This window comes from Camelus bactrianus, chromosome 27 (genome assembly GCF_048773025.1).
Source record: "Camelus bactrianus isolate YW-2024 breed Bactrian camel chromosome 27, ASM4877302v1, whole genome shotgun sequence".
Taxonomy (NCBI): Eukaryota; Metazoa; Chordata; class Mammalia; order Artiodactyla; family Camelidae; genus Camelus; species Camelus bactrianus.
Genome location: NC_133565.1, coordinates 13,714,349 through 13,856,374, shown reverse-complemented (window position 1 = coordinate 13,856,374; position 142,026 = coordinate 13,714,349). Strand labels below are relative to the sequence as shown.

The following is a 142,026-nucleotide window of genomic DNA, read 5'->3' as shown; positions in this document are numbered from 1 at the left end:
GGTGTTATTGTCTATTTCTGTCTTTAATTCTGTCAATGTTTGTGTATTTGAGTGCTCTGCTGTTAGGTACATATATATTTATAATTACATCTTCTTGACAAGTTGACTCTTTTACCATTATATAATGTTCCTTTTTGGTCTCTGATGACAGTTTTGACTTAAATTCTATTTAGTCTGATATAAGTATGGCCACTCCTGCTCTCTTTTGGTTACTATTTGCATGGACTATCTTTTTCCATCCTTTCACTTTTAGCCTCTATATGTCCTCATATCTAAAGTGAGTCTCTTGTAGATAATATAATTGGCTCTTGTTTTTTAATCCCTTCAGCCACTCCTTATCTTTTGAAAGGAGAGCTTAATCCATTTACATTTAAATTAATCAGTGATATGGAAGGATTTACTAATGCCATTTAGTTAATGGTTTTCTGTATGTCTTTTAACTATTTTGTCCCTCTCTTGATACATCTTTGTGTTTTGTTGATTTTCTACAGTGGCAGGCTTTGATTCCTTTCTCATCTTCTTTTGCGCATCTTCTATAGGTGTTTTCCTTGTGTTTATGGTGGGGATTATATAAAACATCTTATGGTTACAACAAGCTGTTTCAAACTGATAACAGCTTAACTTCAATCACACACAAAAACTCTTCTTTACATTTCTCCCTCTCCCTTTATGTTGATGTCACAGATCACATCTCTTTATATTTTGAATCAATTAACAAGTTTTATAGTTACAGTTTTTTATGCCTTTATCTTTTAAAATCTACATCTGAATTAAAAGTGATTTACACACCACCATTATAGTATGACACGATTCTGCATGCATCTATATATTTTCCTTTACCAGAGGGCTTTATAATTTTGTATGCTTTTGTGTTGCTCTGTAGTTATTCTTTTGTTTCATTTTGAAGGACTCCCTTTAACAATTCTTATAAGGCAGGTCTAGTGACGATGAACTCCCTCTACTTTTGTTTACTCAGGAAAGTCTTTATTTCCCCATTTGTGAAGGGCGGTTTTGCCTGATGCAGTATTCTTGGTTGGCAGTGTTTTCTTTCAGCACTTTGAATACGTCATCCCACTGCCATCTGGCTGGCTGTAATATTTCTGCTGAGAAAATCTGTTGATACATTTTTAGGAGGTCCCTTGTGTGTGATGAGTCCTTTTTCTCTTGCTGCTTTCAAGATTCTCTCTTTGTCTTTGACTTTTAACAGTTTGATTATAATGTGTCTTCATGTGTACATCTCTGGATTTTATCTTAGCTGGAGTCTTGAGAGATGCTTGAATTTGGATGTTCAAATTCAATTTACTTCCTCAGATGTGGGAAGTTTTCAGCCATTGTTTCTTTAAATAAGCTTTTTTTTGCCCCTTTCCCTTTTCCTTCTGGGACTTCCATAATGTGAATATTGGTCCACTTGATGGTGTCCCACATGTCCTTTAGGCTTGTTCACTTTTCTTCATTCTTTTTTTTTCTTTTTGTTCCCCTGACTCAATAATTCCAAATGACCTGTCTTAGAGTATGCTGATTCTTTCTTCGGCTTGATCAAGTCTGCTGTTGATCCACTCCAGTGAAGTTTTCAGTTCAGTTATTGCACTCTTCAGTTCCAGAACTCCTGTTTGGTTTTCCTTTGTTGATATTCTCATTTTGTTTGCATGTTGTTTTTCTGGTTTTGTTTAGCTGTCTACTTGTGTTCTCTTGTATTGCACTGAGCTTCTTTAAGATCATTATTTTGAATTTTTTGAGGTAATTCATAGATCTCTGTTTCTTTAGGGTAAGTTTTTGGAGATTAATTTTGTTCCTTTGGTTAGGTCATGTTTTCTGATTTCTTCACATACCTTGCTATTTTTGTTTTTGTTTTTGTTGTTATGATTTGTGTAGTTGAAAGAACAATCACCTCTTGTGGTCTTTGTGGACTGGCTTTGTACTGGGAAGACCTTCACCAGCCAGCCTGGCTAACGCTTCTGAGGGCCTCTCAAACGTTTTGTGGGGATGTGAACTCTCTGGGTTTGTGCAATTCCCTAATGGGTTTCCTGATCTCTTTCTCAGGAGCATGTAGTGTTTTGCTCCCTCTGGTGTCTGGTTGTAGTATTGCAAGTTCTCTGGAGCAGCATCAAACCCGTGACTTTTTTTTTTTTTTTTTCCTGCAGAGCTCGGATTTTCAGTTTATTGCATGAAGAAGATACACTAGCCCAAGTTCAAAACTGACCCCCTAATGGTTCCATTATACAAGCTGTGAAGTTTTTAAACTTATGACAGGGGACAGAATGGAAATTCTACTCACTGCAAGGAAATCCTCACTTAAGCTTCAATGAGCCAGAAGCACTTAAAACCCATGAGCCTTCCACTGGTCATCCTCAGTCAGTCCAGTCTCTGTGAGGAATTGGGACATGTTTTTTTGCTGGTCGCCCCGTGGCTGAATTAACTCTCCACATTCTGGATGCTCCATTACAGTACCATTGCAGGCAAATTTCTCCTTGAACATCTTCACTAGTTTCTTTTTATTGTAATCATCAGCGAACCCTTGGACAGTAGTAAGGGTCTTCCTGCTGTTACTCTGTCGAATTCTTATATAGTTATAATCTTCAGTGCCAGTAGGAAGCAGAGCATCACTCTTACTTGCATCAGTAAACGGGTGGAGAGACTGGAGGTTCTGGATAGTGGAACTACAATGTGATTCCTTTTGTTCTGTGGGAAGGGCCAGCAGAAGGTGGTGGCAGGAGAAGGCAGGCAGGGGGCTCGAGGGGCAGCTGCCGAGTCCTCAGTGGTGGCTCGGTGACTGGTCCCCCTGACCTTTCTTTTGTTCTCTGTGGCCCCAGACATCTATGCTGTACTAGTTCCATCAGGGCTCTGAGTCAGGCAAGACAGAAACCAGTTCCCTGGGCAATCCCCCAAAAGCTGGAATGTGGGACAACTTATTTCACTCTTTTCTTTCCCTCCCAAGGGAGACACCATGAGTGAGGCACTGTCTCCTGATCATAACAAGCTGTGTCCCTGTCTGTGTGTGGTAGGGGAGGCACTCTGGTGTCACCAGAAGCCAATAAGCTCTCTGTTGTCCTCAGTGTCCCCCAGGCACCCAAGATATACTGATTCTCTGTTAGCCTCTGGGACAGGGGAGACAGAAACCAGCCTCTTGGGCAGCCCCCTGAAAAGCTGGGATGTTGGATGTATGTCCTACTCTTGCCCTCCCAAAGGAGAAGTTGGGAGTTGGGCAAGTTCTCCTGTGGTAAGCTGTGCCCAGTTGGGGGAAGGGTTGGTGGAGTTTAAGTGAAATGACTTTTCTTACCTGTTTCAGTGCAGTGCTTCTTAGCTTTCAGCTTCCTGGGGTGTTGTGGCTTCATAACTGGTTCCTGGAGTTCTCATAAAGACTTTTTGGACTATAGAGTGTTGTTAATTCATTGTGTTTGCAGCTTCCTAATCTGTGTGTGTCCAAACCTTGCGAATGTCATTTCCCAGCTCGGCACCTGTTTTGTAAATAAAGTTTTATTGGAACGTAGCCATGCTCATTTGTTCGCATATGATCAAGGGCTGATTTCACAAGGCGGTGACAGACTTGAGCAGTTGTGACACAGATCCCATGGCCCTGAAGCCTGATACATTTACTGCTAGGTCCTTTACAGGAAATGCTGGCTCACTCCTGAGGCATGTAAAAGATTGTCACTCATACACTTTGTAAAAAATATGACCAAAAAACAGCTGTATAAGAAGGTAATCAGAGTCTAGCCAAAAATGTAGAGAAACAAGTATCATATAATCATGTCAGGCAGTTCTTTTTTAAAAATATTCTATTTCTGGATTTACAATGTTTGTGGCATTTTCAGCTCTTTTTTTGTAATGGAGGTACTGGGGATTGAACCCAGGACTTCACACACGCTAAGCACATGCTCTACCACTGAGCTGTATCCAACCCCCTTCAGCTCTTTAAAGTTTCTCATTGGTTATGATTTATTTTCTCACTCTAAAGATTCACTTTTATACCTAATTTTGTATTTGCAACATTTAAGTCTTTGAGGAGTCTCATAACCATATAATCTTCAAACCACACAGAACCAGGATCCACCTGGCTAAAAGACCTAAGGCAGTGCAGTTATACTTTAGAAAATAATTCCTATATTGCATACGGGAAAATTGTGTATTCCAGCTGAACTTGCTTGCAAGGACTTTAAAGTCTTATTACTGCACAAATGACAGCACCTGTGAAACCTTAAAGGCGCTGATCGTGTGGCAATGGATGACAATAAAACCACAACAGGGTGCAGCTGCTCAGACCAAAGTCAGAGGTCCTTGGAACTGTTACAACTGCCCTCGTTTCTAGAGAGCCCCTTCTCCTTTGCTAATTACAAAATGAGCAGCCGGCACTGCCCTCGTTCACCCCCACTGTGATGGGAACTTCAGTGGAAGGGGCATCCTTCCTCCCCACCTATGCCAGGCAGGCACCAAAGCCCACAAAGCCTTGGAGCTCCCGAGCTGCGAACAGCATGGGACCTATCAGAGGACCTCCTGCCTATGTCCCTTGACAGAGAGCAGGACCCACTCAGCCAGACGCCACTGGCTACCAGGATGGTGGTGTCAGTGAGGGGGCGCCCCTTCCCTAGAAGCTCGAGAGAGTGGCTGCAGGTGATTCCTGAGGCCCAGCCCTGCCAGTGCGTTTGCCTGGCCCACCTAGTACGTTCCAAATTCTCCTCCGTGGGCCCCAGGGGGCTGCACCCACAGCACATCACACTCCGCGGGGCCCCAGCAGGAAGGAAGTGGTGTGCTTTTCTCACTGTAAAGGGAAACTTTTCCCGGAAACCCTCCTCTTCCGGGTCTCGGGGTCACGTGCCCACTCTGAACCAATCACAGAAAAGCATGAAAGCTGAGCACCCCCCCCCCTTCCAATTCCTCTCCCGGGATCCTGGTCTCCCAATACATCTGGTACAAGAAGCAATGGTGTGAGGTCAGGAGGCCTTCATGCTTTAAGAGTTTTGCAGGCCTCACGTGCAAATATTCCCACAGAAGTGACTCAGCCTCCATAAACGATTTGGCCCTACTGGCGTAACCCTGCAGAATCTTGGAAAGACCTCCGATGAGTCAGTAGGACAGTACAGAGCTCCGGGAAGAGTGTCTGAGGGTGGGCACTGCTGGCCCCTCAGGGTTCTCTGGGGATGCTCTGATGGTGGCTTCAGCAGCATTGATGGGTCAGCAGAAGGTGAGGGAGATCCTGGAAGCAGATGGACCCAGGTGCCAAGATAAAACCACTGGCCAGAAAAGGTCACTGTAGCAGAAAGCAGCACGCTTCAGATCTTGTCACTTCCACTGTCCCCTGCCTTAGAGACGGTGAACACCAGGGATGGGGAGCTGCCTGAGAACCAGTGGGAGAGGTGGGCTTGTTTCCAAAGCCAAGGGCATGTTTCTGTAAACAGCACACAGAATGACACACAGAATCTTAGTGCCCAAAGAAACCTTTGGGATTAACCAGTTCAGGGTTTGCAAAACTTTTTTTTGATGATAAAGAAATATATTTTATGCTGTAGAAGAGTGCATACACTCATATAAAACTTAACAATGGGGGTGGGAAGAGTATAGTTCAGTGGTAGAGTGCATGTCGAGCATGCAGGAGGTCCTGGGTTCAATCCCCAGTACCTTCATTGTAAATTAATAAACCTAATTAACCCCTCCCAAATAAACAAATTAATTAAATTTTTAAAAGACTTCAAAAAAAAAAAAAAAGAATGTAAAAAAGTAACCAACAAAATTAAAAAAAAAAAACATCAAAAAAGGTAACAATGGTTACACACAAACCATACTGACCCTTTGGTTCTTTTTTCCACAGTGGCTTTTCCATATTCCCATCAACACTGCCCAAACGTTCCCATCTCTCCAGCTTTCCGTGACAATTGGGGAAATCTAGATACTGAGTGGACACTGTCCATATTAAAGATTTGTAGTCAATTTGGTAGGCTTTAGTAATGGAATTGTTGTTATGTTAAAACTAGGGGGGAGCCTTGTGTTTTAGGAATATATTCCTCTGGTAGATTTCTGCAGTAATAGCTCCCAATGGATTCCTGCCCCCATTTCTATGTCCTTGTACATTTCTCTCCCTGTCCCACATTGATTCTGGGCTCGGCACTTGACTCGTTTTGGCAAATGGGACGTTAGCAAACTCAATACAAGCAGAGGCTTGGGGAGTGGTTGCATATTGGGGCTTGCCCTCTCTTGCCACTGGAAACTCATGGAATGCTGCCACTGACCATGACAGCAAGCCTGAGCTAGCCTACTGGAGGATCCACGTAGCCAACTGGGGCACCCTGGCCCACTGCCAGACCCGTGAGGCCGTCAAAGACTGTCCAACCACAATCAAGTCACACGAAGAGTGCCAGACAGGACCAACCGAAGAACCATCAGCTGGTCTCAGCCCAATCTGTCAACCCTTAGGATCTTGATCTAATAGATTATTGCTGTTTCAAGCAATGAGACAAGAATAGATAAGGAGTAGAATTTTGAAATATTTACAGATGAACGATGGAAGCTTAGGGATTTGCTTCAAAATAAGCTGGGAGTGGGGTATTCTTTCTACATTTGGTTATGTTTGAGATGGAAAGTTTCCACAATAAAAAATTCACAGAAAAGAAGAAAGGGAAGGGATGGAGGGAAGGAGAAAAGCGGGGAGGAAGGAAAGAAAGGAGGAAGGAAATGACCCTTCTGTCCATTAATAGATAAGACCATTAAGACCCAGAGAAGGACATCGATTTCTGTGACGTAACACAGCCAAGTTATAGCCAGATTCATTTCTGAGCAGACTTCCAACTGTTGGGTCAGGGCCTTTCCATCCCCTCGACGTGTTCGGAGGCAGGAAAGTTCTGTAGGAAAAGTGGTACAGGTAGGAATGGTTTCTTCTCTTTCTTGAGAAAAGCCTTGTGGCAGGTCTAAGACATGAGTAATGCTGAGACCTTTAACGACAAATGATCTTGATTTTTGGAGTGTATTGTTTATCTAGTGTTTGGGGAAGAAATACACGTTTGGTCATGTATGTGTGTGATGTTACGTAACAGTCAGGCTGGGAATATCTCCCTCCACGCCCCACCAGGCTGTTTGGCCCCAAAAGCTTGGTCTGTTTTCAAAGATGCGTAATAACCCTTGCAGGGATAACCAACATGGCCTCACACTGTGTCCAGATGGCGACACCAAGGAGTTTTCAAGTCCACATATTAACGTCGCCTCCTTCCCACACACACAAAATGAGCAAAGCTTTCATTAATCATCACATGGGAAAATTAAGCACTGCAATTAGATGTCTCTTGCCCCGGGATACATTGGGCATCTTTTTATCAGATGTTACTACATGAAACCACAGACTGCTCCTGGCCGTAAACAGACATTAAAGGAGGGTTACTTCAAGAAAAAGACCCTTCCAAGTCCTGTTAACCAGTGTCGGTCTCCCTGAGAACTTCTGAACCTCAGAACTCCGCTGGAGTTTACGGGGAGGAAGGAAGATTCTAAAAGATGATAACTGGGCCTGTGACCAAAAAGTCAAATAAAAACAAAGGTCGACTCAATTGAAATCTTTCTCGTAACTCCGCCTTGCTTTTCCTGAGCGGTGTTTACTGAGAGATCCGCAGGCCTCTGCGTTTGTGTTCGATGATTTGTCTGAGGTCCTAGAGGATAGGAGCCAGCTGGCAGGGCTCGAGCTCTGGGAGGCCACGTTGTCACCAAGGAGAGGAAGTGGCAGGGACTGGCAGCCCTTGCTCTAGTGGCAAAAAAGGTGTTCAAATCCAGCCCTGCCGGGTGTAACCAGGGGAAGTGTCGTAGGGGGTTGGGGCGGGGGCTGGTTCTTCCTCCCCTGCGGGTCCTCTCGGATCCCTGTCCAACTCCCTAAGGGACACATTCAGAAGTTGCACAGATTTTTTCCTATGTAAGTGCCATTTATTGAACACATAAAGTTTTCGAAACAAAGGGTCAGTGGGTGGGATGGTGGTGTGTTTGGGAGCCCTGGCTGCAATTCATTTGCGGTTTTTTTCACTCCAAAACACCCATGCCTGGTTGACTTTGGTGCTGACTGGCTGAGGGCCTGCCTGGAGTGGTCTGGGGGACCCCTCCATCCCCACTTCCCCACAGGGAGAACTATGAGGAGAAAGGGTAGGCCTGAGGTCTGCAGCTCTGGCCGACTTGGCGCCTGGATGCCCAGGAGAGCAGCCCCTGACCGCTCTCCCGGGTGTCCTCTCCAGGTGCTGAAAATGTCACCTTTTACCAATTGCCTGTCTCAACTTTCCTTTCTTCCCATGCCCCCTCTCCCTCTCATCGTGGGAGTCTTTCATGTCCACCTATCCTTTTTTTAAAAGTTTAAAAATTTTTTTTGCGGGGAGGCAATTAGTTGTTTTTTGTTTTTTGGTGTTTTTTTGTTTGTTTGTTTCTAACGTTGGTACTGCAGATGGAACCCAGGACCTCATGCATGCTAAGTGTCCGCTCTTCCACTGAGTTCTACCCTCCCCCCTTTCAACTGTCCTCTTAAGTGGACTAGAGGAGGGCTTGTGAGCCAATGTCAGCCCTTCTGAGAGCCCAGAGGTGGTGGTGGGGGGTCCCAAATGCTGGCCAGTTAGGCGAGCTCCATGGGCCTGGGTTCAGATTAATGAGGAGTCCCCCAGACTTGACCGTGGTGGGGCACTGCTGCTGACTACACGCTGGACATGCATGAACGGTGATGTGGTCACTGCAGGGTTCCCACAGCAAAGTCCTCTCAAGCCTGGAGCCTTCGGGATGACCGTGGCAGTCCCTGAGACCCTCCAGGCCTCCTGCTTCCCAGGTGAGAAGCTCAGCTCAGGCCCAGCCTTCATAGAGGCCAGCCTCCCAAAGGCAGCGGACCGGCCAGCTCTTGCCAGGGTCACTGAAGGATGCAGACCGTGTCAGGGGTGCCGGGGAGGGAGAAGTATTCTCATGAGAGGCTTTGGAAAGTCTCTGGGCTAAGGTGAAATGTGGGTCAGGTGACCATGGGGTAGGGCTTTTCCAGGACCAGGCTTTCCAGGAGGTGCTCCAAAGCTGGAGAGCTCAGTGTGTTGGGAGATGGTAGAGCCTCAAGGCCCTGACCAATGGGGAAGTTTGCCAGATGTACAAGGATGAAGCGAGGGGCCCCTGACAGGGCAGGTCTGCTGAGTGGGAGACTGCTCAGAGGGACACCCAGGGACTGATGCCTGGAAGGCTCTGTCACCTCCATGGTCCCAGTGACCAGTCCTTGCCCCAGGACAGTACCTTCAGCTGGCCCTGGGGCACAGCCCACAGGGGCAGCCCTGCCAAGACTGCTGGGGTGGGGGACAATGTTTGGGCAGCTCTCGGCAGGGCCACTGGCAGGAGCAGGGCACAGTAGTAAACAGGCAAGCAGGCCGTTCAGGCATCAGACCCTCGGAGGCTTCCCTGGAGCAGACCCAGGGCCCCCCACAACTGTGCAGATCTGGGGATGTCGAAGAAGTGCTCGCAGAGGCGAGCTCAATGGCTGGGACTCCAGGCTGCGGAGGCCCGCGGCTGACACTAGAGGGCAGGGAGGGGTGGCGGGGACCACATCCCGGAGGGAAAGACCTCAGACTGGGTGGGATCTGAAGAAGTGCGGGCGTGCAGGGCGCCGTGGACCCATCAGGATGGTCCCACACGGAGAAAGGCGGTCGCGCCCCGGGAGTCCGGCTCCGCTGCGGGCAGGTCTCGGGCCCCGCCGGCTGGCTGTGGGCGGGGGTAGGGGGGGGAAGGGGCGCAGCTGTCCCGCATCCTCGGCGTCCTACGCGGAGGCCGCCTCCCGGTCCCGCGCCTGGCAGGGGCCTCGTGTCTCCGGGCTCCTTTTTGAGCCCCACGCTTGACCCACTTTCCCTCCCGCCCGCGGAGCCCTAGGCAGAGAACACACGCGGCCGCCGAGCAGGTGCCGGCGCCCCGGGCAGCTCCGCCCACCTCTGCCACCCCGGACGGAGGGAGGGAGAGGGCAAGGGGGAGAAGAAGGAGACAGGAGAGAGGAAAAGAGGGGTAGAGAGAAAGGGGATGGAGAGATGAAGATAAAGGGGGTGAGGTCCGGAGGCGGGTGGGGGAGGAAGGGGAGGCGGGAGAGGCAGGAGGAGGGAGAAGCAGGAGGAGGGGTAAGGGGGAGGAGGAGGGGCCGGGGATGGGAAGAGGGAAGAGGAGGGGCAGGATGGGGAGAAAGAGCAAGGGGGCCTGGAGGGAAGGAAAGAGGAGGAGAAAGAAAGGAAGAGGAAGGGAGAGAAGAAGGGGAGGAGGCGGGAGGAGGCGTGGGGGAAGGAGGAGGAGGATCGGAAAGGGCGGGAGGGGGAGGGGGTAGAGGAGGAGAAGGAGGCTGGAGGAGGGAGGGGGAGGGCAGGACGAGGAGAGAGGCAAGGGGGAGGGGGAGGAGGGGTGAGTGGGAGGAAGATGGACTCCGGAGACCACACCCCTGCATCTTTCCGGGGCCCCAGGCCAGCCCTGGAGGAAATGAAATGGGTGACGGGTGCACCTGCCTTCTAGCGCCTAAGGGGTCCAGGGTTCAGACTGGTGCCTGATCCCCATCCCCTGCGTTCTGTCTGCCAGCCCCCTTCCCTCAAACAGCACCTGGCCCGCTGTTCGCACTAAGCCAGGTTAATGGACCCTGGATCCTCCTGAAGGCTGTGTATTTTTAGATGAGATCACTGTTCACCGAGTGACTGTGTCTACTTGGGGGACTTGGGCCCCAGGAGGTGGAGCAAAGCGCAGGGAAGGAAGGAGACTAGCGATGCTAGACTTCACGGCCCGGCACTGGGAGGCGCCCCCCTCCATGCACCCACCCCCTCCCCTACTCTTGGATGGCCCGTGGGACGGGAGAAAGGCCTTGTGTCCCAGGGCTCTGCCTGCTCAGCTCTTGTCCATCCACCTACGTACTGCACCTATTAAGTACCTACCTACATGAGTTAGTACCTTTTAGAGAAAGCGGGAAGAATTTATCAGTAGACCCATTGTAAGAGGATGGACATCCACACTGACACTGACCCCCTTCCTCCATACTCACCCCCGCTTCCAGGCGACCACTGTGAACGGGCCAGTTTGTACAGTTTGGGGCACGTATCAACACGCAGGGATGCATATAAATGTGCTCTGTATAGGAATGAGGTCAGGGCATTATAGGACCCAGTGGGTAGTGAGTGTTCACCAAATGCCAAACACTGGGCTGAGTATTTTGCATTTATTAACTCTTTGGAGCCTCACAAAACGCTGAGTTTTGTTACTACTATTCCCATTTTTCATGTGAGGAGCTTCTCTGAGGCACAGAGAGGTTAAGCCACCTGCCCAGGCTCACACAGCAACCTAATGATAAAGTCCAGTTTGGAGCCTGGCTCGAGAGCCTGCAAGTTATCCAGTAGACTTTCCTACTTTTCTCTGCTTGTAGTTCCACGAATGGCTTTTCCACTAAGAACGGGCTCTTTTCTGCAACTAATGGAAGATTCCTAGAAGGGGAACTGTGCATTCGAGGTTTTGCTAGATGTTAGCTAAACCCTCTAAAACAGTGCAGGTCTTACATGCAGCTGGCGGGTCCAAGCTCCACCTTTGACCTCCTGTCCCCCTTCCCCGGACACATGCCCTTGCTTCTCCCCACCCCTGCCAGGGCTGGGGAAGAAGCCCACACAGGAAGTGGATCTGGAAGTGGGCATGGTGACATCTGAGCAGAGAATCCCAGTGATACAGGGAAATTGGGCGCGAAAGCATGGTCGTGTCCCAGGTCTTGAACGAGTCCCTGGGATGTGCCCAGTATTTTTATAACACTGAGGCTTGGCAGGAAGTGTAATACATCTTTCAATGTATGTTCTTTAATACAATTAAAAATCTTTAGGTAAATCTGCCAGAATTTGATTAAGTTTATGCCTTGATTATCTGTGATTTTTGTTGCCAGCTCCAAATGGTATCTAGTTCTTCATGATATATAGGAAAAGTACTGATTTTTCTGTGTTTTCTTTTTGTCTACTCACCATCTGACTGGTTCTAATATCCTGTTGAACCTCTTAAAGGATATTAATTATACTTACTTTAATGTCCTCTTCTGATTCCTATGTTATCCTGTTTTCTTCAGGATCTGTCTGGTTCTTCTTTAGCAAACTGTTGATTTCCTTCAAATGAATGGGGATTCTTGGTTGTCTGGTCCCATGTGTAAATGAGTGTCAGGACAGTGGTTCTCGATGTGAGGTCCGTGGACCCCTGGGGGGTTCCTGAGACTTTTTCTGGAGGCCACAAACTCAAAGTTATTTAATAGGAATACAAAGACATTTTTCTCTCCTGAGTGTTCAGCAGAGTTTCCCAGAGTCTACGTGATGTGTGACATCCTGACAGATTGAAATCAGAAGCAGATATGACAATCCAGCTGTCCATTAAGCCAGATGTTGTCAAGATTTGGAAAAATATAAAACAATGTCACTCTTCTTACTGAATAAACTGTTTTTAGAAGATAGCTATTTTCATAAATGTTCTGTTATTTGTGTCAATGTGTGATGGCTCTGTGATCATTTTTAAAGAAATGAGTAAATATTTAAAATGCTCCTGAGTTTTAACTTCTGTTATGATAGGTTTTCTCCGTAGAAATAAAAGTTCTCTGGGGCCCTGGAGCAATCTGAACATGTTCAGGGTGTCCTGAGCCAAGCCTGCTTGGGAACTGTCTGTAGTCTTGACTGATCACTCTTGCTCTGTGGCACAAGTAAACCTCCCTTCTGTCAGGGACTGTCCACTCCAGTCACAGCCACGCTGCACCCCTGCGCCCGGGCACGTGGAGACAGGCAGGGAGGAACAAAGGGAGAGTGCCTTCTTGGAGCTCTGATCTGGGGACACCTGGCCTTTCATTTTGGATGCAGTTGCGGGATGGGGCGTCTGCTTCTCTCCTGGGGATGAACCTTGCAGCTCTCTGTCTAGTTTTAAAGCAGCACTCTGGCTGTCCCCTGGGAGCAAATGGGGCACTGGCTCAACTGCTTGGATGGCCCTTCAAGCCACTCTCTGCATCCATGTCCGATGGCCTGCACCTTCCCCCACAGCCAATGTGCCTCCCCTCTGGACAGGGGCGGGGGGGTCCCGCCTCTTGGGCTCCTCTGTGATATTGGGTTTCACCACTAATCTGACCTCATCTGCTCTTTCTCTCTCTTCTGGAAATCCCCCATGTTCCGGTCTGCTGGTGGCACTTTTTCTAGTTTTGCAGGGCTCCTAAGTATTTGTTGTTATACATATTCTGCTATTTCAGAGGCTCCGAGGATGTGTTGAATGAGCCATCTTGAGCCCAGTGTCAACGTTGTTGAATGAATGAATGAATGAGCAGGAGCTTATGGAGGAGCAGGAAGAGAGGGGCCTCTGTTTGTGTCAATGCTCCACTGAGATGGGGTTGCAGTGAGGGTCCCAGGGCGGACTGCTTAGACACGAAGACCCACTTGTGTCAGAGCATCTGTATGTGGTTCAGGTGGGGCCAGGTATGGGCTGTCCCTGTCGTGATCCAGGAGCTGAGGATGAGTGGAAATGCGGGGACAACACACAGAAAATTGTAGCAGATGGTCCCCTCCCTTTGGGCTTCATTTAGATGATGGATTTAAGCCTGGAGGCATAATTGCAAGAAGAAAAGAAAAGAAGGTGATTCCCACACTGGTTTCAATCCAGACTCTTCAGGAAAAGGGGTTGTATCTCCTGGGCACTGGGCCGATGTGAAGAGGGGGCGAGCAAGAAAGCATCTGGGGAAGTAGAGGGGCGTGTCTGGTATCTGACCATGGGTGGGGGATGCTGTGTGGGGGAGCCTGGGGAACATCGCCCTTCCTCTCTGCCCTGAGCCTGATTGGTTGATAACATCGCGTAGGTCATGGTTGCCTTCTCAAGAAAAGCAAACCCTTTAAAGATGTGGCCCCGACAGCTGCAGGGGGCCGGGGTGGCCCCAGAGCAAATCAGGGAAGGAAACTTAGGTTGCCTCACGTTTTAATGAAAAGAAAATGCTTTCATCCCGAAGCAAGAGCAGCTCTGTGTCTTGGCAAACACACAAAACCAAAGCAAACCCTGGGGGGGGGGGTTGGGGGGGTGGGGGGAGTCTGGCCACACCCTCAGGATATGGGAAAGGCTTTCTTCTCTATTTCAAATGGCCCTGTTTTGCCTTTTTTAGATGCACATGTTTATTTGGCCTGACTTTGAAATACCTCGGTGCAGCTGAAATAATTTAAGGCCGCCCTGTAAGAAGGACCACTTCCTGACCTTCTAAATGCAAACCCTTTGCTGGGGCCGCAGAGGGAGTGGTGGACACCTGAGGGTAAGCACCAGCCCGCCTCCCAGTGCACAGGGTGGTCCCTCTGTAGGAGGACTATGCAGGTGGGCGCTCCCGCAGGGAAAGCTATGACTATCCCAAGGGAGCAGCATTTGTCCAGGACCTGATGTATATGCCTGTCACCACCTCTGGGAGAGGGGTGAGGGACACACTTTTCAGGGGACTAATAGGTGCATTCGACCTTTGACCCCAAATCCTAGAGCATCCCCCAGGATAGGGGCGCATGGGGACCCTGTGGTCCAGGGAAATCCCAGAGGTGCAGGGCATGCTGAAATCTGTGATGGAGACGAACAAGTCTGCAAAGCACTGCAGTGAGGATGAAATTAGTAAGATGCCTAGAAAATACGATTCCGGATGAGTGTGTGTGCTTGCGATGCATGGCTTGGCTAATGGGTGGACTCGGCTCACCGCCCTCCATCTACACTCACTGAGTAGGGCTCACTGACCCGAGGATTCGCGGTGGGTCACTCCTCACCAATGCCAGGGGGTGCCCTGACATGACCCCCATTCTACAGATGAGAAAACTGAGCATCTGAGTTAAGTCAAAACAGGAGCCTCAGCCCGCCAGCTGCCAGAGCCTGGCCATCCCTGGAGGTCCTGTGACTCTGGGCCTGAGCCAGCACTGCCCCTCGGTGTGCGGGGCGCCCCCTGCTGGCCTCGCCGGGTGTGCGCAGGGCCGGGTGCTTCTCCCCGCTGGGTTATGCATGGTTGGGGCTGTCCTGGGCGTAGGATCTCAGCAGTGCCTCCCGGGTGGGCAGTAGCCCTGGCTCTGGCCCTTGGTTCCCGCCTCACCTGCTCCCTCCTGCCTCCAGCTCCTTGCATGTGCGGCTCAGTCTCCCTGTCCGTGGGGTCTGGGCAGCTCCCACTGGGGTCAGTGCTCAGTGCAAGCGTTCCTTCTCTGGACTAAGCCGGGAGCCTGCCCTCCGTGGACCACCGACCTCCACATCGCAGAGGATGTCTGCTCACCATCATCCCAGCCCCCAGTGCAGGTCCTGGCACAAAGTAGCTGCTCACTAGTTTGTGGTATACCGTGGGGCCGGATGGAGAAAGCTGAGCAGAAATGGGGGGTGAGCAGGAGGCTGGGGGACAGGGAGCTGGAGTGGCCTCCAGCACGTCCAGCCTTGCAGGAGAGTATGAGACACCCACCTGTCTGGCCTCCCACCTTCCACTCCAGCTGCTGGAGTGCTTGAAGCTGGCTTAGGCCCCTGGTCTGAGACTGTCCGCTTGCGATGCCAGCGGTTGGGGCTGTGTATAGGGGCAGTTCCTTGCAGAGCTCCATGGCTGACCGTGGTGTGCAGAGATGCTGTCAGACACCTTTTTATGTGGCAACTTTCCCATCTGTGGGACATCGCTTCTTGGAGATGCACTGGACACCATGCCTTAAAGGGGGCTCTCAGGATTGGAGGCTTGATATTACAAAACTGGAGGCCATGAATAACATAATCGATTGATTCTACCAGATAAGAGCCAAATATTTCCGCCTGGAAGAAAACATCTGATTCAAGTAAAAAAGCGGGGGTAGGGGATGGGGGTGGGTGGGGGAGGTAATAGCTCAGTGGTAGAGTGCATGCTCAGCATGCATGAGGTCCTGGGTTCAATCCCCAGTACCCCCATTAAAACAAACAAACAAACCTAATTACCCCTCCCTTATAAATGAAAAAGGCAAACGATAAGCTGAGAATAAAATTAAGGTATATCCCTAAAATGGAATTGTCGTACAGTCATTAAAAGAATAAGGTGTGTTTGTGTCTAAAATATGAAGACAGTAGCCTATGGATAATCATCTGTTCATCTGATGTTGCAGGCACTGGCTGCTATAAATCGGTGAGAAAAAACCAAGATGGGCCAAGCCCCAACCTTTGATAACCACTGTCCTTGAGGGACAGTTAGGGCACGTGAATCAGAACTACACACACGTGTCCTCCGATCTAGGGATCCCACTGTCAGACTTTGTCCTGGAAGTGTTCTTGCACACATGTGCAAGGGCCTTTATCACAAGGCTCATGGAAGCATCGCCTGTGATTGCAAAAGGGTGGGAACAACTGAAATACTAACCATGATAATATTAACTCAATTAGGGCATGTTCTCTAGTATGAAATTATCAGCCAGTCATTAAAAAAAACATAACAAAACTGTTTCTACAGAGAGCGACAGGGTAAAGTCAAACCTTTCCCATTCCGATCAGCCTCAGAGGGGCTGTGTTTATTTCTTCCTTCCTGCAGCCATTCACAGGTGGGTCTGGTCAGGATGTTCCCTGTGAGCTAAACAAAGGTATTTTATCTTAACACTCATTACCTGGGAGGCAGGGTTCCCAGAGATGGGCCATTATGTATATTTTAAGCTTATAGGCAACATCCCTTTAGTGATTAGCTTGTAGCAAAAGCAAAAGAATACAAAGTTAAAGAAGTAGATCCAATATGGAGTCAGATTTGTTTTTCCCTATTACATAGAAGGGTGGATTATGAGAAAGGATATATTCTGTTCGGTTCTTCAATATTCCTGGTAATGTAAATGCTATATTTTTTACATTTGCATTCTTTTTTATGGAAGCATAGTCAGTTTACAATGTTGTGTCAGTTTCTGATGATAAACACTGACTATTAATTGAACCCAAAGTTGTGATGTAAAGATACATTAGGATGATGGATGAGGGAGGAAGGTGGGAGCACAGTGGACTACAAGTGTCAAATCCTCCACAATTATAATATAAAGTCAAAACTAATATCAAAAGATAATAAAAATTTAAGAAGCACATATCCTTATTTTTTCAGAAGAAAATATAAAAAATGAACTATGTAACCCCTACAGAGTGGGACAACAGAATAAGAGAGACAAGTGGTGGGGAAGGGGGGAAGGGAGGGAGGGTATAGTTCAGTGGCAGAGTGTGTGCTTAGCATGCAGAAGGTCCTGGGTTCAATCCCCAGTGCCTCCACTAAAAAATCAATCAATCAACCAACCAATCAATCAATCAATCTAATCACCTCCCTCCAAAATTAAAAAAAAAAAAGTCATTTGGAAAAAAGAGAGGGAGAGGCAGAGGATGGCCTCATTTCACCATGAGCCTCAAATATTTGAATTGCACCCTACACATGGGGATCACTTTTGCAAAAATTAAAACTTAATCAGAAAAGGAGAAGGAAGTGCCCATGTTTGTCCACTGTCTCAGCTGGTGTGTTACAGAGCAAGACGCAGGGACCGGAGTCGGGGTGGTAAGCAGCAGGAGGGTGCAGGAGACTCTGGGGGATAGAGGCATTTATCAAATGGAAGTGATCTGTGTCTGGTAGGGGCCCTGGGGGCAGAAGTCCTGGGCCTGAGCAATGGGTGGGAGCCCTTCTCTTTGCGGGAAGTCTTGTCCAAGGATAAAACCACTGGATTTGTTGATAAGATACAGCCTCCCAAACACTACCAGTCAGTGGCACTGGGACGGAGGGAAGAGCTCACGACTGGACTCAGAGAATGATGGTCCTCGGGCAGACTGGAGAAGGTGGCAGCATGGCTCCCCTGTGGTGGGATCGGAAGGGTGCATGGAAGAAGAGCTCAGGAATCGAGAAGAGTTAGAAAATGAGGCTGAGCTAGCATGGGGGAGGGGAGCAAGGTCAAGTCTCCTTCTCAGCCCAGTCCCTGATGGACTATGAGATTCCCTGGTTCTCCAGGTTACCTGGCACCCTGGTCAATGGGGCTTTGCCCTCCCCTCTATCATGGTCTATGCTGGCCCCTGTTGGTGTCTCTTCCTGAGCCAGGGCCAGAGGGCTGGAGGGGGATGGGGGGGCTGGTGAGGACAGAGAAGTGGGGAGAAGAACAGAGGGCACACTGCTGGAAGCTGTGAGGGAACGGAGCTCCTCTCTGACTCAGAGAGCCAGGAGATCAAGATGCAGTTGGGATATGAGCTAGTTACTCATTGCTGCGTAACAAATGTCCACCCACCTGAACAGCTTAAAAGAACAAACATGCATCACTGCACAAGTTTCTGAAGGTAAGGAATCTGGGAGCTGCGGAGTTTATGGTCCAGCAAACAGGACAGACATGAGTCTGAGTGTGTCACAGATAAATTCACAGTTGCAAATGACAAACATGGATATGAAAGGAAGTGCAGGATGGAATGAGATACCAGAGTCTGGCTTGGCTGGGGGCCCAGGAAGAACCTCTGAGGAGGAGGGCAGGCAGCAGGGGATAATTCCTGGTTGTCACCGGGATTGGAGGACAAAAGTGAGCCCAAACCTCTTATTTACATTCAGGCTAATATTAGCTCGAGAGGCATGTGAATAATTTACTTTTTATCACAAATGTGGTTAATCCTGAAGGGTAAAGAGGAAAAGATCGAGACCCAAACTGAACAATAAACCTTCAGTGATGTGTTTCTGCAACCAGCAAGGTGTCTTCTCATCGGAACAGCAGAATCACCCAGAAACAAGCGTCTAATTATAGCAGCGCCATCTGCGGCGCTAAAAGAAGGATGATTATCAACACTATCTTTCAGGTTTTTCACTCAGTCGGAACAATTTGCTAAAAATAATCTGTACTGTATCCGCAACGCCCCCAGACAATGTGTGTTTTCCCATCACTGCAGCCTGCCCGCTCCCCACGGGCCCCCGGGAACTGAGGAGGGCGTTAGACGCTGCTCACAGCCCTGTTCTTGGGTTGGCTGGGTGTCATTGTTGTTCCAGGCTTTTGTCACTGGAGCAGTGGAATATAGGGGGAGGGGGGATGGAAAGTTAAGACTGGATCCCAGCCAGCAGTGGAAGGCCCCATAGACACCAGGGTGGGTGGGAGCTAAGTGCCTCTCCCAAGGGCCTTCCAAGGGTTTCAGGGCTTAAGGCCAATTCGCAGTTCCTGGAATCCTGCTGGGTCCAGGGAGGTGGACCCCACATGCGCATAAGGGCTGTAAGTCAGACACCAATTCACTTGTCCAAGGAGAGGTTCCCTTCTAGGTCATGTCCCCCAGGGCACCCCTTCCTGGATTCACAATTACAGTAAGTCTACAGGGTCACCAAGAAGCCCAGTGAGCATGGAGACTGAGCTCAGAAAGGCAGGTGGCTTGATTGTGGCACTTCATCCTAGTCATCGCCCCACACTTGGCCTGTACTGTAGAACCTGCATGTGAATTAGAAAAAAGGTGGACCTGATCTAACCCAGGGACCAGTCAGAAGAGTAGAACGTGCACTGGACGGACTTCAGATCCAACTTGCCTCCTGGGCCAGGAAACTTTGAATAGTGTACGACCTGCACAGCTGTCCATGGTCCTCTGTGGTTGCCATGGGTGTAAGAATTCATTTATGCCCCATAGTACCAATGGCCTCTTCAGGCCAGAAGAGCCCCTGCCTCAGACTCAGGGAGGCTTTTCCCTGAACAGGGCAGGATGGACATCACCAGTGCTGCCCACTGGACTTCCTTAGGGTCTAGGCAACGGTGAGTTTATGTTGATTTGTAAGTTTTTAAGTATCATTTGCAAACTGTATCTTGGGGTTCTCTAGCATTTCCAGGGGGTGCTCTAGGCTGACTGAGTTGGGGAGCAGGTTGAGTAATGAGGGTTCTGGATCTTCCATCCCTGCTTCAATCAGGAGAGCTCTCTCTCTCTTCCTCACTTGTTGGACTACTATGGAAAATTTATTTTGGAAAAAGAATTTCACAGGACAACTGCCTAAACTAATATTTTCTACTCAGGGGAAAGGCCTTTTGAGAGTGACAGTGAAATATGGACCAAGGGACTTTATGACCGGATGGCTCTTATTGAAGGGAGTTGGAAAGTGATCACAGTTGAAGGCTCCAGGTGGGAGAAGGAATGAAGAGCAACAAAAGTACAAATAAATGCAACCGTGGATTGTACAAATCAGCATGAATAATGTCTGGTGGGGTTGAGAAAATCAGAACAGAATTAAAGTTCTAGGCAGGATAACACCCAAGTCAAGAGGAGTTACGTGGAGTTCAAATGTCCAAGGTCCTTGTTCTTTCTGGGTGAGAGGTAAAGGTATTGCATTCAGATTTTTATAGATTAAGAATTCATGGGTGGGAGAGGGGGGAGGGTGTAGCTCAGTGGTAGAGCATGTGCTTAGCATGCACAAGGTCCTGGGTTCAATCCCCAGTACCTCCATTAAAAAAAAAAAAAGAATTCACAGGTGAAGGGTGAAATAGGGGGTGAAAAGGTACCAACTTCCAGTTATAAAATAACTGGGGATGTCCTGGGGATGTCATGGTGACTATAGCTAATAATGCTGTGTGGTCTGTTTGAAAATCGCTAAGACTAAGATCTTAAAAGTTCTCATCACAAGAAAAAAACTGGTAACTATGGATGATGATGGATGTTCACTAGACTTACCGTGGTGATTATCTGATAATATATACGTAGATTGAATCATTATGTTCCAACCCTGAAACTAATATGTTATACTTCAATTATATCTCAGTTTTTAAAAAGGAATTCATGGCATAATTTCTAGGGTATTCACTAAAAGATTAGAGCAAGGGTATGAATGAAAAAAAAAGTATTCTTAAAAAAGGGGAGGAAAAGAAACCATTTTTTATGCTAAATTCACACCCAAATATATCAACATTTTATATATCAATTATATATATATTAATTAAACATATATCAAAATATATATACTTTACTTTTAAATGCTTTTTAATCTATATATGTACAGACATTTTAAATATTCTAGCTAAAAGGCAAAGATTCTCAGTCTAGTTTTTAAAAGTACAGCTATTTGCTTTTTAATGAGAGACTTCTAAAACATAAGATTACGGAACAGCAGAGAATGAAAGGTTGAAAAAGATACATATATCTGTAGCTACAAAGAGAGGGGTGTCCTTATATTAATATCATATGAGAATATTTTGGTGGAAGCATTATTAGTGGCAGAGAGTCAAGTAATAATAAAAAAAGTTGAGGGTCAGCAGTGCACGATCCCCCAAATGGCTCATCCTTCCCATCTCCATCCTCTGTTGCTCAGGCACCCAGGCAGTGCGGGCTGAGGAGGTCTGACATCTGCTGGCCAAGTCATCCTGTCCACTCGGTTGTTCATGCCTCACTGGGGCGAATACAAAGACCCTCGCACTCCGCTCACTCCTGGCCAGTCCAGTCACATGCCTCTTCCCCAGGTCTCCTCATCCCTGAACTTCCAGTTCACTCCTTCCAGGCTCCTGACTGACCAGCTAAGCAAGTCCCTGCAGCGCACGAATCCGTGTATGTCCTCACCTTGGGGCGCTTTTCTGGATGCGCAAAGTGGATGGCCAGGTGCACTGCGTGATGCTCTGTCCCTGACGAGGATTCTCACACCCCGGCTCGGAGCTGTGAGCAGATGCTGTCCATCCTTGTCCCCCTTGACATACGGAGCAGATCTGTTCATGAACCAAGCTTGGGCTTTTTTGTCCTTAGTTGACTCCTCATGGAAACCCCCATGAGATCATGGTGGGAGGTGAGGGACAGGGGTCAGTGCGCAAAGGCAGATGACATAGGACCTGGACCACTGCTTGTGGTGCGTCTAGCCCAAGGATCAAAGCTGCCCTGTCTGGCTCCTGTACAGCCCCTCCATATTGGGGAGCCACTTAAAACTCCTCCAAACCAGAAACTTTCTGCACTAGCTGATAAATGGGTCAGAGCAGTTCCAAAGTGTGAAGGCCCCAGAAGGCCTACTAAGCATTGTGCTTTTTCCTTAGAGGTAGGAAGTTTAAGGTACAATAACCCTCCCTTTATTTGGAGGAGTGACCCATCATGCCCTGGACTACTGGGTCCCTAAAAACACCGCAAGTGGGCCAGGCCTCAAAGTCTTTGTAGGGCTGGTCTCCCACCCTCCAGAGAACATGTGTCCTGCCATGGCATCAAGGGTACTGTCCCTTCCTGCCCCTAGGGTCTGGTTGACATGACATCATAAGATAGTAGACCAGCTGGCTGTTCTGCAGAAGGTTCATACAATCAGATCCCGGTCCTGCAGATTGTATTCGAACAAAGAGCAGGAGAATCAACACAGCCTTGGGGGCAAAACTTCACCCCCACTGCTCTTGGGAGCCCTATTCTGTGATAACATCTCCTACCACCAGGCCTGGCTGCCCTGCTGAGGACGCCACCACTGAGCTTCTTAACGATGCCAGTACTCCCCTCACCAGTGAATTCCTTATCATCTTGGTAAGTGTCCTCCAGCCCTTCCAAGGAGCATAGTCAGATGCTGGGTTTTCCAATCTCTTAGAGTAGACCAATTCTTTTGTTTTTGTTTTTGTTTTTTATTGAAGTATAGTTGATTTGACGTGTTAATTTCAGGTGTACAGCAAAGTGATTTAGTTATATATGTTTGTGTATGTGTATATATATGTATATATATTTATAAGTTCTTTTCAGATTCTTTTTCATCACAGATTATTATAAGATACTGAATATAGCTCCCTGCTATGCAGTAGGTCTTTGTTGTTTATCTGCTTTATATACAGTAGTTTGTATCTCCTAATCCCAAGCTCCTTATTTATCCCTCCGCTATCCCCTTTGGTGACCATGAATTTGTTTTCTATGTCTCTGAGCCTTGCAGGCTACCTCTCTGAGCCTTTGATCTTTCCTCCACCGTCTGCCCTGCAAGTTCTGGCATTGCTTTTCCACTGCCGATTTCTTTAAAAACTAGGCCATTTGCTGCTTTTTTCAAGCTTCCAAGAGCCATCCCAGAAGGAATCATCCTAGGACACATTCCAGAATGTTGAGTTCTTTTTCTTTTTTTTTTTCTTTTTTTAATTGAAGTATAATCATTTATAATATGTCAAGTTCTGGTGTACAGCACAATGTCCCAGTCATGCATATAAATCAAGATGTTGGGTTCTGTGTAATGGCCGAATGCCCTCATATCAACAAATCTGTCTTATCCTGCTTACTCTTCTGCCCACCTTGGACCAACCCTTAGGTCTGCATCAGGCAGTTTCAGTGGCGACTTTGGTATGTAATTCTTCTCTTTCCTGAGCAGGCCAGCAAAAGTCAGGGCCCAAATAGGGAAGGGCTGGGGATCGACACCTGGGATGGAGATATTGGGACTTGAGACCCTTGAGTCCCAGATTACCCTGTACCCCTCCTGGGCTCCCGTGGGTTTCACTCCCACTTGTTGAAGAAGGAGCGCTCATCCATTGCTTGAAGACTGCACAGGCCTCACAGGAGGCAAATGCCTTTTAAGATCATGCTGGCTCTTCTCCGGGACTAGCCCTACCCCACCTCCTGGGCACCAGACCAATAACCAGAGCCTGGTGGCAGGCAACATGAACCAAAGGGATGACTCAGCAGAAAGGGCCTTTACTAGAAGGACCCCAGGAAGCAAGGCTGCAGAACCAAGCTTGGAAAACACCCAGGAACCAAGGGAGCATGGGAGCAGGCACATGAGTGTGGCTGCACCTCTGGAGCTGGCCAGAGAGGATGCTGTTAGTGCTTGAACTGCTCGGGCAGCCCATTGCCTGCCCGTGTCTGGATTCTAGCCGTCCCTGTGCGACATCACTTCTCACTGTGAGCCCAAGCCCCATGCAGGGGCGTCCCGGTGCCAGAGCTCAGGTCACAAGCCCGGCTGGGTGGATGGGCAGGTAAGGAAGGATGGTCTTGCTGCTTTGGCTTCAGAAGTCACCTCCCACCCAACTCCCACCATGGGGAAATTCCCTGCCAACGCAGGAGGAGATTTGGGTGATGGCCATGTAAAGACAAATGCCCCTCACCTGTGGTTAGGGGAGAGGGAATGCAGGTCGGGGATGATGGACTCTTCCCTCAGATCTGCCATCAGGGCACATGCATGTTGGCAACCCCATTGTTTTAGAATATGGTCCTTCCTTGGGAGATGTTTTTTTACACAATGAGAGCAACCCAGACTTCCTCCAGAGGAGTACGATGTGGGAATCTAGTCGGTGGGTGCAGAGGGATGGGGAAAGATACCAAACCCTTTTCAGCACCCTAGAATCACCCTGTGGTTGGCAGCGTGGGGGACTTCTCACTGTCTTTGAGCTTGAGGGTGATCCTGCCGGACGCCATGCTGTTGGGTTGGAATATGGACGGACACACACCATCCCTGGGAGCTCCTGTGGCAGGGGGTCCAAGAATACATCCATGTAGGGCATCCAGGTGAAACTGATACAGAAAAAATGGGGCATGAGAGGATGGCCATGTCCCAGGTCTCAGGCGAGTCCTTGGGATACGCCCCATCAAGTGAGGTTCCTTGGCTACGTGCAGGAAAGAATTCAAGAGTGAGCCATAGTTGAGTAAAAGTAGATTTACTCAGAGAGATGCACACTCCATAGACAGGGTGCAGGCCATCTCACTCAGAAGGGAGAGTGGCCACGAGGTGTGGGGTTGTTAGTTTTTATGGGCTTGGTAACTTCATATTCTAACAAGTGGGAGGGTTATTTCAACTACTTTGGGGAAGGGGCTGGGATTCCCAGGAATTGGGTCATCACCCACTTTTTGACCTTTTATGGTCAGCCTTGAAACTGTCATGGCACCTATGGGAGTACCAGGGTGGCCCCTGCAGGTGCCTGCTCAGTTTGGGAGTGGCCATCATGGCAATTCTGTACAGAAATGTCTGTATTGCTGAGTCTTCAAGATGCCACCAACCCACAGCCTTACAGGCTTTGCTGGGAAATGTCAACAGGATGGTGGTGCAGCCCTGGATCTTGGAGGAACACTGGATGCTTTCCGTGCAATCTCCTCATTGCACAACTGACAGATCAATGTTCTGCAGAGGCTCAGGGCTGCTCCAGGGTCTCACTGGGTGAGTCACTGAGAAAATAGGACAAGAGCATACATCCTGACTCCCTCCAGAGCCTCAGGGTCCCTCTCCACCCTGCTGAGAAAGAAAACATGACTTTCGCTCTGCCTAGCGCTTTGTAAAGTATAAGTAAATATATATATATATATTTCAAACTTACAACTGCATTTAATAATCCAAACAACCCGTTCTGCCTTGAGCACACTAGGCCTGTCTGAGTCCTGTTGAACTTGACAGTCTGTGTCATGTGACACGACCTCAAGACAGAGCCTCCTCTGAAGAGCGTCATGGTAAGACACTTCCATGAAATTTGCCTTGCCCATGTCAGGTGTCCCCTCAACCCAATTCCATAACTAAGGGAACTGAATGGTGCATCACTGGGCTGTCAGAAGGAAGACTGGTGGCCAAATGGCCACCTGATGCCTGCTTTGTGGGAGCTACATCCATGGATGGACATTTGCTTGTTTAACAGAAGTGTTTTGGGCACCTACTCATGCAGTAGCTGACAGGCAGGTGGAGCAGGCAGAGAAAGGTGGATACAGAGGGCCAAGTCCTCCAGATGGAGGCCAACAAGGGGAGGAAGGAAGGTTGGCTTTGGGGACTCAGCCAGGGGCTAAAGGAGGAAGGTGCAGATCCCAGCCCCAACCTGGCACACAGCAGATTCTCGGTGACTTGGGGCCAGCATGGACAGGCTTGGCTTGCTCTCTGGTGTCTCTCTCTGGAGCCTTTTAGCATGTGGCTGATGTGGGCCCCACAGAGGCCACTGTGGGACATGAATGTCCAGGGCCAGAGAGGATGATAGGTATGGAAGAAGCAAGAAATGTCCTTCTACCTGAAGCTAAGATGGGATGTTGTTATTGTGGGCTGATAATGATGGTGATGATGGTAGGGATGGTGGTGGTAGTGGTGATGATGATGGTGGGATGGTAGTGATAATGATGGTAGTGATGATGATGGTGATGGTAGTGATGATGATGGTGGTGGTAGCGATGATGTGATGAGGATGAAGCTGCTGCTGCTGATGAGATGGTAGTGATTACGATTGTAATACAAACGGTGGTGGTGATGATGATGGTGGGATGGTAATGGTGATGATGGTGGTGGTGATGGTGATGATTGTAGTGATGATGACAGTAGTGATAATGGTAGTGATGTTGATGGTGATGATAGTGATGATGTTTGTGGTGATGATGACAATAGTGATTATCATGATACTGACGGTGGTGGTGATGATGGTGGTGGGATGCTAATGGTGATGATGGTGATGACTGTAGTGACGATAATGGTGGTGATAATGGTAGTGATGACGATGGTGATGAAAGCAATGATGGTTGTGGTGATCATGACAATAGTGATTGTGATGATGGTGATGATGGTGCTGGTGGGGGTAACGATGGTGATGATGGTTGTGGTGATGATGACAACAGTGATGATGATGATGGTGATGACACACAAATTCATAGGCTTGGTGAAGACAATCATCTGACACCTTTTTTGACTCCCACCTGTTAGTTCGAGATGTTACCATGAAAGCTTTGGACTCTGACTCCACAGTCTTCCGCTTCTGGTAAAGGACAACTGTCCCTGGGAGGCAGAATTCTGTTATGGTTCAGTAGCCACTTACCCTCCAGTGTGGCTGGGCTCATGGTCTTTCAGGAAGGTGTGCTTTGCTGGGGAAGTTGGCAAAAAGTGGTCTTCAGAGGAGAAATAGCAGAGTTCAGGAAGATTCTCTGCCCTGTGGGAACCCCTGAGCTGCGGCCCAGGTGCCTCGCCACACTCCTCACTCCTTTATCACTCCACCCTTCGTCTGTGACTGGCCTGAACACCAAACAGTGTGCTGAATAGAGAAGCTTCTGGAATCCCTTACTGGCCCTGAGCCCTTCCAAACTGACCTCACGAGGCCAGGCAGAGGGATAGGCTGGCTGCCCCTGGGCTGCTCTTGTGTTACCCCTGTAGGTTTTAAGTTAGCTAAAAATGAGATGTTTCCATATTTAAGAAAATTGGTTTTCTACAACATCTAGAAAAACTGGAAGATTCGGCGTTCCCACAGGCAACCATTGGCAGAAGCCCGGGAACTGCCTGGCTGAGCCTGGTTCACTCCCAGACCCAGCAGCCAGAGAACTCACATTTTTTATTTTATGCCGCTGTTTTGGGGTGGTTTATTATGTGGCAAGAAATAAATGATACAATGGCCACAGCTGTCTAAACCACCTCCCTCAAATCTTGGCAGGTCAAGGGCGATCCCTTAAATTTCCCCATTCGTGTTGGGATCTGCCAAACTCCTCAGAAAGTAAAGCAATTACAGCTCTCCGCCCCGTGATCCACCGGCCAGGATGAAAGGAGATTAGGGCGGGAGTCCTGGGCTGGGTGTGGCCCCTGTCCTCCCGTGTGAGGGGTCTGATGTTAAGTAACCAAGGAACACCCACATCCTCTTTCTTCCCACCTCGAACTGGCATTGCCAGCTCTGAGCTGGGCCCCTGAATTCTTTTTTTTTAAACACCTTTATTGTGGTATGATTACTGTATAGTAAACTACACATATTTCAGATGTATAATTTGATGAAGTTTGATAGATGTATACACCCATGAAACCACCACCATAATCAAGATAGTTAACATTTCCATCACTCCCCAAGTGGTGCAATTTTTGAACTCCTGATTTATCCCTTCCCACCCCCTTTACCCCCTGGTAACCATAAGTTTGTTCTCTATGTCTGTGAGTCTTTCTGTTTTGTAGATAAATTCATTTGTGTCCTTTTTCTTTTAGATTCCACATATAAGTGATATCATATTCTTTTTCTCTTTCTGGTTACTTTGCTTAGAATCACTATCTCCAGGTCCATCCATGTTGCTGCAAATGGCATTATTTTATTCTTTTTTATGGCTGAGTAGTATTCCATTGTGTGTATATACACTACATCTTCTTTATCTAGTCATCTGTCAAGCCCTTGTATTCGGTCTTGTCCCAGGGTCTGGCAGGCAGGCAGGCTCTCCTTTCTCTCCCTCCCAGCTGTGATTTGTTCTCCAACAGCACCATCAGGCCCTGCAACCCAATATGTTTGCAGTTTCCTGGCCCTAAATTGGTCCCACAAGGACTTGGTCCCAAGGTGCACCCATCTTCCAGCTTTGTTCTACTGCTCCTTGCTGGAAGGTCTTGTGTGTGGCCGGCACCCCCAGCCCACCAGCACGTGGTTGTGAAATCCAGCAAAGCCCAGCTTTCATCACCCTCTCCGGCCCCATGTAGGGGTTCTGTGGTCTGGAGGCTGGACCCAATGGGCTTCATTTTGATGCTGGTGGTCTTTGCTCATGATTCTGGCCAAACCTGAACCAGCAGGGGTCGGGGACTCATGGGTCTGACACATCAGAGTGGGCTCCTTCCATGCGCATTCATCCAGTGAGACAGAGCTTAGAGGATGCCAAGAAGGCAGCATTAGCCAATGGCCTTCATTTCCTTCTTTTCCAGTAATGACTGGCATGCCCAGTACTTCTGAGATCCCAGCTTCACTGTCCTGCCTTCTGGTGAAGGTGGGATTCTCCAGTCCTCAGATCCATCCCTTTCCCAGGACCAAGGCCACTCATGCAGCCTGGGGCTGGATGGCAGGGGGGCCATCTGCATCTGCCCCATCTCAGGATCCTGAGAGAGAGGAGTGACCTGTCTCCCACTGCTCCCTTGGGTGGAGGTTGGACCCCAGGGCAACAGACAACCTTAAGTTTCAGGAATTCTCAGGCTGTTTCATGTCCTTTTCCCTCACAAGAGGGGTGCAGCCTGATCTGGGAAGGGGCACACAGAGTGTGGAGTACCCAGCTTCATGCAGCAGACAACTCCTCCCCATGAGGGGGCACAATCAGGGTCTGGCAGGTTCAAAGAGGGACCCGCCTCTCTGATAAGGATTCTCCCAAGATGCTGTGAGCACAATTGCCCATCATTGCAGGAAGATTCTTGCACATACTTCTAGTCTCCAGCAGCAATGAACCCCACCTTGGTTTCCAAAATCTGCTTTGCAGCAAGCCTCCCTGACCCAGAGTGGGCTGTCAAAGCAAGAGGACCAACCAGTCCCTGGCAAGACCTTCTTGCTTCTCTTCCAGAAAGAATTACAAGGCTTTCTAAAATTGGGTGCCTGGAAAGTCTAGGCTAAAAATTGATTCCAGTTGGTATTTTATTAGCAAGTTTTTCAGACTCCACATAATGCTGCAGAGAGTTCGTTCTAGGCTGGAGCGTCTGGTCCTGAGCTGAGCATCTCCCCAAGGGGGGATGCAGGTCTCCATGTGCTCTCTGAGATGTGACTTCCGAGATGTTCCCAAGCTACCAGGGCTTGAGCCAGGCCATGTTTCCACATAACATATCCCACCAAGCACTGGGGGCCATGGTGAATGATGGGTGCTCTGGGCAGGGGTGATGGTTTTAATCACAGGAGTAGCTGAATGCTTCCTCCAGGTGCAAGATCTTGGTCACGTCCCCAGAATGCAGTGCAACTGGGGAGACAGAGCTCTCTTCCTGTGGGTCACAGACCCTCACCTGAAGGTGAGCGAGAGAGGAGCCGCCTCCTGCAGCCTGATTTTCATTGGTTGGATGACACATCTTGGCTTCCCCAGCAGATAGAAGCCTCCAGACTTGCTTAGTGGAGGCTCAGAGCCCAGCTCTGCATGTACATGCTTCAGTTCACTCCACCAGCCTGAGTGGCAGGTCATGATACAGATGGGGAAACTCAGGCTCAGAGAGAGTAAGTAGGGGAGGATTTGGTTTGTTTGGGATTTTTTTTTTAGATTCTACACATAAGTGAGATCATACAGTATTTATCTCTCTCTGTCTGATGTATTTCACTAGCATAATGCCCTTGAGTTCCATGCATGTTGTTGAAAATGGCAAGATTTCCTTCTTTTTCATGGCTGAGTACTATTGTGTCTGTGTCTGTTGAATTTCATACTATGTGCACGTGTTGCCCCTGTATTCAAAGATAAAAAAAAAAGTAAATATATTTAAAGTCAGATTTTACCAACTACCAAATTCTGCCTAGGTGTTCCTGAAAAGAAGACCTTTTTGATTACATAGGTTGGGGAATTCAGCTCAATGTGTGCCCTTCTTGGAGCATCATATTGTCATATTAAAAATCTGAGAAACTGACTATCTCAGATAGTAAAAAAACATGTTTAATCTGCTTAAACCCAAATTTCCGAAATTTGTTCAAACCCATAACTATTTTCCCATAAACTCTCTATAAATAGTCCTGGCTATAAATAGCCAGCTGTGTTCTCTGCCACAAGGCTTGGGAGCAAGCCCTTGACAACATGGTACCAATCTCACGATCCTAAACACCAGGCTCAGAGTCCAGACATGAATGCTGGGGCTGAGAGGGCCCTGCTGGTGATCACGAGTCTAGGATCTTGGGAGCATGGACAGAGATATCCAGAGAGAAAAGCCCCCCAACCTACTCCCCAATTTTTGCAAGGGCAGACTTCTCGTGCCTTCATTTCTGATTCAATTATTCATTCAACAAACACCAGGGCTATGGTGTGGGCCCAAATCAGGCACAGTGTCTGCCCTCAGGAAACTCTCTCTGAGTGAAGAAGATATGCAGAAACCAGCAGCCCCAGGGCAGAGCCATGTCATGGGCTCAGCAGAGCCTCACACAGAAAGTGGTCTGCGAACCCCACGTGAGGGGAGAGCCCAGCTCCAGGTGGAAGAATGTGGATGGTGCCCCACCCAGGTGAGCTGTGCTGGCCCCTTCCCCCTGAGGTCCGCTCTGGGGTCCCAGGGGAACAGCGTGTCCCAGGCTCCATGCCTGCTGCATCTTGTCAGGTCCTGCTGGGAGGCCTGGAGGAGCTCAGAGGGTGGGCGGGAGGAAGCAGCATCTGCTCAGACAGGATGACAGTGGTAGCAGCAGTGACTGGGTGATTCCAGACCCCAGCACCCCTAGCAGAGGCAATCACAGTCCTTCATCAGCAATCGCAGCCCTGGGCAAGAAGGTGCCCCTTCCCAGATCCAGGGCCAACAGCATCATTTTCTTCCACAGCCCTGGCTTCTCCAATAGGGCAGCAGAGGGTGCAAGCTCTGGGCTGTAGCCCAAAGGTATTGTTACTGAGTCCAAACTCGTTCTGTTCACTGCACAACAGGCCAAGAAATTGGGAGATGAGGTGTTGTGAAGAATAACAACTTTATTTGGAGAGCCAACAGACTGAGAAGATGGGGGAATAACATCTTGGAGAACCACCCTACCCAAGTCAGAAGGGGAGGAGGTGTGGTTGGTCATTGCAGACTTCTTGGTGCTGGAATCCTTTGTCCTTGCAGCTGACCATGTGGGTCAGGTCACAATGTTCCTGTGAACCTCCAACAAGACAAATGTTATTCTCTGTTCTGCAACTTTTTATCTCTGTGAATGGAAGAGTGTTACACCCTTAAAGGTCAGAGCCTTGAGACTGGGCTTTCCTGTCTATTTCAGGCTCTAGGCAACATTCTTTTACAAAAGGTGCAGAACCAGCCTGACTCAGCCCAGGAAAGAGAGCACAGGGTTAGAGCCAAAGCAACAGATCTAAGATGGAGTCAGGTTTGCTCTTCCCTATTATAGTATTAGTGCTTCTTTAAAATTATTTTAATCTTAATTTTTTTTTTCAGCAAACAAGGACAAGTATGTGTTTTAAAATTTGAATTTCTCCAAGCATGTATGCTTGCCATATTTCTGGCTCCAGACCCAAGATCACAGTGTCTCTAACACACTGAGTCCTTACAGCTTCCTTTCACGGGGCAACATGAGTGTAACCTGCAGGCATAAGTGCTTGTGCTCTGAGGACCCAGAGCCCTGCTCTAGGGCTCATATGCACTGCTTATAATATTTAGTGATCTGAAACCATAGATCATGTTAAGAAAATGGCTTCCTAACACATGTCTTTTAGACATATTGTGCATTCCTCTCACTCTTTTACCCTCTTATACACTCGTGAACTGAGCTGGAGATAACATTGAATCTATTCACTTTGTCAAGAGCTGTTCAAAAGTGGGGGTGGGGTGGGTAGAGCTCAGTGGCAGAGCGCATGCCTAGCTTTCATGAGGTCTTGGGTTCAATCCCCAGTACCTCTATTAAAAAAATAACTCTAATTACCTGCCCCCACCCCACCCCAAAACAAAACAAAACAAAACAAAACAAAACAAAACAAAACAAAACAGAAGAGTTCACAGAGTCACCCTGAGACACCTAAGTGCCTGGCACATGACTCTGAAACTGGGAAATGGTAGCACACAGCTAGCAAACCTTACACTCAGCATCACCGCTCAGGCTGAACAAAGTTGGCTCCTTTTACTACCCATAAATCCACTCCTTTGTAATTAGACAGTCACCTTTAACTCTTTTTGAAGGTGATGTATGCCAGCTGTCCCATCGTGAGGCATGATTTTTGCTTCTTGTTGTCACCTGGAGGATGCCAGAGCTGGGGGATGATCAGCCCGTTGGCATACGGGGAAACTTCAGAGGGAAAGTTGTCTGCATGTCTGCTGCAAGTTTGTTCACGTATTAAGAATGCTCATAATGTGGGAAGAATTCACAGGAGTTTTCAGTAAATTTTCAGGTACCTAGGAACTAGAGAGAGTCAGTTGTAGGAGTCAAGTCCAGTTCCAAAAACAATGCTGTGGCTGCGGTATTAGTGCTGCTTACATCAGATCCCATCCCTCTTCCTTTCTGTTTACTGGCCCTCTCTTTCTCTCTTTCACTCTTCCATCTGTCCACATCTTTGTAACCTGTTCTCTGTCTCACTTCCCTGTATGCCAAATACCTAGAGTGATTTCTGGTTTTTGGACTGGACCCAGGCTGATTCAGTCAAGCCCTCCAAGGAGGGTCTCTGATGGGGTTGTTCAGCTGTTTGAGCATGAATGAAGGGACAAACTCACTGCCAGTGGACAATGGGACACTCACTGGTACCATATTGGTGGTAGCCTTGGCCTCACAATCACTCAGTTTTCACCCAGGCTTGCCTGTGAGGGAGCAACATTGAAGGTTATAAACTTGGAACAGGAAGTTGCCACTGAACTTGGCCATCATGGTCAAACTGACCTCTACAAGATGGTGGGGATGCCTTCTGTCTTCCCTAAAGAGATGAAAAAAAGAAGAAGATGGGGTGGATGTAGGTAATAACTTAATCTAAGTGGTAGAAAGCATGCTTAGCATGCACAAGGTCCTGGGTACAATCCCCAATATCTCCATTAAAAAAAAAAAAAGGAAGATGAAGACGACAAGGAGGAAAAGAGAGGAAGAAGAAAATGGATAAAGTGAACTGACTATATTAAAATAAAGAACGTATGTTCAAAAGATTCCATTACAGAGTGAAAAAGCAAGCCACACTGGGAGAAGATGTTGGCAACACACATAATTGACAAAGGACTCCTATCCAGAAGACATAAAGGAGCCCTAGAAGTCAACAAGAAGATGGCAGAGAGCCCAACAGGAAAACCGTGGCTGAAGGTCTGGGTGGGCACTTCACGAGGGTATGCCCTGGTGTCCAATAAACATACGAGAAAGTGCTCAACCTCCTTAGTCACCAAGGAAACACCAATTAAAACTGCAGAGCATTAAAACCAAATGAGATGCCACCACATACAGGAGAATGTCTGTAATCAGAAAAAGAAATGATAACCAATGATGGTGAGAATGCAGAGAAATCAGAACTCCTAGACATTGCTGGTGGGAATGTCAAATGGTGCAGACACTTTGGGAAACAGTCTGGAAGTTCCTCAAAAGTTAAACAGAGAGTTACCATTTGAGCCAGCAATTCTGCTCCAAGGTATAGACCCAAAAGAAATGAAGGTGTATGTCTGCACAACCATTTGTATTTGAATGTTCACAGCAGCAGCACCTGTAAGAGGCAAAAAGTGAGCACAAATTAAATGTTCTTCAACTGATGAATGAATAAACCAAATGTGGTATATTTATACAATGGAATATTACTTGGCCATAAAAAAGAATGAAATACTAATTCATGATATGGCATGGATGAACCTTGAAAACAGCAAGCTAATTGAAAGAAGCTAGTCACAAAAGACCACATATTATGTTATCCCTTTTATATGAAATGTCCAGAATAGGCAAGTCTGTAGAGACAAAATAGATTAGCGGTTGCCAGGGGCTGGGAGGCATAGAGTGTAAGGGGTGATAGCTAAAGGGTCTGGGGTTTCCTTTTGTGGGTGATGAAAATATTCTAAAATCAGTTGTACACTTTATTTTGGTTTTGTTTGTTTGCAGGGGTGGTAAATATGTTCGTTTATTTATTTATTTATTTATTTATTTATTTATTTATTTATTTATTTATTTAATAAATTTATTTATTTTAAGGGACTAGGGATTGAACCCAGGACCTCGTGTATGCTAAACATCTGCTCTACCACTGAGCTCTACCCTCCCCCTGCCCTGAATTTTACACTTTAAATGGATACATTACATCTTAATAAAGCTATGAAGAGATAAATTTTTTTAAAAAGGAAAACTGTAATGCAATACCACCATCCACACACCAAAAAGGCTAAAATGAAAAAGATTCCTGAGTATTGCTGAAGGTGTGCAGAAAGCAGAAGTCACACACTGCTGGGGCAGGGAGTGGACATTGGCATCATCCCTTTGGAAACGTGTTACCGAAGGTGAGCACAGGCATAGCGACGACACAGCAGTCCCACTCCCGGGAACACACCCAACAGAGACGTGTATGTATTTCACCAAAAGGTGTGTAAGCAGCACTTGGTAATAACCAAACTTGGGGAACTACCCAAATTCCTATCAATGATAGAGTGACAAGAAAATGTTTGTATCTCCACAAAAAGAACCTTCACAGCAATGAGCATGAGCCATCTACTTACTGCACATGACATAGATGAACATCATACATGGAGAGTTGAGGGAAAGACATCAGCTCCAACATTAGATTATGGCCTGTGTAAGACCACGTGTACGAAGTTCAAAATCGGCAGAACTCCTTGATAGCGGCAGTGGCTTCTTGGGGGAGTAGGCATTAGGGGAAGCGTCTGGGGTGCTGGTCATGTTCTGTCTTGATCTGGGTGCAGTAGCACAGACGTGTTCCCCATGTGCACCTGGTTGTCCACTTAGCATTTTGTGTCCTTTTCTGCATTTCTGTTCTACTTCAACAAAAAGTTTACCAAAATTTTAAAAAATTGGAAAAGGAGGAGGAAAAATTATCTATACACAGCAAACAAACAAACAAACAAACAAACGTTAAATGCTGGAGCGGGTGTGGAGGAAAGGGAACCCTCCTACACAGTTGGTAGGAATTTAGTTTGGTGCAGCCATTATGGAAAACAGAATGGAGATTCCTCAAAAAACTAAAAGTAGACTTACCATATGCTCCAGCAATCTCACTCTTGGGCATATATCCAGAGGGAACTCTAATTCAAAAAGATGCATGTACCCTGTTCATAGCAGCACTATTTACAATAGCCAAGACATGGAAGCAACCTAAATGTCCATCGATTGATAAATGGATAAAGAAGATTGGTATGTATATAAAATGGAATACTACTCAGCCATAAAAAAGAATAAAATAATGCCATTTGCAGCAACATGGGTGGACCTGGAGATTGTCATTCTAAGTGAAGTAAGCCAGAAAGGGAAAGAAAAATACCATATGATATCATTTATATGTGGAATCTAAAAAAAAAAGGCACAAATGAACTTATTTACAAAATAGAAACAGACTCACAGACATAGAGAACAAACTTATGGTTACCAGGAGGAACTGGGGATGGAAAAGGGTAAATTGGGAGTTTGAGATTTGCAGATACTAATTATTGTATATAAAATAGATTAACAACAACTTTCTTCTGTATAGCACAGGGGAACTATATTCCATATCTCGTAGTAGCCTATAGTGAAAAAGAATATGAAAAGAATATAGGTAAGTATATGTATGACTGAGGCATTATGCTGTACACCAGAAATTGACACAACATTGTAAACTGATATACTTCAATTTTTAAAATGTGCAATTAAAATAAAGGGCAGGTATGTATCATGGTGGTGGGTTTTTGTTTCCATAACTAGTCCTAAGCTCTGTTGGTAATTGGAGCTCCCTGGGCTCCATGACCACACCAGGTCTGTCCTGCAGCAGGTGGGGCTCTTCGCCTGGTGTCTCTCTCAGCCTCATCTGGGAAGGGTTGTCTCCTGCTGTGATTGTTGTTGGGTCTTCTTGCTGACTCTGGTTGGACAGAAGGACCTTAGAGGTGACCCAGAGCCTCTGTGGCTCCCAGACCATTCCTCCCTGCCTCTGTGTGTAGCAGCTCCCCTTGGTCATTGAGATGGATAACCCCAGACAGTAGAGGGTCCCCTTTCCTCACCCATTGGCTGAGGAGCCTGAGGATTCCAACATGGTCGGTTACCAATCTCAACTTCTGACTCAGCAGGTCCTGCACACCATGGGAGTGATCCCTGGGGACTAAGACTGTCAAACCAAAGGTGCTGTAAGTTGCAGGTGTGGGAAGCAAACACTTGGCAAGGGGGCTGTCTAGTGTTACTTTGAGGAGCCCCTCCCACATCTGCTCCTTGATCCCTGGACTCCTGGGAGAAGCAGCAACATAGATCGGCTATAGGTTCAGAGCCTATAGCGCACCCTCATGTAACCAAGCAGGACCCTATGGTCATCATTGGTGACCATCTGATATCTGTAATGCTGTTTGTAACTGCTTAACTGTATTATGGTTTAAAGGGCTTTACTCATGCTCTTGCTGGCTCTTGGTGAGACTGGAGAGGAGGGAGGCTTGGGTGGTCTGTCTGACCCCCTCAGGATGCTCAGTGCCCTCCTCTTGCCCCCAGTGCCCTGTTCTTGATCCCAGTGCCCAGCTCTTGACCCCTCGTGGTTTCCTTGGATCTTGTTGTTTGAGCTACAGGTCTCAGCCTGCTTAAAATGCTAAAAGCATTTATCAACCTGACTTAAAACTGCACAAGTTTTTCTTTAGAGCTCTTTTCCATGGACCCCCTTCCTATGCATCCATTTGTTCTAGGTACAAGAATATTAAGAGTCCCAAAGCCAGAGGTGAACTTCTTACCCAGCAAAGGGAAGGGGACCACTGCATCTGCAAAATCAAGGACAACTTTGCAACAATTTGTTACCTTGTATTTGATCTCGATGGAAACTATCTCTGCCCCTTGAACCCTTGAAATTTTACTATAAATCCCCCTGTCTTCTCTCCCCAGCAAACTCACAATCTTAGAGTCATTAGCCCACTGTGACCTCCTTTGCCTGCAAAGAAACAAAGCTGCCTTTTCTACTTCATCCAAAACTCTGTCCTCGAGTCTCAATTTAGTAAGTGGGGTATAGAGGCCATGTTTTGGCCATACTCAGACACCAACAGCCATGGAGACATGTACTCCTGCTGATGCCAAAACCACATCTTCAGCCAGCCTTTCCCTCTCTTTCCAGGTCTGCTGCTTCTGGGAGTTTCCATGCATCTGCCTGGCACTTTCCTTCTGAAGCTCTGAGCCCAGGAACCCTCTTGGTCCCAGCAAACCAGGTGGACAGTCCCAGCAGATGCCTTCCAAACCAGAGTCCCTCTGGGGGTAGGACCAGATCATGGTGCCCTCTGTGTGCTCTGGCCCTGGCCCAGTGCAGGCAGGTGGAACAGGTCAGCTCTGCTGCTGGATTTGAAAGGTCAGGAGAGCCCCCTCCTCCGACTGGCTTGACCCTGGGGACTGGCAGCCACGCCATGTGTCTTTTGCAGGACTCACCAAGCAGAGGACCATCCATACCTTGGGCTTCACTATCATATTCTGTGCATTTTGCTAACTTGGGTGGCTTCCCTAACAGAGGAGGGAGGAATGGACATTTGAAGGGTGATTTGCAGTCTCTTTAGGGCCTTCCCCTGGCGTTGTCTTGTTGGATGTCACCTGACTCTGTGAGATGAGCAGTATGGAGGCCAAGAGCAATGGCACAATTTCCCCAAGAATTCTGAGTTCCTGGTGCTGGAACAGGCTCCACCCCATTCACCAGGGCCTCACTCCAGAGCCCCTCCCCACCCGGTGAGCCCAGGGCCCAGGACACAGACCTTCTCAACACCTTTCTGCATATCCGTCTGCTAGGCTGCTATGACAAAGCACTCCAGGGTGAGTGGCTTTAACAACTGAAATTTATTTACTCACCAGTTTGGAGGCCAGAAGTCCAAGACTGAGGTGTCAGCAGGGTTGATTTCCCCTGAGGCCTCTCCTTGGCTTAGGGAGAAGATGCTGCCTTATCCCCTTGTCCTCCATGTGTCTGTGTCCTAATCTCCCCTTTGCATACGGACACCCTGCAGATTGGATAAGGCCCACTGCAGTCATCTCATTTAACCTTAATTTCCTCTTTCAAGGCCCCATCTCTAAATATGATCACATTCTGGGGTACTGGAGATTTGACTTCAACATATGAATCTGGGGGTGGACACAATTTAGCCCCTAATAGCTCATTTGGCCTCTAAGAAGTCCCACTACCAGGGGGTGTGGGCACGGCTGGGGTTGCAGAGGAGGGAGGGTCCTTGGGGAAGAAGGTGCTTCAGGTACTTGGAGATGCCAGGAAATACAGTCCTGGGGTGGGGGGGTTCATCCATCAGGGTCAGGGGGCGTGGAGGGAACAGCACAGTTCAAGCCACTGAGCAAAGAAGGGCGCGGCCCTTCAGATCTAAGTTGTCTGTGAAGCTGGAGGAAAGTTCTTGACTGGCTGCCCAGACAGGGCAGACAGGGGCCCAGCCTCCTTGCCTGGGCAGGTGGCATGTTGGCACCTTATTGGGGATTCTAAACAGAGAGAGACATGCTGAAAATCAGCCACCCCATAGACCATGCTCAGTGTGTGAGCCTGGTGACCCATGGTCCCGTCCTACGCCTGTCACTTATGCTTCATGCTGCTCTGGATGTTGTGCTGCAGAAATTGAGGCCTTCAGAGCCTTGGGCAACTGGGTTAAGCTTCCTGCTCAGCGATCTCCCAGCTGTATGACCTTGGTGCCTTGAGCTGCTCCAGGCTCTGGTCTACTTGTTCCTGAAGATGTGGTTTATCGTAGGGATTCATAAGATCATGTAAGTGACCTGACATGTAACAGAAGCACCAGAAGAGTTTGCCTTATTTTCTTTTTGCTTCTCTGCGAGTTGTTCCCTCTGTAAAGTGTGACCTGCTTGGGCCAGTGATCGTGGGAAACCGAGGGACCCCTGATTGTGGTCTGTGCAGCGAGCTCAGGGAGGGGGCAAGGTCCAGGCCTCTTGGCCTGCAAGGTCCAGGCTTCTGGAAGGGGCAGGGATGGAGGAACCATGAGCCAGTGCCATTCGTGCATTGCCCAGAGCTGTGACTTCCCCCTCCTGCTCCTGGCACCCAAGGTCTTCACAGACCCTGGGGAGGCTGGGGTGCCCCAAGGACTCAGGAGGTGTGTGCTGTTAAGGAGGAGGTGGCGGCAGCCTGGGGGAGGAGGAAGAGCTCTGTGTTGGGAAGACCTGTTTATTTCTCCAACTGGCTTTGAAGCAGGAACTGGTTCCGGATTCACCGACGAAGGGAGGTGCGCACGGGGGACGCTGAGTTCCCCCGTGCCATCTGTCTGCTGGCTCCAGGGATGCCTCTGGCATATTTAGTTTCAGGTAGGATTTTGTTTGGGGGGTAAAAATAGTTCTGCTGTAAAGAAAGTCCCATCTCCAGGGTGACTTTGCCTCAACACCAGCCACACTGGTCGATCCTGGGGGATGAATGCCAGACCCAACCCAGGACAACCAGAGCCCCCTCCTCAGGAGGATGGAACTGACCCCAAGAGATCCCAGCTCATTTTGCAGAGGTGGAAGCTTAAGGGAGATCTGGGGGTGTCATTGTCCACAGTGGGCTCTGGGCAGGCCACGCCAACGCAGAGAGAACTGGAAGGCAGGCTAGGGGACCCGGTGTCCCGCAAAGCAGTGGCCAAGTTTCCAGGCCCTGGTTCCAGAGGCTGCCACACCCTGCGCATGGGCTCTTAGAAACTCCAGTGTGGTTTTCTTGCCCTGCGCTCCTCTTTTCTGTGTAACCAGCTAGAACTGGTTATTTGCAAAAGACCTAGATCAGCCATAGCCTTTTTTTTTTTTTTGCAGTTTCTCTTACTCTAAAAAAATCTAAGCACAGAGACCCTGGGGACGGTAGAAATGTTTTAGCCTGTGATGTGTCCCACAGTATAGAAGTATTGGTCATCTGATGAGCGCGAAAGTTGGGGATTGTATTTCTACCTTTAAGGGGAACGTCCTTTCCAGACCCATCTTAGAACTCTTGACTCCATGCTGACTCCACAACCCAGAAAGGCCCATAAGAACCCCCCAGAAGGTCGTCCATCCTGCCTTCAGATGCTGCCACCACCTTGGGTACCATCTTCCTGGACCCCCTGCCTGAGCTTGTCACTCTCTCCTTGGGACCTGAAAGGTTCCTTTGTACATAAGACAAAATCTCAGATGCCTACCCTGCTGGCCTTCTGGCTGCAGCCACGGCCTGCCATGCTCTCTGCACAGCTCCCTCCGTGGGAGCAGCATTCCCTGGCTTGAGAACCTCCCTCTGCCCTCACCACCCAGCAGGCAGGCTGGGGGCCTGGGCATCCGTCCCATTGCATCTGTCTCCCGGGGCTCTTGGCGCCTCCCTGGCACGGAGCCCGGGTTCCCTAGACGCCGGCTAAACCGAAACCAACTGTGGTTGTGGGTTCCTGAGCTGGTCTCTCTTCTCATTCCAACTCCCAGTCACCACGAGCGGGGGCTGGGTGGTGATCCATCGGTGTCTGGACTCCCTGGGTGGTGGCCAGTGGGGTCTTCCCGGGCAGCCCTGTCCAACACCCAGGGAATCTATCCAAAATGTGCACTTGACAGCCTGAGGCTTAAATTTAGTTATGGGTTTAGGATCTAGAGGAAGAACTGTGAGGAGTAGGATTCAGAAGCTTTTGGCTTTGAGGAGGAGGGAGACGGTGGCTGTTAGGTCCCGAGCTTGAGGCCATCTAGGGAAGGAGTGGTGGCAGCTTCAGGGGAGCCCAGAGCTTGGTCCCCAGGCCTCCAGCAGGGGCGCCCATCCTGGCCTGAGCACTGGGGTGGGGCCTCTGAGCCCACAGGGAAGAGAAGCCTGTGGGTGACCTCATGTGACACTGGGGGAGGGGACGGCAGGAGGTGCAGGGAGAGAAGGCACATTTCAGGAAGTGCTGTGCACCCTGGCCGCTTACAAAAAACTGGTCTTGAAGACTCAGGCAGTGCTGACAGCTGCTGCCGACTCACTTGGAGAGCCCAGGCCTGGCCTTCCTCTCCCCCTTTGCAGACTTTGGGCCAGAGGGGATGACAGGGAGAGGGCGGAGGAGGGGCTTTTGGGAGCCCGCACGAGCTCTGGGAAGACACACTCAGATCACAGCCAGTGGACTGTGCACACTCCCTGGAGGAGGGGAATTGCACTTGAGGCAATGGGAGCAGGGAAGCAGGTCAGAAGACACCACCCTCCCTCCTCTGCACTCCAGGGGCTCCAAGGTCAGCAGTCAGGGATGCAGCCCCTGCAGGTGACAGTGACCCGTCAGAGGCTTAGAGAAGCTGTCTTTTTTTCATAGCAGGAGGTTGAAGCAGGCAGCAGTGGCCTTCCTCTCCCAACCTGCAATGGCTCCAAATAGGGCCCATGACCATCAGGAAGGGGAAGGGGCTGGCTAGCTGCATCCATCTGGAGAGCAAAAGACTCACCCAAGACTGTGGTTGGGGGTCCCAGGTCCACCCACACTGGAAGGGAGGCTGGGAAAGTGGAGACCAGGGCTGTTGGACTCACTCAGAGCACGGCCACCCCAACAATGCCTGGCAGTGGGCCGGGATGCTGGGGGCAGACTTGGTGTGGCCCTGGGGTGCACAGCCAGTCAGGGTGGGGTCCAGTCGTGGAGCTGGGGGATCTAGAGAAGCCTGAAGGGCCTGTGAGGGTGGCAGCCCCAGGGAACCCGTGTGAAGACCTGGGCCGAGATCAGGAGCCACCTCCTGGGCTGAGGGAACACTTCTCTAGGTGTGGGAGCCCAGGAGTGCAGGGCAGCCCGCAGCTGGTGCCAGGAAGGTCCTCAGTCCTGGGCTCTGGTCCCTCTCCGTGCTGCAGGGTCTCGAAAATGAGTCAACAGGTGGGGAACACTTGGCCCCTGAAGGGACTCCTTGGTGGCTCTGGGGGGAGGGGTGTGGTGAGAGGAGCGAAGAGGAGCAGGGGCAGGGCTGACTTCCAGGAAATAGGGATGGGGGCCCCCAGGCAGCCCAGTCCAGAGCCAGGGGCCTTTTCTAGTAGAAACGCCAGTGCCGCATGGTTGGTGATAAACGTCTATCCCAGGAATGGTGCCCAATGTGTTTGGCATTCACAGTGTCCTAATCTTCCTAGAACACTCCTGGGCAGCCTCTCCCTCCACCCAGCACCTTCATTCCTTCACTATTAAGAGCCTTGGCGGAGGGGAGGGTATAGCTCCGTGGTAGAGGTAAGTCCTGGGTTCAACTCCTACTACCTCCATTAAAAAATAAATAAACATAATTACCACCCCAACCCCCAAAAATGAATTAAGACGAAAAAATAGAGGAAAAAAAGAGGCTTGGGAGGAGCCCAAGGACCCGAGGGCTGGCGCAGACCCGCCCCACCCCCCACCCCCGCGGGTCAGGCTGCGACACGACACTGCGACACTGCGGAGGGAGGCCTGGGTCGGTCGTTATTGCCGAGAAATGAAACGTTGCTTAACCCCGAGGAGAAACCACAAAAAGAGAAAAACACTGCCTTCTCTAGCTGCAGCTGGGCCCGAGGTTCAGCCTTCACCTCACTGCCTGCACGGCGGGCTTGTTTATGTGGAAGGCAGGAGAGAGAGGGTTTGCGGGCTGGGACAGTGTTTCCAGTCCCCGGAGACCCTCCTCCGACGGAGCCAGCAGGACCTGGGCTCCTTCCCTGACCCGGACATCTGCACCGAGGCTGGAGCCGGGTTGGGGGCAGAGCACCCCTCAGACTGGGATGCTGCTGTTTCACCCCAGGGCTCTGGTTGCACTGGGGACCTGAGGCCACCGCTCTTGAGAGCAGAAGTGGGCCCCCGGGGGAGACAGAACAGACCTTGCTGCTGAGCCTGCGAGGCATTTGCAAAGGGCACTCTGGAAGTCAGTGTCTCTTGTTCCTCATTTGTGGTGGGCCCATCACCTTTCATCCTGGGGACCTCGAGGTTTTCACCGTCAATCACAGGCCCAGCTCTGGTTCCCATCCTTCCAGAAGGAGCCACTCTGGCCCGCCCCCCTGCCCAATACCACCCTCCATTCCAGGTTCCGACCCACTCTGCTCTCCAAGGGAGGCAACGTTTCAGGGATCACAGCTGCTGGTGGGGTGGGTACTGCAGGCATGCTGAGGGCCAGGTTAGGTGGTCCACCCCAGCCTCCCAGGGAGGAGCCAGGCCCCCGGAAGGCCCCAGACTCAAGGGCTCCTCATACCCTCCTCCAACCTCCTCGGTAGACCAGCAGTCCCTGTTCCCATAGCTGCTGCCTGTCTGCCTGGACCTCTTCTTTCATAGCCCTGCCCTGATCCCTGAGACCTGCTGACCACCTGCCAAGCAGGAGCGCACTGGGCACATGCCTCGGCATGAACAGATATGCTCATGCACACACGTGCCCATGGGCACACACACTCACACATACACACGCCCTGGGGCTTTCCCTCCCTTGGAGCTATCTGTGCCTCCCCCTCACATGAGCTCACCGTGGCAGGGCTGACATCCACAGTTATTTAAGCTCATAGTCTCTTTTCTCAGTTGGATGATGGACTCCTGTGATGTGTCCGCGAGTGTGGTGGCCCCGAGGTTTCCGCTGGGTGTGATTAGATTAACACCCTGCCCTCTGCCTCCAGTCCCCTTCTCCATTGGGCACCTTCAGGATGAAGACCAGGGCTTGGGGGGACAGAGGAAGGGATGGGGGACAGGTAGTGTGTGGAGGGGGCATGTCCACCAGGACCACAGGCAGTTCAGCCCTGAGTCTGGCTGCCTCCCGGGCCTGAAGGTCGCCCTCATCTAAACTTATGCCAGGACCAGGCCAAGTCAGGAGACTTTTATCAAATGCCTGCTGCATGACAGATTTGCACCTGGAGGGATGGTGTCTGGTCCTGAAAAAGTTTTCTCTCAGGAAAAAAAAAAAAAAAGTCAAAGGAAAAATTCATTTTGATTCCAGAAACATTTTGTAAAAGCACCAGGGTCCTCCAGTTTGGGCCTCACTGCGTTTCCCTGGGTGGCATCGGAAAAGTCCCCATCCCACAGGCATGTCCCCTCAATGCCACGCCTTAAGTACAAAGCAGCATTATCTTATGTGTCACTAATCATTGAGGAAGTCCTTAAAGATGGGACCAGGGAACACACATGGGACACATACAGGTCGCAGTGGGAGAGAGACTGCAGTCCCGGCCTCCTGAACAATGAGGCAATGCCCAGGTCCTGGAAGGGACAGTTCTGGGTGGTGGAAGATTGACATCTCAAAGGGCAGAGAAATGACTTACAATTGTTCTGAAGTGACTATTCTCAGAGTGGGTTTAGGGGCCCACCAACCTTTCATCAGCTTTTGACCTGGAGGAACTGATTGCCCCAGGGGCATTGAGTTTTCCTGAGCAGGAACTTGAGGGGACTGAGCTGGCCTCCCAGGTGTGCATCCCCGAGCAGTTAGGAACTATGCTGGTGTTTGTTCAAGTCTCTTCGTGTGTGTGGATGGTGGGGAGAGTGGACTGTACTCTCTGTGCTGAGAGTCTGCCTTTTTTTTAATGGGGGTACTGGGTATTAAACCCAGGACCTCATGCATGCTAAGCATGTGCTCTACCACTGAGCTACACCCACCCCCGTAGAGTCGGAGGTTTTTATGGTCCAAGGTTGAAGCCTGGTCAGGACGTGTTACGTTGCACAGGAGCCCATCGGAAGCTCAGAGAGTGCCGTCCCAGGCACGTGCGTTCAGTGGGCCCCCAAGAGTGCAGTGTGAGCCAAGAAGCCGGGAACTAGCACCTTTCCCTATGGTCATGCCCACCCCTCAGCCCCCTGGAGCTACAGAGGCAGCACAGCGGGCACCCCCACCCCCGCCCTGGGCCCTTGGTTTTGCCTGGACGTTCTCCCCTCCTGTGCTCTGGATTACCTGTGCACTTGCACTGCTGTGCGTGGTGGACTTCGCATGGTCCGAATAAGGTGGAGGCGCTTTGCTAACACCAAGTGAGTCTGAGTTCCCACATGGCGGTGGAGGAAAGCTCCCACAGTGGATATGAATGGACTTCTCACTGAACAGGGGTCTTATGTTGGGATGCGAACTTGGTGGGGGCTGGAAGCTGATTAATCCCTTCCAGAAGCTATTAAAACCATTTAAGTCTCGAGAGTTGATGTTCAGGAATATAGCCATATTTAGGAACTCCCAGGTCCTTAATTCTTGGGAGGGCCGGTGGCTGAGAAAACGAACTTATGACCCAGCTGAGGCCAAGGCATCACTCAGGCTGACGGTTCAGCACGGAGGCCAAAGCTATCTCCAGAGTGCACACAGCAGATGGGTGTCTGAGGTGTTTCCCTGGGCAGAGCTGGTGCTGACGCAAGCCTTGGGGTCATGGAAAAGAGGCAGGTGAGAAAGTTCTAGACTGGGTGGGATGCTTCATCCTCTGTGGCTGCACAGGTCCGGGGGGCCTGGACCTGCTCCTCCTGGTAATGATCTGATTTGTGGATATTAAAGTGCCACTGCATGCCTGGCCCTGGCACCTGCCCGGGAATACCTTGCCCTGCCCTTCCCCGGCTCCCTTGGTCTTCGCCCTGTTGAGGCCGTTAGCTCCTGGTGAGGGTGAAGGGCACACCCACATCTGCTCCCTGAGCCCTGGCCCAGTACTTGGCCGGGAGTAGCAAACAAGTTCATAAAGCTTGGTGGGGAGGCCCGGGTGCAGCCGGGCTGGCCCAGGAGCGAGGGTGTGATGGGCCGCTCACCTGCTCCACCCAGCAGGAAGGCCCTGGGCGGCCCAGGTTTCCAGCCCAGCTCCAGTCTTCCTAGTTTTCTGCTTAGACTTCAGAAACCTCAAAACGGAGCTAATAAGGATAATCATGCCAAGCCTGGTTTGGAGGATGAAATGGCCTCTAGGCCCTGCTGGGGGCGCCGTGGTGGTGGATGTGGCTTGAGAGACTTGGGTATCATTCTCTGCAGCAGGTGGGAGCAGGTGGGCTTCCCGGGGCAGAGACTGGCCGGCTCGGAGGCAAGGGGAAGGGGTTTGGGTGGGGGGTGTTCCTCTGCATCGCGGGAGCTGCAGCCCACTAGGTCTGGCAGAGCCAGGCAGGCCCTGGTTGCAGTAAGAGACCTCGCTGCCAGGCTGGGGACTTTGGACCTGGAGCCATAAAGGGCAGCCTTTGGGAGGCCTCCCCAGAGGGGTGGACTGCTACCGGCAGTCGAAAGAAAAAATTAAACAGCGGTGCTAGGGAGGGTGGGGCTTTTTTGGTAGAAGTCCAAGCAGGATCCAGTCGGTGAGGGCTACCTGCCTGGCTGAGGCCAGGCCTCAGGAGTCCTGTGCCTCTGGCCCCCGCAGGGCCTCCTCCCTCCTCGGCTCTGGACACACCCAGCTCACTGTGGTAGTTTCAAGGCACCCCATGGCCACTGCTGTGGCCCTGCCCTCCCCGGTGGAGGAGCTCAGAGCTGCCTGGGGCGGCCAGATCTCCTGCTCTGTCTGGGAACATGTGTGTGCACAGAGTGGTCTCAAGGCTGCTCCCCACGCTGGAGGAGTCTCTACCGGTCGCCCTGGAGCTCCACTGGGTCTGGGAAGCCATGTAGGCCTGACCAGCCTTCTCACCACCAGCTGGAACCTCATCGAATGGTATCTCAGAGCCCAGACCCTGGCGGCCCTGCAGAGGCTGCCCGGGCCCGCTGGTCTCTGACCAGGCCTCCAGCTGGGCTCCCGAGGTCCAGGAGCCCCACTCACACAGCACCCTCCCTGGGGACAGCGGCTGAGCACCTTGTCTTGGCTATCTGGCCTCCTCCTCACAAAACCCTGGGCTGTGTGCACGAGGATTCTGTTCCCATTTTCTAAATCCGGAAGCTTCAGTTTCCAGAAGTTACGCCACCGTCGCAGCTGATAGCCAGCCAAGGCATGGGCATTTGGACCCAAGCCATCCCTCCCCAGACACCACTCAGAAGACCAGGCTGCTGTCTGAGTTTCCAGGGGTGGAACTGCTTCCCAGACCTGATCACATCCTGGATACCTTCGAGGGGAAATGAGGGGGGTGGCTTCCCAACTCCAAAGCATGTGCTCTATGGGTGGGGAGAGGACCTCCCCAACACGCTGACTGCTGGGCTGAGGGCCCGAATGGGTCACCCCCCTCTGCTCTCAGCCCTTCATGCAGAAGCAAGGGGCCTGCAACTCCCCCTGGAGACCCTAATTCTGTGCCCAGGGCCACCTGGGCCAGAGGGGCTCCCCTGCAAACCTGGGGTGTGTGAGGCATCTCTCCGTCCCCTGGGCTGCTCAGGCCACGTGGGCACACCTTCCCTAGTGAGCTGGGATGTCCCTCCCAGGATGTGACCACTCTGAGTCTTCCGCATCCTGGACACTCAGAGGAAATGCTCAGTACAGCCTCCTGAATTTTCTGCACGAATGAACTTGACACCAGCGTGTGAAAGAACAAGCACTGATACTAAGGAAAGATGCTCCTGGTCATCCTCTTAATGTTTCCTCCAAACTGCAAAAGATCTCCTTCTAAAACAAACAACAGAAAGGTGTCTTGGGTGCAGGACCTGGTCAAGGGACACTGGGGCCTGGAGTCCTCCACTTGCTGAGCCTCTAATGGTGGCAGCACCACCCTCCGTCTGCCCCACTGGGTCTTAGCTGGCTCCCAGGGCTGCGAGGCCTCACAGGTCCCACTACAGCCCTGAGACGGGAGGCCAGGCCCCTCCAAGGCCCCCAGTGGCCAGGGTTAAGAGGGCTGGATACTTTCTGCACCTAACCTTCACCGCGCCCTATGAAGTAGGGTGCCAGCCAGAGGCCTGGCAGGAAGCGGGGTGGGGGACGCACCCAGAGCATCAGCAGGAGAGCTGCAGGGGACCAACAGATACGTCCACTCTGGAGCTTCCACAGGCGCAGGTGATGTGATGCCCTCCAGTCCTTCCTCCCTTGTCACCTCCTGTCCGTGGGGGGCCCGATCCAGGAAAGGGGAAGGAGAGGTCCCAGAGCAGGTGGAGGAGGGGTGGTGGGGGAACTGCTCCCAGGTCAGCCTCATCACTTCTCAGAGACAAGAGGCCTGGGGTTGCTGCCTGGCCAGTGGGCTCCCCACAGGGCCGTCCACTTCACTGGACCACACGCTCACTCCCACCTCCTGCTTCCTTCCTGAAGGAACGAGGTGGATACGCTTGTATTTTCCTGATATCTGGCTCTGGAATTCCCCACTGGAAGACACAGTGGCTGGATGAGCTGCGGAGGGCAAGGAGGGGGTGGGGCCAGGCTGCTGCTGGCTCTGAGCCACCTGCACAGCTGGGGGGCGGGGTTAAGGAGGAGTTGTCCCCGCCCCCGCCCCCTGACGGGCCCAGGACACAAACAGGTGGGGCTGAGAGGCTGGGAGCCCTGCGTGGGTCAGCCCCAGCCCATCCATAGCGTCCACTCTGTTTGGGGAAATCACGTGAAAGTCTGGAGGAGAGGGGCTGCCACTCACATCTGAACATGTATCAGCAGCAGATGCAAACCTAGGCTGATGGCAAAGGGGTCCCTCAGAACACAGGCCCCAGGACTTCACGCATGGTTCAGGGTCAGGAGCAAGCTCCAGGCCACGCACTCCTGGGGTGTCTGGCATAGGTCCTGGGTGCCACTGGCTGCCCTGCCCATGGGACCTGTGCTCGGAGATCAAGCTCTGGGCCCCACAGAGGCAGAGTCCCATCTCTATCAGCACCAAGTTGCTGCACAGGCCAGTGGGGCTCTGTCCAGGTAGCATGTGCGATTCTTCCCCACCCAAACCTGTCCCGGGACCCTCTGGGGTCTGCCTGGTGGATCTGCAAAGGGTTCCCATCTCCACCCAGGCCCGGGACTGTTCCTGCTCTGCTCCCTGGCCAGACATGGGTCCCACCCCGCCCGCCATGGGGCCCCGTCCTCAGACCCCTGCAGGGGCATCCTTTCCAGCACCCGACTGTGGGGCTGCCTTCCTGTCACCGCATCCAGTGTGCAGACTCGCCTGGACCCTTTTGCCCTTCATGTAGTCCCAGTGTGACCCGCTACTCTGCCAACTCCCACCAACCCTGCGGCATGGGTGATTTTTAGCCCATTTTTTAGGTCAGCCAAAAATGACTGACTCCATTGGTGGTGAGCCTGGAGGACAAGATGTTTGTGAGAAGAACTGAACGTACACGAATTGTCCATTTATGAAATGTGCAGACGGCCCAGCCCAGTGTGTGCTGTTGTTCACCCAACACAAATGCAAACTGTTTCTTTTTTTTTTTTTAACCTTTTTGTTTAAATTGAAATATAGTTGATTTACAATGTTGTATTAGTCTCTGGTGTACAGCATAGTGATTCCATTACACATACACATAGATATATTCTTTTGCATCTTATAGTTTACTACAAGATGTTGAGTATAGGTCCCTGAGCTATACAGCAGGTCCTTGTTATTTAACTACTTTATATACAGTACTTTTATCTGCTAATCCCAAACAAACTGATTCTGGCAGGGATGGAAAGGAAGACATTCCCAGGTGGGTGGCTGATCACACACTTGAACCAGTTGATCTGCTCTGTACAGGGCCTCTGATGCTGCTGCTGGGATCCGGCTCCCCCTGAAGAAGTTTGCTTGGGCCACGCTGCTGGCTGCCCCAGTGGAAGATCACAGACATGTTGGCTTAAACAAGAGAAATCTGTTTTCTCCCATTCTGGAGGCTGGAAGTCCAAGGCCAAGGTTCTGTCAGGGGTGATTTCTGGCGAGGCCTCTTTGTAAATGCTGCCTCCTCACTGTGTCCTCATGCGGCCATCCTCCGATCATATGCAGAGAGGAAACTCTGGGGTCTCTTCCTCTTCTTATAAAAATATCAGTCCTCTTTTGACCTTAACAACCTCCTTGAAGGCCCCATCTCCAAACATAGTCACATGGTGGTGGGGGTCTGGCAGTTAGGGCTTCAACATACAAAGTTGGGCAAGGGTGGAGGTAGGGGAGGGGACAATTTAGTCCATCATGTCACTATAATGTGTCATCACAGATCTAGTTTTTGTAGGCTCAGACCTGTGAGTGAAATGAGGATATGACAGGGGCCACCACCTCCCCCTCCGAATACCAGAATTACTAGGTGTTTTTTTGAGGGGGGGATGAATCTCTGCTTTCCCCCTTGGAAGGTGGCACTAGTTTGATCTCCTAGCCCTGTGAGGGGAGGGGGCAATTTCCGAGGCTTCCATGCTGCCCTTCCCACTCTGACAGCTCTTGCCCGACAGGTTACGGAGCCCATGTGGAGGTTCAGCTAGTAGCCAAGAAACGCCATCTTGATGATGCACTCAGAAGAGGAGAAAGGACTCAGTGGGCCATCCCAAGCTAGACTTGAACCTGATCCTGACCGCTCCTCCCCCAGGGGGCCGTGATGACCCCTTGGTCCCCATTCATTGGTATCAATTCAGAGCCTGTGTCTGACAGTCCTGAAAAGTTCCCCGTGCTCCCCTCCCACCACCATGCATGGTCACCCAGTTAAAGGCCGGGACTCCTTCAGGGAGGAAGTCACCACTGTGCACACCTGCCATGGGGTTGCAGAGCCCTTGCGCGGAGCCGGCCTCTCCTTCAGGCTGGGCTCTGGGTCTGAATCTGAGCTCAGGCATCATGGTTTGGCTGCTCCCAGCCCCCTGGCAGTCCCTCCTTGGTATCATTTATTGTATCAACTAAGCGGTACCCTCCTTGACTGCCCGTCCCACTCGCCTGCCTTGTAGGAAGCGCCTCTTTGGTTGTCTGCTCGGCAGGGCCCCAGCTGCTGCTGCTCCGATCTTGAACTCATCGACATCGCTGCACTCCCCTTGCCTTTGACACCACCATCTGTCCTGTGTTCCACTGAGACCCTGTTGTTCCATTGCTGTCGGGTCCCTGCAGCAACAGCCTCCGCTGTCAGTCCCCACACACAGGAAGAAGCACACGACACTGCACCGTGCCCCTCATTAGCACCCTTTGTCAAGTGGTAAATGGGGGATCTGGCAGCCTTTCCTGAATTTTTTGGCCTCCCTTGGAGCCTTTGGTCCTGTGGCTGTCGCCCCTCCTCCCAGGAACCATCCTAGGGCACAGAAGGAGCCCCTCCTCCGGGGGTCCCTGCCAGGGCGTGATGGGTGAGCCCCAGAGACTGTGCCTGCAGGGATGCACCCCTTATCCCTGTTCTGCCCTCCTTTCTTCCACATCCTCAGGACCAGTTCTTCCAGGTCTGGCCTCAGCCTGCAGCCACTTTGACATGACGCCCCCTCTCTGCCCACCGTTCTGACACCTGCTGCAACACGGATGAAGCTTGAAGACATTATGCTAAGCGGAAAGAAGCCAGACACAAAAGGACGCACAGAGATTCCACTCATATGAGGTTCCCCTGAGGAACAGTCAAATTTAGAGTAGAAAGTAGAATGGTGGTTTCCAGGGGTGGGGGGAGGAGGGGACGGTGTCTAAGGGGTGCAGAGTTTCAGTTTTGCAAGATGAAAAGGGTTCTGGAGGTGATGGTGACAATGGTTTCACAACAGTGGGAGTGTATTTGCCATGACTGAATTATACACTTGCGGATGGTTAAGATGGTAACTTGATGTTATGTGTATTTTACCACCATAAAAGATCAAAATTTAAAAGATCTCCCCTCCTTCAGCAGGTCCCCAGTAGGGCTGTGCTGGGATTTAATCCTACGGTCTGGCTGTGGGATGGAGTGTGGAGGTGGGTCCCCAGGGAGCCCTTGTCTTGTTAGACACCTGCCATGCTGGAGGTCATGGCGTGATCCTCCAGCAGGATGGGGGTGGGGCACTGCCACCTACAGGGGGGTGGTCACTTAGGCAGATCTGGGTTTTCACCAGGATCTGAAGTTCCACTTCTCACCTGATCTACCCAGACCTCCCCCTGCCTCAGGGTCTCACCCCATCTCCATCTTGTCCCTGATCTTGTGGAAGTCGCCCTCCGAGGCAGGCCCAGAGCTCCACCTCCCCAGAAGAAACTTCTGAGCCTCATCCATCCTCTCTTTTATCTCCCAACCTCCTACGACGGCCAGAGATCAGGGTTCCTGAAGTGCTCCAGGAAGACCCACTGGTTTCAAGTTTGGGGTTGAACTGAACTGTCAGGTCTCTCTTCCACAGCCAGTGGTCTCATAGCAGCCTGGTCCCCTGCTCCTGTGTCCCTCACACCTCTCCCAGGGCAGCCGGAGATCCTGTTCCCTAGAAAGCCCCTGGGCTCACCCCTGGTGAAAGGTCTATGGCCCCAGCCCCCTCTGCTGTAGTGTGCATACCAGGACCCTCTGTATAGGCGCTGGCAACCGGTCCCATTTAGAGCCTTCTTCCTGGGAGATGCACAACCAAAGTGTAAGGAAAGGAAGAGGGCGGGGCTGGTGGAGGGGGAGAAGGACCCAGGATGCCCTGCAAGAGCCCTGGGGTCTCTGGGGCTGCGCTAGACAGGAAGGGGGACCGGCCTTCGTACCTATAGTGTCAGCAGGTCTTTGGTCCCCAAGGAGCATCACTTGGGTTGGTCCTTTTTCCCGGGAGTGGGCAAGTATGGGGGCTCTTCAGAAAGGATGTGGGCGGATTTCCCTTGTGTCTGCTCACAATCCCAGTTCCCAGTTCAGCATGGCTTTCCCTCTGCCTTGAACTTGACTCTCCACACTGATGCGGCTGCCTGGGGTGAAGGCTTGACCCCAGACACTTCAGTTCTGCCACAGCCACCAGGCAGGGTGCCCAGCTTTCTTAGTCTTAGAAAGGCCTTGGCAGCCAGAGTTGGCTGGATGGGTGCCATCCAGAAGGGGCTTTGCTTGGGGTTCAAGGCTCTGTAGTCCCCACCTGGAAATTCTTGATGGTTTCATCCTTGAATTTACATTTTGTAAGGGAGGTCAATAGGACAACAGAGCCGGTGCAGGAATCCTGCCTCCAGCTTCCTGCCCCAGTAAAGGTTCTCCCACTCCTGGGGGACAGGCAGGAAACAGGGAGGATCAGGCACACATGCCCCCCCCCCCCACAGATTTGCAGGGCAGAACCTGAGTGCCTGTGAGGGTCTGCATTTACCTTGCAAGTGTCCCTGAGCCCAAAGGAGTATAATATTAAATAAAAAACATTAAAAACCCACAACAGGTTGAAAGAGAGACCGTGAAAGAAAGAAAAACACTGTTTTCAAATGCTGCAATTTTTTTTTTCTTTTAGGAGTGGTAATTAGGGTTTATTTTATTTATTTACTTATTTATTTTTTAATGGTGATAATGGGGATTGTTTACCCATTTATTTTTTAATGGAGGTACTGGGGTACCCGGGACCTCCTTCATACTAAGCATGTGCTCTACCACTGAGCTATGTCCTCCCCTCTTCAAATGCTTTTTGAACAAAGGACCCTGCATTTTGATTCTGCCCAGGCCTTGCTCTCAGCTCTGCTCCACAGTCTGGAGGTCTGCACGCCCTCTCTCCCGACCTGAAATCCAGATGCAGCTGGGATGGTCCCCACCACGGGCTAGCGAACTGGACCTCCTTACCAAGGTGTTCCCTTCTTCATCTGGAAAACGTAACGACTACCTTTTTCTCGGAGCCTCAATCCTACAAAAAAAAAAAAAAAAAAAAAAAAAAAAATGATGCCAGGGTCCAGCGCTCTTCACTTGGGGAGGGCGGGACTTCACCGGAGCTGACCGAGAATTTCTGTGCTTTTCTAGGATGGCACAGATGACTGATTTGGGAAACATTGTAGGGAAGCCTGCCACATCCCTCCCCCTCCCCACACCAGCCCCATCCCTACAGTTCCAACCGTGACCAGATGGGCATCTACACCCTCATGCAACTCCCACCTTGTCCCAGATATGCCGTCACGGCTGTAGGTGCCAGGTCAGAAGAGGTCTGATGGTCACCTGCTCTCTGCTCATGGGGGCTGTGTGTTTGGAGTTCATTTGCTATAGGTTGTTTTTCCCCCTCGGGGTGTGACAAATGAGGCGCGGCCCCCAGTGCCAGAAATCCAAACAGGGTTGGACTCTCTCTGCCATTGGGCTGGAGCTCAGGGAGCCCTCAGGACGCCCCCGCCCGATTCCCTATGTAGGCCACGCCCAGCACACTGGGCGCGCAGGCCCCTGGGGACCCATCTGTGCTGTTTGTTTGGGTGAGAACTCTGTATTTGTCGGGCAGCAGCTCTCAGCAGAGAAGGCAGTGCCAAGCGGGTACCCAGCAACAGCTGGGAGCATGGTCCAGACCGGGGGGTGGGGGCAGGGGACAGCCCTCCCCCGCAGTCCTGGGGGAGCCGCCTCCCTGATCATCCCCCCCTCGGCTCCCCCGGGGAGGTGGGAGAACACAGGACGATTGTCACAGATCATGTGCTGGGGAGAGAGCCACACAGACCTGAGGCCGGGGGAAGGGGGCGATGACAACAGCCCTTTGTCCTGGACCTCTTTCTCTGCACACTGGGCTTGTGTTTCTTGCCTGATGACAATTGCCCGAAACATTAGAGTGCGGCATCAATTATTCAGATTTCCCCGCGAGGTCAGAACAGCAGCCCCGTCCTGCCCCCACTCTGAGAGATGAGATGGGAGAGTGGAGGCAGTCAGTTCCAGGACGGAGGTTGTGGGGATTCAGACCCACCGGGGCTGCACCCCCGGGTCTCAGCTGCACCCCCACCATCTCTCTAACCAGCACCGGAAAAATGCCGGTCAGTTGGGCTTTTCTGGGCATTTAGGGGGTGGTGAACACCAGAAAGCATTACTCTATTTTCAGGCAGAAAGTACAGTCCAGAGAATTCTCTGGCCCCCAACCCCCACCCTCCCACCAGGCACTGACTCATCTCTCTGGCTCCCATCTGCCCAGGACCCCGGGCCTGACCCCTTGTTCTGCTGCACTGCCCCACACGTGCTGTCCTTGTGCCTCTCCCCAAGGACCACTTGAATACACCATCACCATCCACCTTTCTCCTTTCTAATAAAAGTATAGCTCAGTGGTAGAGCATGTGCATACGAGGTCTTAGGTTCAATCCCCAGTCCCTCCATTGAAAATGAATAAATAAACCTAATTACTTCCTCCACAACGCTCCCCAAAAGTATTTAAAGCCCTAAGTTTCCCTCGAAACACTATATAACTGTATCTTGAGGTTTTTGGTAAGTTGTGTTTCCACTATCACACCATTCAAAAGACTTTCAGAATTTCTAATTCTCCCTGTTATTTCTTCTTTGACCCAAGGAATTTTTAGGAGCATCTTTTTTTTCTTTTTTTTAAATTTTTTTTTTTGTACGGAGGTATTTATTTATTTATTTATTTATTTATTTATTTACTTACTTACTTACTTACTTACTTACTTACTTACTTACTTACTTACTTACTTATTTTTAGAGATACTGGGGATTGAATTGAAGACCTCGTGTGTGCTAAGCATGTGCTCTAGTGCTGAGCTATAGCCTGCCCCCCCGCACTATTTTGTTTAACTTCCACATATATGGGGAATAGCCACACACGTTTCTGTTATTAATTTCTAGTTTAATCCCACTGTGGTCAGATTACTGTACTATTGTATTGTACAATTTCCAGCCCTTTTAAATGTGATGAGATTCATTTTACGATCCAGCACTTGGCCTGTTTGGTTGGTTGCCCCAGATATACGCACATGAAAATAATGTGCCTTCTGCCATTATGTGATTCAATGTCAATCAGGTCAAGTCACTCGGTAGTGTTGTTCAAGCCTTCTGTATCCTCCATGCTTTCCTGTGCATCTCCTGTTGAAATCTCCCATGTAATGAGAAATTTCTCTCTTTTCAGTTCTATCTACTTTTGCCTAGTGTATTTTGAGGCAATCTTAGTATGGGCATATGCATTTAAGACAGTGCCTTAGCTTGGGCTGCCGTCACAAGTACCATAGACTGGGCGGCTTTAACAACAGAAATGTGTTCTGGAGGCTGGAAAGTCCAAGACCGAGGCACAGCAGGGTTTAGTTTCTAGCAAAGCCTCTCTCCTTGCTTTGCAGATGGCTGCCTTCTTACTGTGTCTTACATGGTCTTCTCTCTGTGCACCTGAAGAGAGAGCAAGAGAGAGAGATCTCAGACGTCTTTTCCTCTTCTTATAAGGTCCTATGGATTAGGACCCCGCCCTTATAACTTCATTGAAACTTAATTGCCTCCTAAAGACTATCTCCAGATATGGTTACATTGGGGGTTAAGGCTTTAACATATGTTTTGAGGGGGGACACAGTTCAGCCCTAGTAGATGATTATGTCTTTCTGGTAAATGGATATTTTTATTAATATGAAATGCTCTTCCTTATTTCTAGTAATATTTTTCTGAAATCTACTTTATGTAATATTAAGGAAGCAATTCAAATGATCTAGGATTATTGTTTGCACAATACATATTTTTCCATCCTTTTACTGTTTACATCTTGGGGATTTGTATTAAAAGTATACCTCTTATAGATAATATTATTTGGGTGTTTTTAAAAATTCAGTACAAGGGTCTCTGTCTTTTAATTTAGTTCATTAATTTTGTTAATTATGGATAAGGCTGGCTTTAAATTTTCCATCTTGCTATTTGTCTTCTTTTTGTACATCTGTTCCTTCTTCCTTTTTTTTTCTTTCCTTCTTTTAGATTTGTGTTTCTAAATATTCCACTTAATCTCCTCTATTGGTCTACCTATTATCTTCACCCTTTTACTAGTTGCTTTAGATTTATAACATCCATTGTTAACTTTTCAAATAATAGTATACTTGCTCAAATAAGAAGTAAACCTTAAAATAATGGACTTTCATCTCCCCCCTTCCATCCTTTGTTATCTTCTACATCAGATAATCCTGTAAGATACTGATACTGCTATTGATAAGATATTGATATTATTGTTGTAAACTGTCAACTTCCTTCTGAAGAAATTTTTTGGATGTTGAAACATTGACAGTACCCACTGTCCCCAGCACTTTAAAATTATTCATTTGACTGTTGTCAGCCCTGTGTTATTTCTGATGGTCATTATTTTCTTTGTTCCCCATATGTAATTTGTCTTTCATTCCTGGTTGATTTTAAGATTTTTCTCATCACAGGTTTTTAGTGATTTGAGTAAAGTGATCTCTGCTGTGATTTTCTTCGTATTGATTCTTCTTAAGTTTCCTTGTATCCTTTAGATTCGTGTGTTTATATATATATATATTTTTTAATCAAATTGGGAACTTTTTCCATCACTATTTCTTCATATATTTTATCTGCCCATGCCCTCTCTTTGAGGATTCTGATTAGAGATAACTTTCATTCCTGGATATTGCCCGTAGGTCAATATGTTAATGTCCTTCAGCCATTCTTCTCTCCATGCTTTAGATAGCTCTAGTCGCTGGTCTTCAAGCCTTTCCTTCTGCGTGTTTCATCTTCTGTTAAGACCATCCAGTATTTGTTTTTCAGATTTTTTAAAACATTTTTTATTGATTTATAATCATTTTACAATGTTGTGTCAAATTCCAGTGTAGAGCACAATTTTTCAGTTATACATGAACATATACATATACTCATTGTCACATTTTTTCTCTGTGAGCTACCATAAGAACTTGTATATATTTCCCTGTGCTATACAGTATAATCTTGTTTATTTATTCTACATTTTGAAATCCCAGTCTATCCCTTCCCACCCCCCACCCCCTTGGCAACCACAAGTTTGTATTCTATGTCTATGAGTCTGTTTCTGTTTTGTACTTATGTTTTGTTTGTTTGTTTGTTTTTTAGATTCCACATACGAGAGATCTCATATGGTATTTTTCTTTCTCTTTCTGGCTTACTTCACTAAGAATGACATTCTCCAGGAGCATCCATGTTGCTGCAAATGGCATTATGTTGTCGGTTTTTATGGCTGAGTAGTATTCCATTGTATAAATATACCAATTCTTCTTTATCCAGTCATCTGTTGATGGACATTTAGGCTGTTTCCATGTCTTGGCTATTGTAAATAGTGCTGCTATGAATATTGGGGTGCAGGTATCTTTTTGAAGTAGGGTTCCTTCTGGAAATATGCCCAGGAGCGGGATTCCTGGGTCATGGTGAGTCTATTCCTAGTCTTTTGAGGAATCTCCATGTTGTTTTCCACAGTAACTGTACCAAACTGCATTCCCACCAGCAGTGTAGGAGGGTTTCCTTTTCTCCACAGCCTCTCTAGCATTTGTCATTTGTGGACTTTTGAATGATGGCCATTCTGACTGGTGTGAAGTGATACCTCATTGTAGTTTTGATCTGCATTTCTCTGATAATTAGTAATATTGAGAATTTTGTCATGTGCATATTGCTCATTTGTATGTCTTCCTTGGAGAATCGCTTGTTTAGGTCTTCTGCCCATTTTTGGATTGGGTTGTTCGTTTTTTTCTTATTAAGTCATATGAGCTGCTTATATATTCTGGAGATCAAGCCTTTGTTGGTTTCATTTGCAAAAATGTTCTCCCATTCCATAGGTTGTCTTTTAGTTTTACTTACGGTTTCCTTTGCTGTGCAGAAGCTTGTAAGTTTCATTAGGTCCCATTTGTTGATTCTTGCTTTTATTTCTATTGCTTGGGTAGACTGCTCTAGGAGAACATTTTTGAGATGTATGTCAGATAATGTTTTGCCTATATTTTCTTCTAGGAGGTTTATTGCATCTTGTCTTATGTTTAAGTCTTTGATCCATTTTGAGTTTATTTTTGTGTATGGTGTAAGGGAGTGTTCTAGCCTCATTGATTTACATGCTGCTGTCCAGTTTTCCCAACACCATTTGCTGAAGAGACTGTCTTTATTCCATTGTATATTCTTGCCTCCTTTGTCGAAGATTAGTTGACTTAAAGTTTGTGGGTTCATTTCTGGGCTCTCTATTCTGTTCCATTGGTCTGTATGTCTGTTTTTGTACCAATACCATGCTGTCTTGATGACTAAAGCTCTATAATATTGTCTGAAGTCTGGGAGATTTATTCCTCCAGCCTCTTTCTTCTTCTTCAGTAATGCTTTGGCAATTCTAGGTCTTTGATGGTTCCATATAAATTTTATTATGATTTGTTCTAGTTCTGTGAAATATATCCTGGGTAATTTGATAGGGATTGCATTCAATCTGTAGATTACATTGGGCAGTGTGACCATTTTAACAATATTGATTCTTCCAATCCAAGAGCATGGGATATCTTTCCATTTTTTAAAGTCTTCTTTAATTTCCTTCATCAGTGGTTTATAGTTTTCTGTGTATAATTCTTTCACCTCCTTGGTTAGATTTATTCCTAGGTATTTTATTACTTTGGGTGCTATTTTAAAAGGGATTGTTTCTTTACTTTCTTTTCCTGTTGATTCATCGTTAGTGTAAATAAATGCAACTGATTTTTGAACGTTAATTTTGTAACCTGCTACCTTGCTGAATTCTTCGATCAACTCTAGTAGTTTTTGTGTGGACCTTTTAGGGTTTTCTATATATAGTAACATGTCATCGGTATATGGTGAGTCTTTTACCTCTTCTTTTCCAGTTTGGATCCGTTTTATTTCTCTCTTGCCTGATTGCTGTGGCTAGGACTTCCAAGACTATGTTGAATAGGAGTGGTGATAGTGGGCATCCTTATCTTGTCCCAGATTTTAGTGGGAAGCTTTTGAGTTTTTCACCGTTGAGTACTATGCTGGCTGTAGGTTTGTCATATATAGCTTTTATTATCTTGAGATATGTTCCCTCTATACCCACTTTGGTGAGAGTTTTTATCATAAATGGGTGTTGAATGCTTTTTCTGCATCTATTGAGATGATCATGTGGTTTTTGTCCTTTCTCTTGTTGATGTGATGTATTACATTGATTGATTTGCATATGCTGAACCACCCTTGTGTCCCTGGGATGAACCCCACTTGGTCATGATGTATAATCTTTTTTATGTGCTGTTGGATTCTATTTGCTAATGGTTTGGTGAGGATTTTTGCACCTATGTTCATCAGTGATATTGGCCTATAATTCTCTTTTTTGGTAGTGTCTTTGCCTGGTTTTGGTATCAGGGTGATGGTGGCTTCATAGAATGAGTTTGGGAGCATTCCCTCCTTTTCAGTCTTCTGGAAGAGTTTGAGAAGGACTGGTATGAGCTCTTCTTTGTATGTTTGGTAGAATTCCCCGGTGAAGCTGTCTGGTCCTGGACTTTCATTTGCTAATTCTATTTCATTTCTAGTGATCGGTTTGTTCAAGTGGTCGGTTTCTTCTTGATTCAGTCTTGTTGGACTGTATGTTTCCAGAAATTTGTCCATGTCCTCTAGGTTATCCATTTTGGTTCCATATAGTTTTTCATAGTATTCTCGTATGATATTCTGTATTTCTATTTTATTTGTTGTAATTTCTCCATTTTCCTTTCTTATTTTGCTTATTTGTACTCTTTCTCTTTTATCTTCTTTGTAAGTTTGGCCAGAAGTTTGTCAATTTTATTTACTTTTTCAAAAAACCAGCTTTTGGTTTGGTTGACTTTTTTCTATGGTTTTTTAAATCTCTATTTTATTTATTTCCTCCCTGATCTTTATTATTTCCTTCCTTCTGCTGCCTTTTGGGGTTTTTTGCTCTTCTTTTTCTAATTCTTCTAGCTGGTGGGTTGGGTTGTTTATTTGAGATTGTTCTTCTTTTTTGAGGAAGGCCTGTATCCTTTAAACTTCCCTCTTAGCACTGCCTTTGCTGTGTCCCATTAATTTTGTGTGGTTGTGTTTTCATTTTCATTTGTCTCAAGGTACTTTTTAATTTCAGCTTTGATTTCCTCATTGACCCACTGGTTTTTTAATAACATATTGTTTAATCTCCATGCTTTCCTTTTTTTCTCCTTTGTTTCTCTGTAGTTGATTTCTAGTTTCATGACATTGTGGTCAGTAAAGATGCTTGAGATAATTTCTATCTTCTTAAAATTGCTGAGGTTTCTTTTGTGCCCAAGTACATGATCGATCCTGGAAAATGTTCCATGTGCACTTGAAAAGAATGTATATCCTATTTTTGGGGTGTGTAGTGCTCTGAAAATATCCACCAAATCTAATTTTCCTATTGTATTATTTAATTTCTCTATTGCCTTATTTATTTTCTGTCTGGAAGATCTGTCTAGTGCTGTTAATGCAGTGTTAAAATCTGTGACTATGATTGTATTCCCATCAATATCCCCCTTTATCTCTGTTAGTAATTGTTTTATGTACTTAGGTGCTCCTATATTGGGTGCGTATATATTAATAAGTATAATATCCTCATCTTGTATTACTCCTTTAATCATTATAAAATGTCCTTCTTTATCTTTCTTTATGGCCTTTGTTTTAAAGTCTATTTTGTCTGAAATCAGTACTGCAACACCTGCTTTTTTGGCTTTTCCATTTGCATGGAATATCCTTTTCCAATCTTTAACTCTCATTCTATACGTGTCCTTCTCCCTAAAGTGGGTCTCTTGTATGCAGCTTGCTTTATTATCCAGTGTGCCACCCTATGTCTTTTGACTGAAGCATTTAGTCCATTAACATTTACAGTAATTAATGATAGATATGTGTTTATTGCCATTTTGAACTTATTTTTGCAGTTGGTTTGGTATTTCCTCTTTGTTCCTTTCTTCTTCCTTTTGTGGTTTGGTAATTTTCCTTTGTGTTATCATGGATTTTATTTAGTTTTTGTGACTCTGTTTTTCAGATTTATGTATTTTTAAACATTAATATACAGTAAGATGGGCTTTTCTTTTTTTGGTGTACAATCCTATGAATGTTAATACTTGTATAGATTAACTTAACTGCCACTTTGATGGGGATACAGAACAGTTTTATCTCCTCCCAAATTCCCTTGTTCTTTTTTTTTTTTTTTTTTTTTTAATTGAAGTATAGTCAGTTTACAATGTTGTGTCAGTTTTGGGTGTACAGCATGATAGTTCAGTCATACATATACATACATATATTCCTTTTCATATTATTTTTCATTGTAGGTTACTACAAGATATTGAATATAGTTCCCTGTGTGATACAGTATATACTTGTCGTTTATTAGTTTATTTATAGTAGTTAGTATCTGCAAATCTCAAACTCTCAATTTATCCCTTCCCACCCCCTTCCTCTGCTGGTAACCATAAGTTCATTTTCTATGTCTGTGTGTCTGTGAGTCTGTTTCTGTTTTGTAAGTAAGTTCATTTGTGTCTTTTTTTTTTTTAAGATTCTACACATAAATGATATCATATGGTATTTTTCTTTCTCTTTCCATCTTACTTCACTTAGATTAACAATTTCTAGGTCCATCTATGTAGCTGCAAATGGCATTATTTTATTATTTGTTATGGCTGAATAGTATTCTATTGTATAAATATACCACAGCTTCTTTATCCAATCACTTGTTGATGGACATTTAGGTTGTTTCCATGTCTTGGTTATTGTAAATAGTGCTGCTATGAACACTGAGGTGCATGTATCTTTTTGAATTAAAGTTCTCTCTGGATATATGCCCAGGAGTGGGATTGCTGGATCGTATGGTAAGTCTATCTTTTTGTGTGTGCTATCTTTCATAGTCAGAATCTCTCCCCACACCTAACCCTAGAGAACCCCTGGTCTGTTCTATTTCTCCATAGTTTTGTGATTTCTAGAATGTCATATAAATAAAATCGCACAGTTTGTAACTTTTTGACACTGGCTTCTTTCACCCAGATTAACACCTTTGAGGTTCATCAATGTTGTTTCATGTATCAGTAATTCAGTCTTTCTATTGCCAGGAAGTATGCCATTGTATGAATACTTATCTACTCACCCATTGAAGGACATTTGGTTGTTTCCAGTTTTTGGTGACTATGAAAGGAGCTGGTGTAGACATTTGTGTACAATCGTAAACCTAATTTTCTACTTCTCTAGGGAAAATAGGAGTGGGATTGCTGGGTCATATTGTAAGTGTAAATACTTGAATTTATATGAACCTGCTAGACTGCTTCCACGGTGGCTGAACAACTTCATACTCCCACCAGCAACGAATGCTTCCTTACCAACATTTGGTATTGTCCGTTTAAAAAGTGAGTTGTTTCTTAATGTTGAGTTTGAGGGTTCATTCTATAATCTGGATATATGTCAGATATCTCATTTGCAAATATTATCTCAAATCTGTAGTTTGTCTTTTCATTCTTTTAATAGTACCTTTTGTAGAGTGATAGTTTTAAATTTTGGTGAACTCCAATTTACATTTTTAACATGGATAATGCTTTTGATGTCATGTTAAGAACTCTGTCTAAACCACAGGTCATGGAGATTTTCTCCTGTGTTTGCTTCTATAAAGCTTAAAGTTTTGCATTTTGCATTTAGATCTATGATCAACTTTGAATACATTTTTTTATGATGGCAAAGGTTAGATTGACGTTTATTTTTGTGTATATAAATGTCCAGTTGTTACATCATTATTTGTTCAAAAATCTACCCTTTTTTCATTGAATTACCTTTGCACATTTTCCAAAAATCATTTGGAAGAAAATATGACAAATTTACAAACATATGGAAACATATACTTCATTGACTGAAAGACAATATTATTAAGATGGCAATACTCTCCAAATTGATCTGCAGATTCATCGCAAGCCCCATCAAAATCCCAATGGGATTTTCTGCAAAAAATGACAGGCTGTCCTAAAATTCATAGGAAAATAAAAGAGACCCAAAATAGGCAAAACAATCGATAAAGAAGAACAAATTTGAGGGACTTCACAAATCCTAATTTCAAAACTTTAAATCTATAGTGACCAACATGGTAAGGAGCTGGAACAGGGGTAGGTGTGTAAATCAAGCTAATGGAATTGATAGTCCAGAAACAAACCCACAGCTTATGAGTAATTCATTTTCAACAAGGATGCCAAGACAATTAAATGGGGAGATAATAGTTTTTGTGCTGAGACAACTGGATATTCACATGCATTAGAATGAATTTGTACCCCATCTCATACCATTTAAAAAAATTAACTAAAAATGTATCAAAAAGTAGATCTGACATGTGGATGTCAGAGCTAAAACTACAAAACTCTTGGAAGGAAATATATACATAAATCTTTACCATCTTGGATTAGACAATGGTTTCTTAGATACGGTACCTAAAGCACAAGTAATGAAAGAAAAAAATAGATAAATGGACTTCATCAAATTTAAAGACCTTTGTGTTTCAAAGAACATGATCACAAAGTAAAAAGACAGCCCCATAGAATAGGAGAAAAATTTGTACATCATATATTTGATGTGTCACATACCCAGTCCTGTACACACACAAACACACACACACACACACAACTCAACAAGTTACAAACTTAAAGTGTGGGCAAAAGATTTGAATAGCCATTTCTCCCAATATACAAATATACAAAAGACGAAGAAATGATCAATAAGAAAAAGAAATGATGCTCAACATCATTAGCCATCAGGGAAATGCAAATCGAGACCACAGAAAGGAAATTAGAGGTTTCTACAGACTGGGGTATGGGGGAATGGGGAGTCACTGATAATGGGTACAGGTTTTTTTAGGGGTGATGAAAAAGTCCTGGAAATAGTGCAAATATTGTTAATACATTGAAAATAGCTGAATTGTGCATTTTAAAGGGATTTTGTGGTATGTGAGGTATATCTCATTGTTTCAGAAAATCAATTAGCCGTAATTATGTGAGTGTATTTCTGGATTCACCAGTCTATTCCATTGATCTCTGTGTCTACTACCACTTCACCGTCACTGTACTCTCTTGACTGCCATAGCTGTATAGTAGGTTTTTTAAACTAGGTAATGCGAGGGCAAGGTATAGCTCAGTGGTAAAGCACGTGCTTAGCATGCACAAGGTCCTGGGTTCAGCTCCCATTACCTCCATTAAAAATAAATAAATAAACCTAATTACCCATCCCCAAAGAAAAACACTGGATTATGTCACACACACAAACACAAACTAGGTCATGTGAAATCTTGAATTTCATTTCCTTTCAAAATTCTCTTTGGTATTCTAGTTTTTTTTTTTCCTTTCCATATAAATTTTAGAATTAGCCTGTCTATGTTTACAAATATAAAGTCTTGCTTGGGTTTTTATTGGAATGGTGTTGAATCTGGAGGCCAGTTTGGGGAAAATTGTCATATGCACTATATTGAATCTTCCAATCTATGAGCATGATATATCTCTTTATTTATTCAGGTCTTCTTTCATTTCTTTCATCAGTGCTTTGTAGTTTTCAGCATATAAATCTTAAGCATGTTTTGTTATATTTATAGAGATTTCATTTTGGGGAATGATTATACATGGTATTCTGTTAAATTTTGGTTTTTAATTGTTCATTGCTAGTATATAGAAATACAATTGATTTTTACATGTGGATCTTTTTGTCCTAAAACCATGAAAAACTAATTTATTAATTCTGGGATCTCTCTTTTAGATTAAAATTTTTTAAATATTAATTTTCACATATTTATTTCACATAAATAAGCATGCTGCCTGTAAATTGGGAGTTTTATTTCCTCTTATAAAATCTACATGCTTTTATTCCTTTTCCTTGCCTAGTTGCACTAGCTAGTACTTCCAATACAATGTTGAATAGGCATAGTGAGAGCAGATATCATTGCCTTGTTCTTGATCTTAGGAGCATGCATTCAGTCTTTTATCATTAAGTATGGTGTTAGCTGTAGCTTTTTTGTAGATATCCTTTATCAAATTAAGGAAGTTTCCCTCTATGCCTAGTTCATGAAAGTCTTTTTTAATCATAAATGTGTGCTTGAAATTATTCAGTATTTTCTGCATCAATTAATATGATCATATAGCTTTTATTCTTTAGTAAGTTAATCTGACACATTATATTGATTGATTTTCAAATATTGAACCAGCCTTGCATTCCTGGGATAAACCTCACTTAGGAATTATGCTTTGTTTAAAATATATTTCTGGATTCTATTTATGAATATTTTGTTGAGATGGTGTATGTCTATGTTTGTGAAGGATATTGCTTTTCTTTTCCTGTACTGTTGTCTGGCTTTAGCATCAGGGCAATACTGGACTCATAAATTGAATCAAGAAGTTTTTCCCCTTATTTTAATTTATGTTGTGAGGGATTATGTAGAATTGGTGTTATCTTCTCAGTAAATGGTTAGTAGAATTCACCAATGAAACCCACTGCATCTGGAGATTCCTTTTCCAAAAAATTTAATTACAAATTCAGTTTTTCCAAATGACAAAACCTGAGTTTTGGTAGTTTGTAGCTTTCAAAGATTTGGTTCATTTCATTGACGTTATCAAATTTATTTGCATAGAGTTGTTCATTGAACTCCCTTATTGTCACCTGTGGGGTATATCGTGATATCCCCTAAGTACTGATGTAGGTAATTTGTACTTTCTCTCTTCTTTTCTTTGTCAGCCTGGTTTGGGGTTAATTAATTTTATTGACCTTTTCAAAGAACCATCTTTCTGTTCATTGATTATTTTCTATTATTTTTCTGTTTTCCATTTCACTGATTTCTGCTCTTTATTATTTTTTCCTTCTGTTATCTGATTCTTCAAATACATGAAATTTTGCATTATATCCTGGACATTTTGAACATTACATTATGAGACACTGTATTTGTTTAACTCCTAAGGAGAATGTTACTATTTTAGTGACCATTGACCTGGTAAAGTTCACACTGTAAGTTCTGACCCACCTTCTGAGGGCTGTGGTTCCAAAGTTAATTCAACATTCAAAGGCTTTGCAATGCTAATTGAATCTGCTCCGCCTATATAGCCTCCACCAGACTGTCTGGGATCTGTGGTGGTCTACCTTTTAGTTTGATTCTCAAAGCTTGTGGTGTTTGCAAACTCTAGCCTCATTCCTCCGTCTGCCCACCAATGTACTTTTCAGAGTCCACAGATACCTGTTTCATGGATTCTGTACAGGAAACCATAATTCCATCAGCAGTGAGACAAGGTGAATGTGTTTTGCTCCATCTGGCCCAGATCAGGAATCTCCACTCAGTGAATTTTTCATTTCAGATATTGTCTTTTTCTAGCTCTAGATTTTTCATTTGTTTCTGCCTTTTTATGGTTTCAATGTCTCCCCTTATCATGGTTTCATTTTTCTTTAAATCCTTGAGTCTATTTATAATAGCTGTTTTAAAGTTACTGACAGCTTGTTCTAGCATCTCTGTCATTTCTTGGTCTGTTTCCATTGGCTCATTTTTCTTTGGGTTGTAGGTTGCATTTTGGTATGGGTTCCATTTTGATATAGATTACATTTCTCTGCCTTTTTTGCCTGTCCAAACTTTTTTATTGAATGCTGGACTTCAGAATATTATTCTTGAAAGTCTGGATTTCACTGTCTTTAGTTCCAGAGGGTTGCCTTTGGTTTTGACAAGCATCTCATTCCTTTGTGCATCAACTTGAACCTGTCAAAACGTGTTTGCAAACTTTGTTAAGCCTTTATCTACAGTCATCTCAGCCCTATCCTTAAGATCCTAGGGTCTCTGTTGAATTAACTCAGTCTTCAGGGAGGACACCTTGCTCTGGCTGGTCTGTACTGGGTTGTCTCCAGTCCTGTGTGATCTCTCGTGATTGAAATACCTTCAGCCACCTGAACTTGTTCTCTGTCCAACCCATCTCCCCTTTCGCAGTTTCGTCCACAGATGCAAAGGGATCCTATGCAGATTTCTGAATTTCTCTGCCAGAATCCCAACTAGTCCTATCTCTACCCCACAAATTCCAGCTTCTTCAGCCTCCCCAAACTCCAGTCTTTGTCTCCTCAGCTCAATGAGACTGCTGTTCTCTGCTGGGGTCCCCTCTCTGCACTTAGGTCCAGTAAATACCTGCAGGCAAGAGGCCAGGGAGATTATAGGTCTTGTGTTATTTGTTTAGCTTTACCGAGGGTTCACATTCCTGCACTGCCTGCTGTCCAATGTCTGCAAATAGTCATTTTATATGTTCCCCCCCAGTTTTCTTGTTTGTAGCAAGAAGGCTAGTCTACTGGCACTTGTTTATCATATTGAGAAGTGAAAGTCTGCCTATTTCTACTGGAATTATTGAATTATCTTACTGCTTTGATGTCATGTAGACGAAGCTCTAAACAGCTTTTTAAAATTACCCAGTGAAGGAGACAGTGTCAGAAGTTTAACTGGAGTAATTTTTGTGCAGTTGGATTGCATTTTAAGGTAAATTTCCAGCATATCCATATGAAAATGTCATATGAAGATCCAGTGAAGCTTTTGGTTAGAAAAATGTCCTAAGAAACTGCTCTATAATAGTATTTTCAAAGGGGATTAAGAATAAGCTTGTATTCCTTTTTTTTTTTTTTAAGTGGAGGCACTGGGGATTGAACCCAGGAACTTGTGCGTGCTAAGCACATGCTCTACCACTGAGCTATTACTCTCTTGCCTTGCATTCCTTATTGTTATTACAAAAGTAGAATATAATGGCAAGTTGAAAAAATTAAAGCATCACCCATAATCCTTATCCACATCATTTAGTAATTGTCATTATTACAATTAGTAAGCATCTTTACTTTGTATCTATCCACACAAATAGTTTTTTTTTCATTGAAGTATATTTGATTTACAATGTTGTGCTAGTTTCTGGTACGCAGCCTAGTGATTCAGTTATACCCACACACATATATATATTCTTTTTCATTATAGGTTATTACAAGATACTGAATATAGTTCCATGCTATACAGTAGGACTTTGTTGTTTGTCTATTTGATGTATCGTAGTGTGTATATGTTAATTGCAAACTCCTAATTTATCCCTCCCTCCTTCCCCCTTTGGTAACCATAAGTTTGTTTTCTATGTCTGTGAGTGTGTTTCTGTTTTTAAAATAAGTTCATTTGTCTTATTTTTTTAGATTCCACATATAAGTGATATCATGTGATATTTGGACCCAGAGAGTATCACATTAAGTGAAATAAGTCAAAAAGAGAAACACACATGTAGTTTTACATGAAAACTGACTCCCTATGGATGATGTGTGCAAACATTCTTTCTGAGATTTTCTAGCAAGATGGATCTGATGGAAGAACTGGGAGAAAGTTTGTCCACAGTGCAAAGTTGCAAGCAAGTCATTGCATGGACGTGAAGTGGGCTGTCCTTGCATCTGGGTGGTAGCTGGACGTGTGCCAAGGGTGAATGAATTGACTGAGAAGCCACTGAGGATGGAGGTTGTGCCTTCTGTGTCCCCTGGATGTGCAGCAAGGCACTGAGAAAATCAATCGTAATCATGTCAGCGCCACCCCCATGCCGACCCCCCAGGAGGCAAGATGGCAGACAGGGACACTCAGGGACCATCTGTCCCCACAGAGTCCTCTGGAGTCACTCATTTGTGATCAGTTTATACTCATTTTACTTAAATAATCACAATGAGAAGCAGATGAAATGAAAATAAAAGACACAAATTCAAGAAAGCTGTATTGCCCAGGTAACTTTTTAAAGGCAAGTTATAAGAAGACAGGATAATTGCACTAAGAAATTTTAGACAAGGGACAGCTGTTGTGATAAACTGCATTATTTAAATCTGACCTTCTTGGCAGCCAGAGCAAAAAAAAAGGGGGGGGGGTGGGGGGAGGAATAAACAGTATTATAAAGATCTTGCTATCTAGTAGTCCCACGACTTCTTACCAGAAGCCCCCGGGGGAGGATGTTTTTCTGAATTCAGATAATTTGGATTTTAGACCGGTAATAATGTGCATATATTGTGTATAAAGTAACACCCTATCAAGATCTGAGGCAGCAACCCGTTACCAAGTGCATTTATGTCTCTGCAGTATAACGTGTAAATATTTTGGCTGGTGGGAGGGAGTAGGTACTTAGGCTTATTTGTTTATTTTTGATTTATTTTAATGGAGGGACTGGGGATTGAACCTAGGACCTTGTGCATGCTAAGCACGTGCTTACCCCTGAGCTATACCTTCCTCCCCATAAGGTGCAAATATCCCCTCAAAGACTTTATCTACCCTTATATCTGATCAGGTCAGCTTTCACCACCAACTGAGTTTGCCACTAATTTACAGGAGAAGTCTCGGTTTTGAGAAATATTTAGATTTTAGAACTGTGCATAAGAAACTGGGGGCCTGTAATAGAGGCTATTAATTACTCTCCAGGGAGAGAGAAATGTTTTCCCAACTCAGAAATCGAATACGGCGTTGATCTTAAGGATATTTACTGTGCAACAAAACAGACAGGTTCACCCACGGCCGTTTTACAAGAAATGCATTGTTTCAGCAACCAGTATTGAACACCATTGGATGTGCCTGGCCTGTGGCCAGCATCTGGGGCATGGGTTGGGGAGGGTGGTGGGTGGTGAGGGGTGGGAGATGACCTCCACCCTTGGGGATGCATTGTGGTGGCTGGACGTGGGGGACTGATCCTGGGACGTGGGCAGGGCTACCTGCAGGGTGGTTGCAAGTGACGGAGTCCCAGGCTCAAGCTGGACAGAGCAGCTGGAGGGGGACCATTTCATGGTAGGAAGTGCAGAGAGAGGCACCAGCACAGTGGGCATCTTATGCCACTTGACCCTCCTCAGGGTGTGGCTTCACCCTCAGCTGCTAAAAGATGTGACATCCAGACGCAGCAACATCTGTGAGTGTCTTTTATCAGAGAGGAAACTCGTGAGTCCCCCAGGGACTCCCAGCAGACGTGCGCTCTCATCTCATTGGCAGGACAGGCAAGGGGGCTGAGGGTAGAGTGACTCCTCAGGACCGATCTCCAGGGCATCGGGTAGCAGAGGGGGGACCCGACTCAAAATTGGCCTCAAATCTGGCAAAGAGCTCCAGGTCCCTGGTGCTGGCTTCATGGCCTAGAAGGGGTGAGGGTGGGGTGTGTCCACTGAGGGGAGGGGCCCTGGCCCCCATACAGTGTGTGACAGACAGATGCAGAAAATAAGCTGGGGGTGGGGGGAACTCTGGAGGGACACCTTGAGGTCTGGGCTGCCCCTGGAGGAAGGTGGTGGCCCCTTCACCAACTTGGGGTCTTCCAGGGAGACAGCTGGGGGTGCATGCTTTTCATATTAGTTTGGGGTCTTTTTTAATGAAGGTACTGGGGATTGAACTCGTGTATACTAAGCACACGCTCTACCTCTGAGCTACACCCTCCCTACCCCCGTAAGGGATTTTAAAACGACATACTATTCCATTGTGTAGATGTTGCAATACACCAGCGTCCTCTCATCAATCCAGGATTTGAGAAGGGGAGGGATTCCGGGTGGGCGTGCACACACTGGCTCCAGGGAAGACCCTCTGCTTTCTGGTTGGGGTATTTCGGGTTGCTTTGATTTTCAGATTGGGGGAACCCTGAGCAGATATGTGGGTTCACTGCAGGAGTCCGTGGACACGGGCAAAGTTTAGGCAGAGCAGAGTGTATGGGACTTCCAGACATGCTCCTGGGGGTCACCTCTGGGTGGCAGGAGCCTGAAGTTTGGGAGCTCCACTTCACCCTGGCAGCGAAGTGGCAAGGCTGGAGGCCCTACATCAGCAATCCCCCACAACCCTCACTGCAAAGTGAGACAAGTGTAGCAAAGTTGAAGTCCAGGCCTCGGTGCTGGGCAGACTCCAGGGGGAGCCCAGTTTAAAGATCCTGCACAAGGGCCTCCCCCAGGGCGTGACAACTCTGTGTTTTCTGCTATCTCCGCAGCCCCCAACTCCCTGCCTTGCTGCGCTACTGCTTTGTGGGGTCGGATGTAAGGACGCTGAATCCTGACCAAGAGGAAGGCGGCGGGGCACACCCGTCCGGCTCACCACCCACCCTCTGCCATCACGTGCTTGCCTGCCAGGCGGAGGCCCACAATGCGGCTTTGTGTGGCAGCTGGCTCGGAGATCGGGCCGCGTGGCTGGGGCAGCCCTGGCCCGCCGGCGGTGCCAGCCCTGTGGGGCCAGAGATGCCAGGCTGGTTAGGGTGGATGCAACCAGCCCAGCCCTCCAGGGCCCCAGGCCAGGTGCTGTCCACAGATCACCTAGGCTGGCCCAGCTGCTTCTGAGGCCCCCTGGTACCCTGGGGGGACTGCATCTGAGGGCGCGCACAACCTCAGCAGAGGCCTGGCCAGCAGTCCCCCAACTAGCAGGGCCTTCAGGTTCCCTGGGTGGCACCAGGCCACTCAGCCAGGCCAACGCAGCCTGCCCCAGGGGCTCCGGACAGGGCCTGTGGTCTCAGGTAAGATGAGACAAAGAGGGCAGAGTGGTCAGTTTTATAAAGCTGAAGGCTTTAGAATATTTTTTAGAGTATTTGAAAAATGTTTTTTTCTGATTAAAAACATTCTTTTTTAAGTGAAATCATTACGGTAGGTAGAGGTTGTTTTTGTCACGATGACTTTAATGGACAAAATAAAATATTGGCAACTCCATTTTCCCCTCTTTTAAAAGAAATTGGGAGAGGGGAGGGTAGAGCTCAGTGGTAGAGTGCATGCCTGACATGCACGAGGTCCTGGGTTCTATCCCCAGTACCTTCATTAAAATAAACAAACAAATAAATATCTAATTACCTCCTCCCCCCCAAAAAAATTAAAAATAAAATAAAATAATTAAAAGTTAAAAAAAATTGACTCAGGGAGGCCCCAAACACCGACCCTGAGGCCTGTTGGAGGGCCCCAGAGCTGGCACTGGGGCAGGAGTGGAGGGTCTCCTCAGGCCCCTGGGCCCCACCCCTCTGGAGCAGGGAGAGTGTTGAATGTTGGGGTTCCTCCCTGATGACTGAATGACTGAGCAAGGCTGAGTGTGGATGTAGTGTGTGCCCAGTGGAGACAGTGCCCCGCTGCCCCCGGCCAGCCTGCAGCCTGGGTGGGGCACGTCTGGGAGCCGGGCCAGAGCTGGGACCCGGGCGTCCAGCCTGGCTCTCAGGAACACCCCTCAGTTCTTCCCTTAGAGGCTGAGGGTGGTGCTGGTGGGTTCCTCAAGGTGTCCTCTCCCCAGGTGCCTGGCTGTCCTTTTTAAGTAGAGCATCCAGGGGAGGATAGACGCTTTTAACCTGAGTAACTCGGCCTGGGTCTGTTCCCCACCCGGCAGGCACCGACTGTCCCCGGCCTGCTGGGGATGAGTCCACAGGGCCTTCATACGACCAGACCCACCACTCAAGATCTTAATGGGTATGAAGCGGGTCCCCTGTGGATTAGGCCATCTGGAGGGGGAGTCCAGAGCACAGGGTTCTCTGTCAAAAGCCTAGCAGGAAAATTGTGTTTCATTCACAGAAATATTTCAGATGGAAACACAGGGGGACATATGTTTTGGTTCCACTTTTCCAATGACACAGTAAGTATGTCAAACTTCATTGAAGAAGCAACACCCTCAGAAGTTTATTGGACTGGATGGAGTTTTTTGTTTGTTTGTTTTGTTGGGGTTTTGTGTGTGTGTGTGTGTGTGTGTGTGTGTGTGTGTGTGTGGTAGGGGTTGGAAGTGATTAGGTTTATTTATTTACTTATTTATTCATTTATTTACTTTTAATGGAAGTACTAGGGATTGAACCGAGGACGTCGTGCCCCCTGAGCTATACCCACACCCCCTGGATTGGCATTTTAAAAAAATGTAAAAAAGCCTTGCTCCCTGGGCCTGACCTGATTCTCTCAATGATTTTAAGTCATTTCAGTTCTGGGGATGATGAGGTGGGATTGGTTGCTGAGATGGACTTTTCTGGGGTCAGTGGAGAAAGGTCCCCAGCCCTGAGGGGCCCCAACACTCAGCCCCTCGAAGCCTCATAGGAAATCATCGTAGCCCCCCCAAACAGGGAGAGGTAAGTGAAGAGATGTGTCTGGGCTTGGGAAATCCATCCCCTGCTTGGGCAGGGCCCTTCTGTGTGTCCTGGAGAGGGGACAGGGGCACCGGGGGACCCAGAGTGTTGGCACGCCCTCACTGGGAGCTATAAGGCCCATCTCAGCCCCCAAGAAGTTGCAGCCCGGGAGGAGGCCCGGTGGGCAGATAAGCAGCAGCAGCCCCAGTGTGCAGGTTGCTGGGAGAGAGAGTGGGCAGAGAAAGCCCCAGAGCAGGAAAAGTCCCGGAGCAGAAAAATATGCTGAGCGTATGCCGTCTGTCCAGGCCAGGCTGGAGGATCTCTCATCTCTCCCCGACCCAGAAGGGGTCCAACCTCCAGAGAGGAGTTTCTGCATGGCGAGATTCCTTCCTCCTCCCCAGAGATGGGAGTCATGGCCCCTGTGTGGCTACGGAGTATCTGGGGGCCGAGGGAAGGGGGTGAAGCCAGCAGGGCAGAAGGGGCCGGAGGGGCCACCTCTCAGAGCCAGTGTTCTCATCTGTGCAGTGGGGACCATGGGGGCAAAAAACAAAGTCACTAGCAGAGCACTGAGGCACAGGGATCCCTGGAAGCAGTCACTGGGGTTGACACTGGGAGTGCAGGGGTGGCCCTGAGTGGCAGAAGGCTGTGGGAGGACCGGCTCTGGACTAGTCTCAGGACATCCCTGCTTGGTCCCTGGCCCAGAGGGAGGTGAGCACGCTGGTTTCTGGGACTTGTGGCTGTGGGGTCCCAGGGCTTTCACTGTCTGTCAGACCCAGCGGGGGAGCCTCTGGCACCCGCCACTGCTCCCTCTGCACACCCACTGTCAAGGCAAAGTCAGAATGCCCACAGGGCCCGGGTGGGGGCTGTCTCTTGCTCTTATGACCTCGGTGGGAGATGGGGGGTTTCTCTTGCCCTCAGGTCCTGGGAGGGAGATGAGGGTAGGGGAGGAGAAACCCTGGGGAAATAAAGGGAATTCTCCTATTGGGTGGACGGCTGTACTGGGGTCTGAGCCTCACCCCCTGGAATCTCTGACAGGACAACTGAGGCCTGGAGAGACGGAACACTGTCCCCAAAGCCACCGAAGTGTTTGCAGGATCACACTACCAGGTGGCAATTAGACCAAAACATAATCTTTAAACAGGTTCAACCTAAAATAGAGTCTTTTATCTAAAGGACACATGCTTAATTTCTCACAATATTTCTGCCATTTGGCTGGGGCAGATAGTCTTGGTTTGTTCAAGACAGTGGGGGATGTTTTTGGAGATGTTGTGCATAAAGAGACCACACCCCAGATACGACTGCAGGCAGCCGGCGCTCCTAAGCCAAGCCCGCAGGAGTCACCCTGCCTGGGAGTGCGGTTGTGCCAACAGCCTGGAGCCCCAGGGCCCACCTGGCTGGGAGAGTCGGGGTGTGACTTCACCTGGGGGGAGTGGAGGGGGCAGGTGACTTCAGGCTCCCCCAAAACTTTGCCACTCAAACCACTCTCCTCCCCAGAAATCCTCGGCAGAAGATAAAACTATTCCTGTAGGGACTGGCGACCACAGGAACACAGGGGTCTGTGAAAGACAGAGGAACATCAGTTCACACCTGGGGGTGGGTCCCAGACTTTTCTCCTAACCTATCCTATCAGTGACTGAGAGTAAGACCCAAGAGGGCCTCCTGTGAAGCCACCTGCACAAGATGCAGTTTGACCACGTGGATGTTCCGTTATGCATAAGAATGGTCGTAACCATTGCCTCTTGGGCTTGGCTCACCCTCCCTGCTGGCCCAGAACAGAGTGGGGATCTAAGCCCCTCCTCATTCCAGCCCCTGGCGCTGGTGCCAGTGGAGCCTGGTAGAGAGGGTGGCTGCTGGTAGAGGTGGGGACAACCAGGGCTGCTGGGCAGGTTGTGGGGTGTCAATGAGACAGTGGTGGACAAGGGAGGACAGGGAGGCTGAAGCCTGGAGCCACCCTGGTCCAACCAGGCGGGGGCAGAGGGGACAGGGCATCTCTGGAGACCTGCAGGAGCAGTGAGGAAGTGGGTGACGGCCCTTCTGTGCGCCTCCCCTCCCAATAGCCTTGCCTGTATTGATCTACAGGGGTAAGAAGCATTGTGCGTCCTGGGCCCTTGTGGACAGAGAATGGGATGCCATGACCAGAGGTCAGAGGTCAGGCCTGGGGGATGCTGAGTTCCGCAATCATACCCTGTCCCCCACCCCGATCCCGCACAGCTAGCGATGTCCCACAGGAGGTTGGCTTCAGGCCAGTGGTGGGTGGGATGGTGACTTCCTGGGGATGCAGGGGTGGTAGAATGACTCTGCAAACACTTCCAAAGCTGGAAGGGTTATGGGCTGGAGAGCAGGTGGACAGCACTGACAGGGACTCACACCTGGGTTCCTGCAGCAGCCCCTGTGGACAGCACGGCTGGGAAGCCTCCTGCCCAGAGGAAATGCAGTCTGCCTTCATTCACTTCTCTAGTTGGTATTTATTTACCTGGAAGCTGCTTTGACAGAAATTCAGGGCTGCACATAGCCCTCTCTAATGAGGGTGAGAGGGAACAGAAAAGGGATGAGTTTGTCCCTCCGGGCCTGCAGGGGAAGGCCAACAGCCTTTGTGTCTGTCCCTAGAGCCCTGTGCCTGCTCAAAAATGTGCTCCCAGCCTTTCTCTCAATCTTTCCTCCCAGGCACCGAGGTGCAGAGGTGTCGGGGGTCAGATCCTCGTTTTATAGACGGGGAGAGTGAGGCCGGGAATCCACACAACTGTGGCCACATGCAAACCCAGGGTGACTGAGATGCCACCCAGAGGCAACCCTGCTGGGGGCCCAGAAGTCTCTTCCTGTGCTCTGGGCACCGCCCACCTTCCGTTGTTGTCATGGTGACCAGTGGTGTTATTCCATCACTGCGGGGCTGCGTGCACCACTTTGCCCCAAGACAGTCAGTTTCTGCAGGAGAGACACTTTTCCTTCAGGTGTGTGTGTCCACTACCCCGGTCCCTCATGTCACCCTTCCTGGCATCCCCCTCCCCCCTCTCTGGGCCAGTGGCCCCCAGGCCCCTGTGATGCTGGGCCCCATTCTTCTCATGGGTCACTGACCTTGCTTGCAGGGTGCAGCCAGGCCCCCTGTACCAGGACACACACACAACCTCATTCTTGTTTTAGCTGAAGAGGACAGACCTGAATCCATGAAAACAACCCCTGTAGATGGACAGCTTGGTCACTTCCAATCTCTGTCTGCTACAAACAAATCTGCGAAGAATAACATTGAACGTGTGCCATTTTGTACATGTGAGGGCATTTGTAGGATAAACTCTTAGAAGTGACATTATAGGGAAATGAGCCCATACATTTCTGAGTTTGGTAAGTACCGTCAAATTTCTGTCCATGTTATCAGCCACTGCGTGCCTGTTATAGGCTGGGCACTGAACTCAGTATTTTATTTGGATTCTCTAATTTCATTTTGCCACAACCCTTGGATAGAGGCTATTCCTATCCTTATTTTATAGACAAAGAAACAGAGGCTCGGAGAAACTGAAATTTGCCAAGTGTGCGGAGGGGTCGGACGGGCACCTGATTGTGTTGGTCTGGGGTTCAGGCCTTCTTTTTGGGTGTACATGCCCAGGAGTCCAGGAATGGGTCCTTCTCCCACAAGCCAGTCTCTTCCTGGAACTGGCCAGGCCACATCGGGGCCTTGGCGCTTGCAGGACCTCTGCCTACGAGGCCGTCCACCTCAGACACTGTCCCCCGCCTGGCCTGCTTAGCCGGAGCACCGCCTGCTCCTAGGAGCCTCACTCTTCCCAGCTGGATAGCTGGAGACACAGAGTTAGATGTTCTCCCAAAGGCCAGAGGAGCTGCAGTGTTCTCCTTTGGAATACAGTTGTGAAGTGAGTCTAGATCCACGAGTTTGGGCTGATTGCAGGCACTGAGGTGTGATTTCCCTCCTGCGTCCACCTCTTTTCTCTGGTTCTGCCACCTCCAGGCTGAACTAAGATTTCCCTAAGAGCCAGGTCCCAGGCCGGCCTGATGCAGGGCTGTGGTCTTAAGCCTGGCTGGGGAGGATGGTGGGGACAGGTGGAGTCAGCGTGAGATGGAGAACGCAGGGCGGATGCAGAAGGCCTCGTTTCATCTGCATCACAAAGTGCTTTTGGGCAGCAGAGGAGAGCGCGCAGGGAACCCCTGCTGGATTTGCATCACAAAAGTGGGGCTCCAAGCCTCACAGTGGCTGCACCAGGCAGCTTTGTTGAGAGCTGGAGGCAACTCTCTGGCCAGTCTGGGGGCCTGTCCCCCCTCGCACAGGTCGTCCCGAGTGCCACCGCCACTCTGGCTGACAAAAGCCACATTGTGGGGCTGGCGGCAGCTGCCAGCCTCTGCTCTCTGTGCCACCACCCAGGGGCCTCCAGGCTCCGTAGTGCAAACACCAGCCTTGCTAGGGCCATGGCCACAGTCAGATCTGGAGGCCCAGGGTCTCACCTGGAGCAGGGCTGGAAGAGGGGCCTGACGTTGCCCTATGAAATGAGGTCTCCAGGTCACCTGGTGATCAACGGTGACCCTGGATTTGAAGGAGGGGAGAAAACTGCCCGGGGATGCACACCTGCTACATGGTGGGCGTCCTACTCAGGCTGGAGCATCGCAGTTTTTGATGCCCTACTCAAAACAGTCTGTTTAGCAGTGGTAGCAGGCTCAGAGAGGTTCACCAGCCAACCCAATGTCATACAGCAGCTCCTCAGCTGTGCTTCTCTCAGCTGTCCACGAGCCTCCGCCCTTTGCTTTCTGAACATCTCCTGCTCTCCCCAACTCCCCCACCCCAGGGCATCCAGCAGCCTGGGCTAGCATGTGAACTCCCCTCATGGGAGCCCCGGGGGCCCCTGGGAGCCTGCCCACATCAGGGACACCCCCAGCACATGACTCTCTGCCCTTGCAAAGATCCCTGGGGCCCTGCCATCAGCAGGTGTCATCTGCCTCCCAGAGCACCGTTCTCTGGCTGGGTGGAACTTCCCAGCCCTGAGCACACCTTGCTGGGCAGGGGCTGCCTTGCCATCATACCCGAATACCCTTCTGTCCTTGGTGGACCCTCAAACCTGGCAACCCACCCAGTCCCTGCATGCATCTCGCCTTCCCCAGAAGCTTCTCCCAGCTCCCCAGAGGCTGGCTGCCTTCTCTCTGCTCAGGGTCTCCTGTCCTGGCTCTGAGCTTCTGAGTTTTGGGACCTTCAGTACTTAGCCCAGAAGTCACACCTTAGTGCCTGCAATCAGCCCAAACTTGTGGAACTAGACTCACTTCACAACTGTGTTCCAAAGAACACTGCAGCTCCTCTGGCCTTTGGGAGAATGTCTAACTCTGTGTCTCCAGCTAACCTGAAGTGGGGAGAGTTGGGCTGAGTCGGGCTGGCCACAGACGCAAACGCACCCATGTGCCCGGAGGGGAAAGCTTGTGCCTTTGACTAAGCTGTGAGCAAGGGCAGGGAAACCACAGGGGCAGAGCATCCCTTCAGGGTAGTGAGAGCCAAGTGAGGGGTCTGCTACCGCCGGGGTCCTCATGGGGCAGGTGAGAGGCGCCTGGAACCAGGAAACAGCTGAGTGGAAAGGGGTTCCCGCAAAGCCATGGCCTGCTCCCAAGGGACACGGCCAGTCTGCAGGGACCCCAGGGGAGCCCCCCCCCGTGATTTCTACCTGGGGCTCCCCCTAGTCCAAAACTGACCAGAAGTCCAAGGAAAGTCGAGGATGCCTGTGATCCTCGGTGGCTCAGAAGAAAGGGACAGCTGGAGGAACCCATGGTGCAAGGCCAGTAATTCCCACCCACCCCAGCACCCCTCTTCCCTGCACCCTGCCATGAAAGCCTGACGCCAGCACAGCCGACTGGTGATGCCCATCAGCCAGGGAAGTCAGGGCTGAGTCCAGGCCTCAGGGGGAGGAATGGGGGCCAGAGAGGAGCAGAAGCTAGAAAGGGGGTATGCGGGGAGGCTTCAAGGAGAGGCTGCAGATCAGCTGGGCCTGCAGGGGAGAGGGCTGGCTGGCTGGGAGCAGTGGGAGGGGCCTGTTCACCCCAAGCCTCAGTGTCACAGCGCAAGGGCAGTATTTTTGGCAGCCCGTTCACTGGAACTGAGCCCTTGCTAGGGCTGCCAAGTTTAGCGTGAGCTTGGGTAGCACCATTTATCTCAGCAGGACCAAGTTGGAGCCTTGATGCATAGCTGGAGGGAGAAGGACCAGAGGACAGGCTCCCTGGAGCTCTAGGGAACCCCTGTCCTACCCGTCAGGAGGCTCTGTGGGGTAACAGCCACCTTGATCAAGCTCCCAATGAACTTGAAAATCCTTCCAACAAATAGGCCAGCAACCCTCATCACGGAAACCCTGGAACATCTCAGAGGCAGGCTGGAGACATGGAATTAGAAGCACTCCATCCTCTGCCCCTCCCCACAAGGAAAATAAACAACCCCCACCAGAGCATGCACATTGGCTAGGAATCCAATGAAACCTTCCAGAGGCACTGGGAATTTGAATGAATTCCCCAACTGACCCAAGTGGGCAAACACCCTGAATCAGACAGGAGGGCCTGTGAGAGGTGTTGGGGGTACCCAACGACACAGGATGTGCGGAACCCCTGTCCTGGGCTGTCTCTCACCATAATGGCTGGGAAGCCAGAGGGTTGCTTCCTCAGTATACCAGCGGCTGGTGGGCTTCTCACCGAGGGTATAGGTCACATGCTTCGATTTTCCCCCATTGCCCCCACCGCCCAGCTTCTAGCCCTAGTTGTAGACCTGGAGCTGTGGCCAGCATCTCGGAAGCAGAATGGCAAAACTTTAAGGATGGCAAGGGCACAGGGAGAAGGTGCTGGGCCCCACCTTGGTCTCCCCAAGACACTCCTCCAGCCCTGGGAAGGCTGACCTCCCATCATCTTTTCAAGAGAGACCCCTATGCACTGAAGTGACTGTTGACTGGGTTCTGTCACTTGCAACTCAAGCATTTCTAACTGATCAACTCAAAGCATTTCCAAACAGGGCTCCAACCTAGGTCCTGGGTTTAACTTAGTGTAGTTCATATGCCTCTCAGAGCTGGCTTCCTCCTGTGCCATGGGAAAGTGATTCCTGCATCACAGGGTGTCTCAGTCAGCTCCAGCTTCAGACTGGTGACTCAGACAACAGACATTCGTCTCTCAAAGTTCCAGAGGTTGGGAGTCCAAGATCAAGGTGCCGACAGATTCAACATCTGGGGAGCATGCTCTTCCTGGCTTGCAGACAGTTACTTTTTGCTGTGCCTTTATACGCTGATGAGAGAGAGGGGGAGAGAGAGAGAGATCTCTTGGCAGAGAGGGTATAGCTTAGTGGTAGAGGGTGTGCTTAGATTGCACAAGGTCCTGGGTTCAATCCCCAGTACCTCCATTAAAAAAAAATAATAATAAAAATAAATTGAGAGAGAGCTCTCTGTGTCTCTTCCTTGTCTTATAAGGGCACTAATCCCATCGTGAGGGGCCTCACTTTAAACCTCATTTAAATCTGATTACCTCCCATCTCCTACCACATTGGAGACCACATTGGAGGCTAGAACTCCAACATGAGATTTGAAGGGGACACAAATATTCAGTCCAAACCATGGGGCCATGGCAGGTACCAGATAAGAATGCTTGGTGTCCCCTGTGAGTGGAGGAATGTAGACTGTTGGCTAGTGATCATTGATTTCCTCCAGACCTAATCCTTTTACCTTGGAGGGCAGTTCAAGGGAAGGAAGGGGTTTTTTCTGCATTCATAAGAAGGGATGAGATGGTGACAAGGTGGGGACAAGACTACTGATGGCTGAGCACCCGAGGGCAGCCCTCGGGGTTGAGATAGCTGAGGGTGAGGTCCTGGGTTATGGCCTTGAAGCCAAACAGCTTAAAGGCAGGAACACAAACAGTACCTTTGCTGGGGCTCAAGTCCATCCCTTTAGGGCCAGATGAGGATGACAGCGGGACAAGGAGACATCCTGGTCCCTGTTGACGCCCTCACTGTCTCTGCACCAAGGTGGGCAGGCCCTATAGAAAGATTGAAGTTACGGGTCATTTGGGTGGGCCTGTGGCATTCTGGGGACAGCCATCTCAGTCTTGTTGATAAAGAAGAGATTTTTTTTTTTTCTTTTTTTGCTAGAAAAGGGTTTGAAAGCCATTGCAAAAAATAAATAAATAAATATTCAATTTTTTTTTTTGCATATTCTGTGATGGTCATCAATAAATGGTGATATTCTTAAGTGCAATAATGGTGCTGTGGCTTCTCAAGAAGAAAGTCCTTATTTCTGGAAACATCAGGGAGTGAGGTGTCAGAGGATTCAGGAGAAAAGAGATACAGAAAGATCCACGGAGGGAGAAAGAAAACGAAACATGGCAAAAACTCAACAATTGGTGAACCTGCGTAAAGGGTGTTCATGGTATTTCTCCCTCCCCACTGTCCGTCCTGAGTTGGAGGGCGTCCTGGGCAGTCTGGCCTTCCAGGTCACAGCAGCATCGAGAGAGAGCTTGCTGCTGAGGGTCTCTCCCTGAGCCGTGAGGGGAGTCTCAAGTCCGTCCATAAGTCAAACACAGAATAGGTCAAGTCCCTTAAACCCCTCAGCTCATATGTGGAGACTGGACCTCAGATCAAATCCCACCATCTTGGTTTTTGCCTCCCCAGGTTTGAAAGAGACCCCTTTTCTTTGATCGAGCACTAGGTCAGTCAGTTTTTGGTTTACAGCAGCCATGTTTATTTCAGTTACTATTCCTCCGTAACAAATAACCCTAAATGTGATAGCCTAGAGTAAGAACCATAGCCTCTGTAAGTCAATGGATGGGGGCCCGGAAGGGATGGCTTTTTCTGCTGCTCTGGTATTTGGGCCTTGGCTGGGAGGTCCAGAGGTGGGAGGACCTGAGGACCTGAGGCTGAGACCTCCCTCACTCCCATGCTGGCTTCCAGCTCAGGGCAGATGGACTTCTTCCCTGGGGAGAGGTGTACTGCAGGACAGCCGGGGGATGCCACCTTTTAGGATGAAGATCACACAGCTCCCCTTCCACTCTGCTCTGTGGCTTGAAGCGGTCTTGAGCTGCCCAGAGTCCAAGGGAGTGGTGTCAAAACCTCTGTGGCCATTTAAAAAACTGCAAAAATATTGCAACAGTATTTCACACTGCCTTGCGGTATTGCAACAATTTCTGCCTTGAGAGTGGGCTCCCCTTCAGGCTGCCTGCGCCCTGAGCTGGCCCTGAGCTGAGCTGAGGCTCGGGGGACTCTACCCTCACCCCACTATCCCTCCCAGATGGCACTGCAGGCCTCCCTGAGCAGCCCCTGCACTGCCTAGACCTCTTCATGTGTCACGGGCATGTAGTGAAGCTGCTGTAGGTAGAAATGTGTGCATCCCTGGACGGTTCAGATGAGCCTGGCTCCTTTAGCATTAGCAGCCAGTCCAGGAGTCTGGACCACAGTCTCTGAGTTGGGTCCTCTCAGTCCAGGAGTTAATGCTGCATCACGACACGTGGGGAGAGAAAGGTCTTTAAGGGGAGACTTCAAGGACACAATAGAATGTGTCCCCATCCACTGAGGACCTGTTTCCTGAGTGGCAGCTCGCCCCAACGCACTGGAGCACAGTCCAGTGACTGACCCCAGGGCTGGCCCACAGCCAGGGGGCATCCTTGCCCCCTTGGAGTGGAGCCTTTGGAGGGCCTGCCTCGTAGCGACCCACTAGACCCAACACAGACCCCTCAAAGGGACTTTGTCAGCCATTTCCAGTGGGAACTATTTCTGGGCTCTCGGGAAATGACTTCTGATGGGGGATGACAGCCTCCGGGTGGCTCTCAGGTTAGCTGGAGTGTGATTAAAACAAATTATTTTCAACTTCTGGCCTTTTCCTGGGCATAAACATCCCCCCTCCCCCGGAATATCAATAGCCCTGGTTGTACAGTTCTCCGCTTTACAGCTGAGAGAAGTTTCATACCAAGTCCCAAATCCTAGGTCAGAAAGTTCCAGTTCAAAGAGCCTCGGAGTAGAAAGACCCAACTCCTACTACCTTTGGAAAATATTGTAAATCAACTAGTTTCACTATAAAATCAGGTTTAATAGCTACTGACTATCTCAATGGACTGCCCTATGTAGGAAGCTCAAAGCCCAGAAAACCAAGTGAATATATGGATGAATCTGGAAGGTGACAACAGACCCTCGGCGCCCACACTGAAGAACTCACCTGACTGTGACTGGCCTGACCCAGACCCAATTTCTGGGATCTTATGATACCTAAGTAATCCTGGCTGGTACTCCCTTCAGCACTAACCAAAAAGAATAGTGCTTCCCCTGTATCCTGTCCATCCTTCAATTCTTCACAGAATCCTACGTGCAAACAGCCAAGAATTAAAGAGAATTTTATCCTTCATTGTTCACAGCAAATCCGCCCAATCCCATTAATGGGAATCCTCATTAGACAGGATTCCCTGGAGAGCCCAGAATGGACTAAACTGGCTCTTGTTTAATTGATCTGATTAATCCCCACTTAATTAGCTGGCTGCCCCGAGGCTGGGGATGGGGGACCATTGTGAGGCCAAAGGACTCGGGCTCTTGCTAGGTGTGGCCTTGGGGAAGTCTCTTGCCCTGAAGGGGGCTTGATTCTCTCACCTGTAGAGTGGGAAGGAATGGCACCTTCCTTGGTGGATCTCCCATGTGTGTCAACATATCAGGGGAGCTCTGCAGTGGTCCCAGAGGTTGAAACTATCATTGACCAGTGCTGGGGAGGAATCTCAGAGTCAACTCGAAAGGGTGAGATGTAGCATTGGACCCAGAGCAGCCACCAGGCAGGGGATGACAAGTTATCGATGGCAGACAACCAGGGTTTAAAGTTGGGAAAGGGGATGCACCAAAGAACAGTTTCTAGTGAGACTGGAGATCCTCCCAGATTGTCATGAAGGAGGGCGGGATCTCAAGTCAGTTGTGGTGTCTAGAAGTGGGAGCCATCTGCTCCAGCATGCTTGGAAGGAACCATCCATCATTTTAAAGTGCTTTCCTCCTACATTTGTTGCCGACCCTGTAAATATCTCTTTGGTCTTTTGAGGACTGGGTCTCAGAAGCCTTTCTGGTTTTAATCTTTCCCCCAAGTAAACATGCACCAGACGCAAAGCTGGCTTTCATCGTTTGAGATCTGATGAATTTTTTGGCACTCCAGGATTCCTGGGAGATGGAACATGAATACAGTCTTCTACCCACTTCAGCCACCCCTCTGCCATATCCTACAACAGAGGATGGCTTGTTCTCCTCTTAGGAGGTCAAGCCATCAGTGGCTGTGATGAGGGTTTTGATCAGAAGTTCCCCATCCAACCATCCAATTCTGAAATGGCTAGACTTGAGGGCTGCCAAAGTTCCGGGGTCAAAGTCTTTTTTTTTTTTTTTTTTTTTTTTTAATGGAGATACTGGGGATGGAACTCAGGACCTCATGCATGTTAAACATGTGCTCTGCCACTGAGTCTTCTTTAGAACTAATGATTCTTTATGATATTGGAAGTAAGTTGGGAGACATGTAAAACCAGGTGTGGGGAGCTCTGAGCATAAGGACTTCATGAGGTGGTCCTGGATAAACCCCAGCCACCCTCAGCCATAGCCCTTGAGCAGATGCAGGACTTACCGGCAGCAGCTGCCCTGGGATGGAGGAAGGATGATGCCCTGAGCTGGCACCCCACAGCCTGGCTGCCACCAGGGAACCAACCCTAGAGAAGAAGACTGTAGAATAAAGCACAGACCTGGTTCCACCTGGCACCAAATCCTCTCTTCATATACCTTCTTCTGTTGTTTTCTTTCATCCCCTCCACCCCTTTTCCTTTTCATCGTAGCTAAGGTAAACTAAGCTCCAGTAATAGGCAGGTCCTGGATTCTAGCAACTGAGCCAAGTGGTCAATGACAGTAGACTTTCCTTTTGTTCTCTTTGGAATGCTTGACTATTTTTTCTGTTCACTTTATTTTCTATCTCCATGTTAATTCAACATCCAACTCTTCGCCAGTTTTCTCGAGAGTCTCTCAAGTCACAGCCACAGGTTTTGTGGAAACCATGAATGTGTCACTGGATAGCTCATCTTCTGACGACATCATGGGTCTGCACCCGGTTTCCTGTGGGTAGCATGGTGCATGTGACTAGCTAAGAGCAGAAGTGTTGTGTGTCATTTCTGGGCCAAGCATTTAATTGTCACTACAAGACCTTCCAGGAGGTATGCCTTCCCTTTGGCATGGCGACTGCCAGTGTTCCAGAGACAGGCTGCTCTGTCCATCTGGGTGCCGGGGTGAGGGTGATCATGCCACAGAGCAGAGTCCCCTGCCAAACCTCAAGGTACTGCGAATTAAACATGTGGTATTTGAAGCTTTCAGAACTACTCGTTACTGTAGCATACCTTAGCTGCTCCTGACTGGCACAGAGAATGGTGACTGGGAATGGGGCATAGCTGCAACAGAAAACAGAGTATGTGGCATTGGCATAAAGGCAGACCCAGCAGGCAGTGAGAAGATTGACTGTAGAGGCTGGAGCATGGCCGGTGGTAGGATGTACGGTAAACTGTCACCTGGGATAGCTTAGAAGTTTCAGAGACTGAAGGGACTTAGGGTGTTACTCTACCATCAGACCGAGTGACTCAAAGTCTGCAATTTAGCTGAGACAGAAGCATGTGTTGAGAAGCACTGCGATGGGGGAGGGTATAGCTCAGTGGTAGAACACGTGCTTAGCATGCATGAGGTCCTGGGTTCAATCCCCAGTACCTCCATTAAAACAAATAAATAAATCTAATTACTGCCCTCTGCTCCACCCCCAGAATAAGAAAATTTTAAAATTAAATTAAAAAAGAAAAGCACTGTGAGAGTGGTTACTGACAATGAAGCCAACTGGAATTGAATATATTAGGTAAAAAGTGAGAATTTTGACGAGCTAGTAGCGCCAAAGAAACCAGGTACAAGCACTAATTGAGTCTGTGGCTGGAACTTAAGCCAACCCTTAATCTCTAACCTTCTGAGGCTGGAAGTGAGCTGGGGAAACTGCTCAGCCCCCAAGGAGGGCAGATTCCCATTGCCTGCCCCACTCCCCCAGCTCCACGCAGCCAATGAGGACGATGGTGGAGGAAGGACACCCCCCCCCCCCCCGCCAAATGGACTAAGGCCCTGCAGAAGAGTGGGCCAGTCAGGCCTTCCCAGGGAGCAGGACAGAGACTATTCACCAAACATCCACACTTGGGGATCAGGGACTGTATCTGTCCAAGAGGATTTCAGGATTGCTATGGACACTGTCTGCTGGGTATCTCCCATTCCTCCCCTTTTTGAACTCGGCGGTTTGTGGTGTTATTCTGCCCCTTTCCATCACTGTACATTGGGATTGTGTATTAGGGCTGGGGGTGGAGTCAGGGTGGTGGTGCAGACAACTGATCACTGGTCTCTAGACAAAGGAGAACCACTGGAGCCAGCCACGTGGACCACATGAAGAAACCGCAGAAGTCCTGGGTCTCCAGCTGGATGCTGGACTATCTCCCTTGGCCTCAAATTCCTGCCTTCCTTCCAGTCTCCAACTTCCCTGTCTCTGGCCTCTAGATCAGGATTTAACATGTTGATTGCCCACAGTGGGTTAGGTGCCCCTGAAGAAACGCAACTGTCACCCAGATTTGGGTGACATGGTGATCAACGTGTTTTGAAGGATTTCTCACCTGGGGAGAGGGATGGTGTATTTTGTGTGTGGGAAAGAAGGCATCAGGGCCACCTCTGGGTCCATCCTCGCCCTTTCTCTCTGCCATGGTGACCAGCATGTTCTTGAGGGGTTGCTCCATCCGCCTGGGCATCCCCAGGCCCCTCCTTATGGGTGGGTAGCACAGCCAGAAATAAATCTTTGAGATTTGCAGGTAGTTTGGATTGCAGCATGGCCCAGCTTCTCCTGAGGGGTACAGGGACCTGTCTATTTCACCTCCTGAAGAAGGGTCTGTGGATGTTCTGACGGGCCTGAAGATCCTCTGCTCCCCTCCTTCCCTCCTGCCCAGCTGGACTGCCTCCTTCCTAGATCACATGGCCTCCTCTTTCTCGGTTAACTTCTTTATTTTGGTGAAGCATTATCTCTGGTAGAATCCTACCACGAGAAAGGATGCATGGGTAAAATTTTTGAAAGCTCCTACCTCTAAAAATATTTGGGTGAAAATTGGAGAAAAATTTTCCTTTAGATTCCCAAGGATTTGCACCCTGGCTTCCAACTCCTATGTGTCACTGCAGAGAAGCCACAGACATTTTGACTCCTGACCGTCTATGTGACCAGCTTTTAATGTCAGGACATTTTCTGTCCCCATTATTCAGCAGTGATGTGCCTTGGGGTAGGACTATTTTTTTCCCATTGGGCTTTCTGTAGGCCCTTCCAACACATGTTCTTAAGTTTTGGAGACTTTTCTTAAGAGTTAATTCATTGAAGATTCCCTCGTCCCTTCCACCCCTGCCCCTGCGTCTCTCATACCAATCTTTTGGGGTTCATTTTGACCAGTGGACTTTCTGGATGGTCCTCTTTTTTCCCCCTCTCCTATTCCCCATTTTCAGGGTTCCTTTTGGTTCTGCTTTCCTAGAGATTTCCTCAACTTTAACTTCCAAGCCCTCTTTTGACGATTTTTTCGTTTCTGCTAGTTCAGATTTCTAAGACCACTTTTTGTGTGTTCTCTGATTGCTTCTTTCTGTGTCCTCCCTTTGTGGGTTGCCATGTTTTCTTTCACTTCTGTTAAGACATTCCTGATAGCATTGCTGACTTGGACTTCTCTCCACATCGTTTCTGTTTCCTCCAAGATGCTTTTAAAAAAAACCTATTGGGGCTTTAGATTTCATGACACAGGCTTTCCTGCGATACCAGGTCAGCTTTGGCTGCCCATGAAAGACGGATTTGAGGCTCCAGAAATATGGGGGCTCGTTAACTGTGGCCTTCCCTCTAGGATGGTCTGGCTGTTCAGTGAGGCAAGTGCAGATGTCAGAAGGTTTAGGTGTTTCCCCTCAGCCTGGTCTACTGCCCCAGGAAAGACCCTTCCAGCCACCTGGCTGCTTGTATTTTGAAAATCCACTGAGGGGGCGGAGACATAGCCTCAGCATCGCATATCTTAGCAGCCAGCATCCATAGGTTCATTTAATCCCTCTGCTCCCATTACGGCCCCTCTGCCCTTGTGTCTAGTATCTCAGCCCTAGATGTTCTCTTAGCTCCTGTCACACCCACGTCCAGAGGTACCCAGTGCCATTCATTGGCGGAACATTTGGGGATTCAGAGTTTGTTCTTGGCTTTCCTCCCTGAGGCTTCCTGTGGTGAACAGTCATCAGATGTTTGAGAAACAAGCCAAGGGGCTGAGTTTTGCCTTTGGAATGCCATGCGGGCACAGCCAAAACCCTCAGGGAGGCTGCACCCATGGGGAGGCCTGTGGACTCTTTCTGGCTGTGGATGGGGTGGAGTGTCTCCCAGTGCAGTGGACCCTTGATCCAAGCTGGCCTCCCCTCACCCAGAACAGGTGTCTTGTCCATGGTTGTGGCCCAATACCTAGAATGGTGCCTGCTCATAGGAGGCCTGTTAGTGTGTGCCCAGGCTGGGGTTTCCCAGGAGGGATTATGGTGAATGTGGAGAGATGTGGTACCTTGAAGACTGGGCAGAATCCTGCTAGCTGGAGAGGGACGGGGAGGGGGCCGGTGACTGCTAAGTCAGTGTAGGGCCAGCTCTATCCTTAATAAAGTGATTGACTTTGGTAGAATTGGAGAAACATCCTGAATCATTACTTGGTCAGAACACAAATCTCTTAAATGTCATCAACACAATTCGCCTGGGAGAAGAATGATTACTTCCTGCCAAGAGGAGACCCTGTTAGAGGAAACTGACCCAGCTGGCCGGTAGAGACCCCACCCCAACATAGCACATTGTGTAGTCTTCCCAGAGAGCACAGGCACCACCAGCGAGAGGGAACTTGAGGGTTTTAGTTAGATACCAGTTTACAGGTCACTGTAACATCCAACCCAGAACGCCTGTCTCTGTTCCTCCTTGGTGACCTGAAAAGAGTTTTTTCTACTCAAGCCCCAAATTAATTCGGTGAGAAGTGGCTGCTCTTAAATTTTGTGCGCAGAATTACTTTGCCCCGCCCACCCCTCTTCTCTGGTCCACGGGAGTTGAGTGCCTGGGCTGCCCTCATTCTCCAGGCTCCCCGCGCGGACAGCTGACACTTTCGAACGTCTATCATTAAAGGCAAAGGAACCAGGGGCTGCAAACCCCGGCCCCTGTCTCCCACGGTCAGGAGCCGGCGGCGACGGCCCGGAAAGGGGCTTGCTGCGCTTGGTTCGGGCCTCCAAGGTGATGGCCTAGGCCTGGAGAAGAGCGGCGGGGATGCCGAGCAAGCGAGGGCGAGGGCACCGGTCAGAGCCAAGGGCAAGTCGGAGCGGCGGGGCGGGGACACCGCGGGCCGCGCGCATCGGAGCGTTTCCATCGGGAGGCCCCGACAGTGGGTGGGTGGGGCGCGGTGGGCAGGGCCCTCGCAGCTGGTGGCGTTTGAAGCCTCCCACCACGGCGGGAGAGGGGCAGCCTGGAAAAGTTGGCAGCAAGCCTGCGGAGGGGAGGCGGAGGAAGGGGCCCCGCGTTCCCCAAGTAGAGGCGCTGGCCGCCCCAGCACGTAGTTCACTCCTGCGAGCGCAGGACGCTGGGGGCACGTCACCCACGCAGCCGGGTTAACCACCAGCCTGGGGCCAGTCTGGCTCCGGCCGACCTGGTCTCCAGGGCCGCTCAGGACCGGTCGGGGAGATCTTGGTCCCTCTAGCGGGCGCAGCCCCGCCCCACCCGACTTCGCTCCTGGCCGGGCCGCGCAGAGGGCCTGAGGCTCAGCCGGGAAAGAGCGTGGAGCTGGGCGCGGCCACCCAGGAACCCAGCCTCGGTGGGGTGCGGCCAGAGCAGTTCCGCCCCCAGGCCAGACCGGCAGCCCTGAACCCGGCCGAACGGGCACGCCTCTTCGCCCAGAAAACCGCGCTCCGCAGGGGAAAGAGACCCACCCAGGCGCCCCTCACAGGCTGGGCTGTAGGGACAAAAGGGCCCCCTCCCGAGTGCTCGCCTCCACACGGGTGCAAGACTGTCACGGTACAAAAGCTCTGGCAGCAAAATACCCGGCGGAGTCCCCACCGCGGAGGGGAGGGGGAGCGGCCCCGCCCCGTCCGACCCACCGCCCTCGAACGTCGTGCGTCAGCGTGCCCGGCTCCCGGCTCCGGTTTCCGCCCCTCCTCCCGCCGGCCAAGGAGGCACGCCCATTGGCACGCGCAGGCCCGGCGGCCTGGTAGCCATCTCTCGCGGTACGGATTGGCCAGAGCGCGGAACCCCGGACCAATGGAGCCCACCCTCGTCCTCGGCCACGCCCCCTCCCCAGGCGTGGGCGCGCGACCGCCCTACCCAGCCGGTGCGCGCTCCGGGATCCCCGCCCCCTCCGCGTGCGCAGCCCCCGGCTGCCGCCGCCGCCGCCTGTAACCTGCGCCGCCAGGATGTGGCTGGGGGCTGACGTCGGGTCCAGATGTGGCCCCGGCCCCGCCCACCCCCAGGGCCGGGCCGCCCACACCGAGCCGCGGCGCGCACGGCTGCTGTCCCGCCTGCCACAATGCGCGGGGAGGCTGCGGCCACGACTTGGCGCGGTCATCCCTGACGTCGCCGCTCGGCATCCTTAGGACAGGCCGCCCCTGACGCCTTGCGGGGACCCCACTCGCCCGCGCCCCCCATGCGCTCACTCTTCGGTGCCCAGCCGGGCGGGCGCCTCGCAGACGCGGAGCCGCGCGGGTGACGGCAAAGGCGGCTGCGCGCCCAGCCCAGCCCGTGGAGAGGGCGCGCCGCGCCCCCGCCCTCCGCCCGCTCTCCGGAGGCCGTGGGTGCGGATGCGCGGTTGACGACTCGCAGCGACTAGCAGTGCCGCCGGCCGGAGCCCGCAGCATGGCAGCCGCCGCCTATGTGGACCACTTCGCCGCCGAGTGCCTCGTATCCATGTCGAGCCGCGCGGTTGTGCACGGGTCGCGGGAGGGGCCGGAGCCCAGACCCGAGGGCGCGGCCGCTGTCGCCGCCACCCTGCCCCGTGTCGAGGAGCGCCGCGACGGCAAGGACAGCGCTTCGCTCTTCGTAGTGGCGCGGATCCTGGCGGACCTTAACCAACAAGCGCCGGCACCCGCCCCTGCGGAGCGCAGAGAGGGCGCCGCGGCCCGGAAGGCGAGGACCCCCTGCCGCCTGCCGCCCGCGCCGCCCCCAGCCCCCGAGCCTGCCTCCCCCGGCGCCGAAGGCGCGGCGGCCGCGCCCCTCAGCCCGGCTTGGAGCGAGCCCGAGCCCGAACCCGAGGTGGGGCTGGAGCCCGAGCGAGAGCCGGGGCCCGCGGGGAGCGGCGAGCCCGGCCTCAGACAAAGGGGCCGGCGGGGCCGAAGTCGCGCCGACCTCGAATCCCCGCAGAGAAAGCACAAGTGCCACTACGCAGGCTGCGAGAAAGTTTACGGGAAATCCTCGCACCTCAAGGCGCACCTGAGAACTCACACAGGTCAGTGGGGCGGCCTGGGCACCCCTAGCGCGCGGACCCGGGCCAGTGCCAGCCGCCCCGCCACGCCCCCGGAGCCGCCGGCCGGCCAGGCGCAAGGGACGGCGGGCCGGGAACGATTGTGGGCTCGCCCCTTACCCCACCGCTTGGTGCTGGGGTCGGCCCCGCTCGCGGTTCGAGGCGGCTCGCGGCCCTGGGAGCCGGCGCCCGCCCGGCGACCGCGCCCCCGCCTGGCACGCCCCCTCCCGGGGCGCGCTCGGGCGGGGGCGACTGGCGTCACCGGGACCGGGGCCGGGGCCGGGGCCGGGGCCGGGGGCGGGGACCCCGCCCAGGCCAGGGGGCGCGCGGGCAGGTGCGGGCGGGCGAGTTGGCTGGATGGGTAGGGGCCGCGGGTGCTGCCTGGGGAGGTGGGTGGCCCAGGCGCCCAGGAGCTGCGGGGGAGGGTTGTCCTCGCCCGGCCCCTCCCCAGTCGGCTGGGCGCGCGTCCGCGAGGGGAGGGGCCGTCCCAGGTCGGGCGCGCGGCGGGCGAAGTTCACGTGGGGACAGGGTTCCCTCCAGGCACTCGGCACATTCTTCGCTCTCCTCTTCCTGTAATTTTTCCAGCGCTCTAAGGTTCAATTTGTCGAAACCGGAGCCAGCGGCGGCCGACGCGGGGGGCGGTCCCGGGTCTTCGCCTGCGGCTCTTTGTGGGAGCCCCGCCCATCCGGCCGGCGGGGGCGCGCCCGACCTGAGGGGCTCCTCCGCCCGGCGGCGCTTTCTCCTGAAACGAGCTCCCCGCCGACAGCCCGTCGGCCTGCGCCGCCCTCTTCCCGGCCCCGCTCTCACCTGCCGGGGCCGGATGCGGGCAGGCAGCACCTGCGCGGGGGCGGGCGGCCGGAGCCTGCAGCCTGGGAGACGCGGACCGCCGCCGGCCCCTCGCCCCCGACCCTACGGCGGTGTTTCCCTTCGCGCGTGCCCGGGACTTTGTAGTTGATTTTTCTGTGGTCGTCTTTTGGTTTTTAAGCACAAAAGTGGAAACAGCCTTTTAATGGATGGCCATCTTTCTCCCCCAGTTTGGTTTAAAGAATTGTGTTTTTCCTGAGCTCACGGGAAGTCTTCTGTGACGTTTAAGTCTTACATATCAGGGACAGGTTCAAAGCCCTTACACTGCTACCTTGTTATCAAAGGTTTAGGCTTTCTGTTTGTAAAATAGTTCACAAGCTGATTAAAAGGCTGATTTAAAAACCGCAGTCTTAAAGAATCTAGAGCCAAAGGGCTCTTTTCTCCCGGTCATTTGGAACTGAGCCGGCCCCAGGTCTACAGGTGTCAGGAACCAAGGATCTCACGAACTTTTCCCACCAGGCTTTGCCCGCATTTCTGGTCCCACGCTGTGACCGCCTCAAACCACGTGGCAGATGGTGGGGTCGCGGGTGAAGGCGAGGCCGTCGTTAGGCTTTCTGAGTCAGAATTAGGGGTGTGTGGACTCAGGAGAGGGGTGGGGACGTCACTGCCAGAGTGGGTGTGGTCGTGGGGGAGGGGCCAGGCCAGGTTCGGAGCCAGGTGGGGCAGCGTTTGGGGCGTGACTGCGGTTGAGTACCGCGTTGGGGGCGAGGCCAGTACTGGGAGGGGAACTTGACTGGAAAATCTTTCTCCCAGCCTGTTTATCTGTGGCCTCCCACCCAGTTGCAGAGGGGCTGGCCCAGGGGCGGGGCTCGCCCGGGGCTCCGCCGGGGGATACCTTCTGGGTTGGCTCGGCCCCCTTGGTCTAGGCTGTGTGCCCTGCCTGCGGGGTCCAGGGCAGGATGGCTAGATGATTGGAGCAGGGCACGCCTCTCAGAGTGGGGTGGAAGCCAGTCTCTCTGGGGTACCTGGAAACCGAAGGCGGCCAGAAGAGGATGGCAGTGTGCTACGTCTAAGAGCAGGGAGTTGCCCCGCCCTCCAGGTGTGTGGAAACTCCAGCCAGATCTCTAAGTCAGGAGTGCACATTTCCCTTGGGGCCCTTGGAAATGAAGATTTCCAAGTCCCAGATGCTGACTGCAGTTTAAGGGGTACTCCAGGTGAACCTAATTATGAACCAAGACCCTACCTATGGTCGAGGGCACGTCCATGCCTAGTTCCAGCCTGAGCCCAGGTGTGCAGAGCATAAGTAACTGGTGTTACTAGAGGAGACAGGGGCCGCCCACAGGAGGGAGAGGCTTGGCGAGCTGGCTGTAGGGGGTGACCGAGAGGCCATCCTGGGAAGACCGGAGCAGCAGGCTCTGGTCTGTGGGCTCCCAGAGTGTTCTGGGGGGTCTCTGAAGGCAGTGTTTCAGGTCACGCCAGGCCTTTCACTCTGTCCCCTGAGGAACCGCCCCCCCCCCATGGTAATTACATGGTAGGGACTGAATACCAAAACCCCTTTAGCCAAGGAGGCAGTTGGCAGCTTGATCTGCCCAGCTCTGTGACCAGGGACACAGGCCTCCCTGCAGCTTGATGATGCCTCCCTTGACCACCTGGAAGCGGGAAACTAGGATGTGTGCGTGTGTGTGAAAATTCTTTAGGAAGTCCTAGGGTCAGCTTTGACTCTGGGTGGACCTGGCCTTCCTGGCTCTGCTTTCATCTCCTATCCCCACTCCGACTAAATATGTGCAAAGAGCCACCTGTCCTGCTGGCTGTGTGGCGGTGTGGCCTCCCACCTACACCCCCCAGTAGTCATCCAACTCTGTCACTTTGTGGTGATTGTTGACGTTATAGCAAACGCATGATAAAACAAAACAAAGGCACAAACGTCTTTGCACTCGCCAGTCATTATTTGGTTGATTGTAACTTCCCAGCTTGGATTTGGGAAGTTTGCTGAGTCTCACCATGGGGAACACCTAGACCACGACCACATTTTCTTGGAGGCTGAAGGGCTTTGATTTGAAAATTTGAGGTCTTGAAGAAGGAAACTTCTGTAGCCCTCTGAGGGCAGACCCACACCCTGAGCTGCCAGGTCCCAAATCTGGAGATTCCTGCTTGTCATCCGGGGTAGTGGGGCTCGGTGGGCCCCTAATGTAGTGGCCGCTCTGTCTTTCCTGGCCAATGTGCCCCAAACACGTTCTTGCCTATTTCTTCCCGCAAAGAATTGTCTCCAGAACACCTCTGTGCCCTGTTTTCCCTCCAGCATCAGTAGCCAAAATATCCCTTGCACCCTGCCTGAGCTGGGCCCATTTCAGCAGTTCTGGGCTGTGCACCCTCCCTCCTGCAGCCCCCGAGAGGTGTTCCTGGTCACCTAGCCTTGTTTGGGGTGGGGTAAGGGGGTAGAGTCACATTTCCTCCTCTCAGCCATTTCCTGTGATGATTTGGGCAGGGTTTGTTTGAAATTTATCTTGGCTCACTGGACAAGGGATTCGATCCTGAGTGATAGTAATGGGGCCAGGATTTAGGTCCTTTCCCCCAGTACAAGCTCTGGCCTTAACACACGGTCTCCAAGCACATGGAGCCCTGGCAGGTGCTCCCCAGGGCAGCTGCGTTGGAAAGGCAGCCTGTCCCAGTGGAGGGTGACTGACTGGGATCTCCTTCACCCTGGGCAGACCAGGTTGGCAGAGGGCCAGCTCTTGGTCTGGGACACAGCCAGGCCAGCAGCTCCAGCTCCTGCCCACCCCCACTTCAGTCCCAGGCTGCCCATGGGCCTCATTGTGAAACTCCTCAAACAATGCAGAAGTGAGTAGACAGAATGTACAAGCCTTCCCCTCCCCCAGCTAACTACTGTTCCCTCTACGGGTGTGTCTCTTTCTAGACCCTCTTCATGGATTTTTCTGTACACATGCATATGCATCTGTGGAGTAGATGATTTAAAAAATATACGTATAGGATCCTACCAAACACAGCCTACTGAGCCTTTTGGTCCATGTGTTTGCTCAGTGAAGCATTGTTATTCTTTTTCCTGGCTGCATTGTACTCCAAGGTGCGCCTCTGGCTATGCCATAACTTACCCAGCTTCTTACCTGCTGAAAGCACAATGATGTTGCTTTTCTCTCTCTCTCTTTTTTTTTTTTTTTTTGCTATTATAAGATGTGCTGCAATGGACTCTGGTGTGTGTTCTGGTGTCCAGCCAGTGTTTCTGTCTGGTTTAGACCTGGGGTGTTCATGACAGCAGCATAGGCAGCATTTAAATGTGTTGTGGAGTTCCTGTGTTGACTTCAAAGACACGTTCTGTTTTTAAAGGAAATAGACTGACAGTTCTTGGTCTCCCTGGTACTTAAGTTCCTGCTGTGTCTCTGGCTGTCTTTTTTTTTAAACTTCTCCCAGTTCTCCTTTTGTACACGTGACAGCATTATATTGAGACCATTTGAAACAACCTCAACAAAGCCATCGTTACTTTTTCATGCCCTGAGGCTCTCAGCCCCTGCAGGCATCAGGTGTAGCCCCCCTGGGCGCTTCTTGGCACAGCCTGTGGTGTGTGTGTGGGGGGCTGGGGCGATGCCACCTGCACCCCTCCTTCCCCTGCCTGAGACAGGAGGCCCTCCCGTGTGAGCCGGCTGATAGGACCACGCCTCACTTACCCAGAGGCCCTGTGTGTGGGGCTTGATTGAATTCTCTGGAACCAGCAGAGTTGGGGGCCCTCCCCATCAGAGTAGGGACTGTGGGGTTTGCTCATTGACGGGAGCTCCTGGTGGCCCCCACACTGTCAGGGCCTGTCTGCTCTGACTTTACCCTGAATCCAGGTGGTGGTTTGATTCCTAGATGGGGCAAATCAAAAGGGGAAGGCTTGATGGTGGCTAAAAGCAAGGGAGGAAACACAGTGAAGGGTTATGAATATGTATACATGTGCGTTTAAATACGTAACTCGAGAAACCCCACAAAACCGAATAGCACTAGAACAAACACGGGGTGTTTGTGGAGGGCTGCTCTGTCCTTCCGCCCCCGTGAGGCCTGCGTTCTGTGATACCTGACATTCACAAGGGAGATCTGAGCTCTCGGGGCACTGTTAAAGAGTGTCTGGTTTGTGCTTTAAGAAGGCAGTTAAAATAGTTTTGTTGTTGTTGTTGCTTTTTAATGGAGGTACTGGGGATTGAACCCAGGACCCCATGCCTGCTAAGCACATGCTCTACCACTGAGCTATACCCCCCCCCCCCCAGTTAGAATAGTTTTTAAAATAAAAACTTGTAGAATGACACACTCAGTTCTCACATTGCGTCTAACACGTCCACACTGCTTGCTAGGGGCCTGGTGTTCTATTTGCAGCCGTTTATAGTAAGCTGTTTAATCTTCACAAGGACCCCATGAGATAGGCACTGTTATTGTTACTAGTGTTTAAATAAGGATGCTAAGCTCAGATGGGTCAAGAAATATGACCGAGGCTGTACAGCAGATGAGGGTGGAGCTGGGGCTAGTGCCTGGGCAGCCACGCTCCTGAGTTTGGCTGTGCCCACTGGGCCTGACTGCTGCTCCCGTCCGGACCGGGTCCCAGGGGACGATAGGTGAGCAGGGCCTCCTGATGTCAGAAGCCCGCACACCCCTTGCACATATTCATATACCCTTCTCCCTGAGTCACTAGTTATATTTGTCACACTTTTAAAAAATCTTTTTGGGGGAGGGTATAGCTCAGTGATAGAGCAAGAGCTTAGCATGCATGAGGTCCTGGGTTCAATCCCCAGTACCTCCATTAAAAAAAATAATAAAATAAATAATAAATAAACCCAATTACCTCCCCCACCAAAAAAAAATTTTAAAAAATCCTTTCCTCCTTCCCTCCCTAATATTATATTTTCTCCCTTTCTCCAAATACTACACATTATCTAACTTATAGTCCATACTCAAGTTTCTCTAATGATCCCCCAGATGGCACATCTAGGCCCGGGATGCAGGTCATCACACATGGCATTTGCTTGTCATAAGTCTTTAGTTTCTCTTAGTCTGGAAGAGCCCCCCATCTTTGGGTGTACTAACATTTTAGGGATCCCAGGCAGTTGTCCGGTTCAACATCCCACCATCTGGATCGGCCTCGTTTCCTCACAATCAGATCCAGTTTAAATGACATGTGGTCAGAAATACAGTGCAGTGCAGGTGACAGTGGGCATTCCGTGCCCCACAGTGGGGACACTCTGTTAGCTGGCTACATGGCTGGGTCACATGGTGAGGGAGCGTCTGCCGGTTTTCTCCACTGTGAAGGGATGTTCTCCCCTTAATAGTAGGTAACCCTGGGTGACACTCTGAGAGGACCAGGGTGCTGCCGGGGCAGGCGTGACACTGGTGACCCTCACTGGGCTCCTGCCTGGCCCATCTGCTACGATCCCTGCCCTCCGCCCCATGCAGGAGTGTCTCAGGCGCTCCCTTCCCCAGACAAGGAAGATATCCTCATTTTATGTTGCATCACATACTTCCAGATGGTATTTCTAGCAGCTCGGGCGGTGGTGATGGGCGTGTTCCTCTTGGTCAGCCCGCCCACTCACACCCTGGCACCATGCCCATGGGTGACCCGTTTCTCAGGCCTGGGTGGGGCCTGTGCCCGGTGATACCCTGGATGTCCTGGTGGGTCTCTGCATGCTTTCCTGAAAAAAGCCAAATACTGTTCTGAGTCCGCACACCTGAGGCTGTTTTCCTTTCCTGTTTCACAGCCTCACGGGGGACGCACCCTTGGCCCCCAGCCCTGTGGCTCTACAGTGGGCTGGTGAGGCTTCCTAGGGGAGACTCGGGGGACCCTCAGCGGGGGTGAGGCTGGTTGCCCCTGCTCCTTCGGTGCCTGGCTCTGCTGTGTCTTCCACCTGCTCTGGTCCCCTGCCGACCTGGGGCCATCCTCACGCTTGCTGAGGGCCTTGTATGCTGGTGGGGGCAGGCTGGCCCAGTGCGGCATCTGCCCTGACATCACTAAGCACAGACAACGAGGGCAGGGGGGCCCACTCCAGGGTTTGACTGTGTGCGAGGGGAGGGTCTTGGTGGGGGAGTGGATCTGTTTATTGTTCCCCTTTTTGAAGTTCATCACACAAAAACACTTGCTAACCAGGAACTTGGCCTCACTCTGTGGCCATTGGCCAGTCTGTCCCAAGGTGACCTGACTGAAAAAGTGCTGAGACTTGAGGTCTCAGATTACATGTCCCTGTGCTGCTGCCCCAGGGGTGTGGCCTGCCCTGCACGGGTGGGTGACCCGTGGTCCCCGAGCCCAGGGCATAGGCCTGGCTTCTGGAGCTGGAGCCCAGGGTGCATTGTGGGAGAGCTTTGCAAGAGACAGGGGCCCAGATCAGCGGGCACTCACCAGAGAGCTTGGGGTGCGCACTTTGCTGGGCTCGTGTCTCAGAAGCAGCTGCTGAAGGTGGAGTTCTGGTGAGGGCCTGTCTCCTGCAGACTTGGCAAGTGGAAAGGAAGCTTCGAGATGGGAGCCAACCAGGTGGGCTCCAAGGAGCTCAGGGGGGCTTCCTGTCCTGCACCCAGGGCCACCACCCAGACGCAGAGGGACTCAGGAGGTGATGGCTGGGCAGCCGGCTGGTGCCCCGGGGCTCAGGATGGAGCCTCCTCCCTCTTCTTGGGTTACGTTGCCCCCAGGTCATTCACCTCTAGTGTGAGCAGGACAGGAATTTCCTCCCCCTATAAATTCTTTCTCTGAGCTTTTCCACTTGTTTTTAACTCTTTTTATTATATAAGTGCTCACTAGGAAAAACAAAAGAATAAATAACTTGTTTGGGGGCTGGAGGAAGAAGCTAAAGTTAGTGAAAGATCAAGCATATAAGTTTTTGCAAGGAAGTGTTGGGAAAGAGAGAGGAAGTAGAAAAGGCAAAGGAGCCCCAGCACTTGGCCCGCAGGAGGGGAGGAGCAGGCCCAGGGGCCCAGGCGTGTCCTTGGCGGGAGTGACGTTTTGCCTGGGCTGTTGGCCGGCTGACTTGCTCAAAACCATGTCTGAGATGACGGGGAGGGTCCCGGAGGTTTGGGGGGGTTAGCACCCCGGCTGCTCCCCAGGCATCTTGTCAGTAGCAAACCTCGACAGGTTTTCCTTGGAGGAGGGCTGGTAAATGTGGATTAATTACACAGTTGCTACTAACTAAGCTGTGGAAGGAGTGGCGAGCAGTCTGGATACTTCGTGGGCTCCGCTTGCCTCCCTGACTTACTGCCCCTTGTCCTCATTCCCCGGACTGGCCACGTCTGGTCTGCCCACTGGTCATACGTGGCTTTTGTGTCTCTACCTGAGGTCCTATCCCATTGGGCATGCTGAGTGAGCATGGCGGGGTGGGCTCAGGCAGTGTAGACGCTGCGTTAGATCCCCTCCATCCCATCGCTGAGATGTCACACTCTGGAAGGATTTCAGTTTGTTCATCAGTTGCCATTTTTGTCCCCAGGCAAGGGCGACGTGGTGGGAGGAGGACCCCCAGGACTCCAGCTCCGGCAGCCCAGGGTGCTGCGGGCAGTCACCCAAGGTCTCCTCGTCTTTTCCAGAGTGCCCCCTATGGGCTACCGGTGTAGCACACCCTGTGTTCTAACACTGCTTTGTTCCCTGGCCGCAGACCCCAGGGGATTCTCTGGGAGAGTCTGAGGGACTTTGCAGGGTGCTGTCTTCTCTGATGATGAAGCTTCACTGTCATTTTACGCGGTGGGCCCGTGGGCATCCCAGCAGAGCGTAGGCAGCAGGGTGAGCTCATGGGGGTTGTCCTGAGTTACCGTCAGGCCCCAGGGGTTTGCAGGAAATTCAGCTGTGGCTCCTCACAGGTGCTGATTTGAAGCTGCCCTTCCCTCAGCTGGGGCTGGGTATTACGTGTCAGCACTCTGCTTGCACGGGTGGCATCATTTGTTCTTAAATTCCCTCACTTTAGTCTTTGAAAACATCAAGCTTTATTCTCCCTTTCCCGGATCGTCGTTGTCTCCCTGAATTATGAGCCAGGTGTTGAAACACTTTCCCGTGTTCAGCTCCTCCCATCACATGTTCAGCATTGCCCGGAGCCCCGGGACACAGATATTTATGTGTGTGCCATTGTCCATGCGTGTGTCTGTGTGTGCACATACCTGAGTGTGTGCACGGGGTCTGCCTCCCGCCAGAGTCAGGACAGTTGCTTCTTTGGAAGGAAGGCAGTCCAGCATGAGGTCTGGCTGGTGGCCTGTGCTGTGACAGGCATGTTGTTCTGTACGACCCCCAGTGGGGCCGCGTCATGTGGAGTCCTGCAGGAGCGTGGAGGGAGGGAGGAGCCTCGTGTGCCCCACTGTGACTGCTGGGGCAGGACTGGTCTCAGGGTGGAGGGGACCCTGGCGCTGAGCTGGACGGTGCAAGTTCCTGGTCCCCGGTGGGGCCCTCAGCTCGGCCCTGGATGGGGCCAGCAGCCTGATGTGGGGGTCTGGCTGGGGCTGGGTGAACCCACCTAAGCTGAGCTCTGTGCTGCCCAGCTGAGGGTCCAGCCTGGTGTGTCCTCGCATTTCCTCCTCCTGCCTCTCCCTCCCCTTCCTCCTCCTCCCCTCACACCTGGGACCTGAGCTTGTTTTTTAACCTGCCCTGAGGGATTTCTAGTTCTCCTGATGAGGGGAGGGTGAGTGTGCTGAGGAGCTGGAGGCTTGGGGAAGGTGTGGACACCTCTCCTTTGTGCTGTTGCCCTGGCTGGCTGGTGGACCGGTTGGGGGCTAGGGTGGGGCTAGGCCCCTGAGGACACCCCTGTGGTCCTTCCCGTGGGCTGTTGCAGGCATCAGCCTAGCTGCTCCCGGTCAGGCTTGGTCAGCATCCTCCTACACAGCAGAGGGAGGGGTAAACACTGGGTCTCCTTGGCAACCGGCTGAACCAGAGCTCTTGTGGCCAGAGAAGCTCTCATTGTCTCAAGTTTCTAGGATGGGCTTCTGTTTTGATTTTTTTTTCCCTTTAATTAACTGGATTGACTAAGGTTCCAAGATGCCTGACCTGGTACCTATAATTTTTTAATAAACATTTATATTCCCTTTATGGGAGGAAGGTTTCTTCCAGTGACTCATGGGCTTTTTCTTTTAAACTGTGGAGGGGCCCTGGCATGGCGGGCAGGGTGAGGGTGTCACAGAGGGCCCCCTACCACCAACAGCTGGTGTGGCCTTAGGATGGCAGGTAGGGGATGCACTGGCTGGGGTCCAGGCACCGGGAGCCCTCATGTCAGCCCCACACCAGGATCATATCTACCCGAGATTGATTAGGCTCCATGGAGAATTTAGAGGCAATGCCTCTCTCACCTCGGGATGTTCAGGTCCCAGTCGAAGGGTCTGACAGGCAGTAAGTCTGTCTGAGCCTGAGCAGCGCTCTCCCCACCCGATGAGCTAGTTTACACCCTGGTACAAGGTGACATTTTGGTGTTTGCTCTCCAGGTGACTGGGCTGGATGTCCCGTCTCAGGGGGAGGGGCTTGGGAGGGTCCGGGCCAGCTGGGGCACCTCAGTGTCAGGGAGACTCAGCAGCAGACTCTTGTGCAGACCTTACCCTTTACTGGGGGCAGCCCTGGGCTTCCCTGCTCCATCACCTGTGAATTACCTGCTACGGAGTCACCAGCCCCCACTGAGAAGGTGCCGGGTGAGTCTACAGGAGAGCTGACTTCATTCGTTTTGTTGTGAGTGGAGCTGACCCAGGCAGCTCTGGTGGGTGGCGTGTCCTTGGAGTCACTTTGCAGAGTCACAACAGTGTGCGGGGGTCCGTCTTCACTGGGGGCATGCAGGGCCCTGGGCTCCCTTCCCTTGGCACACGCAGGCTAAAGCCCATGGGGTTGGGCTGGGCTGCCCCTGGGCCCTCCTGCCCCAGCCTCCCTGCCAGTCCCCTGCGCGTACCTGAGTAGGGAGTGTCTCCCTGCAGTGGGGTTGGTGTGATCACCGGGGCAGAGCACTGGGACTCCTGTCCGGGACCCGGTGACCTGTGCCCTCTGCTACATCCTGACCGTCTGGGCTTTGGACTTTGAGCCCCATGTCATTGTCGCGTCTCTTGTCCTGACTACATGGAAGCTTGACCCCACGTGTGGTGTGTCTTAGTGACCTCAGTCAGTAGCCTCTCAGTGTTTTGTTTTTATCAGAGAAAGGCCTTTTTGTCTGATGGTGAGTTGTCATTTAAACAGAGGGGTGATATGCAGTGTTGGTGAGGTCCCCTGGCTTTGGAGGGACAACAGATTGCTTCTGGTCCAAGTTCAAGGTGTGCTGACCCCCTGGCCTCTGAGAGTGTGTGCGAGGCACCCAGTAGGAGGGATGTGTGTGTGTGTGGTTGTGTATAAATGTGTGTAGTATGCGTTGTGTGCATGTGTGCATATGAGTGTGCGTGTGTCTATGTGTTTAACCTGTGGGAGCAGAATCTCACCCACCATAGTACTGCTCACCGGCACCTGAATGAACAGACATCTTTGCTGATTTCTCTTTTGGAAAGAAACAGACAATTTAGAACTACTTTTCTGAAGCAGGTGCCGGCTCTTGCCTTGGGACCTCCCAGAGCCTCCTGGTGGCACTACATGGGTTGAGCTGTGTCCCACCTCAGCTCCCCAGTCAGCAAAGTGCCCATCCTGGGCCCCAGAACGGCAGTGCAGATAGTGGGGCTCCACAAGCGTCTTGTTGCTATGGAGACCCGCTGCCGAGCAGCGGCCAGTCTCAGGTGAGCCTCATTTGTTACCAGGTACCAGCTGGTTGTAGCTGGGCAGGCTCTTTAAAGGGTGGAAGCCACTAAACTGGAAACTTGAGGTGAAAGACCGGGTCACCCGTCACCAGAGCCATTTTGGATATGCTCACTCACCTGTCCCCTCTCCTCTGGGGGTCGATAGTCTTGGGCAGTCTCCTGGTGATGAGTGGCTGTGCCAGTCCTGCCAGGTGACCCCACCCAGATGGATGGGGTGCTCTGGGCAGGACTTCCAGAAGCGGGCTGCCTTGGAGAGGCTGCCCAGCCCTTGGGAGGAGAGCTCCTTCAGGTGGAGAGCCCGGCCCCGCTGTCCCCGCGGCTTTGACGTGCTCGGCCGGGGACTCCCGCTCAGGACTGACAGTCGCTCTTTCTCTGGCGTCCCGGGCCGCTCCATCAGCAGCACCCCGCCTCCTGTTTACAGGGGTACTGCCTTCGTGAGTGTCAGGCCGTCTTTCCCCCTTTCTTCTCTCTTTCTTGGGGCCCGCAGTTCTAAGTTGCAGATGTGAGATCAGATATGAGAATTGTTTCCTAAGGGGAAGCATGAGGGTCTTCTTGAGACCAGAGTTGCAGCTGTCCGACCACAGGTCATGCACCCTTCCTGCCAGCTTTTCATCCTTTGGCATTGAGATGCTTCCTGTGTGGTCTGAGGGGAGATTCTGAGTGAGCGTGTGAGCTGGGGGTGTCTGTTCTGAGCTGACACCTGGGCGCTCTTGCAGCCGTCCTCTTTCTGCTCTGGCATCTAAGTTGTTTCTGAGGACATGTGTGGAGCGTCTCCTTGCCCCGCTCGCGTGGTCTGGAGTGACCAGGCACTGGGCACGGAGAGGCCCGGAGCTGCGCGCACCTGCACCCCTGCCTCTCTGCGCCCCAGTCAGGGAGACCGCCCTAAGAGCCTCACCTGCCTCAAGGGCCAGCCTTCCATGGGGACCACAGTGGAAGGGCGCTTCTGCCGGTGCATGGCCTGGGGGCTCTCGGCCCCGGCAGACCGTGTGCCCACCTGTGCCAGCAGCACCCTGGGACGTAGTCATGCAAACTGGGCTTCCTACATTAGGGGACGATTTCCATCCGCAGGAGGTGACCTGGGACAGCCCAGAGCTGTTTGGAGCTGGCCAGCCGGGTCCCGGGAGGCTCTCCAGGGTTTGCATGTTCTGACAGTGGCTGCTGTGCATCCGTGGACACGGAGTCCTGCAAAGGCCCGGGGCGGATAACGCAAGGGTGCCTGACCTCCCAGGCACGGAACTGGCGTCTCTGGGTCCAGGTTCCTGAGCCGCTAGAGAAGGCCCGAGGAGTCTTCCTTCTCCGTCTTTCTGGAGGGCCGAGATGTCCGCCAGGACCCTGGCCCGGAGAGCCCTGTGCCTGTGCAGCCAGATCATGTGGCTCCAGCCCCAGAGGCAGGCCCCATGCCCCTCCCTCCCGTCTGTGCTGACATCTGGTCTCACTCCTTACCTGCAGCACAGCTGGGGTGTCAGCAGCATGAGCATCTCCATCACCGCCTTCACCCCTGGTTTCAGGCTAGGGCCTACTGAAATCGGGCTGTGGCTCAGACCTGTCCAGGAGTCCCGCCGGCAGGGCTGTGGGGAGGGGGCTGGGGTGCTGGGAGCCGGGCTGGAACCAGCAGCAGTCCGGGTGCTCGTCCAGCTTGGCTCCTCTGTGCCCTGGCTGGGTGCTGGGCCTCTGGGGTGGCCTGCTTCTGCCCCTCTGCCGGGGGCCTGGCTCATAGTGGGTCACTCCCTGCTTGGGAGGCCTGGGCCGTCACTCCACACCCCTCCTGGGGGCCAAATATGCTGGTCACAGGGTTTGTCCTAAGAATGTGGAGAATGAGTCCCGGTCTGGGGTTTACAGATTTTTCCCCTAGAAGCAGTAGAACCTTTATGTCAACAACATCTTGGTGGATTCCAGGGCAGAAAAGAGCTGGGGGAGGGCGGTTGCCGGCAGGGGTGGAAGCGGCAGAAGGGGTTGCAGTCGGGGCCCCTTCCCCACTGAGCTGTCCCAGGCACTTCCCACCCTCCTGAGGACAGCACCCAACCGCCCCAAAGCTGTCCTGCCTCCACACTGTGAGGAGGGGATCCAGCCCCTGAGGCGGGGGGCTAGGTGTGGCTGCCCCTTGGGGCTTGGTGGGGGGGTTGGGGCCTGAAGTCTGAGGCAGGTGCTTCTGGGCTGTGGGTTGGCGTCTCCTCAGGTCTTTCAGGCTGGACCCAGGGTGATTGGGGGGGGTTCTTGGGGCCCAGCAGGAGGAGGCTGCAGTGAGACCCTGGCCACACCGAGGTGCAGAGTGGGCCTGATAGGAGGCTCGGGGGGCACTAGCCCTGGGCACCAGGGTCCCAACCCACCCTGCAGCCCGGCTGAGAAGCTCTAGACTCTCAAAAGGGGAGAGAAGGTGGCCAGGGTCGCGGAGATGGGGCTGGGGCTGGGAGCCGGCCTGCCCAATGGTACACACAGTACTGTGTAAAGCTGCATTGGTGGGGGTGGGTGTCAGGACAGGGCCAAGGGTGGGAGGCATGGGGTTTCCTCGCTGTTCCCAAGGGCTGTGAAGGTCCTGCCTCTGGCTGGGGTTGGAGGGGTGTGGAGTGGAGACACCTCCCTTCACAGGACTGACCACTGACCCAGAGTGTCTGCTTAGCCAGCCCCGGGGGAAGGTCTTCAAATGTTTTAGCCACTCATGATGGTATTTTCACCCTCCAGCTGTCCCTGGGCCCTCATTGGTTCATCGCCTCTACTGTCCCATGGGTAAAGTCTGTGGTCACCGATGGAATAAATCCGTGCTCTGATCCCCGTCCTAGAGGGAGAGCGCAGGCTTTTGTTATGACATGCCCAGAGCACAGATGGTCGTGGGTGCAGAGGGAACGTGACCCTCTGAGTGTCCATGTATGCAGCATGAGCCCCTTTCCTGACAAAGGCCCCCACACATCGCCCGGCACCTTCTGTGCACCTGTAGCCTGTCCCAGCAGGAATCCGTCATTTTGCACAGAACCCCAGGTCGATGAGCTTGGCTTGATTGTTTCTGGGAAGATCACGCATCTGTGGTTCCAGAAAGCACCCTCTTCCTTTTCCTGAAACTTGCACCGCTCCCCCACCAATACACACACGCACGCATGAGTCCTGGGCTCCTTTTCAGCACTGGCTGCCCCTCCTGGGTTGGGTCCCTCTGATGTTGACCCACCCGCTTGGGGAGAAGTGAGGTGGATGTGCCCAGGACCCCTCCCTGTGTCACTGGCAGTGCTGGTTCGTCCCTGGGGCTGCACGCCATCCCCCAGCTCATCTCCACGTTCCAGCCTTGTGGCAGCCCCTTGGCCACCTCTTTCTTCTCCTCACATCCTGCCTGGACCCCCAGCCTCTCGGGGCCTTGGGGGCTTCCAGGCGGGGGGAAACCCCTGCCACCCCCACGCCCCAGCCTCGGCTTCTAGGGAGGGCTTCCCTCGAGGTGACGCCCGCATTGTCACAGGTCCGCTTCTCGTCTTCTCTCTCAGAGGCATCACCTTCAACTGGAAGGAGAAACGAAAGCACCACCTGTGCCTCCGAACCTTTCAGTTTCCAGATGGGGTGACCTGGGCCTTGGTCGTGGGCTGCGTGGTCAGTCATGGGTGGGCTGCTGGGACCCAGCCCCCTGCCTTTGGGGCCTGGAGGTTGGGGAGGTGCAGATGGGAACAGTGGGTTGAGTGGGCTAGCAAGGGAGGGGCTCTGAGGGGACACGTAGGGTCCCCGCCTGCTGGCTGTCAGCTGAGGCTGTGGTGGGTCAGGTCTGTGATGGGGCCGAGCTCGGCAGGTCAGAGGACTTGAGGGCTGAGAGACTAGGTGAGGTAAGCACGGAGCTAGGGCTAGGTGTCCCCCGAGAGCTCTGCCGGTGGCACCAAGGCTCCCGAGGAGAGGGCTTCTGCCGTTGTGCCTGGGGACCACCTGGGAGACCAGGTCACAAGGGTGCTGGCTGCTCTGCCCAGACCATGCTGGGCTGGCCGGAGGTGTGGGAAGTGCTGTTCTTGCCACTTGTGGGTGGGGAGAGGTAAGTGGGGGTGTCTTTCAAAGCCATGAGCCAGATTCCTGTAAGGAAGGGGTCTTAGGGGGGACCACGGAGGGCGTGGGAGCAGAGAGGCACCGCCCAGTCACTTGGGGGGGTGGGCGAAAGGCAAGTCAGAGGGACCCCTCTGGAGGCAGGTCTGGGCCTGAGGGGCATTGTCTTGGTGATGAGAGACAGGCCCAGGGTGTGGGCATCCAGGGGTCATGCTGCTCCTGAGGGGTGGTGGGAAGAGGAGTCTTATGGAGGCTCCTCCCCAGGGATTCTGCACAGGGTGGGGTGGGGGACTCTAAGGGCGAGGAGGGAAGGAGGGAGGGGGCGGTGTGACTCAGGATGCCAGGGGAAGAAGAAAGAAGTGGGTGTCACGGTGCCCTTGTGCCCTGGCCTCTGGCCTCTGGCTCCGGGCCGCGTGCATGCCCGCCTTTCCATGGGCATGTTTGGGAGAATGCTTGGGCTCTCTGTTGGCTTTTCCCTGACCACATGCCCCCCACCCGGGGATAGGGGAAGGTGTGTTTCCAAAAGCCCGTCTCATGCCTGAGTGCCTGCCTCCCTGCCTTCTTGACGGCTCCCCGCGGGCCAGCCTCAGCTCCTGCGGTCTCTTCTGTTCTTTCTGGGCACCTCCATCTGTTTCTGCAGGTGAGACCCACACTCTTGGTTTCCCTGCTCGGGGAGGAAAGTGGAAAACTCACAGGACTTGGGGGATGTCAGGATGCCCACGGGAAGGTCAAGTCTAGTAAAGAGAAGAGGATGCAGTGGAAGCAAATGAGAGTGGCGTTGGCCCCGCTACCCTTTCTGACCTGGTTTCCAGCTTAAGTGACAGTGGAACCTGAGGGTCTGAGGGTCTGGCTCTCCAGGAGGAGAAGGGCCACTCATGGCACCCACATGCACAGGTGCCCTTATGTTTTATTGAAAGTGACATGTTAACTGCGAACCATTTTGGAAAATTAGAAAAGCTCAAAGAAAGAGAGAGAGTGCCCTCAGTTTTACCTCCCAGAGAGGTTGCTTGGCACTGACTTCACCCTTGGTGATCCTTCCCTTCACCAGCCCCCAAAAGACCCCTTGTCGCCCAGGCCTGGCTGGCGTGGCCGCAGACGCACAGCCCATCTGCACGGGCGCTGACCGCTTCGTTTTCATGAGCTGGGGCTCAGACTGCATGCCAGGCCTCCGTGCCTTGGGCTCAGCTTTGCTGCCATGTCACTGCCTTTGGATTTGGCACCGTCCAGGGCTGTTTGCAGAGGCCTGTGCTCTCTCTGGACCTGCAGAGTGCGGCTGTGGGGTGAAGCAGGGGTGCTGTGTCCTATGCAGGCCTGCTCCCCTGACTCCCCTTTGTGGGGTCCCGGTCCGTGACTGTAATTCCATCTGGGGGAGTTCAGGACTGTGGGAGTGCTGCTGCCCCGGGCGCTCCAGTGACCCTCTGGGTGGTCCTGACTTGGGCATGTTTTCCGAGAGCTGGCCAGGCCCCCAGCAGCTGGGAAGCATGTGCCCAGTGGGGCTGCAGTGGGAGTAGCAGCCCTCCAGTCAGTGGAGTGGCCGTCATCCCGGGGGCCAGGGATTGTGTGCATGCCCGCCTTGTGCTGTGCCTGGTCCTGGACCCCAGTCTCTAGGTCCTGGCCAGGTGTCAGCCCTGTCAGCCCCTGTCACCCACCTCACCTCTGATACTTGCATGGGCCTCTTGCTGCACGAGCGTGTGTTGGTGCCTAGGGATGGGCAGGGAGGAAATGGGCTCCCTCGGGGCCCCAGAGGTGGGCGCATCGTGAGGACTAGATTCAGGAGAGGGACTTCAGTCTCTCCAGGATGCTTCAGGCCCCCATCCTGGCCCTGGGGGTCCCCCCAGGGGTCACAGCTTCCAGCGGCCCTCCCACCACTGTGAGGCTGGGTGGGAATGAACAAAAAGCATCCCTGCAATTCCATAGAGCTGGACGGTGGAACCAGCGATTGGCCACATGTCCTGGGCTGACCGGAGCACTGGGAGAGCTGCTGACACCGCCGGGTCCTCAGCGAGGCCCTTGCGGCAGTGATGACCGCTTCTCTGGCAGAGGTGGCTCTTCTCCACCTAGTGAAGCCCTGCAGAGGGTCCCCCTGAGCTCCCAGAACTTGGAGAGTAGTCAGGCTGTGGAGCCATTATGCAAGTTACAGGCCAGGAAGGGAAGGGGTCTGCCTGTCACAGTTGGGGAGGGGCATGAGGACCCAGAGGTGTTGGTGGGTGGGAAGTTCGTTCCACAGGCGGTGCAGGCCCACTGCTCAGAGCCTGTCCTGGCACCTCCTATGGGGACAGCTGTTCCTCGGCGGCAGGGGTGCAGATCCCAGGGGACGCATGTGAGGGTCCAGGCGGGATGCTCCCCTTAGGTTCTGTCTTCATCAGTTGCTTGAACTTGAGGTGTAAGGAACGATGTCCCCAGGGTGTAGGGTAAGGGAAATGAGGCCCAGGGCCTGGTGCTTTGCACCTGTCTCACCCAGCCGTGTTTAGAGAAAGCGGTCAGGCGTGTAAGGAGGCCTCCTGCCTGATTTCAGAGGGTCTCCAGGGTAGCTTTGGTGTGGGTCCAGCCCTCTGGGAGGACCTCAGGGGTGGGCCAGGCCAGTGCAGGAGGCCAGGCCCACTGGGCTCTGAGATGCCGGCACCCGCTGCCCGGGGTGATTCGGGCTGCAGCAGTTTTGAATAGCTAAGGACCCTCGCTGTCAGTGGCCTTTGTGTAAGAACATGAGAGCGGCAGGGAGATTAGGGGACACCAGGAGGCAACGCTTGGTGGACACCCAAGTGGAGAATTCCACAGCGTCTCCCGGAGTGACGAGCCTTTGCAGGTGACCCAAATCGGCCATCTGTGGGCCGGAGGGCAGCTTCTGAGTTGGGTGCAGTCAGCAGTTGGAAAATGCCTGGTCCACCCACACTGGGACTGGCTTTTGGTGCTCTGGGACCGGGTGAGATGTGAGTATGTTCCTGTTTCTCGTAAGAAGTTGCTTTACTGGAAGACTGTGATTAGAGTGCGTTGCATCTGTTTTTCCTTCTGATTGTAAAAGTGGAGCACGCTCACGAAATAGGATGTGGGAAACAGAAAAGAAATGAGAGAAAAATTAACGAGGAGGAAGAGCACCAACTTTCATCCCACCGTCCGCGCGTCACTACTGCTACCCCGTGTGCCTGTGCGTATTTCCGTAGAAAACTTGGGGTGTCCCACACAAGTCATTTTACGTCCTGCTCTTTCCCACTGTTTAGCATTCTGTCCTGACGGAGCCCGGGGTTGTGCAGGTGTGATATTTCCAGCGACTTGCTCCCCTGGAATAGCCTGTGACCGACTGTCACCCATGGTGGGCCTGTGCTTGTCATTTTCACATGAACTCCTGGGAGCCAGCCAGGGAAGGTGCAGGTAGAGACAAACTGCCTCCTAGGAAGGAAGACCGAGCCTGACACCCCACCAGCAGGGCTCGAGAGCACCTAGCCCGGCACCCTGGCAAGAAAGGTGTTCTTAGATGTCCGAGGGCCCTGCGGTGAACTGAGTGGGCCGGCTGGGAAGCGTTTACCTAACAAAGGCCCCAGGCCCGCTCTTTTACCCCGGGGTCCCCACACTGCCCTGCTGTACACCCCACCTCCTGACTCTTGGGGCTGGAGGGCGTGTGGTTAGGCCTCCTGGTCTTGGGAAGGTGGCCGTGGGAGCTCTTCTTTCTTGCCTTTGGCGTTCAGGCCAGGCCAGGGATTTCCATCTCTTCTCAGAGCTGGTGTCTGCAGGGGCCCCTCTGCCTGGACTCCGAGGTTCCACCCCGCAAGCCCCCCTGGCTCCCTGCTCTGCGCGCACAGGCCTGGTGGCCAGGGTGGCGGCCAGCTGGTTCCCGGTCAGAGCTGCTGGAGTGACAGTGGAGTCATCTGCGGTGGCTCCAGCTCCTGACCCCGGGCTGGCCCCTTGGGAGGGCCTTGGGTAGTTGCTCTGTCCTCTGGGCTAGGGCCCTTCCATGGTTGCTGCATTCCAGGCTCCTGCATGCTTTAGTGACAGCTGGGCATCACGAGGCCAAGCTGAGCGCCCTTAGGAGGCAAAGAGGTTGTTTCCAGGTCTCAGAACTGCTGGGCATGGCCTCCAGAGCGGCCATTTGCAGTTCTTCGGGGAGGGCAGCTTCCTGACCCTGGAGGGGCAACGAGACCAGGCCACCCTCCCCTGGTCTGTCTGCAGCCACTGTGCAGCCAGCCCCCCGGGGCAATAGGGAGTCAAGGCGCCCCACCCCCACCCCTCAGGCCTGGGGCGCTTGCCTCGCCTCCTGGCAGCGCCTGGCTGGGGTCAGGGCTGTGTGACCCAACGTGTCTCAGACCCTCGTTGGGCCTGATTTCCTGGTCTATCACCAGGCACTTTTACTGGGTCCAGTTAGAAGGCAGGTCCCGGTGGAACCAGAGCTGGGCCCGTAGCCCTGGTAACACGGCTCAGTCCCTGGGGGTTTACAGCCACCACCGCCCAGGAGGAGGAGTCGGAGCCAGGCTGGTGCCCAGGGAGCCCATGGCAGCAGAAGGTGCTCCTCCAGCTTAGAAGGGGAGGCCGGCTCCAAGGAAGAAGTCAGGGTAGAAAGTCAGGAGGAGGGGAGGCGAGCCCTGGGAGGGTCTGGGCCATCAAAGCGCTGCCACCTGGCCTAGCCCACCCCCCGGCTGGCCCGTGTCTGGCCTGGTCCCGGCAGGGGCTGGGCTGCTTCCAGATCTGTTTTCATTTTCAATTCCCTTTATTGCTCAAACCACCTCAAGGCCACAGAAAACCAACCGTTATCCTTAGCTGACCTCAGATTCCTGGCCTCAATTGTTTGCCGTTTGCTAATTTTAGCTTCTGATCATTTCCACCCTTATCCTTCCCCCAAAGGGAGACACACACCAAGAATAGCGCTAGGAAGGGGGGCTGTGGTGTCTGCGGCTGGAGTTCCCACAGCGATCTGGCCGGGATATGGGGCAGCCCTGGCCCTGCAGGCGGGGACCCCAGGCCCTGTCTTGGGGAGGACCCCGCACCCACAGGGCACAGACATGCAGAAGAGAAGGACTTGCCTGAGTCTTGTTTCTCGGAACCCCTCCTCCACCACCGCCTGCCCTTCCTGGCTCACAGAACCCTGGGAGGCAGGAACTCCTCAGAGCTACCAGGCTCCAGGGCCGCGTGGACGCGCACAGTCTGGGGTCAGACGTGGCGCTTGGCCGCAGCCCGGCCCGGTCCCCGCCCAGCGCACTCTGCTCCAGCTGTGAACACACTGCGATGGCCTGGCCTGCAGGCTGCTACCTGCCCCCGCCCCTGGAGTGTGGCAGTTGGGGGCAGTTGGTCCTGGAGCAGTCAGCCAGACCCCCACCTGGGGTGCGGTGAGTGGGCCTTGGAGACCAGCGGCCGGGGGATGAAGCCCGGTGTGCAGAGTGGGCTCTGGCTGGGCCTGTGGCCTGTGGTCATGCCCTGCGTCTGACGGTGCTTAGACTTGGGTAGGGAGGGGAGCCCGTGGGGAGTGCTCACTTCCTTGGCACCCCCACTGCCTGGATGCTGTGTGTTTTCTTCCACTAATGTGTCTGTGCCGTGAATTTAGAAATCAGAGCATGTCTCGTGCTAGAGTGACACTCACTGACTTAGGAAGTGCGTCTGCAGCCAGGTCCCACCTCACTGCCCCTTTGCCCCAAGTAGGAGCTGCGTCACCATCACCAGGAGAATGGGCTCCCAGCATACAGCCGCTAGGCGTTGAGCACTTTGTACTCAGGTTTTTAGGGAATCAGAGGCAGCGACAGCAAAAACAATGAAAAGTGCCTGAGGGTCATACAGGCCCGCAGAGGGGAGGCTGCCCGGTGAGGCTTTCCTGTGGTGGGGGGGACAGGGAGGAGCAGGAGGGGAGCCGTGTCCTCTCCCTTGGGTGCTGGCCAGCCCGCACCCTTGTGGGGCTTCCGAAGATGGTGACAAGGATGGCAAAGTGATTCTCTAAGAAAAGGCTTGGCTGCCGAGAACATTGGACCAGTTCCATTCCACTCTGTAAATTATTCTAAAAGGTTTTTAGGGTAACGAGTGTAGTAGTGCCCTAGCCCCAGGCCCGCAGCGCCCCGTGCATCTGCTGTGATGGACGGGTGCCTGGTCATGCCCCAGCCCAGGGGCCCCTCTGGTGTTGTCTGCCCAGCGTGTGCTCAGAGGGCTCTCTTCAGGTCCCAGTTTTGGGGCCTTATCTGCTGACTTCCCAGGATGGCTGAGGACAGATGCACTCCCGGCACCTTGCCGCCTCCTCTGAGCTTGGATTAGGTCAGCATTCCGTCTCCAGAGATGGTTAGGACTAAGGACACGCAACTTGCAGGTGACCTTGGTGTCACACAGGTTTCTTTTCCTAGAATTCATAGTTACCCTTTATGCTTGGTTTTCTCAGTGCTATTGTCACTGTCTTGTCCCCTCTCCCTCCGCCTCCCCCTGCCCCCTGCCCACCTCTTCTCCAGACCTCTGGGGTCCCCGGGCTTGTGGTCCCTGCTGAATTACTCACTCACACATGAGCTCCACGGTCACTGCCTCAGTGATCACAAAATGTGGGTAAGCTGGGTTTTCCGTGATTCATTATCTGAACCTAGTTGTCTGCCCTCCTCAGGCTTCTTTTGGCTGGGACAGGCTCCCAGACCTGCCTTGTTTCCCGTGACCTTAACAGTTGTGAGAGGTGTGGCCAGCCGTTGTACAGACTGGCCCTCAGTTTGCGTTTGCCTGGTGTTTTGCTTGTGATGAGACTGTGTTTATGGCTTTTTGGGAGAAATACCAGGGCGGTGAAGTACCTTCCCATCACCCCATATCAGTGGGAGAATGATATCCATGGAACTTACTTCTGATATTTATCTTGTTGCTCCAGTGTTCATTCTTGGCCAGGGACTCTGTTGGGTTGGCTCCTGTGTCCCCGGACCTGCCCCCATCATTTAGACTTTCATGCCCGCCCTCCCTCCCTCCCTTCCTTCCTTCCTGGCATTATAAGGTGCTTCAGGTTTGTCTTGTGTGTCTCCTCTTCCAGTCCTAGAATCAGCCATCTTTCCAAGGATCCCTGTTTCCCTTTATTGGAAAATGATACTTAGACACCAAGATCTGGGTGCTGCAGGTGCTCCTTGTTTCTGGGGTGTCACTGCTTCTAGCCCTCCCTGAGGGACAGAGCCAGGGACATAGATTTGTTCTAGCCCTTGAACCTTCAGTCACTTATCCCCTTGACCCGAGGCTCAGCATGAGTTCACACCCATGCCTCAGACTCTGGGCAGCCCCACGAGGGACTCATTTGCCTTCCCCTTGCTCACCTGTAACTTCCCTCTCCAACAGTGAGACACAGGCTTGTACCATTCACCCTGTGTTCACCTGTCTGTTCAGCCCTCGTGTCCACGTGAAGCAGTTTTGGAATTGTCTACCCTGGTTTCTCTCGTGAGAAGCAAGAGCTTTGTTCAAGTGCAGTTCCTCTTGTCAGCTCCTTTTCCTGGCCCCCTTCTGAGAGGCCATGGCATGTATTTGTAATATAGCCAGAATGTGTTGTCATCACTGCCTGCCTTTCATCCTGGGACTCCCCTAGCCTCCTTTACAGGCTGAACATTTGCATACATAGAAATGCATTCTTGACAAAGTACAGTCCTGTGGGTTTTGACAAAAGCAGAGAGTCTTGTATCCACCATCCCGGTACCAGGCAGAACAGTTCCATCACCCTAAAAATTTCCCTTTGTGGTCAGCCACTTCCCGATCCTCCATCCCCCCCAACCCCTGATGCATTTTCTGTCTTTGAAGTTCTGCCTTTGGTGGAATGTCACATGAATAGTCACACAACGTGTAAACTTTGGGGTCTAGCTTCTTTGACTTAGCAAAATGCATTTAAGATGCATGCATTTGAGTGCGTGTGAGTCACTAGCTCCTTCTTCTTTGCCACCGTCGTGGTCCATTGTATGGACGCACCACCACATGTTCCTATGCTCACCTGTAGAAAAGTGCCTCCTCACAGTGTTGGTTGATTATGAGTAGAGGGTCTTTTCACCTGGTGAATACCCAGGAGCCGAATCGCTGGGTTGTCTGGTGAGTCTGTGTTTAACTTCATAAGAAACTGCCAAACCATCTTTTAAAATGACTGGACCACGTTGCATTTGCACCCACAGCGAGTGAGAGTCCCAGCTGCTCCACCAGCATCTAGTTTGTGGCCAGTGTTTTGGACTTTAGCTGTTCTAGCTTGTGAATGGTGCTGTCTCGTTGTTTTACTCGCATTTCCTTGATGACAAATGACATTGCGCACTTTCCACATCGTGTTTGCCTTCTGTGTATCTTGTTTAATTGAAATATAGTTGATTTACAACGTTGTGTTAGTTCCTGACGTATGGCCTAGTGATTCAGTCATATGTACACATATATATTCTATTTCATGTTCTTTTTCATTATAGGTTATTACAAGCTATTAAATCTAGTTCCCTGTGCTGTACAGTAGGAACTTGTTGTTTTTGTACATCTTCTTTAGTTGGGTTTGAATCCTTTGTTCATTGTTAAAATCAAGTGTTGGCTTATTGTTGAGATTTCAGAGTTCTTTATATATTCTGGATATGAGTTCCCTTTTTTTAAAACAATTTTTCAGGGGGAGGTAATTAGGTTTATTAATTTCTTGATGGAGGCACTGGGAATTGAACCCAGGACCTCATGCATGCTAAGCAGGCACTCTACCACTGACCGCTACCCTCACTCTCCCTTACTTTTGATCAGCCTCAAACGAAGAGTGTTTTTATCAAGTGAATAAACCTGGATCTCTCACTGTGGATTCCAAACTCACGCCCTTGCCTTTCTGGGGTGTTTGAGAACTTCCCTGAGGAGGGCTGGGTGTGTGGGTGTGCAGTGGATCACAGCTGCCAAGGCAGGGTGGATGACAGCATGGGGAGCCCTCCCCCCAGGATGGCAAAGGGAAGGGGGCCAGGAGCTTGATGGAAACTGCACCTGGCTTCCCTTTGGAGGCAGTTACTGATGTGACCATCAGGACAGGGAGGCAAGGAATGGAAAGGCCTGTTCTTTGGGTTTAGCTCACACGAGTCCCCCATAGCATTTGATCACCTGGAGAAGGTCCCTCCCGTGGAGCAGTCCAGGGTCTGGAAGCTTGTGGGGGTGGGGGGAACCGATACACCTCTCCTGGCACATCCCTTCAGGAGAAATACAGCGTGTGTATGTGACACACAGACAGGGACTAACCCCAGAGCCCTTGTCTGGAGTGGCTTCTGCTGCCTGCTGGCAGAAACCATTGGTACTTTATGATCACCATTTGGAAAGGGACCTTGGGAACGGAAATTTTCAAATGTGTTCTGTAACCCTTAGCAGAAGCAGGGACCACACCTTGATGGAATTCCTGGCACATGGTCCTCTTGACCTCTCCAGGCACGTGCACCCAGGCATGTGAATAAGCACTGCTCCCTTGGCAGAGGCCAGAAGTCCTGGGTCCCAGGGAAGCAGGCCCAGTGAGTGAGCTGGAGTTTGGGTGAGGCTGTTATTCTGTAATAGAAGTTTGTAATGTCTACGTACGTATGTATATAGATACGTATAGACGTGTACATATACATCAGCTTTGTGAGATAGCGTACTGCCTTCTTTCTGACTACGAGAAGCAGTTCAGTTGAAAGCCATCGGAATGCAGAAAGGACAGTTGTGCCTGAATCCTGTCTTCCCAAGCTGACCCCAGGCTTCCTTCCTGCAGCCACGGCTCTGCAGCATATGTGCCTCCTGCATACCCAGGACAGCCGGGCTCAGCCGCTCGGTCGTCTGTGGTCTAGGTTGGCTGATAGGCATGGACCTGCATGTAAGAGGACCCCTGTCTATGGTCTATGAGAACATCAGAGAGACAGCTGGTTGGCTCCATGTTTTCCGTCCCCTCGTCTGCCCACCCCATGCAACACGTGAACCCTGGTTCCATGACCTTGGGGGTGACTCCAGGGTGCACCATCTCGGGTCCTGGTGGGGGCGGGATGGCAGAGTACAGGACAGTGTCCTTGCCCCAGGCAGCTGGTCCTGGCTTTCACTGACCCTCCCTGGGCATCAGTCCCCTGAAGAGCTGTTGAGAAAGGAGACACTCCCACCTCGGGGCTTCTGGGGGATACCAAGGGGGTGGGGATTGCAGAGCGGCTTCTGCTTTCCTGTGTGGTGGGGTCCCCAGGGTCAGCTACCTTACACCTTTTCCAGGCTAGGCAGGAAGGGGGTGTGTCAGGACAGGTGGAAAGCTGGGCAGGAAGAGAGAAGAACGGAATGGCTTGGGGGAGGTGGGGCAGTGGCAGGTGGTGGGCAAGCCTGTGACGGGGAAGGGGCCGGCCTTGGACCCTGACCTGGAAGGGCCCTGGGAGCACCCTTGTCCCCCATCACAGTGGGCATGGGGATCTCTTCAGGTGAGGGCACGGTGGCCTGCTCCCCTCCGTTTGTGCAGCCTGGGACGCACTGAACAGGACCCAGGTGTGCTGCGGGGCAAGGCCTCCGGCTCACCGCTCTAGTGTCTCTTTTATATAAGTGGATAAATTGAGTATCAGCTGCTCCACATGGCCAGGGCTAGCCAGGCACTGGTGGGTCTGAGGACCTGGGGAGCTGAAGGAGGGGCTGGGAGCTTTCCCGGGCCCCCTCCTGGTTGTCTAGAGTTGTTCCTCAGCATCTTCAGCTGCTCTGGAAAAGGCAGGTCAGTGATGGACTGTTTTGGTGTCAGCTTCCTCAAAAACTAAAGGCACTTGGGGCCTGTAGTAAGAGAACTTACTTTTATTCTGATTTCTTTGCTTTATGGAGTTAGCCCTGAGAAGGTGCTCCATTCTGCTTGAACCTCGTAAATTTTTTCCCTGAGGGAACCAGGGCCTGCTTCTTGTACCTGGAAGAGGGCAGAAGTGGGTGCTAGGGACCCTGTGGTTTTGAGGGCGCTCAGTACTCTCGAACCAGCCAGGCCTCCGGGAGGAGAGCCTCCAGGCCCTGCCCACGTTGGTGTGGGCAGGGCCACTCCCTACCTGGGTAGACTGGCCTGGTGCAGCCATCGGTCCGCTGAGCCTTCCCAGGGGCCAGAGGGGGACCTCGCAGCCTGTGTGGGGAGGGTGGTCCCACCTGGCTGTGAGATGGGGCGGTGACCTGCCTCGTTCCTCTTCTGCCCTCGCCTGGGGCATTGTGAGTAGCCAAGCTCAGCTCACCACAGCCATTCCTGGTTCACGGTGGTGAGGGGGCAAGATATGGACACTGGGGCTCGGCCAACCTGGGTGTGTGACCTTGGGGAGGTCATTCTGACTTTTGCCCTCAGTCTGGTCCCTGGGATGGGTTCATCCTGACACCCTCCTGTCTCTTGCGGGGTGGGATGGGTGGGTGGAGTCACAAGCCAGCGCAGGCAGGAGTGAACCTGGCATCTGTAAAGTGGGAGGAGGGTATAGCTCCGTGGCAGACTGCGTAGGTCCTGGGTTCAATCCCCAGCACCTCTGTTAAAAAATAAATAAATAAATATCCTCCCCACCCCCGAAAGAAAATGGAAGAAAAAAAAAGTGAACCCAGCACCTGTAAAGCTGTATGGCTGTGGCAGGCAGGACCCTGATGGCCAGACCCACCCAGGGGGCCTAGGGAGAGGACAGGAGAGAGGACTGGAGGGCCCAGGGAGGGGGAGACACAGGAAGAGGAAGTGGGACCAGAGTGGTTCCTGAAGGCTCCATGCAGAGGGGCCCAGAGAGCCTGGGGCCAAGCCAGGTGGTGGTGGCAGCGGGACCGGAACCGGAACCTTGTGCTCCGCCTGAGCGCCCTCTCCCCTGGTTGACCTTGGGAGCTTGGTTTCTTTGGGGCAGGGCTGGTGTGGGTGGGTAAGGTGGGCTGAGGGATCATCAGCCTCACGGAGCAGCCTGGCTTCTGCGGGAGTCCCTGCGGACCTGTGTGTGTGCTGCCGGTGATGGTGACGGGTGCCACCCCCGACGTCACAGCCCCGCGGCTCCCCAGAGGCTCTTCCATCCTGTGCACGCTTCCCCTGCCCCGCCCACGCCTTGCCCCGTCATTTCTTTTTTTGGTTCAAGAGAAAACCCTTTCCCAGAAGCCTGCACAGTCCCCCGAGTTCCCACCCCTCCCCCCTAGCCCTGGCAGAGGACAGCGAGTCTCCCGCCTTGAACTTGGGGTCCATGTTCTGACTGCAGAACTCTCCTGGGTTGGTGAGGGGAGGGAGGGTGGCAGCTAGCTCCTGCCCTGATCGCCCAGGCTGGTTCTCAACGGTCAGTCAGTTGGGGGAGAGTGGACAGAGCGACTTTTATGACAGGAGCATGGTATTCGGGAGCCTGGAGGGGCCTCCAGGACATAATTACAACCCTGTGTCTGCGGCTGTTGAAATGCTTCACCATGGTCTTTTAAGTGAGGCTGAGTCTGTCTAACCCATTATCAGGGAGTGCCCTCCAACAGAAGCATTTGCAGGGTGACCCAGGGGCTCCGGAGCCTTGGAGTCCTGCCCTGGGAACTCCTTCTGGAAAGGTAGATTGGACTTAATTGCTGTTTTTGAGTTTCTCATACTCGAAGGACTGCCCCCCTGCTAGGTCTAAGGGGTGCTTATGGGGTGGTATCTCCTGGGGGTGGTATTGGATTGTGCCGGGGAATGTGCGAGGCCAGGACGGGATGGGAGTGCGCGGTATTGTTCCTTTAACACCCGCCTTTAAATCTGTGTTATTTGTGGCTACCGTTTCCTCGTTTGTTATGGAATTTTGTTTTTAATTTTTTGAGTAGGCAAATACACTGTGTTTCAAAATCCGAGGGGTTTTAAGTAGTTTTCCAAGGAAAGTTCTCCAAATCCTCCTTTGCCTCCTTGCCCAGCTCTCTGCCCCGAGGCGACCTCCACTCCTTTCTCCAGTGCCCTCCCTGAGCTTCTCTGCAGGTAGAAGCAGATACGCATGCGCACTTGATACTTGTCCTGCCCCCACGCCTTCTGCTCAGAACCTTGCTTCTCTCACTCAACACTGTTTCTGAGAGACCTTTCTGTCTCCGTTCAGGAAGAACCCATCCCACTCCTTCATAGGATTCTGTTACTTTATTCTAACTGGCCCCTATGGAAGGGCAGGAGTTGTTTGGGGGCTTTTGCTGCACTGAATAACCAGGCACATATCCCATTTCATAGGGTAGCTTCCCCGAATTGATTTGTGAGTTCAAAAGATACACACATCTGTCATTTTGACAGTTATGGCCAAGTTGCCCTCTGGCAAAAAGCTTGTGGCACTTTGTGTTTCCATCAGCAGAATGTGGGCCTGCCTATTCCCACATTCTCAGCTCCCTGATAGGTAAAAAGTAGGATGTCCGTGGTGTTCCATTTGTATTTGTCTCCTGATGGGCAAGGTTGAACATCCTTCTGGATGTTTAAGAGTCATTGCACCTCCTGTTTAGGAACGGTCAGTTATAGCCCCCGCCCATTTTTCTGTTGGGTGTTCTGTCTTCATTCAATCGCCCTGTATTGGAGATAAGCACTTTCTTGGTGTTATTTTTTGCCTTTCTTATGGTGACTTTGCCCATGGAGATGTATTTTACAGTCAGATTTATCACTCTTTTCACTTATGGCTTCTGGATTTTGATTCATAGAAAGAACTTCTAGCATTATAAAGAAATGTTGCTGTGTTTTCTCCTAGAATATCTAGTTTCACTTTTCACGTTTAAATCTTTGACCCATTCAGAACTTATCCTGCTTTCAGGTGTGGAGCACAGACCAGTTTTTACCTAGTTGTCCTCAGACATTTTTTGGACCCTGTCCCTCTAGCCTGTCTTAGATGTTACTTTCCGCTAAGCAGTTCCCACGGTCTTAGAATCTAGTTCCAGCGTTCATGCTGTGCTCCACAGCCAGCCATCACTTGGACAACAGTGTGTTGACTGCCTTGTGGCCCAGTTCCCTCACATCATTCTTCTTTTTTCGAGCTTTTCTGGCTATTTCAATTTTTTATTTTTCTGTATGAATTTTAGGATTAAGGTATCTTATTCCAGAACAAAGCAAGGTGAAGCAACAACAAAAATGCCTGCTTTAGAAATACACCTGCATCCCCTGTACGAATGTGAAGATATGCACGTCTGTAGAAGGAGGATTTTCTCCTTTAAACCACGCCCCTGGCTGTGGTCTCCAGCCTGGTGCCTCCTCCCTCCATGTCCCACCAGCTCTGGGGCCTGCTAGAGCATATGGGAGCCTGTGATCAGCACACTTGTGACCCACATAGCACTGGAACTGAGCATCCGGGGCCAGGCCAGGCAGTTCAGCAAAGATGAGTGCTGGCTGGTGTACAGCTGGGGACGTTCCCAGGAGCTCCACTGGTGATAACAACATATCTCCTCTGAGCACGTGTGAGTGTTCTCCCACTAGCCCTCACAGTAACTGTGAGATGGGGCCTTCAACCAACGGGCAGGAGTGCCGGAGTCAGGGTGAGGCAGGTGCTGGCCACGGCAGGGGCTGCTTCCATGCAGAAGTCACTGCTTCTGCTGCCCACCGAGTGGCAGCTCTCTCTCCTGGGCTTCCCCTCCCTCACCTGTACAGTGGTGGGTAAGAGTTCCAGTCTGGACTTCGCAGGAGACAGGGCATCTGTGCATTAGCTCCATGAGGGTCTGTAAACCACCACAGAGTAGCTGAGTGGCCTCCTAAAGAAAATAGGAAAGCCGGCTCCCCACTGCAGGGACAGGCCTTTCTGCTGAACCCAAGGCTGTGGCCTGGGCTCCCTGGGATGCTAGAACTTGACTGGCCCCTGTGGTTGGCCACGTGCTGAGATGCCTCAGAGCTGGAGGGAGAGTGGGCCTCCTGGGAGTGAGGAACATGGCAGTTTTGAGGTTGGGAGCTGGAAGTGGACCCGTGCCGTGACCACAGATCAGAGCTATCTGTTGATGAATGACAGGCCACTTGCTGGCAGTGAATAGCTGGGACCTGGGGCCTGGGAGCCCAGGAGAGGCTGTTTCACTGTGGAGGCCTCTCCCTGTGCCTCTCTGACTATCTGGACCAGTCCTGCCCATCCCCATTCCCCGCAGATACACATCTACACAGATTCCCTGTGCCCAGTGAGGTCTGCTCTTGTGGTCCTGGTACCCCTGTTGCTGGATCTAGCTGTCTTTCTCTCTCGGGCCCCTCCGTGTGGGAGACGTCTCTCCCTTCTCCCTTCCAGAGGGACGCTCAGCCAGCACTGAGGAGCCCGGCACTCACTGCCCATAAGCAGAAAGAGCCCTGGTCTGCAGACGGTGCTCTGGACCAGGCCCAGCGCGAGGCCTTTGGGAGACAGTGAAAAATGCACCCCACCCCGACTGCCCACAAGAGGCTCACAGGCAGAAAAGAACCACTGTGGTCTTTTTCTGTGGGTGCTGTTGGAGCCAGGAGGGGCCCTTCACCTTGTGGAGGCCGCCAGTTTGGCCGAGCTGTACAGGGCGAGGGGCATCGCTGGGGGCGCGCCCTGGACGGGAGGGCGGGGCGGAGGCAGTCGAGCCCGGAGGTCCCAGCCGGACACGCGCGCTAGTGCGCGGGTCTGCACCTGCCCTCGGGCGGGCGCGGGGGGGGGGGGGAGCAGGGCCCGGGCGCAGGCGCTGGGTCTGAGGCTCCGCGAGAGGAGCCCCTGCGCTCCCCGCCCGCCTCCTGTGGCTTCTGGAGGGAACACGCTGTCCCCGCCCAGGCCTGCGGCTTGGGCAAGAGAGTGTGGGACGCCGTGTTCCCTGATAAGATGAGGCAATCGCTCTCAGCCGCCTCGCTGGGCGCCAGGGAACATTTATGTAACCCCCGCCCTGCGCGCCTTCGGCCCCGCCCCCATACCACCTCCCTCCCTGCGCGTCCCCCGCCCTCGACTAACCCCGCCTCCCTGTCACTGCACACCCCACGCCTCCCCACACTGCATCCCCCAGGCCCAGGGCCTGCAGTCTTCAACCTGTGCTCACATGACCCCGGCCCCTCCGCTCTGGCCCCTTGAGGCCTGGCACCTGCAGGCAGGTACCCACCCCCTCCAGCATAGCTGGCCCCTCGGGCCCCAAGAGCCCCTCAGTGACCCTGGAGTGCCCCGACCCCGGGCTCAGGCTTCAGGGATGCTGCAAGAGGCTTGAGCTCCCTTCAGGAGTCTAGGGTATGGGCGAGGGTCATTTCTGCGCTAGACTGAACACTGTCCTTGTCTTAGCCCTGTGGTGCTGCTGCCTCCCTGTCACGTGCCCAGAAGGAGGCAGATGCAGAATTTGAGCCTGGGGAGAAGCTCGGGTTTGTTTAGTGCGCTGGGTTGACTCCCCGCAGGACCAGGACCTGGGGGCCCCCACCCACACTCTGGGTGTGTCCCCTGTACTCACCCAGCTTAGCCATGTCCTCCTAGGGTCAGTCTCTGGAGCCTCAGTGGTATGCAGAGTGGAGTGCAGGGACACCTGCAGGTACTTGAGACCCTGCCAGGGGGCCACAGGTCAGAACTGTTTTCATAACAATAACGTTACTTGTCCTTCATTCTCTCAGAATAATCGAGTGGAATATTACGGAGGCTACATGATGTATGGTGACTTCATCCCTCTGATGGCTACTGGAATGTGTGCTTGAGTTTAAAGTTTTTTGTTTTAATTTCTAACACGTTAAATGTCTGTGGACCTAACCCATGTCAACCGGAGCGCCGACGGCTCTTCATGGAAACTGTGGGAAGTGCTGTCCTGGGGGACCCTGTCCTCTTGTCTCCACCCGTTTGCGATTCTCCTCATCCACCTCCTGGGTGCCGCTTGAATGTCACTACTCAGGCCAGCCAGGCCAGACCTGGTGCTGCTCCTTGCCAGCATGAGTCACAACTTCTAAATGGTTTATCCGTCTGTCTGTGGACTGGTTTATTGGCCTCCTGGAATGGGCTAACAGAAGAATAGAGGATGGAGCAGGGACAGCCCTGTCTGTAGGCCTCACACCCACGTCCCCAGGGCCAGGCAACGCGTTGGTGCTCAATAAAAGTGTCATGCTACTGACCCCAGAACTGGCTGAGAACTTCGTGCCGGCCAAGTAGTAATGCTGGGCTGTCGCCACCTGCTGCCACCAGGCTGCCTGGTGCCAGCATCCCATCCCGTGGGATGCCACTGTCCTCTGCTGCCCTGGGGTCACACAGCCCAGCTCTAGTGATAACAACCTAACGTGCGTCCCGGGTTGCAAGCAGAAGGACCCCGAAAAGGACAGGCTCCCAGTGAGGACCAGGGCTTAGGAAGCAAGGCTCAAGTCTGAGAAGACCTAGTTGACAAGAATTATAGATGGGAGCTTAAGTGTGGGCTGGTTGTGTGCAACCCTGTGGAATAACCACGTACCCCATGGTGAGGATGGGGCACTGTGTCCATTCCCTGTGGCTGCCACAACCAGTTACCAGAGACCAGTGGCTTAAAACAACAGAAATGTGCCTGGCTTGACTATTTATTAAACCCTTGCTAAGTGAATACATCTGAGAAAAGAGAGAGCCAAGGGAAAAACAAACAAAACAAACAAACAAAAAACAGACACATATCCTCACTGTTTCAGAGGGCGAGCAAGGTCTGAACTCCAGGTGTGAGTGCTTTCTTGAGGCTCTGAGGGACAGTCCATTCCTTGCTCCTCCTAAGGTCTGGGGGCTGCCCCACATCCTAAGCTCCTTGGCTTCCAGGCACTTTACTCCCTGGAGTCCTTTCCCCTTCTCTCCTAATCTTTGTCATCTCATCTCAGGATCCTTAGGTCAATCACATCTGCAAAGATCTTTTTTTCCAAATAGGGTCACATTGACAGGCCCCAGGGATCAGGACTGGGACGTACTTTTGGTGGGGCCACTGTTTACCCTACTCCAGGCAGCAAGGCACGTGTCTGGGACCACACCATCAGTATGCGGTGGGGACAGGGACTGAGCCTCGTCTGTAGGACACTCGAGCACAGTGCCCAGTCACACAAAGGGACACCACTCTATAGTGCTGGGCCTTTCCAAGCACTTAGGACAGCTGTGTGTGGTGAATCTTCAAGAGTGGAATTAGCCTGTGGCATTTCTCAAACTTTCTGTTGCCGATTTTGTTTTTTTCCCCTGGAACCGATGAACAATTTTAAAAAGTCTAACATTTCTTTAAATATGGTTTGAGAAATGTTGGGCTAGATATTTTAAAGAGTTATATTTCAACATTCCTTTTTATTCTTATCAGAAACATAAATGCACATGGTCTTTTCTAAAAGACACATAACACAGAAGAGTTTATGACAACAAAAAAAATCCTCTTCTCACGCTAGCCTTATTCTCTAGAGACCAGTACTGCTTTGATTTCACATATCTGGTGGTTACTGCCATAAATAAAATGATATGCCTTTATTACTATTTCTTGTTTTTACAAATTAGGTGCTACCTACCTGAATAAATCTCTACCCTGAAATTTAAGTATTTACCTCATTCCTACCCCTCTCCCACCTCCTCCTGAATTGTTGCTATATTATTATTTTTAATTTTTTTGTTAATTATCCTTATAACTTTAACCTCATTTAGAGATTTCCTTTACTATACATGTGTGTATTCCTTCCTTTCCCTTAAAGCCACATTCTCTCTTGGGGCCATGAATCAGTTATATGGGCTTTGTCTTTAAGATTGGTTCTCAGCACTGACAACTAGTGCTAGGGTTCACATGACCACGACTGTGTGCAGATTGCTTCCGAATGCCAGGGTCCGTGCTGGGACTGCATTCCCATCTGCCATGCCATGGCACTGTTGTGAAGGATAAATAATACTCAAAAAGCCCCTAAAACAGTGCTTGGATCTGAACTTCTCCCTCTCTGCTCATAATCACATTATATTTTAGTTTGCTTCTCGTTTAGACAGTTTTCTCACATACCTTCTATTTTTCCTGGAGTTTCTAATTGCCTCTCTTTTTTCTTTTTAGCCAAAGAATATTATGTGCCTTTGCTGTGTCCTGAAATTTATTCAGCCTCTTGATTGTACTCTCTGGTGTCTGGAACTCACTCTCTTCTTGGAACCATCCCTCTGATTCCTGGACCACTGCTCTGGTGGCCCACCAGGTCTCTCCCTCACTCTTGTCCTGGAATGACCCTTCATTGTTCACTCACTTCCCTGGCTTCTCAGTTTTGTTTTGTTTTGTTTTGTTTCTCATTTTTGCTGGCATGGTGAGAGGTAAACTTGGAAGGCTCTGTCATCTGGCATCTAGTGTGACTTACGAGAAGTCTGGTGTCTGTCTTAGCCTTACTCTCTTGTGGATGACCTGGTGCTTGCTTCTCCCCTTTCTCTCTAGTAGGTTTTGTGATCTCTTTTTACCCATTGTTCTGACATTGCACATATTCTCACAGCAGGAGCCTCTGCTCACTACCCTGCCCACCTCTGTGCCAAGCCTTTCCAGATTAGTTTCCTGTCTCTTTTTTTTTTTTTTTTAACTCTGACAGATACTGCTCTATTGTTTCTTTGGTAATTTCCTCTCCTCCATTTTCTTCTGCTCTTTTATTCAATGCCTGCTGTTAGTTAGATGTTGCACCCACAGGACTGATTCCCTGTGACTCTGAATTTTTAGTTCCTACTGTTTGTAACTATCAGATAGGTTTGAGAAATGATGGTTTGCTTTGAATCCCCCTCTCACACATACCCTGCCACCCCAAACATAAAATCAATCAGCTTCAGCGTTACTAGGAGACAGAACACTGACAGTCACAAATTTTCTAGAGTTGTTTTTTGGTTCTCTTTTTCTGGGATATTTCCTTGAGTATGTTTCCAGCCTTTCTATGGAATTTTTGTTTTGGTAACAATACTCTGAATTTCTAAACACTATTTTTTGTTCTCTGAACTTCCTTTTTTATGGTATCCTATCTGCTTTATGCATAATATTTTTGTCTGAAATTTCTTTGAGAATGCTAATTAGAGTTTTTTGGTTAATATTCTCTTCTGTTTCCTGGCTTCACTCTTTTTCCTCTGGAGTCAGTGGTTTTGTTACTCTTGGCCTCTCCCGTTCATGCCACTGGTTTTCCTTGCCGTCTGGCCGTTTTTGGGTGTCTGTTTATATTTAAGGTTGATGGGCTCTTTCGGAGTGGGTGTTGTGGGTTTCCTTTGCTGGGTACTGAAGGGCCAGCTTCAAGGACTGGCTCTCAGCTTCAGGGACAGAGTCAGGGAGGGAGGGAGAGAGACAGGGCAGAGATGGTGGCTGTGTGGCCACCCCCAGTGCCTGAAGGGCTGCATTCTGGAGTGCTGGAACCCCTGCTGGTTCTCCCTGTGCAACTGATGTCTTTTTTGTGCGTGTGGTTCAGAGTCCACCTGGGCAAAGGCTGGCCTGTCCCTTGCTCTGAGCAAGGGATGGGAGGGAGGGGGCAAGGTCCTGACTGTAGCCAGCCTTTGTTACCTCCCTCTCACTGGGTGTTCTGGGCAGCCACCCTGTCTGTCACTGAGCAGTCTCCTCTTCTGCAGCCTGTTGGCCATGTTGGAACTCCTCTGAGAGGAGATGCAGCAGATTCGAATTGAAGCCTGAGGTGGTAAACCTGACATCTCTGTCATAGACTCTCAGGCCCTGTGAATTGTCTGTCCTGACCCCTTTGTGTTACAGATGAGAAGAAGGAGGAGGGTCCAAATGGTGGCTGGGCACTGGCAGGGGGTTAATCACCTCCAAGCCCTATAGGGGTGTGGGGCTCTGGAAGGCTCCCATGGGGTCAGAGTCGGGTGGCCAGACTTTTGCAGGTGTGCGAGGTCTCCCTGAACCCTTTCCTCCTGGCTCCCATTCTTAGAGCCTGAGGCGTGGCTGTGCTCCCCACAGGCCAGGGACAGCTGACCCCGAACAGGGCGTTGAGTGGCACTGCTCTGCCATATATTGGGCGGCCAGAGCACCTGAGATGGTGCCATTTCATCCTGGGAGATGTCTCCTTCCTTATGCCGTGTGGACTGTAAGGCGCTGCTACCCACACCTTTGCCCTGAAGGATTTGTCGCTCAGGCTGGCGGAGATGGGGTGCGCAGGAAGGGGCGCAGGGAGGGGTGCGGGCAGTCAGGTTTGGGGGAGCAGGTGTGGGGTCTTGGGGTCTGCCCTGGGGTGGCGTGGGTGGCCGTGCGCGGAGACTGACCCTCTGCCCATGTCGCCCGCAGGTGAGAGGCCGTTCGCTTGCAGCTGGCAGGACTGCAACAAGAAGTTCGCGCGCTCCGACGAGCTGGCCCGGCACTACCGCACACACACGGGCGAGAAGAAGTTCAGCTGCCCCATCTGCGACAAGCGCTTCATGCGCAGCGACCACCTGACCAAGCACGCGCGCCGCCACGCCAACTTCCACCCGGGGATGCTGCAGCGGCGCGGCGGGGGCTCGCGGACCGGCTCGCTCAGCGACTACAGCCGCTCTGACGCCAGCAGCCCCACCATCAGCCCAGCCAGCTCGCCCTGAGCGGGCCCGCGGGGCGGGGCCGGGGCCGGGGCGGGGCCAGGGAGGGGGCGGCTCCCGCAGCACAGCCCCGCCCCCGCGCCCGGCCCAAGGGCCCGCCCCATGCCCAGCCTGTGGCCCCGCCTCCTTACAACAGCCATGAGCAGATGCTCTCACTTCCTCTCGTGATTTCGTGTCTTTTCCTTTTGTGATAAGAAAGAAGACAGAACTTTATGAAGTCAACGACAACAACAAAAAACATTTTTTCTCCACCTCAGGTGTCAAAATTAATTTGTTAAAAAAAAAATTTCCAAAAAACACCATCCACGATTGCACAAGAGATATGCCCACGCAGGTGAGATTCCGTGGTGTTGAACCCCCCCCTTTCTCAGGGATGGACATGTTCCACGAGGTCAGTGAGGACACCCCCTTCCTGCCGCCTTACTCTGTACATAGATTTGCACTCGAGAGTGTCCTTTGAGGTTGGGGCACACACTGGGGGCCCAGCGGTGCAGGGGAGCCCAGCGTCGGCGGCAGACCCGCCGGTCGGTGGGTCGGTTTGGAGCGGCAGTCACTGACATTGTGCTTCCAGGGCAGACCCCTACACAGCCCCGGAGCTCCCGCGTCCTGCCCACCTGCCCAGCCTCATCCTCGCCCCAGCCGGCAGTGGAGCTCGGAATGCACACAGCTCAGAGGGACGCCTTAAGCTGTGGTGGGCCCTGGGGAGACTGCAGAGGGCCCTGTCCTTCGGGGGATCTCAGAGCACTGGGAGCAGAGATGCAGGCCCCGGCCCGGCAGACCGCTGCGCACCATGTGATGTCCACCCAGCCAAGGGCCGTGCCCTGAGATCCACGCTGCACAGGGCTACCGCTGCCGAGTTCCTGCAGAAGGCACCAGGGACTTCCCACCGTTACACAAAGCCCCTGACTGCTTCTCTACAAAGATGTCTCAAAGTGTCATTGGTGTGTCCAGTTCCCATGTTGGGCCAGTCCCGCCCTGCTCCTGAGACACCTTTGTTTGAAAGGGCGGTTAGAGTGGGTCACCCTGCTGGGGCCTCTGAGTGTGTGGCCCTGCGTGTGCCCTGCCTGGCACTTCACAGAAAGAGACCAGAGCATTGTGACTGGGAACTTTTGGGAAGTGGCCAAGCGGATATTATGGGAGATGTGGTCAGAGAATGTGCATTCTCTTTTCTCCTGGAGGAACACCAGACAAAAGTTGTGGGAAAGGCTTTTCTCAGACCCACCGTGTCCCCAGCTCAGAATTCACTAACCCCCAGCTTCTCTGCGAATTCTGTGTCTCCTGGCCTCCTCCCTTCCCCTCCTGCCTGGGAGGCCCCAGCCCACACCCAGCCTGTGGGGCACTAGGGTGCAGGGCTCCCTCGCCAGTCTTCCTGTGCTAAGAGAGGAGGGGCAGAGAGCTGGGACTTGGGGTGGGGGGTTCGAGCCCGGGCAGGTGGGTCAGGCCAGGCTCTAGTGCACACCTCTGCAGAGAGCTGGAACCCCCTCCCTCTCCACCCCCACCTCCGCCCTCCACTGCCCAGGCACCACCCTTCCCTTCCTCCAGAGAGCTGGGGACCTGTAAATATAAGACTAGTCCCCAGTGTGTGTGTGTGTGTGTGTGTGTGTGTGCGTGCGTGTGTGTATGTGTGTTGGGGGAGGGGTGTGGGTTTTGGGAGGACTTGGGGTATCTTGCAGAGACCTCTGCTCATTTTGATGAGGAGGAATGACCCTTGGGACCTCAGAGGGCCGTAGATGGGCTCCCCTGAGCCCAGAGTGCCTTGGCCGTGGCCATCCTGCTTCCAGCCCCATCCAAACACAGCACAGAGACCCAGGCCCAGCTGTGCTTACCCACCCTGGGCCGGCTCCAGAGTGGGTGGGTGCCCTCTGGCCATAGTGCCCAGGGGGTGGCAGTCTGCCATCTGCAACACTCTGGGTGCCCATTTCTGACTCTGCTGTGTGTCAGCTGGGATTGGCCAGCGGTATGATGGTGGCTTCTGAGGAGCATGGTAGGTACCCAGTTGGGCAGTACTATCGTTTTGCTGTGGGTGGAAACCCATTGGGACTGATGTAGGGGGTGGTCCCCACCCTGCGTGGGTGCAGAGTTGGCTCCCCAGGGCGCCGGGCTCTGTTGGGGCTGTGTGGCAGCCCTGCTCACCTTTGGTCCAGGAGAGGGAACGGGATATGCTGCAGACACCTGGACAGAGTGGTGCCCTGAGTACCTGGGGTGAAAGCTCTTCACGCCTGGTTCCAAAGTGAGGCCCGGAAGGCCCTCGGGGGCCCCTCCCAAAGTTGTTTCTGTGTGGGGCAGGGAAAGCCACACTCCGAATACATTTCATGTCTCAGGAACTCACATTCCAGGTTCAGGAATTTTATTCCAAAGTCCTTTGGTGTGCTCACTGTCCATGAGCCCCGGAGGCAGGGAGAAGGGCTACATGTCTCTTGGGAGCCACACAGCGCGGCCCTCTGGAGGAGCCCATGGCATCCACTGCGGAAGGCGGCTTTGCAGCCCCATGTCTCTCTGCACATAGGAAGGGGGCAAAGGACTAAACCCAGTCATCTTGGAATAAAAGAAGAGCTGGTTTGTTTTAGAGGCGGGGTGGGGGGCGGGGGAGGGAAAGCGGGCGTTTGCTGTTTCCAAAGAGAGCACTTAATTTAATTTTTCCTCTAAGTGACCCAGGGCTGTTCCGTCTGATAGATGGAAGGGTAACATTGCCTTAAAACAGAAATATGCAGGCGTTGGCTATTTTTGGCAAATGAGTGTGTCTTCATTCCCAAAGTAGTTCTTGGCTGCTGGCAGGGAGGGTGCGGTCCTTCCAAGTGGGCCTGGCCTGGGAGATGGGCCACTGCTTTTCTGATGAGGGCACCTGGACAAGTTCCTGCCCGGCATCCCTGAGCTCTCGGCCCAGGGCTCCAGCCAGTGGACTGTCTGGACTCATCTGGGGCTAAAATTCATCTCACATGAAGGGTGGGAGAAACCCATGAATCTCAGGCCAGGTTCAAGTGGGCTCTTACCAGCATCTCATTGTCACAACATGTGGAGTACGTGTGGAAGAGGGTGGTGGGCCCGGAAAGCTGCCCTCGCCCGGGGCCCCACCCAGGGGAGCAGCTACACGGGGAGAACCCTCCTGAATGGCCTGCATTTTTTTCTAAGATGTAGAATGTCTTCCCAGCCTGGGTCTGTTTCAGGGTCTTTCATTTTTCTGGTTTCTGGGTATGCTTGCCGGCTTCTATGTGATTGAGGAACAAACCCATAGGACTCCTAGAAATGATGGTGAAAACTCAAACTGTACTTCGTGGCCAACTCCAGGTCTTGCAGGTCAGGGGGCAGAGATCTCAAAGCGAAGGTTGCCTGAGTGAAGGGAGAGTTCCCCTCCCGCCAGGCCAAAAAGTGACCCCAGACTCACCCTTGGGGGCTGGTATTCAGCACGTGTCCCAACCAGGAAGCCCTCTTTGTGTCCCCCATGGTAGGGTTGTCTGTCCCCCAGATGTCTACCCGGCCCCACAGCCATATGGAAAGACAGAGGGCCCTGGGGTCCTCTCCTGTTGGGTGCTACACAGGAAAGGGCAGTGATGCCCGTGATGGGAGTGTAGTCTTGGAGGTGCCCTCCCTGCATCCTGCTGCAGTCTACCCACCCCCTGCACTCGAGGTGCTGGACAGCCCCCCTTGATTCTGAGGCCATGCACCCGGGCAGGTGCAGGATTCGCCAGGGTGCAGCCTCCAGGTGCAGACATCAGCAGCCCTGACCACCCCCAACCCTGGGTCATGGCTCAGACCAGTGGAGGTGATTGGGAGGTGGGGACAGACAGGTCACAGGTGCCCCCCACCCCAGCGCACCTGTTGGGACATGCAGACAGGGCTGGTCGCTTTCTGTGGTCCAGGTGAAATGCAGCCCAAGCGGGGTCTTCATTCAAGGCTTCTGCCCCCCCCCCAAGCCTGGTGTCTGGAAGTCCCTGCGCTCTTGCCAGGAGCAGGTGCTAAGGTGGGCGGCACAGGGTTAGAGCACCCCCCAGGGACGTGCTCCATGATCTCAGCAAGCCGGCTGCCACCTAACAGGAAAGCGTGATCTCAGCAATAGCGCCCTCATTTCTCAACTCCTGGTTTCGGCTGTGTTTACAAGGCTACCTGATTTGTTTGACTTCTGACAGCTATAGCTGATTTCTTTCTTTTTTTTTTTAACCCCTTTTTACAAAGTCATTCAAAGACTCAGTGCTGGAAGATTTAAAGGGGCTGATGTGTTGGTCACGTTGCAGCCAGTGAGAAACGCTTTGCGAGTCACCCCCATCTTTGCTACCCAAAGGTTCTGTGTGCGATACTAGTGACCGCATTTTCCAAAGCTGAAATAGTGGGTGTGGGCTGACACTTTGAATTCAGGATCGCCCTGGGAAAAGCCAGGTCCTGTAACTGATTTTCCTGATTCTGAGGCTGGGTTTCAGAAGTTTGTCCCAGACACATTCCAGAGAATTTTGTACCAGAATTTGAATGCACAATCCAGCTTACTACTGATAAATGCCTGAACATCGTTTAGGGAGAGGCCCTTCCCTTCATGCTGTTCTGTCTCTCAGTTGGAAGAGCTGAAGTTGGTGGGAGGCATGAGCCCAGGGCCACCAGGGAAGAGGGGCCACACTTGGTTTCTACTGACCCTCTTATCTGGATATCGGACTTGCAGTGGGCCCCCTGGCCCTGCCCAGCCTCTCCCCTCTCATGCAGCTTTAAAACCTTACTACTTTTATTTAAAGATGAACAGGACAGGAGAAAGCGGCGTCCCCTGCCCTGCACACCATACATTCCCCATGGGGGACATAGGAAGCGTGGGGGCGGGGTGCACGAAAGCAGCTTTCTCCCAGGGCTCGGGGACATCTTTCCAGTCACCTGTCCACAGGCTGCTGCACATGCTCATTTGGAAACCAAGGGCATGAGCTGAATGCCTGCCGGGCGACCGCACGTCTGGTGCAGGCTCTCTCTCCCACTTGGCACCCTGTGCCCGGCCAGCCCCTCCCTCCCCAGCCTGCCCTCCTCACCTTGGAGAATCCCTTATGTGATCGCTGGGGACCCTGGGGCTGGAAGACCTTGGCATGGGGCTCTCCTGAGCAGCTGTGCGGGGTCCGGCTGGTGCAGGGCCAGGAATCGGCATGTGGCTGTGCGGGGTGATTGCCTCTGGGACTCAGCGGCCCTGGACTCCGCACAGACAACCCCTCCCCCACCCAAAGCCATTGATGGAACTTCTCTGGAATTGTTTGCCAAAACCCCAAGGTAGAATCCAAGGGTCCAAGACCATTTCCATCGAGCACACGTTTTCCATTTCTGTAGGAACTTTCTGTTGTCGTTTTTGTAACCAGCACCACACACCATGCTTCCGAAGGCCATGTCCCACCTTTCCTGGACCACTACAGTCAAGTATTACAGCTGTCCAGTTCCCGGTCTGGCCTTGGCTTGCTCGGATAAAACTTTGTATGTATTTTGTAAGGCATAGATTCTATATTGTAATGATGTCCTATGCAAAAAAAAAAGGAAAAAAAAATTAACTAAATTGTAAATTTTGTTGTTTTAACGTGTATGCATGTTTTAGTGACGTTTACATTTTGAAATAAAATTTATGATTCATTATTTTAGTTGCCAGGGCTGGTCCTTTGATGGGCAGGCCCTGGAGAGGGTCTGGGATTGGGGGGAGGGGAGGGGAACCCAAATGACCCAACTCAGGCAGTTTGTGTACTTGGCTGAGAACTTGCAGGCCTTTCACAGAGAGGAAGACTTTGTAGGGACTGAGCGCTTTTCTGGCTGCCTGTCCTGCACCCTCACCCCCAACCCCCCACTCCAGGACCCATCTTAGCTTATCATACTCCCACTCCACGTGGTGACACCAGATCCCATTTAAATCTCCTGTGGGCATGAGCGGCCCCCGGCTGCTCCTCAGAGCGGGGCCTGTCCACAGCAGCAGGGAGAGTCCGCGTGGCCAGTGGAGGAGGCCACGAGGGGGCTTGGACCGTGACTGGGAGGGAAGATGAGGTAATTCCCCCCGATAGTCCCAGCCCTCACCAGATGCAGACCCAGGACTGCATCTGGGACTGTATGTGATTCTTAACGTTACCACTTGTTGTTCATAGGCTGCGTAAAAACCACGAAGGAACGCATTGCAGGTGATCAGAGATGCTTTCTCTGAAAGCGACATTTCTGCTGGCCACCGTTTTGTGATGAAGGCTTGTTTTCTGCACTACAGATAAGGAGTGGGGGTGGGGAGCGGACGGGCCCAGCGCACACTGGACCCTCAGTAAAACAAGCACACGTTTATCAAACAAAAGTCTTTCTGGTGCTGAGGTGTTCGGAGCCCAGTCTTGGTTGAAGTGTCTTCCCAGGACATTCCACGGTGCACCTTCTTGGACATGGTTCCTGGTTGCTCAAGAACTCCCCAGACAGGAGCAAGCGAGAGTGGGTGCTTCCATAAATGTGTGCTGAGAGCCCAGATGCTTTAAAAACATTGACGGGAAAAAGCAGGCATCGGTTATGACGTCACTGCTAAGGTCTGAAAGAGGTCGTGGGTTCTGCTGGGGTTCCGTTCCAAGAGAGAGGCCTGGCATTCCGGCCGCCCCATCTCAGGAACCTAGGATCCCTGGAGACCTTGAGAGGCCCCTTATAGTGCAGATGGAAGAGAATAAACAATAGTTTTCCTGGTGTTTATAAAACAAATTTACTAGTATGTGTCCACAAACAGCACCTAAGCAGTATTGGGGGGAGGGTCTGCAGTGACGGGACCTCAGGACTGGACAGTGACCAGGTGTCACTGTGGGGCCAGCCCCAGGCCCTTCAGGGCCCCACCCTCTCTACATTTTTATCAGGACTTGGATGAAAGGTCAAACTTTGGGCAGTCGGATGCAGTGTTGCGGGCGTGGGGGAAGCGGGCCCACATAGGTGTGGGGATGTAGTAGTCACCGTACTAAGTTAACGGGGTGAGAATGCAAAACAGCCGACAGATCAGCAGATGACAGCAAGTCCCTGACCAGAGCCGCTACCCGCTGAGACAGACCTGTCTCACCAGACCGAATATGGGCGAGAGCCGGCTGGGCCACCCTAGCCTGCAGCACGTCTCTGGGGACAGCGGGGCCTGGGTTGACCAGAGAGCTGCCCTTGAGCAGGTAGGGCGGAGGGGCATCTGGTGGAGGCAGGGTCATCCCAGAGGGCAGAGGCTAGCCAAGGTTCATGAAATAGAAGAATTTCCCGTTGCCAGGCACTGGCCTTCAGCCAGGGAAGGCCCCATGAGGGAGGTTTTCGAGCAAAGGCAGGAGCTGTCAGGCCTGCCTGGAAGGGATTTGCTTTCTGCAGGGGAGGCTGGTCAGTATTGTTTAGGGGGAAACCAGAAACTATCTCCTCATGGCCTTGTCAGTGATGTTGGGGTGTGAGCTGGCCCTCAGGGTAGACTCTGTAACTTATTCTGGGTACATGGGTGGCTCAGTGTCCCCAGTCAGACCTCCTCCATCCCATGACAGATTGTTTGCCGTTAGCACCACCCCTAAGGTCTTCCAAGTGGAAAGCTTTTTTTCCCCCTTTTTTGGTTAATGGAGGTACTGGGGATTGAACCCAGGACCTCGTGCATGCCAAGCACGTGCTGTACCACTGAGCTATATACCCTCTCCACCCCCATGTGGAAAGCATCTTAACCCCATGACAGCCCCCTGGCTGCTCCTGGCAGAGCTGCTGCCTGTGCACCCACTGACTCCAGACCTGGGGATCTGAGATCCCGGGGCAAGCGGCCTTAGGACCGGCAGGTGTTGATGGACACAGTGTGGGAAGTGTAGGGCCTATGTTAGATTCATATAGTGCCGGTGGTCACCCTCATTCACAAACGAAGCTCCACTGGGCTGAGAGCTTCAGAGAAGCGGTGATCTGGGGTTCAGTCTCCACCCCTGCCCCCATGTGAGCATCTTCCGTTCCCAATGTCAACATGGGGCAATGAATTATTTGTGAACTCCACAGGAGCACTGGGGGAGTACCAGCAATGAATATCAATATGGTTTGCATAACCAACAGGCTTCCCCTTGTTCCTCCTAGTGAAACAGGAGGGAACGGGCAGGGCACCACCATTAACAGAATGACACAGCCATGGAGAAAAACAGGATAGGACATAAACTGGTTAGAACCAAATAGGCATGAGATGGTAGAAGATTCAACTTCCAGTAGACCTTGAGCCTCATTATACGCTCATTACAATAAAGTTAGCCTTGTAGATTAGAAGTACCCATCATGCACCAATGTTGTGACACTTCCAATCCAGACTAAATAAGGATGAAAATCCCTCCTCCCCTCGGGAAGGTGAAGCTGAGATGAAAATCAGGGACAATAACCCCAAACCCTTCCCTCCTGAATGAATATCCTGCCCATTGATTTTTACACCCTATGTAACTAACTTGTCAAAGAAACTCAGGGCAGCTGCTCACCTGAGCCTGCCCTTTCTCTGCTTGAGAGCATCCTATCCCTTAATAAATCTTCACCTTACTTTCCTAACCTCCATGCCTCGTCTGTGAATTCTTTCTGCGACAAGACAGGAACCTAATCGTGAGTAACATTAGGAAGAGTCATCCACACACATACCAACCTCACAAGGGTTATTGGTTCATTATTGCTTTGGGGAAATAGGTACTGAATGCTGGCTCTGATGAACATAAGCTACTCCCCTCTCTGGTCTGCCTCCTGCCTTTTCTAACCGTAAGCACATTCCAGAGGGTTTACTGCGTGGATCAGACTCCCAGAGCCAGAGGGTGTCTCGCTCAGGGCCCTGCAGCTCTCTTGCAACCACAGTCTAGGGAAATTTGTACATGAACCTTCCACTCCGGGACCACCACCTGCTACTGCATGAACTTGGATGGCAACAGAAGCACACACCCCAAATCCTGGAGGGCAGGTGCCTCTGCTGTGAAGGACCCAGGGCTGGGAGGTGGGCATGCACAGTGTCAATGATGTTGGGGTGGATGTCAAAACTCACTTCTGTTACATATATTCTAAAGTATGCAGCAAATATTAAATCATACAAAAGTTAAAGTCATCTGTTATAATTACCAAAATGTTCAAAATAGCATAAATATGAGTAGGGGATTATTTCAAGAACTATGTAATATCCAATATGTCCAATATCCAATATATTATTAAGTGAAAAGGCAGGTTATAAAACAGAATCAGAGATACAATCACATTTTATTTTCAAAAAATTTTCTCTATAGCTATATAATTTCTTAAATTTAAATATTTAAATTGAAGTATTGTCAATTTACAATGTGTTAGTCTCTGGTGTACAGCATAGTGATTCAGTTATACACATACATATTCTTTTTCATATTCTTTTTCTTTTTAAATTTTTTAACTGAAGTATAGTCAGTTTACAATGTGTCAAGTTCTAGTGTACAGCATAATGTTTCAGTCATACATATACATACATATATTCATTTTCATATTCTTTTTCATTATAGATTACTACAGGGTATTAAATATAGTTCCTTGTGCTATAGAGAAGAAGCTTATTGTATATCTATTTTATATATAGTAGTTAGTATCTGAAATCTTGAACCCCCAGTTTATCCCTTCCCACCCCCTTTCCACCTGTTAACCATAAGTTTGTTTTCTATGTCTGTGAGTCTTTTCCTGTTTGGTACATAAGTTCATTTGCATCTCTTTTTTTAAAGATTCCACATGTGAGTGATATCGCATAGTATTTTTCTTTCTCTTTCTGGCTTACTTCACTTAGAATGATGACCTCTAGGTCCATCCATGTTGCTGCAAGTGGCATTGTTTTATTCTTTGTTTATGGCTGAGGAGTATTCCATTGAGTGTGGAGCTTCTTTATCCAGTCATAACTTCTTTATCCAGTCATCTGTTGATGGACATTTAGTTGCTTCCGTGTCTTGGCTATTGTATATAGTGCTGCTATGAACATTGGGGTGTAGGTATCTTTTCAAATAAGAGTTCCCTTCAGATATATGCCCAAGAGTGGGATTGCTGGATCATAGGGTAAGTCTATTTTTAGTCTTTTTCAGACTCCCATACTGTTTTCCATAATGACTGCAGCAAACTACATCCCTTTTCTCTAGACTCTTTCCAGCATTTATTGTTCATATTCTTTTTCATTGCAGGTTACTACAGGCCATTGAATAGTGTTCCCTGTGTCCATAGCTATATAATTGTGATTACATAGTTATATGCACAGAAGAAATACTGGTAAAAGACATAAAACTCAAGCAGTTTTTCTCTTTAGTTAGTGAAAACATAGATTATTTTTATTTCTTATTTTTTTCTTCTCTGAATTTGCAAAACTACTCAGGTATAACTTTAAAAACACAACAGTGCTTTTGTGAGGCTAAGAGCTTGACAAAGGTAAGTTGGGTGGAGGGTAAGTGTCCACCTCACCCCCAGGGGACATCCACCATCATTCATAGCAGTGTTTTTAGGGACACAGCCAACAGCTGCCTGCACGTAAGTGCGAAGGCGTGATGCAGAACTGAGGACGTCAACCTTATGATATTCAAAACTAGTGCAATGACCCTGTTACCAGTGCATCAGGACCCACAGACCAGGAGGGCAGGGTAAGGTGGCTCAGAAGAGCTCCAAGGGCTTTTATCAGTACCTTTGACGTGGCATGTATTCCACTAGGATTCTAACTAGGTGGTGGGAGCTCTGGGATTGCCTCTTTTACCAGATTTGCTTCAGGTGTGAAATGCTAGACAGTTTTACATGGTCCACGGATGGAGCCGATACGAGTCCATCTGGGCTCTTCCCTGCCACGCGCAGCCGGCAGCTCACTGAGATGGCTGCGGCTGGCTGTGCCCTATACTGGGCAAAGCTCTGTTCCCAGGAGTGCTGGGATGCTGCCAGGGAGCCTGACACCCGGAGCAGAGCTACTGGCTGGGACAGAAGCCATATGCAATGCCCAGAAATAAAAACAGAACTGCTCCGGCCAGTGGTGGGGAGGAGGCTGAACTCCTGGCTGGGAAGCCTTTGAATTGAGAGGAAGATTCATTGATCTGAGACTATGGAGGGACATGGCCCTGAGTGCAGGGCAGGGTCCCAGTTACCTGCTCTGGTACCTGGCAGCATCCACTTCAGGGGTAGGGGTGGGAAGCTGTTAGAATTATTGTTACTGTTATTCGTCAGCCTGGCTGGCACTGTGCCCTTAGGTAAATACTTGAAACTTTTTTCCCCTTTCTGTAGAGGATAAGGTAAAGAATGCATGCTCTGTATACAATCGGTGATGATGGTAAAACTAATTGAGAAAGTGTCAGTGAAAATACTCTACGCAGTAAAACAGCAAAGTAAGTTTACTTTGCTTTACCAAGGGTCGAGGCACGAGCTTTATCGAGTTCATGGACTTTGGAAGCAATTTGATCATCGGTTTCATTTTTCACAATTATGAATTTTAATCAAAGTAATATGTGTATGAACAAAGTTAAACAACCAAAGAATACCACCAAAATAATGATAAAATTTCTCTGTCCTCCCCCTCCCGATCTTGACCCACCACCACTCCAGGGCCAATATTATTATTTTTATTTTTATTTTTTATCATTTCTGTTTTTCAGTATCTTGTTGGTTATTCCCCGAAGCCTCCGTAGAACGCTTATCCGTCCTCGGGTTTTGTGATTAACGGGCTTCCTGATAATGAAGGCTGAGTGATGGACTCTGTCTCCTCGCCCTGCACTTACATTACGAGGAGACTTTCAACTTCCCCGTCACTTCCCTCTGAAGTTTTTCCTCCCTCAAGGATGCTGCTCCACCTTGGGGCTGCATCTCACCTCCCCTCCGTGGAAGGTGAGGGTCCTGCCCTCGCCACGCCCTCTTCCTGCCCGACTCCGCCCTCCTCAGGACCTCCTTCTGCCCCTTAGTCATTTGCTCTTGTGAACTTTATTTGCAGTAAAGGAGGGTTCCGTGGGAGCCTTTTCACCACCGGGCTTCGAACATGTCCTTACGTGTCAACCCGGGGCTAGGGGACACTTCCTTCTCTGTGACCCTCAGCTCGGACCATTCTAGAAAGATATTCTTAGCATCAAGGGCAAATTGGGTGAACACATTTTACCTCCCATCGGTAGTAGGGCAGGCCGGGGTTGGGGAGCGTCATTTTCTGTCAATCTGCAGTGCCCCATACGTCTTCTTACACTTTTTCTGTCTTTCTGGATTTTCCTTGGATTTATCTTTCCTCCTTGTCTGTTCCCTGAGCTGGAACAGCCTTCTATACTTACATTCTCATGCCTCCTTTAAGACTCAGCCCACACACTATGTCCTTTCCCAGCTTTCCTTGCATCCCTGTCCCCAGGCAGTGCCCATGGCCGGCTCAGCCAGGGGCACCTGGTCCTGAACTTTACAAAACTGCTGAGATAGGAAAAACTCACCATTCTTAACCACATGGCCTTCTCTACCAGCAGGTGGGGGGCTGTGGGGAACTGTGGGGGGCTATGGGTGTGGCTGTGGAGGGATTGTGGGGGGCTGTGGGGAGGCTGTGGGGCTTGTGAAGGATTTGGGGCTGTGAAGGGGCTGTGGAGGGATTATGAGGGGCTAGGAAGGAAGCTGTGGGGGGCTGTAGAGAGTTGTCGGGGGCTGTGAAGGGGCTGTAGGGGGCTGTGGGGTTTGGGGGGCTGCGAAGGGGGTCTGGGGGATGTTGGGGGCTTGGGGATGGGCTGTGGGTGTGGCTGTGGAGGGATTGTGGGGGGCCCTGAAGGGGGGATCTGTGGAGGACTAGGAGTGGGACTATGGGATGGGACTGTGGGGGAGTTGTGGGAGGGCTGTGGAGGAAATCTCTGGGGGTTTGCAGGAGACCAGGGGGCTTTGAGGGGGTCGGAGGTGGGCTGTGAGGCACTGCACTGTCCTCCAGGCCTGCGGGGGCTCCTAGAGGCAGGGACAGGGTGAGAGAAGGGCTGGGGGGGGGGAGGGGCCCAGGCAGGAGGCCCCTCCCTTGCTTCCCAAGTCTCCAGTAAATTCCTGGAATTCATGATCTGCTCCCAGAGAGGTGGTTTTTCTGCAGAAACCCGGGAGGCTAGAGATTCCCGTGTGGGCGGCTGCGGGTGGAGCTGTCAGCACCGGTGACAGGCGGGCGGCCCCTTCCCCGAGGCCCGGAGGCGCACATCCGGCCGCTCCCTCCAGCCAGACCGCCGGGCTCCCGGCAAAGGTCCCGGGGCGCCGTCTGCCCTCGCCGCTCTGCGGGGCTCCGCGGGAGGAACACCCCAGACCTGTGCCTCCACCTCCCTCCGCGTA

The 142,026-nt window shown here is 51.3% G+C and overlaps 1 protein-coding gene, 1 long non-coding RNA gene, 1 other non-coding gene and 1 pseudogene across 3 annotated transcripts; 2 read left to right on the top strand and 2 right to left on the bottom strand.

Annotated features, from left to right (window-relative positions):
* Positions 1–26,434, bottom strand: part of LOC105081062 (eukaryotic translation initiation factor 1 pseudogene) — a 28,418-nt pseudogene extending 1,984 nt beyond the window's left edge.
* A 45,850-nt stretch (positions 26,435–72,284) lies between these two features.
* Positions 72,285–72,356, top strand: TRNAV-GAC (transfer RNA valine (anticodon GAC)). Its single transcript has one exon. It is a non-coding gene; the product is annotated as a tRNA-Val (tRNA).
* A 17,683-nt stretch (positions 72,357–90,039) lies between these two features.
* KLF13 (KLF transcription factor 13) lies at positions 90,040–134,409 on the top strand. The gene is made up of 2 exons (XM_074354283.1): positions 90,040–92,086; positions 128,540–134,409. The coding sequence occupies exons 1-2, from the start codon at positions 91,498–91,500 to the stop codon at positions 128,827–128,829; spliced, it is 879 nt and encodes a 292-aa protein (XP_074210384.1). The 5' UTR covers positions 90,040–91,497; the 3' UTR covers positions 128,830–134,409.
* LOC141575290 (uncharacterized) lies at positions 108,489–112,741 on the bottom strand. The gene is made up of 2 exons (XR_012502777.1): positions 112,609–112,741; positions 108,489–111,615 (listed from the first exon to the last, which is right to left on the bottom strand). It is a non-coding gene; the product is annotated as an uncharacterized LOC141575290 (long non-coding RNA).
* Positions 134,410–142,026: the final 7,617 nt, after the last annotated feature.

Excerpts from the sequence above, each read along its gene's own strand:
- KLF13 (XM_074354283.1), top strand. The coding sequence starts at position 91,498 with ATGGCAGCCGCCGCCTATGTGGACCACTTCGCCGCCGAGTGCCTCGTA. Across the intron at positions 92,087-128,539 it reads GCACCTGAGAACTCACACAG|GTGAGAGGCCGTTCGCTTGC; the intron begins GTCAGTGGGGCG and ends TGTCGCCCGCAG.